The following is a 144,179-nucleotide window of genomic DNA, read 5'->3' on the forward strand; positions in this document are numbered from 1 at the left end:
GAATTCTGAGATAGATTCTATGTACTCCAACAATGTTTGGAACCTAGTTGATGCGCCCGAAGGTATTATACCCATCGGTTGCAAGTGGATCTTTAAGAAAAGATCGGAGTAGATGGAAAGGTAGAGACCTATAAAGCAAGGCTAGTGGCTAAGGGGTATCGTCAAAGGCAAGGTATTGACTATGACGAAACCTTCTCACCCATAGCAATGCTAAAATCCATCAGAATTCTATTGGCTATTGCAGCACACTATAATTATGAGATCTGGCAGATGGATGTGAAAACCACATTCCTCAATGGGAACCTCGAGGAGGAGGTGTATATGATGCAACCTGAGGGATTCGTGTTCAAGAACTACCCAGATAAGCTGTGTAGGTTGCTTAGATCCATTTATGGACTAAAGCAAGCTTCCTGAAGTTGGAACATAAGATTTGATGAGGCAATCAGATCTTATGACTTCGTTAAGAACGAAGATGAGCCTTGTGTGTACAGGAAGGTAAGTGGGAGCGCTATCACCTTTTTGGTGTTATATGTGGATGACATCCTGATCATTGGGAATGACGTAGGAATGCTATCCACAGTAAAGGCTTGGTTATCTAGACACTTCTCCATGAAGGACTTAGGGGAAGCATCCTATACCTTGGGGATTAGAATCTATAGAGATAGATCCAAGAGGATCCTTGGCTTATCCTAGTCCAGGTACATAGAAACTATTGTCAAATGGTTTGGCATGAAAAATTTCAAGAGAAGTCTTATACCGATGAGACATGGGATATCACTTTCTACGAGTATGCCCCCAAAGACTCTAGAAAAAAAGGCGAACATGGATATGACACCTTATGCCTTAGCAATAGGGTCTATCATGTATGTCATGCTATATACTAAGCCTGATATAACACATGCTCTGAGTGTCATGAGCAGGTATCAGGCAGATCCAGGCTTAGAACACTGGAAAGTAGTAAAGTGTATCCTTAAGTACTTGAGAAGAACTAAGGATCTTTTACTAGTATATGGAGGTAATAGCCTTAAGGTTGAAGGCTACACAGACTCAAGTTTTCAGTCTAATGTCGATGATAGCAAGTCGAATTCAAGGTATATGTACACCTTGAATGGAGGAGTAGTGTGCTGGAAGAGGTCCAAGCAAGATACTACTGCTGACTCGATCACAGAGGCGGAGTACATTGCTGCATCAGATGCAGCAAATAAGGGAGTCTGGGTGAAGAAGTTCATCACAGATTTGGGACTCGTGCCGAGCAACGAGGAGCCGATCTCTTTATATTGCGACAACTATGGGACGATTACTCAAATAAGGGAACCTAGGTCTCATCAGAAGTGTTCTGAGAAGGTTCCAGCTTATCAAAGAGATCGTAACCCGAGGAGATGTAGTAGTGGAAAGTGTTCCATCCGAAGATAACATTGTAGATCCACTGACAAAGTCGTTATCTCAGATTGTCTTTGAGCGTCACAAGGGTCTGATGGGGATCATTCATATAGGTGATTGGCTTTAGGTCAAGTGGGAGATTGCTAGTCATAGGTGCCTAGCAAGCCAATCACGTGAGTGATGGCACGTGTGACTTGATACAGAATCTTTTTGCTTATTATATTTTGGCATATATCACTTTATAACTATTGCATATATGCATATATATATATTGTGATGCCCTTGGATTTGTGCAATGGGAATCGGATCGTGATGAGATCACAATAATGAGATCGATTCACCTTTAAACATAAATCCTAAATAATCTCGATCATAGGTTACTCGAGAGGGACATCGTGATAACCGGATAGACTGGTGTGCTGTATACCCGTCCATATGATGGATTCAGCTGGTCTCATAACTGCTCGTGTAGGGACACTAGAGATACAGTACAAGTGCTCATTGGAGAATGAGTTTACTGATTGATCCGCTTACGGAATGCTGGATGGTTGATGATGCCTTATTGTCAGACAATGATTCCGTAGTCTTAGTGGTGTATCTGGTCCTTAGACTTGAGACACCAAGGATGTCTTGTATGAGTGCTCCACTCTTTGATACCAGACTTATAGGTTTGGCTGTCCCAAATCTAGTACAGCTAGTCATTGGGAGTGGTAGTCGACCTTACGAGGGCTATTGAGTGTTGATAGAGGATCATCCACTCTCGGTGTCATGAGAGGAATATCTCATGTGTTCTTGCCCAGACAAATCCCTAACCAGGATCATTCGGGTTGAGAGAAAAATAGTTCTCTGGGAGAATCCGATTAGAGCGAGACTCGAGTAGAAACCGTATGGGTCTGACAACACCATGCTCGATATACGGTCTTTGGGATATTAGATGGATGAGGGACTATAGGTACACGGTAACTGAGGACAGACAGGTCCAATGGATTGGATTCCCCTGTATCATCTGGGGACTACGGCGTAGTGGCCTAGTACGTCCGTAGTCGATGAGTCGAGTGAATTATTACAGAGATAATAATTCACTGAGTTAGAAGGAGTTCTAATAGGTATGACTCACGGTCAGCTCGATATTGGGCCTAGAGGGTCACACATATATGGTAGGCATTGCGATGAGTAGAGGTTCAGATATGAGATATCCGACGGAGCCCTTGTCTTATTGGATGTAGATCCAATACCCACTAGGGGAGGACCCATTAGGGTTTAACAGGGGACCTCTATAAATAGGAGGGATTCAGAGCCTCATAGGCTAGAGCCTTTGCTTGCCTCTCTTATTCTCCTTCCCCTCTCCACCTCAGAGTAGGCTTGGAGTTTTGAGGAGCGTCGTCGCAGCCCTGCTGTGTGGATCACCGCTAGAGCTGAGGACGCTTGACCTCCTTCACCCTCTCCTAAAGATTTGTAAGGAAACAGGGATATACGATCTCCCTAGGTAACACAATCTACTCTATACGCAGTTTTAAGTTTCACGGATTTTGCGCACCAATCTTCGCACGACGACGAACATCTCTTTGGGAATCGGGGATTTTGTTTTCTTGTTCTTCCGCTGCACATGTGATGTCGCCCCCAAGATTTTTCAACAATACAGCCCCTGGTAGGGTGCCAAGCGGTGGTACCTCCAGTCTGGGCGATGGTACCGTCCAGCACTGCCCTCCAGGCAGTGGTACCTCCAGACTTGGGTGGTGGTACCACCCAGGACAGTGTTAGTGTCGACTGACACTGGGCAGTGGTACCGCCCAGCGCAGGCGGTGGTACCGCCCGTGCCTGGGGAACCCGGGATGAAAAAGTTTTAGGCTCTAAGTTTGAATTAACTTGAAGCTTATAAATACCCCTCTCATCCTTGGGTAAAGCACACAATTACAGAGAGTTTAAAAAGAAAGAAACGATGCTAAAATCTCGTGTGATCTCCTCTCCCTCTTCTAAATGTTAGACTAGTTTGAGAGAGGAGTAAGTGAGTGCTTGTAAGGGTTGTCTCCTAAACCCGGTAAAAGGAGAAGATGAGTGTAAAAGGTGATTGACTTTCGCCTATTGAAGGAAGGCCTCTAGTAGACGTTGGTGACCTCGTCGGAGGAGGAAGCCAAAAGTGGATGTAGGTCAAGATTGACCGAACCACTCTAAATCTTAGTTTGCATTTACTTTCTACTATTTATCTTAATTGCAAACTGCCTCCATTGCTTTACATCAACTACACTTCCGTATGCTTTCAATTTAAGTTAAGTTTCCAAAAACGATTTTACATCGGAAATGGTTTTATGGTACGTAAGCTTTTAAACCGTCATTATTTTACCATTGCACTAATTCACCCACCCTCTTAGTGCCGACCCCTAATCCTAACAATTAGTATCAGAGCCTCGTGATTTCTCAGTTGGTTTAACACTCAAGAGAAATGGCTCTTTTCGGCTTTCAAGGGGGTCACTCTCTCATTCGTCTTCCCTTTTTCAATGGGATGGACTACACTTATTGGAAAACTCGAATGAGAGTTTTCTTGCTTTAATTGAATCTTGATTTATGGCACATAATTGAATTCGGTTTTCAAATGTCTTCTCTTCCAATGAACCATTGGAATGATTTGGAGAAGAAGACGTTTTCTCTAAATGCAAAGGCTATAAATGTTTTGTTTTGCACCTTAAATAGAAATGAGTTTAATTGTGTTTCTACTTGCAAAATGGCTTTCGATATTTAGCGCACTCTTGAAATAAAACATGAAGGGACTAGCAATGTTAAAATTTCAAAAATTAAATTTTTAATACATGATTTTGAGCTTTTTTGAATGAAGTCGAGCGAAATCATTGTTGATATGTACACCCGTTTTATGGATGTCATCAATAGTTTAAAACCTCTTGGTAAATATTTTTCGGATTTTGAACTTGTAAAGAAGATTTTATGATCGCTTTCTAAAACTTGGGACTCTAAAGTAACGGTCATACAAGAGGTTAAAAACCTAAACAACCTTCCACTCGAAAAACTAATTGGGTCTTTAATGTGTTAGAACCCTTGCAGATTCTAAACTTGGGGTTGATCTCTTTAGGAGATCGGCCTCCTTGGAACTCTATAGGGGTTCCTTCCTCCAAGTTGCTGCTCAAAGGCTGCAGAAAAGATTCATCTATTGCTTATGAAAAGAGAAGGAATACATGGCTATTTATAGGGCTTCTAAACCCTAACTCCTAATAGGACTCCTACTTAAGACTCTTACTTCTAACCAACTCCTAGTAGGACTCATAGTCAAGACTCCTATTCCCTTACAACTCCTAATTCTTCTCTAAGAAAACACCTCATACTTGAATGCCCCTCTCAATTAGGACTCTCCTAGCTAGAGTCCTAACAGTTTTACATGAATGTCCCTCTCAATTAGGACTCTCCAAGCTAGAGTCCTAACAGACCCGCCCTCTTCAAATCAGCCTTGTCCTCGAGGCTGATGATTCGTGAATTCTGGGAATTTGATCTTCAAGTCGTCATAGTTCTCCCAAGTGGCATCTTCTATTGGTAGATTCGGCCACTTTATTAGCACTTCATTAGTGGGTCATCGTCGTCGAGTCATGATCCGTCGATCAATAATGGCACTTGGCTGGGTCTGGAGTTCTCTTTGGGTAGTCATATTTGGTGGGTGGCTTTGGGCTGTCTCCAAGCACCTATTTAAAACTTTCGTCTGGCTGTTGGTTTGTGGGTGATATATCGTACTCCTTTTCAATTTAGTACCCTGCATATGGAATAACTTTGTCCAAAATCTGCTCTTGAAGATGCAAGTAGAATTTGTCACAAGCACAATGCGTCTCTTATAGCATAATTCTTTTGAGTCCTGATTGTAATGAGCCATGGGGCTTGGTGCTTCCTCCAATTTTTTTATAATCTTACTAGTATCTGAATCTTCCTACCATTCCATCTTAATATCCTCAAGGAAGTCGCTGGTCGGAAGTGAAACGGCCGAAACTTCAACTTGCTCGGGTAGTTGCGAAAGCGCATCTGCAAGAACATTCTCTTTCCTCTTTTTGTAAGTTATTTCAAAATCAAATCCAAGAAGTTTTGTTACCCATTTTTGCTGCTCAGGGGATGGTATCTTTCGCTCCAAAAAGTACTTGAGGCTTTTATGGTCGGTTTTATTTTGAAATCGTCGACCAATCAAGTAGGGTCTCCACCTCGTTGCTGCACGCACAATGGCGAGCATCTCCTTATAATATGTTGACTTATTTTGATGGGAGGGAGATAATGCCTTGCTAGTGTATGCAAGTGGTCGGCCATCTTGCATGAGAATGACTCCAATTCTGACTCCAGATGCGTCGGCCTCAATAATGAAGGGTCGGTTAAAATATGGTAGTGTTAGCACCGGCGTCGTCGTCATGGCTGCCTTAAGTTTGTCGAAGGCAACGGAGGCTCTATCCGACCATTGGAAGACATCTTTTTTCAGTAAGGAAGTAAGTGGTACACTGATGTCGCCATAGTTTTTCACGAACTTGCAGTAGTAGCCTGTTAAACCCAGAATGCCATGTAGCAATTTTACGTTCCTCGGGGTAGGCCAGTTTTGCATTGCTTCAATTTTGAAGGGGTCTTCTGCCACACCTTCCTCTGATATGATATGCCCAAGATATTCCACCTTCTTTTGAAGAAAGCAAAAATTCATAGTGATTGTTGTGTGTTCAAAAGGTGGTTTTCGGTATGTCTTCTTCGCATACTTGTATTTGATGATACCCGGATCGAAGGTCCAGCTTTGTGAAGATTTGTGCTCCCTTTCATCAAGCAATTCATCTACTACTAGAATAGGGTATTTATCCTTGATGGTTATGCCATTGAGAGCTCGGTAGTCAACACATAATCGCCATGTTCCGTCCTTCTTTCGTATGGGGAGCACCGGTGAAGAGTAGGGGCTGCAACATGGCCGAATAACTCTTGTTTCGAGCATCTCTTTTACAATCCATTCTATTTCATCCTTCTGGAGATGTGGATACTGATATGGCTGAGCATTTGCTGGAGGTTTGCCTGGAAGAATCGTTATATAATAATCATGCCGGCGGGTAAGAGGTAGGTTGCGCGGTTCGTCAAATATATCTAAAAATTCAGCATGCAAAGAAAGTAGATTTGGATCTTCAAATTCTGTTGACTCTCCCTTAGTTTGCTGCTCAAGTTGTACCAAAAAGCCACTGCATGCTTTATGCAAAACCTTCTTCATTTGTTGTGTGCAAATCATCGTTACGTCGCCCCCACGTTTCCCGTGCAGTATCACCTGTTTCTCCTTACTGTAAAATTTCATAATTAGTTTCATAAAATTCCAAGAAAAATCACCTAATGTTGTCAACCATTTAATTCTGAGCATGGCCTCATGATCATCAAGAGGAAGAAGGAAGAAATCTGCAATTATCTCTTGGTCCTGCAGCAATAGTTTCTCCTGCGGGCGCCCACGATCACACTTCAAAATATGTCTGTCGGTGACCTTAACATCAAACCTGCAGTGATTCTCGATAGGTAATGCCATTTGGATAGCAACCTTACTGTTTAGGATATTATTAGTGCTGCCCGTGTCGATGAAAACAGTGATCAGTTGTTGTTTGAGAAGGCCTCCAACTTTCATCATTTGCGGGTTTGAGTAGCTGGCTAGTGCATGTACCGTAACTTCGGTCGGTTGTGGCTCTTCTTCTGCATCTTCTTCTTTATGTTCAATGCTCTCTTCTGGATATTCAATGACCTTTTCTTCTACTGGTTCAATGATAAAAAGTCTCCCTTTACTACAGCGATGCTCATGGCTCCATGGCTCGTCGCAATGCCAACATAACCCCTTCGCAGATCGCTCTTGAAGCTCTTCTCTTGTCAACCTTTTTGGTGCAGGGACTCGGTCAACAGTAGGGGGGGCTAAGGGCTTCAATATTGTTGGTTGAGGAGTGACCCTAGTCCTTCAAGCTTCATGGTTCAATTTCTCCTCTTGATGTCGTGCGAAAGAGATGGCTGTCATAAGCGTGTACGGTTGCCGCGCTTTAACTTCTCCTCGGATCTCCGGCTTCAAGCCCTCAATGAAGGTCCTCAATAGCTGTTTTTGAGACCAATCACAAGTTTGATTAGATAACCTTTCAAACCTGGTTTGGTACTCCTGAATGGTGGAGGTTTGTCGGATCTTTGCTAGTTGTTCGTCAATATTCTCGTAATCGGTTGGTCTGAAGCGAATCAGCAGTCCTTCTTTGAATTGTCACCATGAAAGGACTCCATAAGTATGTTCAAACCAATCAAACCACTGTATAGCATCCCCTTCAAGATGTATAGCTGCAATTTTCACCATAGATCCATCCGCGGTTTTATGGTACCGAAAATATCGCTCCGCGCGCGAGATCCAACCAATCGGGTCTCCTTCTTCCCATCTAGGGAAATCCACTCTCATGCATGGATAGTTGGGGTTGGTCATAGAGCTTCCCCTCTCTTGGAAGTCATATATTTGGGCTTGGTGTGATTGGGCAAAGCTCTCTCCTTGATATGATTTCTTCGGGCTTAGTGGTCTGCCCAATCTGAGTTCAGTAAAGAGCATCCGAATCTTATTCTCCATTCGTGCCTCCAAGGCTTCAAATTTAGCATTGATTACCTCCTTAGATGCCATAGTATATGCCCCCAAATCTATGATGTTAAGATCTCTCTTTTGTTGTTGGGTTAAAGGCATGTATAGGTTGAGAGAAGTGATGGTTGAAAGGGTTGGTGGATTGGTGGATGTAGGCTGCGGTTTAGGCTTGTTTTGTGGCTGTTTTGGGTGCAGTTTGAGGGTGTGGTTTGGCAGAGTTTTAGGGTTGTGGATGAAAGTTTTGGATCTGTGGTAGATGGTAGCAAAGGTTTGATAGAAATCAGTGGAAGTTACAGCAAGTATGTGCTGTCTTGTAAGAGTAGAATTGTTGTCGAAGAAACAACGGTTTCTCTACGTAATTTCCACCAAAAACTTGAGAGAATTGAGGAGGGAATTGATAGAAAAATCACAGTTTATATGACAGCAAGGATATCTAATTTAATCAAGAAAATTTCAGCAGTATAACAGCAAGGAAATTGGTGCAAGTTGCGATTGCAGAATTCTCGTCCAAAAATTTCAGCGGGTTACGATGAAAATTTGCAGCAACATAAAATCATTTTTAGAGATTAATTTCTTAATATATCAATCTTAGATGGAAGCCAAGATGATCTATGAAATGTATAAGAAATTTCATTCAAAAAAGATTGCAAATAGATGGGTTAAGGCAACAATATGTGGCTGAAATTTTCTGCAGCACAGATTTTTAGGTATAGCAGATTGGACGTAAAAGATCAGTGGTTTATATTAAGAATTTTTTGATGAAACCAAAGGGAAATCTACTATTAGGAAGTGTCAAAGCTATCATAAAAATTTCGTAGAGATTTGGATAGAAACAACGTAGTATCAAGATCAAAAAATAGTGTTATGCGGCTGAAGTTTTACAGTGCAGATTTTTAAGTATAGCAGATTAGACGTAAGAGATCAATGGTTTATATTGAGAATTTTTCGAAAAAACCAAAGAGAAATCTGCTTTTAGGAAGTGTCAAAGATGTCATAAAAATTTCATAGAAATTTGGATAGAAAAAGCACAGTAGCAAGATCAAACAGATGCGGCTAGAATTCTGCAATGTATCTTTCGTCGTAGAGATGAAAACTTTGTGACGAAAGGTTTATGCAGCAATATAGGAATTTTTTTTTTTTTTGGATTTTCGAATAAGGATAACTAAATTGCAGCAGCAGTAAGGTAGGAAACCAGAACCTGTTGCAATTCACGAGGAGATCAAAGGATGATCTGCGGTGGTGGAGATGACGATGGAATTTGGCGACGATCTTTTAAGCAATTATGGGAATTGCTTTGGGCGGTTGTGGAGGGTTGATGGATGGCAGTGGAAGGGCAGCGAGATGCCAAGAACGCTACTCTGATACCAGGTGTTAGAACCCTTGCAGATTCTAAACTTGGGGTTGATCTCTTTAGGGGATCGGCCTCCTTGGAACTCTATAGGGGTTCCTCCCTCCAAGTTGCTGCTCAAAGGCTGCAGAAAAGATTCATCTATTGCTTATGAAAAGAGAAGAAATACATGGCTATTTATAGGGCTTCTAAACCCTAACTCCTAATAGGACTCCTACTTAAGACTCTTACTTCTAACCAACTCCTAGTAGGACTCATAGTCAAGACTCCTATTCCCTTACAACTCCTAATTCTTCTCTAAGAAAACACCTCCTACTTGAATGCCCCTCTCAATTAGGACTCTCCTAGCTAGAGTCCTAACAGAATGTCCCTCTCAATTAGGACTCTCCTAGCTAGAGTCCTAACAGAATATCCCTCTCAATTAGGACTCTCCTAGCTAGAGTCCTAACAGTTTTACATGAATGTCTCTCTCAATTAGGACTCTCCAAGCTAGAGTCCTAACATAATGACCTACGAAATGAAAAATATGGTAAAAAGGAAACTCGAGAACAACCTTCCAAAGAACAAGAAGGATTTGGGACATCGGCCATACAAGGATGACTCCCTTTGTAAGGAATATAATTTAGAAGTGTATTCAACTTTTAACATCGGTGAGTGTTTTACTTTTTAAGTTCTTGCATGAACTTTGGAACTTATCAAGCTTTTCTGCTTGTGGCATTCAAAACCTAAAAATCTTTGTTATTCCTTTCAACTTATCAAGCTTCTTAGTTTGTGACGTTTTAAAGGAATCAAAGTGTTGTTCTAATTACTTTATCAAATTTTCATTAATAAAGTAATTAGAATAGTTTTCCTAATTTCATTAATAAATTTTCATTAATGAAGGGGTCAATTTGCATTATATATATATATATATATATATATATCATAGCTCTTTAGCTATCGAGGTGTATGGTTGCTAAGTTGATGATTTCCATCAGATAATTTTTTTGTCACATGAATCATGATTTTTTTTTCCATTTGATACTCTAATTTTTTTATGATTCATGATGAATTGAGACATTATTCATGAATCAATCTCTCATGTGAATTTATCTATGTTGCCTTCATTGAATTTTTTGAAAAAATGATTTTGATGATGACTTTGGATTTATTTTCATATGACTCATTTTACTAATGAGATGATATATCAAACTAAATCATTTATCATATTTATGACTTATGATATATTCAACATGAAACATCCTTTTTGATGCATCTATGATTCTACTTGCTATATATTAAAGAGAAGTATTATTGAAATTATGATCTTAAATTCTTGGAATTAAAACTTAATTTTTTCCTTATGTAAATCAAGAGCCTTCACTTTTTATTCTCGAATGATTTATTATATTTTATTAAAGAGAATATTTATCAAAATGAATCATGTTTTTTGGTATTTACATGATTTTATCTTTCATGATATAAGTTTTTTTTGTATAATTTCTTGTATTCATAAGGTATATTTCATCACTAAATTTTCTTGATATCTTTCATGTGATGACTTGAATATTTATATACCTTTGAGTTATTCCCCTTTTTTTGCTTATGATAAAGGGGGAGATAAATTTGTTAGCTTGAATATTTTAAAGATAGAAAAACTAACTTGCAAGCTTGCACATCTCAGGGGAGATAGACTTGCTAGCTCGTGTATCATAAAAAGAGAACAAAAAAAAGTGCTAGCTTGAATGATATAAATTTTTTTATATAATTCCTTGTATTCATAAGGTATATCTCATCACTTAATTTTCTTGATATCTTTCATGTGATGACTTGATTATTTATACCTTTTGAGTTATTCCCCTCTTTTTGCTTATGATAAAGGGGAAGATAAATTTGTTAGCTTGCATATTTCAAAGATAGAAAAACTAACTTACAAGCTTGCACATCTCAAGGGAGATAGACTTGCTAGCTCATGTATTATAAAAAGAGAACAAAAAAAAGTGCTAGCTTGAATGATAAACTTAAATCTCCCAAATGCATAAACTATTCTTATACATTTTTCGGATCATGATCTTAATTTCTTGATTTTTATGACTTGGGTATTCTTTTTAAATCAAGATCGTTTCATATCATTCTTTCTATTTATAAAAAAAGAAATTTGTTAAAAATGATATATGGTCTTTTGACATTCATGACTTGATTTTTTATTTAAATATTGATATAAATTTATCCTTGTTATTTATCTTTGGCATGATGTGAAAATTGATGTAAAGGAAAAAGAATTACAACATTGTATTCTTCCCTTCTATTTGACAATGACAAAGGGGGAGCAAAACTTTCTAGCTTGCTCATCTCAAAAGAGAAGCAAGAAGTGCTATCTTGCAAATATCAAGGGAAGCAATATTTGCTAAGTTACACATTTCAAGAAGATGTAAAAATAGGCTATCTTGCACATCTCAAAAGATGTAAAATTTTTCTAACTTTTATATGTGTAAAATTTGCTAGCTTGCATGCTCTAAAATGACATAAAATTTACTAGCTTGCATGTTCTAATATGATGTAATACTTACTAAATTTGCTAGCTTACAAATTACAAGGAGAAAAACTTGTTAGAAAGCAAAATTACTAGCTTGCACTTCTCAAAAGAGAATAAAGAACTTCCTATCTTGAACATCACTAAAAATTGCTAGCTTGCAATCTCAAGAGAAGCAAAAGTGCTATCTTGCTTATCTCAAAAAGAAAAATTTGTAAACTTGTACAACTCAAAATTATTGCTAGCTTGTATATTATAAAACTTGCATATCTCTAAAACTTGATAATTGCACTTCTCCTTTTTGTTGATGATAAAGGGGTTCTCCTTTTTGTTGATGACAAAGGGGGAGAAAATATGATGATATGAGAATCATACAGGGTAGGATGTAATATACTTTGATATTTTGATTATGCATGATTTTATATTGCATGCAATGATATGATTAATTGGTTCTTTCAATATTCATGATGCATGCAATGATGAAATATTTATGATTAAATTTGTTTTGACTTGAATTCAATATGAATTCAAGAGTTCTATCAATATGGCATATTGATAAAGGGAGTTTAGTTTAAACTATGTTATCAATTGGTTATCATCATAAAAAATGGGGAGATTGTTGAATCTTGGATTTCGATGATGAAATCAATTGATGTGTTTATGATCTGATTTGCATTTTGAGTGACGTAGGAAGCTTCGATCAGAGAGATAATTAAAGTAGGAAGAATCATGTTGGGCCAGAGTGGAACATGTCAGAAGATTGGACGTCGAGCTAGAGGATCAGTCGACGTATCAGTAGAAGGCTTCGGGCCATGGGTTTGGGCATTGGGCCAAGAAGAGCGGAAATTGCACCAACGAAATCTGAATTGCGGAGGTCAACTGGCCGATTGGGCAATAGACCGCAAGAGAAGACGATGCGTAGAAGATTCGGACGAAGCGCTGATGAATCAATGACATACCGAACAACATATGATTTAGCTTTATAATAATTATCTAGATCGAAGTAGGTTTTAGGTGTAATTGGGTTAGAATTGGCCAACTCAATTAGGGACCAATTGGGCCCAAGTTTAGGCTATGTTGGGCCAAGTGAAAGGCCCAAACAATGACCCAACAAGTGGAACCATTGGTGGCACAATCTCCGAGATTGCATCAGGCGGTGGTACCGCCTAGACATAGTCTCTAAGACAATGTCAGACAATGGTACCGCCAGTCTGGGCAATGGTACTGCCCAAACATAGTCTCCCAAGCAGTACCATCGTCTAATGTACCAGACTAGGCGATGGTACCGCCTAGTGTCAATGCTGCAAGTGGTGGTATCGTCTAGCACAGATGATGGTACCGCTAGGACTCGAGAAACCTGGGATGAGACCTTTTTTTGTTCCAATTTTAAATTCATTTAGGGTCTATAAATACTCCAATTATTCCTGAATGGGATAGCAAGTATTGAGCATGAAATTTAGTTGAAAAGGGAAAAAAAATTTGAAAAAAAAATTAGAAAACTCTCTTAGGATTTAGGATCACTTCTTCCTAGTATTTAGAAGTTTGTCTAAAGGGAGAAGTGAGGTCTAAGAAAGAGAGGCTTATAAGGGTTATCTCCTAAACCCGTGAAAAGGAGAAAGAGTGTAAAAAGGTAGTTAATCTTCGCTCGTTGAAAGAAGGTCGGTAGTGGAAGCCGATGGTCCCGAGTGAAGAGGAATCGGGAGTGGATGTAGGTCACAACAATCGAACCATTATAAAAATCTGGTTTGCATTTCCTTCCTACTTTTTCCTTATATTGCAAACTGAATTCTTACTTTCACTATGCTTTCATATGTTTTCAAGTTAAACATCTTTTCGATATTTTTTTATCGTACAAGGATTTTCGACTGAACGTAATTGTAAAATACTTCATAATTCAAAGCTATTTCTTCATACCATTCGTGATTTTCTATTATCCATTATCATGATTTTCACCCAGAAATTTACAACTATTCTCTATTATGTAATCATGAGTCATGTTGTTTTCAAGCTCCAATAACTTATGATCTGCTAATATAATCAGTTGGTTCTTTTTTTTTTTTCTTTTGAACTTGTTTTCCTATAAATGTCTATTATGTGAACCTTACATTGGCAAATGTTTGTCGACTCATGCCGGTTAATAAGATGTGTTATTTTTTTATGACGGGAAAGCATGCATTAGCACGAGGACTTGAAGTAATGGGATGCATGCATTGGATCTTCAAGAGCCAATGTTATCTAGAAGATTTAATGGGGGTGGCGGACCTGCTTCATGTTCTTTGCTTGCTATACTACAGAGACAATGGTTTCAACTTTCTAAGTTTCAGCCACTTATATAGATGATTGCTTAAAATGCTGCATTATACGACGTTTTGACTGCCTGCAAGCATTTTTTATTAAAGAATATGTTAGAGCTAGTCCCAAAAATTTTACCAAAGGATAATTTTGGTAACCCAACAAAAATAATAAAGTGAAAATAATAAAAGCGATAAGAACACCATATTTACGTGGTTCGGTCAATGATTTTGACCTACATCCATGGACGAAAGAAGAGCAAATCACTACTATAAAAGGGATAATTACAAATGCCTTAGGAAGATGTTCCTAAGCCATAAAACACCCAAAAATATTAAACAAGAAAAAATCCAAACTATAAGCAATAAGAAAAAACTCAAACTATAAGCCCAAACTATTTAATTGAGTGTGGACTTAAACCCAAAGCAAACACTTAGGTTTTTCTTGTAGCGCTACTTGTGGTGCATCTGACTTCAAAGCCCAGACCCTTATTTACAGTTTTAATAGGAGATAACAAGCTTGATTTTCCCGATGTGGGACTATGAGACTTGCCAAACTAACAAATCTCCACATTAGCATGTCCCAACAAAACTTGCTCCACCTTCTTCACGAAAGCTCCAATGGGCAATCACCAACAATGAACACCAACCAAGTCCAAGCACTGCTTAAACTTGTAAATCGGAAGATGCTTCGTAAACATATCAGTTGGATTGTCCTTCGTATGAATTTTCTAAACAATGACCTTTCCCTCAGCAATAGTATCTCATTTGCATCTAACAATTTTCTTACCCGAATGCGGCTTCACAAGATCCCAAGTTCTATTCTGATGAAGAGATTCTATTTTTTCATTCATCGCAATCAACCACTTAGCGGAATTATCATAAGAAACTGCATCTGAATAGGTAATAGGTTCACCAACTTCACTTGTTTCTTCTACAACAGACAAAGCATATGCAAACAAATTTGCATATCTTTGTGGTGGTCGAATATTTCTCCGTAGTCTATCCTTAGCTATGGAATATTGCTCTTCCTCTAGATCATCTTTGTTAGTAGATTCCGGACCATCTACTAGCATTCTTTGAGAAGAAGAGTTAGATTGAAAAGAATTAGAACTATTAATCTCAAGCTCCACCTGCTTCTGCGCATTATCATTTGTACAATTAGTAAATTCTTCTTTAGAAGATACATAGACAATTTATCAAAAGTAACATCTCTACTGATTACAAATTTTGGTGATTTGATATCAGAACACCATAATCTGTATCCTTTCACCCCAGAAGCATACCCAAGGAAAATACATTTTTTAGCTTGAGGCTCTAATTTTCCTTCATTTATATGCATGTATGCTGGACACTTAAAATTTTTTAAATAAGAGTAATCAGCAGGAGTACCTGACCAAACTTCCTCCGGAGTTTTAAAGTTAAGTGCCACAGATGGAGCGCGGTTGACAACGTAACATGTCATATTAACCGCCTTTGCCCAAAAGTCCTTTGTCAACCCTGCATTTGAGATCATACACCTTGCTCTCTCCAAGAGTGTTCTGTTCATACGTTCGGTCACACCATTTTGTTGAGGCATCATCCTAACAGTGCGATGCCGAACGATTCCTTCATTTTTACAGAATTCATCAAAGTCACCTTCACAAAATTCCATGTCATTATCTGTTCGAAGCCACTTAATTTGTTTACCTATTTGCTTCTCAATCAAAGTCTTCCATTGTTTAAAGGTTAGAAAAATATCATTTTTATGCTTCAAAAAATAAACTCAAACTTTCTTGGAATAATCATCAATGAAAGTCAACATATACCTAGCACCACCCTTAGACTGAACATGAGTTGGACCCCAAAGGTCTGAATGAATATAGTCGAGAGTACCTTTCGTTTTGTGAACTGCCAGAGAATTGAAGCTAACTCTTTTCTGTTTTCCAAAAATATAATGTTTACAAAAATATAGTGGCCCAGTACTCTGTCCGCAAAGTAGACCCCTTTTGCTCAATATGCTCAAACCTTTTTCACTTATATGACCCAAACGCATATGCCATAATTTGGTGATGTCAGAATCAGACAATGATGATGATGAGACTACAACTGAGCCTGTGATAGTAGTTCCCTGCAAAATATATAAGCTACCAGACCTACAAGCTTTCATAACAACAATAGTACTTCTAGAAATTTTCATAACTCCACCTTCAGCTATGTATTTACACCCAAGGGCCTCTAGGGTGCCTAAAGATATGAGATTCTTTTTTAAATTAGGAACATGTCTAACATTAGTGAACGTCCTCACAATACCATCATGCATTTTAATTCGGATTGTTCCTCTACCAACAACATCACATGCTGTATTATTGCCCATCAAAACAATTCCACCATTACAATATTCATGTGTGGAAAACAAATCTCTATTATGACGCATGTGATAAGAACAACCTAAATCTAAAATCTATTCATTTTTAGACCTCGTCCTGTCATCAATAGCAGAGAAAATATTTCCAACATTCTCATCAGCTGCTACACTAGCTTCAGCGGATTCAGTAGCTTTCTCAATAATTTTTTCCTTTTGCTTTAATTTATTTTTTAATTTAAAGCAATCAGCCTTAATGTGCCCCATTTTATGACAATATCTGCATTCCAAATTTCTATGTCTGGATTTAGATCTAGATTTAGATCTACTACTGTCAAATTCTCTTTTATCCATTCTACCCCTAACAACCAAACCCTCAGCCTGATTCGCTCTGCTTTCCATAGTGATATCTCTATCTATCTGCTCCTTAGATTTTAGTGCAGATTTAATTTCCTGATACGAAATTATTTCTTTTCCATAAATCATAGTATCACGGAAATGCTTAAAAGATTAGGGAAGAGAACACAAAAGTAACAAGGCCTTATCCTCATCATCAATTTTTACATCTATATTCTCCAAATTTATAACCAAGGAATCAAATTTATCAAGATGTGAGAGTATAGATATACTTTCAATCATTCGAAACATATACAAACTCTACTTTAAGTAGAGACGATTTTTTACTGTCCTCTTCATATATAAGACTTTAAGCTTGTCCCACATGCTCTTAGCCATAGTGTCCGTAGCTACCTCCCGTAAAACCTTGTCAGAGAGATTTAGAATAATGTTGGATCAAGCCTTTTTATCCATACCCGTAAGATCTTCCTTTGACGTACCATCTAGAATGTTCTTAGCTCCCTGTAGTGCCAAATCAACTCCGTCTTGAACCAGAATGGTCTCCATCTTGAGTTGCCACATGCCGAAGTTGACATTTCTGTCGAATTTCTCGACAACAATCTTTGTTATTATCATCGTTGTCAAAAGATCCCGAAACCAGGCTCTGATACTAGTTTGTTAGAGCTAGCCCTAGGAAATTTACCAAATGATAATTTTGGCAACCCAACAAAGACAATAAAGCGAAAAGAATAAAAGCGACAAGAACACCAGATTTATGTGGTTCGGTCAATTGACTTTGACCTACATCCACGGACGAAAGAGGAGCAAATCACTACTATAAAACGGACAATTACAAATGCCTTAGGAAGATGTTTGTAAGCCATAAAACACCCGAAAATACTAAATAAGAAAAAACCCAAACTATAAGCCCAAACTATTTAACTGAGTGTGGACTTAAACCCAAAGCAAATACTTAAGTTTTTCTTGTAGTGCATCTGACTTCAAAGCTCAGACCCTTATTTATAATTCTAATATGAGATAAAAAAACCTGATTTTCATGATGTGGGACTATTAGACTTGCCAAACTAACAAAATAAATTATCTTTTGATTATAGGAAAATATTATTTTTATTTTCTAAGATATCAGTTTAGCTTTGATATGTTAAACGTAAGAATTAATCGATGTGAGTTCAGTTTGAAAAGCACCATAATAAGAGTGCCACACACACACACACATCTACATAAAGATTGGCATATCCGAAAAGAGTATCATATATGCATTAGAGCATCTGTCATTTCGTCCTTGTTGAGGATGGAAACTTACGTTTGTCTTGTATTTTCATTTCACTTCACTCTCGCTGTTAATCATGTGGTATGACTTAATGTGAACTCGATACTTGACATTCTATTATGTAGTTTCTTAAATTTCTAACTAGTCTGTTTTTGTGCGTATAATTTGGTAGAAGCTTCTAAGAAATAGATTATGTGTAAATATTAGACTTTGTTTCTTCTCGACAGCATCAGCAGAAGCATGTAATATAACTTGTCATGCTGTTGTTACAACACATGCTGTGTGAGGAGGAAGCTACAGAAAATGTTCAACATTAGGGTAACTTCGATTGTTCTTGTTTCTAGAATGCTCTCTTATTTGGTAGTTAATAATTTTACTTTTTTTAATCTATTTTTTGAACTTGGAAAACCAACATACGCTTTACTGATTTTATTTTATGGGTGGGTGCCAGTGGACACCTTAAACAAGTGACTTCACATTTGTTTTTCCGATGTTTCATGTTTTTGTGCTTGTCTGTAGCTTAGCTAGATCAGGTAAATGTGGTAGTATCTGCTGCAATGTAAATTGATATATAAGAAAGTAACAAAATTGATCAAATTTGTTTCGTATATTTGATAAAGAGATTTTCTCAACTGCATAGCAGATGAGACGAGAAAATCTCACTGCTTAGTTGAGAAAAATCTTTTTTTTCACCGTGTATAAATATACAATATCATATAACACTAATTGAAGTGTGCATTTCTTATTTTTTATAATTTTATTTTTCATTCTATTAATATTAAGTTATAAATGATAAAAAAAAAATATAGAAACTATAAAAGTTATAAATAGTATATTTTTACTAGCTACAAAAAAGAGCTTGTGGAACTAGATTTATAAAAAAATATCCTTCTTCTTATACTGAATTCAATTTCATGGTCAAGCTTTCAAGGGTTTTGTATCCTTATTTAAGGGACCTATTCTCATATATCTTCCTAATTTAGAAAAGCCTGTTTAAAAGTAAAAGATTTTAGATGTGGTGAACATGTCCAGTCCCAAAAGGTATTGGCATCTATGGGTACGCAAGTGGTTGACAGGGTTTATTTCTGTCATCTTTTCTTGAATAGTATTGGCATTTTTGTTTTTTGTTCCATTTTCCAGTCAGCTTTTTGTAATTTAGTGCTTTCTTTTTTTGTTTTAATCCTCAAAGAGTTCACTGTACAACTGTCACAAAAATTTGATTCATTCCAAACTATCTTTTTGGTTTTTGGAGTTTGCTGATTTATTGCTACTTTTCCTGTACAACTTCTCTGACTTCCTTCGACTTACTTGGGTCTTTCAGATCATTGATACTACCCGAGTCAATAAGAGTTACTCGCGCATGTTGTGTCCAACATCCACACGCTATTTATTGAGCATTTAACTTGACATCAGCTTGAGATTTCTGTGCAAAATGCTCAAAGAAGAACAGTGATGATGTTCCGAGTCTACAGTGTCAACAACAAAAGTGGAGATCCATCCAGAAATGCCATTATCTACGTCACTGGATGCAGATTTCATTTCTCACAAAATCATCAGATCCATTATTAAAAACGAAGGTAAGATAAGATTGCGTACATCCATTCTCCTCCTCGTACAAATCAACCTCGTCCTCCTTCCTTTTTTCTATATCTAGTGCTCGAGGAGAGATTCAACTCAATCCCCTTCCAACATCTGGTCTAACGAAGAACGAATCAAACTCAAGCCGCGTACTACTTCTTCGGGACGCACTTGGCCTGCACTGCAAGAGTGGCCATCGTCTCCGGACACCCAACGTCAGCACCGTATGCCTCCGGCGCCACCGGCAACACGCAGGACTCCTTCCCCAAGCAGGCCTACCATGGCAGAACAAGATGAGTCAGCTCGGCATCGCAGAAGCCGTGCAGGTATCAATGTCAGCAGAGAGCCTTACCTTCTCGGCTACAGCCTTGGCCTGCGGCGTATGGCAGCTCCCTGTGGTGAAGTTGCCGCACATGCCGCCGGGGTTCCCAAAGCTTGCGAAATCAATGGACTGGATCACCTTCTTCCCCGTGCACTTCAACCGAGCCTCCGGCTTCGCGTCGTCATCGACGCTTCGGATCTTGCTGTTCTCCCTCGACCATGACCTGACGTGTGCGGGGTGGAGATCGGAGACGACGGTGCAGATGTCGTCCCTCTTCACCGTCATGATCTGTATGTCCTCCGGCTTCCCGCCGTGCTCCTCGAAGACGACCATGAGGTTGTCCTTCGGCTTCAAGAAGGACCGCGGCACGTGATACCTGAAACCGTGGATGCAAAGTTCTCAGAACTGCACTCTTCCAAAGCGGCCGCAGTTTTAGGACGACACTGCCACATTACTCACACTGATTGAGAAGCCTTCCCGAGAGGATTGAGGTAGGAGATCCAGTAACGACCGATGCTTTCGCCGTTGATCCACACCAGTCCTTTCCCCATCGAGTTCATTTCCAAAGCAACTGGATCATGTCCGGATGGAGCATCGAAGTATCTCTGGAACGAAGCTTATTGCAATCAGCATCAGAACACATGGAACAAAGATGACTTCCTCCTCACCTTGTACCACATGACTGGGGTATCACTCTTAGCCTCCTCCCACTTGACAGCATTCACTCCCTTCTCAGAGAAGATGCCCAACGTCTCCCCGGTCAATCCAACCTGTGGGGATGAGAAATGTTCTTATGTCGTTACAGGACCTGTCCAGTTCTTCTCTGTGACAAAACAACAAGCACCTGGTGCCCCCACACGCTGTGCGACAAATCCAACGTTCCGGCGTTGAGACCTTGGATGACGACGGTATGAACGCCGGCAAGTCTGTGTTCCAAGTACGCTCCACTATCCTTCATGGCGGAAGGATCGAAGTTGAATCATTATAACACACGGGAGTACAATCTCTACGGCGATTCAAGTTCTTACCGGCAATCCAACAGTCAAGCCTAAGATTGCGATGTGGTTGGTTCCTGCATTTAGATCCATTGGCTTCTGGAAGACAAAACTTTTCTCGATCTTTGTTCCATGCCCAGATCCTGCAGCAAGTACCGGACACGAACACCACTGGGACGCATCATGCTGTGGCTTCGGATGAACCGACCAGTGGAATCGAACACTGTAAAGCTAAGATACCTATGTATTTGCCATTGACGAACGCATGCATTGCATGGCCGAGGTTTGAAACTTGAAGCACAGGTCGGATGTCCTGTCGCCGAGGTAGATCGTCAGCATCCAACTTGAAGCTTCATTTGCATGGAAAGGGGAAGCAACAATGAGTGCCAATTCAAGTAGAATTTAGCCAGCAATCAAGCCCGACGGCATTTCATCAAACACCTACCTTGTTGTGTACCACAGATAGTCCGTGGTGTCCTTGGTCAAGTTCATCAACTCCAGGGGCCCTTTGGATATAACCGAGGCATGGCGAAGCGTCGGGATGAGGTCGCTCGTCATCTGCCATTGGTTCTTCATGCTGGATTCCTTCGCTACATCGAACGTCCTCGCATTGTGCTGAGCGTTGACCTGTGGCAAACGAGCACGAGTTACAACACCTGCAACATCCTCTGTTCTCCAACGAAGAAGGGGTAGAAGTTATACTTAACTCTCTGGCTATTGAACACCACAGTCTTACAGTCCGGCAGAATGCTGATGGAGCGGCGGGGGAGATAGTACTCCTCGCCTCGGAAGCTCACCGTGCCGTCTTCTTTCCTGTTGGTGTTGGTCAAGAAGGCAACGCATACATGGCTCTCCGGTATCTCATACAATCTGGCCTGCAACTCCACAAACTCATCTCATCTTCGAAGGTGATCTCTTGAACTGGATGCTGACAGTGTTTGATCTTCTTCTTACCTCAAAACCCTTGTCAAAGGCTTGGACGGACGGCGTCCCCCAGAGCAGACCCTTCCTGCACAGCTTCAGTGCATGGTGCAGGTCCCTCAGATGCCCCCATTTGGGCTCCTTCTCCATCCCTGGATCAGCATGAAGAACGGATGTCAGTGCGATGACGAGAAACCCAGATCGAAGCTTCCGAGGAGTCTGCCTACCGTATTCATCCAGGGGAGCTTCGTCGTAGTATCTCGTCATCATAAAAGCCGCGCCGGTTCTTCCAAAGTTGGTTCCTCCGTGATACTGAACAGGAGAAGCGAAGGTTAGAAGATCGCGCTGCCTTCCGACATGTCCTCAGGGAAGCAGCAGTTCCATACCATGTAGTAGTTCGTGAGGGTGCCGTTCTTTGAGAAGAAGCGTGCTACGGAGTATGCAATATCCTCTGCTGACCTCTGAGATGGTGGATCACCGAAGACCCTGTACCTGAAACAACCAGAGAGCGTTTGGTAGTGCCAAGAAAGCCTCAAACTTCCGAAGGGACGATTTGCTACTCACTGAGCAGTCCAGTTCTCAGTCCACAGGGAAGGCTTGCTCGGATGGTTCGGCCCTGTAAAGGTATCGCCGCAGTTCCTCCCGTTGCATGCATTGATCTACGTGTGAAACAATGGCGATCGGATCAGCATATTATGACTGTTGTTGTCCGGTATCAATCTAATAAGTTTCATGCAGCTGAATCCAACGTAACAATACCACGGGACCGGGAGCGTCGTTCTGCTTGCACATCACCCACGGCACGCCGGCGCCGAGCCCCACGGCCATGTTGCCTGCCCACTGAATGTATTTTGAGCCGCCCTCGAATGCTCGCGCCACGTTGTTGTACTCGTTCTCGATCTGTCGCAAGAACAGCAAGGTTAGCACTTTGAGGCAAAGAGACACGAGCTTCTTCTTCTTCTTCTTCTTCTTCTTCTTCTTCTTCCTGATATGATATATGCAGCAGGGACTGCAGGGAACAAGATGGGTGAACCTGTAATAGGATGATGGGACCTCCTTGAGAGGCAAATAGCTTCTCGTCCTTCATCATCTGCACAATCGTCCTGGCAAACCTTTCCATATGATGCTGCATGAACCCACAAAACTACCACATTAAGTGTCTTGCTGGAGCAGAAGAGACCATGACCAGGGTTTCCAGTCTACCTTGAAGGGTTCGTTGTCTGTTCGGAAGGTGATGTTGGCGACCTCCCGAAGCCAGAACGGGAACCCTCTGCCATGATCAGAGAAGCACGTCAAAAAACCAGATGCGGAAAACCAGAGCTAGAGCTCCCTGTTACACACCCATGATTCCATTCCGCTTGGATGAAGGGACCGAGTCGGAGGGTCACATACATCCCATTCTTCTGCACCAGCTTTATGAACCCCACCAAGTCATATCTCCCTTGGAAATTGAACTGTGGTAAGCAGCATTCAACTCTCAGCGCTTCCCTTCGATGTTTGAAACCTTCTTTTTGCTACAGGAACGACACCTTACCTGCCCGTAGAGAGGCTCGTGGATGTTCCAGAAGACGTAGGTTTGGATCACGTTCAGTCCCCCATGCTGAGCCTTCTGGATGATGTCCGGCCACATCTGGTCACCAAAATATCAAGAGAAGAACGAACTCTCGTCAGCGCTTCAAAGTTAACCCATGCGAGTCGATGCAGACGGTTCGTCACCTCGGGTGTGCTTCGAGGGTAATGGACCGACCCCGAGAAGAGAAGCTCTCTCCTTCCGTTTATGATCAGTGACCGGCTATCATAAGTCACTCCTTGTACGCTGCCGCCGCCGTGGGCCGCGCCGGTGCTGGCGATGGCGGCGAGGAGGAAGAGACTGACGAGAGTCCGCGCCGTGGTCTCCGGCGACACCGCCATGGTTCTTCAGCTCTTCTTTCTGCTCCAGGAATGGGATCGATGGTGTAACCCGATCTCTGACCGACGCAGATGCAGATGCAGATGCGATGACAGACTGATAGCTGGATGGGCGTGCTCCTCGTGTTGCTGTTGAGTGTGAGAGGGATGAGATCAAGAGACACGGTTTCCCACTCCAGGGAGAGAGGGGGAGCGGATATTATAGAAGGTTTCGGTTGCCTGTGGCCATGGGGAGCCCCCGAGAAGGCAGGCAAAGGCTTACAGGAATAGCCATTTGCCATTGCATGGGCGTGTTTCGGTCCGAGGGAGAGGGGAGGAGGGTGCGGTGGTGCATTCCGCTGCCTCCTCTTTTCTCTCCCGCCCGCTCCTCTCTCTCTCTCTCTCTCCCCCCATCTTCTTGCAGAGGGAAGGCGACGGATTTGTCAACGCATTGGGATGAGCTGGACCTTTTGTTGACCAAGTCTCAAATCCTCTCGTCTCTTTTAAGTTAACTCAAGACAAACCATGATTAAATCATTGCATCTTACAAAAATTAAAAACAATTGTTTTTATATGAGTACATAAACAAGTCATAGTGCAAACAAGAAATGAAAACAAATAGATAAAAGCATTTGCATCTAGACACCCTTTGTTATATATAAATCTTTCTTAGTAATCCATCATCTAGAGAATATAAATATAAATATATATTAATATTATAAAAAAAATCCATGCTTAAGTTGTTATCTAATTGATAGATTAAACAAAAAAAGTAAAGATAAGAAGAAAAAACTATATCCAAGAGGTATCAATGGACTTACCAGAGTTTCTGAATGCATGATTTTAATTCGATAATAGTTTCTGAATGCATGATTTTAATTCTATCGAATTTAGAATCGGAATCGAATCGATCCAAAACAGTTATAGTTCTAGTTTCAAAATCAATAATTATGATTATGGATATGGTTTTGAACCAAAATTACTTATTTTAAATTTTTAAATATTTTTAAATTCACTCTAATTTATCATTTATTAAACTATTATAAAAGAGAAATTCGTCAACAAGGGTATTTAGGATTTTAAAATTATTTTTGATCGGTTCATAAATCAATTGAAACCATTGGTTCTAGTTTCGATTTCAAATTCTAATCCTTATAACCTAATTTTTGCTTGGATCAAAACCTTTGATTTGAATCGGAATCGCGGTAGTATCATTATTCTTTGATGATCTATTTATACTAAATTTGCTTTCTTTTTCTATTTAGATCCGAGAATAGAACTTGAAGAATTATAAGGTTAGATCAATGTTAAGATTTATTGATAAAATTATTTTAAAACATAAAATGAGGAAAAAAAGAAAAAGTACATAAGCTTCATCTTAAGACTTGTTCTCCACTCATAACCCCAAGAAATGAACTTGAAGAGACTAACTTCTTTCGGCCTAAACAGCAGCTGAAGAAAGAGAAAAAAATAAAAAAGAACAGATCGATAGATAAAGAAAGGTTGGTTTTAGCAGCCAACCTTTTTTTGAATAGAGAGAGAGCAAGAGAACCAATTTATTTTCCCTTTTTTTGCATGCTAATTAAAAGTTTTAAATGTTAAAGAAACAAATCAATATATAAGAAAAGAAAAAAAAAAAAAGAAGACAAACATATTCCATAGCATTTAGCTAATTACCTAACAAATAGTTGAGAAAAGTAGGAAAGATAAAGACTCTAAATCAGTTTCCATCCATGTAGAAAATAATAAAACAGACTTTGCATTTCACAATTCCAAATCAATAATTCTTTTCAACAATAAAGTGATTAGAAAATTTGCAACAGGAACATGTTTTAGTCTCTCACATGCCACGTGGCAAACGATCCTTGCTTGTTACATTTTTCGAAAAAATAAATATTAGAATTTAAAGACAAAGCAAAAAAGACAACAGATACGGTAGTCAATGCAGTAGATAGTAGATTTTATGAGCTCAGACGATGCACTCCGTTTTCACCCTCTCAGCGTAACGTGGTGACTCTACAGAGACCATCCAATCACAGTGGCGGTAGAGTTTGAGGGTACGAATAGTTATTTGTTTTCGGCATCTGAAACTTCGGGGACGTGTCCCGACGAGACATCGAGACACGTCGTCGTCACGATCAACGTTTTTTTGCTTGGACGGTGATCTCGACGCTCCCCCCGTTCTTATTATTCTCCCTCCCTCTTCCTTCCTCTCGAGTCCTAAACAAGTGGAAGACGAGCCGAGCACTCGATCCCATCTTCCAAACCCAAACAAACGCGTCGCATCATTCCACCCAACTGTCTCAATTAGCAGGAAGTAAAGAACACCTCAAGTTCAAGACAGGAATCCGCGCTTTCCAGGTAAGGTAATCTTCGCTCTCTCTTTCTATTAATTTCCCATCTTAATCTCATCTTAACCCTTGATTCCGTCAGGAAGACTGCTAGTAAGAAATCTATTGTGATTGTTATTATTGCTACGGATATCTTTTTGGTATTTGATGATGTGGTTGTTGTTGATGTGAAGGGGGTGGGGGATGGGGTTTGTGAGCACGGCGTTGGGGCTCTGTGGGTTCGGCGTGGGGCTGTCGGCGGGGATCGTCATCGGATACTTCCTCTTCATCTACTTCCAGCCCTCCGATGTCAAGGTACGGCGCCGCTTGGCTGATCTTGTGTCTGGTGGTGGCCTGTTTGAACTAGGTTTTTACCTGCTCTTGCTGTGAGACTTGGTCTTGTTGTTCGTGATGCTACATTTGACATGGCATGACTTGCATTGAGATCTTGTTTTGCTGAGTTTCGAGGATTTGAGAAGTTAGTGGGACTTGTTGATCCGTTGTTCTGACTGCAGTCAAGTGTTCTTTAGTTAATTTAATGGAAGGAATGTTCGACGATCAATTTGTGTTGAAGTTTTCTGAATGTAGGAAGCAAAAGTTGGATCTGACATTTCTATGTATCTTAGTTGATTATGGCATGCTCGTCAAACATCTGCATAAACAATACCAGCTATTTCTGTTGGGCGAGAGTATCTTGACATCAAAACTTTACGATGATGATTTGGGTTTATGATGTTTTTTTCTTGAAGGTTTAGAAATTGCTGTGATGTTAAATCAAGGTTGTTATTGACAGGACAGTGTAGAAAAACAAGGATCAACTTTAGGACCCCAATTAACTTTTGGACCAAGTCATATGGACGATAAGTGTGTTTGCCTTTTGCAAGATATAAATATATATAATATCTTTTGTTATCTCATTGTGGAATTTGCATGCATAAACAGTGAGGAACTTTAGAATTGGAAGCTGGATGTTGCAAATTAGTTAAAAGTTATTAACTAAACTTATTATGAAAAGGAGAGAAGAAAGGAGAAGTTATTATCCTCTATTGCTAGATATTTTTCTGTCAATGGTGGTTTCTACTGCCCAATGTCAATGCATTTATTTTCTCATTCTTCCCAACTGCTACTTCTTCATGTCAATAAAGACAAGATTGTAGTTGATTACCTCCAGGCAAGTATCTAGGTGTATAACATCTCAGTCTCTTGTATATATTGGGTTATGTCATGGATATTGGAGAACCTGGTCCACCGTCTGACTAAACAGTTCGACAGATCACCTAGATCTTGCATATAGTGTTTAATCTTCACACTGTCTCAGTTGTGAAGGGGGCTACCTGTCTCAGGTGACTGTCCAGTTAATCTAGGCAGCTGATGTTCAAAGATAATGGTTCTATGCTTCCTTGCTTATTAAAACATGAAGTTTTTGTAATTCACTTTGATGCCTTCTACATTTTTATTGGTTCTAAATACAATTTAGAAATCAAAATCTGATGACGTGTGGTTACTCTCTTACGAAATTTTGCTTGATCAGGATCCTAAAATCCGTCCACTTGTTGAACATGATTCGAAATCATTGGAACAGATGCTTCCTGAAATTCCCCTGTGGGTGAAGAATCCAGACTATGATCGAGTAACGTATCGTGCTTATTTTAACTGATACTGTGGACTCGAGTACTAGAAACTGTAGTTCTTATTTTTACCTCTTAATAAATAACTTCTATTTTGCTGTTTGAAGATTGATTGGTTAAATAAGTTTCTAGAAATGATGTGGCCTTATCTCAATAAGGTATGTCTTCATTCTGAGTCCTGATTGATGTCCGAGAATGAAGTACCAAACAGTGCCTTTTTTTGCTGCCATATTAATGTTTTTTGCTCTACAAGGCTATCTGCAGAACTGCAAAACAAATTGCAGATCCAATAATTGCTGACAATACCGTAAAGTATAAACTCGATTCAGTTGAATTTGAAACCTTCACTCTTGGTTCACTGCCACCTACTTTTCAAGGTAAGCACTTGTGTGAATCTTATATATGATTTTGGTACATCTATTTGCTGATGAATTTTGTGATGCACATTATTTATTGAGATTTCCAATATTTTTCTCTTTTATGCTCTCCAATAGTTTTTGCTTACTGCATGATTCAAGTTGTATTCCTGGTTTTGTGCATCTACTGATTTTCTGTAATGTTGTCCAATAATGTGCATCTACGTTTGAACCTGTGCCAGGAATGAAAGTGTACATTACAGAAGAGAAGGAGCTCATTATGGAACCATCACTGAAGTGGGCTGGGAACCCTAATGTCGTCGTTGTTGTGAAAGCCTATGGATTAAAATTGACTGCACAGGTCATTAATGTATACCTTTTTGTTGGTAGATCCATCATGCAGTTTATGTTTTGCAACAGAGGGTGATGTTGAAGTCACAAGCACAGTTAGCCAATTTGTTAACATTTTGGCAGTTTGAGATTTTCAGGTGGTGGATTTGCAAATCTTTGCCACTCCACGCATTACATTAAAGCCGTTGGTCCCTAGCTTTCCTTGTTTTGCAAAAATCTTGGTGTCTCTCATGGACAAGGTGTGTGAGAAAATAAAAACAAACTTTTCACTTGACGTACTTAATGAATCTCTCATTGGTAAGCTATTGGCAAGATGTGTAACCATTCAGAATGTTTTCTTTTGCAGCCACATGTTGACTTTGGTCTAAAACTTTTGGGGGCTGATCTTATGGCAATTCCTGGCCTTTATAGATTTGTTCAGGTTGTTTACACCTTACACTTTCTTTTTTTCTTGAGCATTCATGACATGATAACTTTTTGGCTTTAGAAATTGTCAATATGCATATTTGTTTGAGGCTGTTTGGAATAAACTTTAAAATAACCTATTAACTTTATAGAACAGTTTAAAAACTGAATGAAAATTTCATTGCATTTGAGATCAAGATAACATGAGTTAGAGGTTAGTCCCACATTGCTAAGGAATGAAAGAGTCGGGAGACATCTATTGGTTTTTGCCCACAACTTGAGCCTTTGGGTTGTCTACTCACATTTATGGTAACCCTGACCTGGTTCTACTAAAAGAATTCCAACAACAATGTCTTTGTAGGTAGTCATCCACCACCAAGGGCAGGAGGAAACAAGTGCTTCCAATGCCAACCACCCAAGCTATTGGGCATTAGCGGATCTTTCTTATTTTATCTGCAATTGCATATGATATGACACAAGGTAAGCAATACCGAATAATACCACCCGGTATGGGCGGTACGTACTAGTCCGGTATACTAGTACGCGGACCGCCGCCCATTACCAGGCGGAACGAATAATAATATTAATATATATATATATAAAATAGAAAAAGGCTCGGCGATGTCACCGAGGCGATGCAACGTTGCCGAGGCGATTATATATATATATATATATATATATATATATATATATATATATATATATATATATATATATATAATTTAAATAAATGAGGCGACGTCGCCCCGCATGGGGAAGGAAAAGGCGACGTCGCCGAGGCGATGCGACGTCGGCTTTTAAATAAATAATATATATATATATATATAATCTTATATAAATATATATATATATATATTATTTAAATAAACGAGGCGACGTCGCCCCGCGTGGGGAAGGAAAAGGCGACGTCGCCGAGGCGATGCGACGTCGGCTTTTAAATTATATATATATATATATATATATATATATATATATATATATATATATATATACCGAACGGTATACCACTCAGTATACCGAGCGGTATACCGTACCGTACCGTATCGAGGGATCGTCGAAACTTCGGTACAGTACGAAATTTCAGACCTTGATATGACATGCCATTGAAGATTTTGGATTCACATCCGCTGTATGCCTAGCCACAGATGTCCAAGAATACATGTGGTACATACGTATCTGAAAACACTTCTATTGTGGAGTTAGAAAAAGGGTCTTGGTATGATGATTGTTTTTCTTTGAATTTGTTATCTTTTTTTAGTATTTTTTTTAATATCATACGCTGCCAAAAGCGTCTAGGAATTTCTTGGTTCAGAATTCATTTGAACTCATAGTTTTTATGATCCGATCATCATCTCTTGTTTGACTACTTACTTACCAGAAACAGTGAAGCACTTTGTACGGTTTAAATTATCAATTCTTTTCCTCTGATGCTGTATGATGGACTATCTGCAGGAAACAATAAAAAATCAGGTTGCAAATATGTACCTGTGGCCTAAAACACTAGAAGTGCCAGTTCTGGATGTTTCAAAGTAATTTGATGCCTCTATGTAACATTTAAGAAGCATAATTTTTTTATTCCGAAAAAAGGGGATACCAACTCCAGCATCTGTATCAATGATCCTGTTTATTATTGCAGAGCCTCAAGGAAGCCTGTTGGAATTCTTCATTTGAAGGTTATCAGAGCATATAAGTTAAAAAAGAAAGACCTATTGGGGAAATCAGACCCATATGTCAAACTGAAGCTTGGAGACGATAAGCTTCCATCAAAAAAGACAAGAGTGAAGCATAGCAATCTTAATCCTGAGTGGAACGAGGAATTTAAGTTTGTTATCAGAGATCCAGAAAATCAATTTGTTGAACTTAATGTCTATGACTGGGAACAGGCATGTGATTTTCTGGGTACAATTATTTCCTTTCACATCAGTCATATGGTCTTTGTTGTTTGCTAGTTTTTCCTTCATTGAATGTCTATTATGCTTACTATGTAGGTGGGGAAACATGAAAAGATGGGCATGAACGTCATTCGACTGAATGAACTTGCCCCCGATGAGCCAAAAACTCTGACACTCGACTTGCTTAAGAATCTTGAGAGTAGAGATGTTCAGAGTGACAAATCACGTGGACAGATTGTTGTGGAAGCGTTGTACAAACCTTTCAAGGAAAAAGAGGTACCAAAAGATGTCGGTGAGAATGCAGATGAAGTAGAAAAAGCTCCTGATGGTACACCATCAGGCGGCGGTTTGCTTGTTGTTATTGTTCATGAAGCTAAAGATCTTGAGGGCAAGCACCATACAAACCCTTACGTGCGTGTCACCTTTCGAGGAGAGGAGAAGAAAACTAAAGTATCTTGTGAACTAAATATTGATTTCCGCTGCATTCTGTAAAGTTTCTTTTACATATGACCCACTAATGGATTCTTATTAATTTATGGATGCAGCACATAAAGAAAAACAGAGATCCAAGATGGGAGGAAGAGTTTCAGTTTGTATGTGAGGAGCCTCCTATCAATGATAAAATGCATGTGGAAGTACTCAGTAGGGCACCAAGTATTGGCATACACCCTAAGGTACTCCTTGACATGGCATTTTTGCAAGAAATCTGTTAGTATGTAAATAGGCCAACTAGGAGAGATTCTTAGTGATTAGTGGTGCCTGATTCAAGTTTGCTTAGTTAAGTGTGCTCATCTGCATTTTATAGACACTTGGATCATGTCTGACGATTGAATTACAGTTCTTAATTTGACTGCCGTTCCTTGAAAAATATACATGTATCTTTGAATTTGATTGGTTTGAGCTGTTGTATCAGGCATGCTCATATTATGCTTAAATCTTTTGTTCAAAGTCCATAAACAGGTTTCACTCTGAAAAGCTAAGGAAATGATCTAATATATTTCTGTGTGTTTCATCCGTTATGATTCATCCTGCTTGCTCAGAAGGCATCGACTATGCAGGTTGATAACTTAGTCTGATAAACAATTTGATAAACCTTTGTAATTTACTGGTTTGGTAACACCTGCTACTGCAAAGACACACACGCCATAAGTACAAGCATCACAAAAAAAGAAGGTTTGTTTTAGATGTAATTAATTGGGCATCATGTTGTAATTTGGATGTGATGTTGATTTCCTTATTTATTTATTTATTTATTGGTTTACAATGATTGAAATTAGTGATATCGTGTTGGTCGTTTTGTACAAATCAGTAGTTTCGAGGTCTATACATTAGCTGAGACATTCCTTTTTCTTTCAGGAAAGTTTGGGATATGTTACCATTAGCCTCACAGATGTGGTGAACAACAAGAGAACCAATGAGACATATCATCTCATCGACTCCAAAAATGGTCGAATTCAAATAGAACTGCAGTGGAGGACTTCTTAGAGCTATCTAATGAACAAATCCCAGCATGGGAAGAGATTGTACTTACTGAATCAGATGCAACAATGATAAAGGTGGAAACCTGTTTGATATTTCATAAAAGAATCTCTGTTCTTACAAAGTTCCTTTCTTTTCAATACATAATAATGTTTGAATTTTTGTGGTATAAGATTTAAAGATAGAAAATCATCTTTGGATTATATGGAAGAAGAAGAAGAAGAAGAAGAAAAATCATCTTTACAGGTAGAAAGTGTTTTTCAATTTTCCTTCTTCTTTCTTTGCCTCTTTCTGAAGTGAGGTTTCATAGATTTTACCGGTTAAATGTAAGTTCCGAGTCTCAACTGGAATTATGAGCAAGCTTACAAGTTCTAATAAATGTAAGTTACCGAGTCTCAACTGGAATTATGAGCAAGCTTACAAGTTCTAAGGCATGTATCACTGCTTAGATCCTCTTGCTTCGTTTCCCATGGATAGAGTAAACTTTTTGCACTTGTGAATATAAAAATTACCAGAGGGAGATTATTTTTCTTGTACTGAAGTGAGAACACTAATTGGTTAAAAAAGACATTCTGGCAACTGTAAGAGAGGATTTTTTTTTTTTTTGACTTGGTAACCATTTAGTAGGAGGGAGGTCCAAACACTCGTTCGCGTGGTTTATTATTTGTACCACGTGTGGCTTTGATTAAGACTTAGATTATCTTAATTACACGTGTTAATTATTTTTTGATGGGTGTCAACAGTGTTCCAATTTTTTATGTTTGTATCAGAGAGTGATGATGGATTTCACACAAAGTTCAAAGCAGAATGGTGTTGAGGAGCTGTCGTGCAGATTTGTGACTTTGGGAATCCTGTGGGTGGGTGTCTTTTTTTTTTTTTTTCTTTTTGTTGTCTGTTTTGACTGCCTACACATTTCGTTGGCGTGTGGTTTCCGCCGTCGAACTCGCCTTTCGTTTTCGAACTGGATGGGAAGGAAAGGGACCTTTTTTTTTTTTAGTGTGTCGATTAAGTTGTCGTCATGATCCTCGACGTGACCAGGGAATCTTTAGTTTTTCCTCGTCGAGATTCGTGCAGATTTATGATCATACAATAAATACTTATTATTATTATTATTATAATTATATATATATATATATATATATATATATATATATATATATATATATATATATATATATATATATATATATATATATATATATATATATATACTAGTGTTAGCTCCAACACCTAAAATCCTCTAAATAATGAATGGATCGGGATCACAAACCAACGTCCCAAATACATTTTCTAATCATCTTACCACCAAAGGATATCTATTTCAATTTCGGTAGCTCTCAGATGAAGAACAAGAGTTACAAATGCATCATCGGAATGACAGAACAAGTTCTTCTACGCAAAACTGAACTGTATTAGTCTAATTGAAATCAGCTTTATACTAGGTAGAGTGTAGCTCGTACAGATTCAGGCATACCAGGTAAAATTTTGCATGGAGCAGCCACAACTCATTTGCTGGTGCTTTGATCTGTACCATCGTCCAAAGCTTCGGTTACACCCACTTCAGCTGGACGAATGACTCGATCATATAACAAGTATCCCGACTGCAACCACATGCAAAATAAAACGAACCCAATTACACCAACTAAAAAGCAAAGACCCATCATCATCACCAGGATTTCAATGATGAGTTCGCCAAACTGATGCAGGCAAAACAATTCCCGACAATAATGGTGGCATTACTTGTTAAAAAGGTAAAATTGAAGGCACAGAATCCCAACAACATTTACATTCTTCATTACATGACGCACAGAGTGGTTAATAATGTTAAATCATCAAAATTAATATATATTTAGCTATATTTAGCTTCATCAAAATTAATATATGTCAGATATCTAGATGAAGAACAAATTATATAGTATGTCTTTGGTAAGTAGAGATATATAAATGTCTCACTCATGATCACTTCTATTCAAGCCCATCCCATCTAATTAATGAACGCTGAACATACAAGACAAATCTTTAGGCAAAATGACTGTATCATATCAGCTTCACTTATGCTACAAACTTTTTGCTCCATCCTAGTAAGGCAAACTTGGACAAGTGCTTTGCATAGAAACCTAAGAGTAATCGTATTGAACTACGCTTCTGCTTCTTGGCAATAAACTACAGCCTTCTGTCCATTTGTAGAAACTAATTACTAGAATGATATCCCGATGAAAATGAATCTATATACTGCTACTGCATACCTTGAGAACAACAGCCACAGTGCCTGGTGGTTTGGAAGAGTCCGGTATTTGGAAAGCTGCAAGATGCCTGTGTGGATCAAACTGCTCATCCAAAGGATCAAACTTCTCGACTCCAAATTTCCTGAACACCTAAAAGCCAAAACAGTTGTCTTTTCAGCAACAAACCATGCATGTATGCCAAGAAAATCACATTAAAAATAGTGAAGCAAGGAAAATTGAGTACTAGTTATACAAGTTACAGTCAGATATACATTTTAGTACAAAAGATGTGTGGCTATCACTTTGTCAATCCATAACCATTAGTAGTAAAAACATAATTTAGCCGAAGCTAGCACAAACAAATACAGAAAGGTGTTGAGTATACACAAGATCAAAAGGATGACACAAAGGACCTATTTTTGTGAATCGAACCCCCAGTCCAAAATCTCACCATCCAACCCAGAAGAAAATTTTGATCCTAATATCTGATTTTAATACAAGTAACAAATTTGTACATATAATTCTGGCAGTACAAATCCAGACAACAAATGATCCCTCTGTACTGTACTAACAAGTTGCAATCTTGCCCAACGGTCGTGTCCCAGAACTTCTCCAATTTACCTAACTCCCATGAGACTAGTGTACAAGGTTACAAGGCAGAACTTGGAGCAAGCCTTGCATGGAGACAGGCTACCTCTTCAATATGTTCACTAAATTGTGAAATGCAGGTTCCTAACAGTATTGGCCAAAAGATTGCTGCATTCATCGGAATGCCAAGATTCTGAAAATGAAAATTTTGTCCATGAGATCAATATCTACAGACATGTTGTAAGAGAATGTAGTCATCAAAGGGTATTACTGCTGAAAACTCCCACATCAAATCTAAATGACCAAAAAACAGTTAGAAAATTCTTTATTACATGTCAATAACCCTTAACTTTTAGACCCTCTAGCCATTCATGCAAGAAAGGATGGTATAACCATGGTTGCAGCCAATGAAAAAAAAAAGCATTTGGTTAACAGTGACAGTTACTTGCTCACAGTTTTGCATTTTAGTTCTTGTTCTTTTTAACTTGTAAATCAAGGTTTGTCTGAAATTTTTCCTTCTTTTTGAGACATGATTTAATTATCTAGACTTACTTCACAAAAGAAAGTCAACGCCCTGCTTTACTCCATATTTCCAATATGATCGCCAAAAGCAACTATTATATATTCTACACAAATTAGCCCACCACATCTAGTCCCAGTACATCTTCGTCTCTTATTTCAGTATAACTTGTTACCTTTGATGCACTAGGCAAACACTCTTTGCTTTGTGTACCATTGTGCTTTGTCAAAAATCAATTAGTCCAGAGTCAGCTTGCTTCCATCATGTCTTGCTCTCAACATAAAGCAATACCTTGTTCCATAGAAAAAGAAAGGAAAAGTAGGCATACATTTAGCCTACTCCTCTATAGACAGCTTAATATATGTGTGTGTGTGTGTGTGTGTGTGTATGTATATATATATGTGTATATATATATGTATATACATATATGTATATACATATATGTATATACATATGTATATACATATATGTATATACATATATGTATATACATATGTATATACATATATGTATATACATATGTATATATATATATATATATATATATATATGCTTATTTTTCTATCATATGAGCTGTAACCTTAATTTGATAAGTAAAAGCAAATATGGCAGAAGGGCCACCGTATAAGAGTAAGATTTTTTCAAAAATACATTAGAAAATCCTACTTCAAGCTCAATCTCCCCTCTTGACCAATCTAGTAATAGAGGATCTCAAGACTTGTGGTCATAAGAAAGAGGAACTTCACCAAAACAGAAAAGATGCCCAACTCATTTTCATTAAACTGGGACCTCATTGGCCAAAAGAGGAAAATACAATCTATTGTTTAACCACCGAATATGAAACTATGGAGTAAGACATAGATTTCTTAATACAATCAATTATGTTCATTCTGAGTCAACCAGTCAATTTGCTTTCACTCTCTTTCACTTAATAGGGAAGTCAGAAAGCCAAACATCCAATCTCACTAGCACAGAATTTTTCAGTTTAGCTAGTTGGGTCCTATTATCCTTCACATTCACTTATCAGACAGAATACCCACAGACAGAATGACTTGCACAACTTTTAAAAGGCATATGATCACCCCCAGAACCATCAACAAAACAAGCATCTTAGTTCCTAGACATGCCAAAAGCTCACACATCTGTCTTTCACTACCCCAGATACAAAGACATGCAATGCCTTAAAATGAGACTTTCCTGAGTCAACTACAAAAGAAAGCTCTATCAATTTTAGACAGGATATTACATTTTCATATCACATTAGCAAATGCAAGTTAAAATTTTGTGATCCAAAAGATTTACCAATAAATTACCACTATTGCAAAACGATTGGGACTTGTCTGTTTCTACAAACATTTCACAAAGCCAGAGAGTCAAATATGAAGCATAATTAACTGAGGTCAGTCATGCAATTTACCTCTACAAGTTGTTTATCAGTCATTTCAACACCCTCAAGCAAGGTTTTTATAAGTGGCACAGCTCCAACAGAGTCTTTGGATTCATCTATCTTTGAAAAGCTTTCTTTGACAACAGATGAAGCCCTTCCAAGATTGTCAGCAACATCTAGTAGGCTCTTGGCAAAACTCTGCACAAAATCATATCATATACATAAATTTTAAGATCCAAATTCACCAAAAAGGTCCTGTGCACTGCCAAAGGAAGAATCAGGGAAAAAAGAAGAGGGGAGGGGTGGGGAACCTGTATTGCAAATTTTTTTGAGTTTTCTGCCTCACGTTTTGTCCTGTCAATAACATTTTCAACTTCAGCACAACTGCGAAGAACTTTATCTTGCATTTTTTCAATCTCCTTGTGCTTCAATTTCAGCAACTCTTCCTTCTCTGCAACAAGCTTGACTAGATCATCAATTGATAAATCAGCCTCTGCATCCGAATCAGAAAATTCAGTTCTTCTTGGACTCTTCATTCTTTTACTAGATTGAGACTTGGAATCTAAACTAAAATCTGCTTCATGTGACTGTCCTGTTATAGTAGAACCACTGCCAGTTTTCTCAGCCTCATTACTATTTCTAACTTCCGATGAACTTCCTGGAACATCATCATTGTTCCCAGATTGATTTGCCTCCTTATCAGTATGATTAGGGGACACAGAAGATGAGAAGCTAAAACGATGAGACCTCGCAGTCAAAAAAGCTGAATGCCGTGGCAACAGATCCATTTGGCAAGGAGACCACTGGAAAGTGAAATGCATTATGAGTTGCTAACACAGGAATGACAATGTTTTCCATCAATAAACTTTGCGCATGAAACGCATTACATAAATAAAAACACTGATGCATGAACCATAAAAGTCTACAAAATACATCATCTTGTTTCTTGTCTAAAATATTGATCCATCCATGACATAGACGTCTTTATCATGACCATATCATATCCCAATCCAAGAAGAGAATCAGATACTCCGAGACACTGACGTTAAGATCCTGACAACATTGACATAGCAATAGTTATGGAAACAGATGGAGGTGGGGATGGTGGAAGTGATGAACAACAGTGATGGTGGCCGTTTAGGAAGGATGAAGATGGCAGTGGTGGCGGAAACGGCAGAAACAGCGGCATAATGATGGCGGCACCAGTGGTAACGAGGAGGTGCCAAACAAGAACAGTATCGACATGGGATCGAGCTGTAATGCTGATGCGACGGAGGTAATGCTGAACGGTGGCGGTGGCTCTAGATTTGTCGCTCGACAAAAAGGATCAGAAGAACATACAGAAGCCCAACTCTTAAAGCCCGCAGCCAAAGAAAGATCAAAGCATTCGACGGTTCACGATACGAGTGAATCAGAACAACCGTCTGACTGAAACCCTTCGATCCATCCCCAAAGGATTACAACAAAGCAAGACAAGAAACACTACGAACGCATCTACATAAAACCATATGTGTCTGAGTTCGAGAGCATGTAGAAATCTCCACCTTCACCGACGAGATCGTGGCGGGATCCGCAGGCGACTCCCTCAGGGAACGGAAGCCATCGCCGACCGGCTGCCACCGACAGGACACTGACATCAACCGGTGGGCGATTCCGCTCCTAGCGACACGAGATAAAACCCTAGAAGCCATCGTCACGAGACCACCACCGGGGATCGAGGAAACGAGTTTTCTGGAAGCGGGCGTTAAGCCAATCGATCGGAGAAGAAGATAGCTTTCGTTGAGGATACTTCCCGTGTTGACTATTATGCCCCTGACGCTGGTTTGGATTTTAGGAAGAATTGCCCGGCATTGTAGTGTAATTTATGGTAAGTTCAAAGGGTTCATCTGTCTAAATGAAATTTGGGGGTGGGTGGTTGGGGGTGGCCATTGGACTTTGGTCCGGATTTAGCCCAACCAATTAATTGGGCCGAGCCAGAGATCGCGACGGTCGAGCCGCAAAAAGACGCTCGAAGAATCCACATCTTCCCGCGCCAAGGCCGAATCCCTAAAGCAGTGAACCCTAATAAGAACGGCTCCGCCTCTTCGACTCTTCGGATCGCCCAACCCATCTCTTCCCCTGCCGCCCTCGTCCCGAAGGTTTGCCCCGCCGTGGATCGATCATGCTTTTCCATTCCAGTAGTTGTGGGAAATTCTACTTTATCCGAATCAATTATTTCTTCGTCATTTTACTACTTGTGTAATCCATCGAAATGATGTTTTACCGGAACTATCGGGGCAGTGCCTTGATCTTTCCCGTGCTATTTACATCCCCGCTTTTCTCTTTCTGCGAGCCTTGGGTGTTTGATGATTGTAGTGGTCCTCAGCGATCTTTTAGTTGGAGCGGATAAGGAGATGCTCACCACATACTTCGATCACGACACTTATTGAAATGAAGTAGCGACTGACTACTAGATCTTAAGTTTCATCTGCTCTGGAACAATCGAGAGCAGCATGTGTGTCATCTCATGATGCGTATAACCTAATTTTTAGTGCTTCTAAATGGTTTGTCTAAGGAGCTTCTCTTAGCATAGCCTCATCGAGGAACAATGATTTGAACAGGAACAACTACTACTCTTAATCGTCTCTTTTTCGCATGGCTGGTTGTCTGGGTAGTGTATACTGAACTTAGATAACAATAAATTTTCTTTTATACTATGATTTGGACATAATAAAGGATGCCATTGATTCATATTTCACTACCTACGTGTTGGATTTTGTTATTCCTAGCTTAATTGTTGTTGTTTCATCACCACCTTGTTCGAGTAGACAGCAGGTCTGCTTTCTATTATTGATTTGATGATGATGGTATGTGAAGAATGTGAATCAAACTCTAAATTCATGCAAGTATTTGTTATGTTGCAGAAGGATTAGGTTTTCAGCACATGATCATGGAATATTAACTGATTATTGAAACATTTACACATGGTTGTGCAGATAATGGATACATCGAGTCCTGCAGTTTTTGTTAATGCCGAGATTCTGAAAATGTATCTGGGAAGGAGAGTTCGGGCGGTGATTCAAGTGATGCGAAATGACGCTGGGGTTATTGTGGGACAATCAACTGATGGGAATCAAATAACCGTTAAGGGCGCTCAGGCCGTCCCTCCGTCTCATTATGTGGAGGTCATTGGAATTGCTGATGGAAGTCAGTCGATTAGAGCTGAAATTTGTACCGACTTTGGCCAATCATTTGGTAACTTTGACCTCAGTTTTGGACTTATATCGTAATGATTTACTTCCGTGGTCCCTTCTCTGTTTTTGCATTGCCAGATGTTGTTTATAATCCTATATATATATATTATATATATATATATATATTCATTAATCCTGAGAAGAGATTTTTTTCTTTCTTTAGTTATTTGCAGATCATGAAACCCTGGTTAAAGCTGCTGCCTAATTATCACCTATATTTGTAGTTTATACTTTACACATTGACCTTTGTTTTAGATAAGCAAACTTAACAATCTTCCATTGTCTAGTATTGGTCTTCGACATGTATGGATTTTCTTCACATTAACTTTCCACTTGATGTTAGACGATACAAATTCTTATTTGTTGTTGGTGCTCAGACCGATGATATTTGTTCAGCTGGTTTATTCTTTATCAGATTATCTTGAATGGATTTTCTTCTGCTAGATGTATGTCATTGGTAAATCGGTCGGTCTCCGAGCTAACGTATAAGGAGACCGACAAGGTTCCTTTTTCTTTCTTTTTTTCTCAACATTTTATTTGCATTACGTTATGTTTCTTTGTATTAATTAGATTGGTCTGAGCTTGAAAGTACAAAAATCTTCTTACTTCCCTCTACTTCATCAGTGAACTACTTATGTGCATGCTTTTATGAAGAGTGAGTTTATAGTGCATGTAATCTTGCTGTGGAAATAGAAACAAACAAATTCAACGTGGATTCATCCTCTACATTTGTCTTGTAATTTCCTTGTGCTGTTTTCACTTATCCTGTAAAAGTTTCTTTCCCACAGATATGTCAGCTTACAATGGGCTCTGCCAGCTTGCAAATGGCAAATTCAAGAATCTATTCCTTTAGTGCAGTGCTGGATGTTATTCAACTGTGCTGCAAACCCAAATTGATCGACTTGTTAGGAAGGATCAGATCCTTTTATGTTGATGCTTCTTTCTTGTAATGTAGGCTCTGTCATCAGAACCTATTGTGAAGAACTCCTATTGTCTTGTGAATTTGGAGAGTTGAGTATTCATACTTTTGCAGTAACATATTCTTCATCTTAGGGATCAAAGGTTTTGTCTGGTGAGAGTAGTTTGTGGTCAATGAAACGTTATGCTAATGCATTGCACTCAAAAATCTTTTGCAACTTCAAAGTGCCAACATCTGCACTGCAGAAGCCACTGTGATTTTAGTGGACATATGTGTGGATACAGAAAGACGAAAACCCTGTGCAGGCTACATATATCGTAATGGAGATAACCATTCAAGTGTGTTCACGAGAAATCGACAACTACTTCATCAACTAGGGAATTAAAGACCCTTCGTTCCATCTCAACTCCGGCTTCGAATGCTTCAATTTCAAAGCGAGTCCAGCAACCTAGATGAGTGTTCATGCTTTCATTCACTAGTTCATCGACAATCCCATCTCCAGTGCCATTCCATCCTGAAATCTCCTTGTACAGTTCCTCGGCCAACTCTTTCATGGCAACAACCACCCCTTGTGCCCATGAATGATATCCTGCCCGGAAGTAGCGGCTGCACTTGCTGTCCAAACATTCATTCACGGAATCAAACAGCATCTTCCTTCTCATCTTGAGCTTTTTCACCTCTCCTACATTGTGTGCAGTGGAGGTTCTAGTCTCTTCCAACTTGTCGAAAAGAATAGGATCAAGTATCTCGAATGAATGGTCGATCGCACAAGGTATCAAATCCTGGAATGTAAAGCCTGTGTTGGTTAGTATCTCCCTCACATACCCAAGTTCCTGGCTGCATGCATTAGAATGACAACTTATGCCAATTTCTGTGACCATTTGTCCATCTCCATTATGAACAAATGGTGACACCAAGTTGGATAATTTCGAACTGGAGCCCATCTTGCTTCCTGCAGAGTATCAGATTGCATAAATGTTAGGGCAGAAAAATCAAAACGTAAAGTGCTTGTAAAGCAATCTGATCCTACCATGAGCATTATCCCAGCTCTCAGTTGAGTAGCAGGAAAGAGGACTCTGATCTTGATGACAACACTTTTCATCCACACCGCTACTATTACAGTCCACCATTTTCACTTCCTAATAAAATGATAAAACAAGGGTCACTTGGTTAGCAAAAAGCTGATTCTGTATAAAAAAAGACTTGAGGTAGGTAGACATGTAGAAGATTATTATTCAGAAATCTTACATACTGAGACTTGCAAATCTACCCCCAGTAGATATCGTTGCATTATCAACATAAGAGTTTCATATTTTCTCTTGAAAGAAGCTGCATGCAATTTATGAACTCTGCCCCAGGAGTTATTCATTCCATATCTTTCTTGCTTAATGTGCTCTATACATATCTAGTCATTTATGATACAGTTGCAACATATGCAATCAGCTTGTAGTGGCCAATGATAATAATCCCATCGAGTACGTATGAACTTCTACAACCATTATGTTTATACATGATAGCATCATAATCAGAAACATGAAAAAAGGAATAGGTTTGAGTATGCTGTTTTTTCTTTTCTATTTTAATTTCAAAAGTAGTGTACAACAGGCACAGCTTTGCCACTAATTCAATCCTGCACAATTTCCTAATTCTCCGAAAGGACAACTGATAATGAGACAACACAAAATAGACTCCAAAAGTATGCTTAAAAATGATGCCACCCAAAAGGATCTAGCAGTGGAAGTATCTGATGTGAAGTTCATACAACTCACTGCAGATTGAGATACAGTCAGAGAAATCCTAAACTTTGACCATTTCATATAACTCATAACAGACAGCAAACATCTGAACAAGCTTTATAATGTTTTTTTTTAAATGATTCTAATAAAAACTGGTAGTTAAAACTTCAAATAAGAAAGCTAATCAATTATAAAGCCTCACTAGGTTTCTTACTCTGAATAAGTGGAAGCCAATTGTTGCCAAATTACAAGCTACTATGTTTTGTATGTATCTGTAGTGTGTATAAATTATTCTACATCGCACCCATGAACTTCAAGGCTGCGGTGGTTTTTGTCAAAACATTGCAATCGTACCATTCTGTCACAATAATTGTTAGCCCATCTTCATGCTCAAACGCAATGAGCATTTCTGATCAAATTATTGCCAAGAGACTAATAGTGCACTCTTTGTTGTCTTTAAGTGTTTGAACAACATTTATATAGTTTGTAGAGATCACGATGTACAGTACCATCTCTCAGCAAGCCCAGACAGTGAAAAGAGCAACAGGTGGAGAATGAAGACATTACAAAACATAAAGGTACCACTTAACGTATGCAGTTAAAGTGGGAAACCTATTTAATATTTATCATGATTTCATACTTCTGTTTGTAGATGACAAGCACACTGGCAAAATGTTTATTGACAAAAATATGATGACTCCAAATTAACTTGTTCCATGGAAACAAAGGATATAATTGTCAACTTTGAAATCTATTAGAAGCCTCTACTTCCTCCGTGTAAAATATTGATGCCACAGAATGAAAAGGCCATCTCCATCATCATCCCATCTTCATATAATTTTACCACATGCATACTGAAAAATAACGTTGTGTAGCTGTAACAACAACATAAGAACCTCTCAAGGTATCAAAAGCTGTAGACTACCTCTGTTGCATTAGAATAACAACATGCACAACTTTTAAATGACAAACCCTTCATCATGTCATAAACTGACGAATACTTATGACCTAATGTGACAAAGACAACAGCTATCCTTCATAGGAAATAACTTTTAGCTAACAAGTGATTGTCATTCTTTATATGAAGTTACTGTAGCTGATGAGAATGCCGAGGTGGACATCCAAGGTTCCTAAAAGAATGAAAAATGTTTTCACTGATGAACAATAGGTAATAAGCCCTAACAGAAGATAAAATGACAGGGAAGTGCTTTAAAAAGTATGGAGATGTTCGAAGGAGATCTGTAAATACCCCAGTTAGACATGATGAGCCAACTAGAATTAGTAATGATAGGAAAAGTATAGCGAGGCCTAAAAAAATTTCTAGAAAAAAAAAGAGATTTAATTGTTCTTAGTTATTATCCTATACTGGACTCCACTATGAGAAAAGGTTTTCGTACTCAACCCAAAAGGGCAGGACATTGCAGTTTGCTGTTGTTTTGTTATGATAGTTATTGTCCTTTCAGGCCATGCATTGATAATTTTGCTGAAGTTACTACAGGAACAAATTTGGAGATTGCATGAAATTGAAGCACTCCAACAAGAACATAGGTAAGAACAAACTACCTGCAGCTTATAGCTAATGCTTTCTGCCTGATCACTAGATAATGAGTCTGATTCAAAGCTACCAGATAGTTCATCATCATAGGACCTCAATAATAAATCCATTTTGTGTTCGGCAGGTGCAATACTTGGTTCAGTAAAAGCAGAAATTGAATCACCCAAAACAGATGCATACGCTGGAACACCACCTCTATTAACTAATTTACAATAAGGTGACTGAACCCTTGATGTTAATTCCCACATCTTTCTTTCTAAAATAATACCCAAACAATCAACATCTGCCTCATGCAGTTTGAGATGGGACGATGTCTCCCTGTCTGAACATTCAGCAGCATCACAAGGATTCTCGGAATGGCCATAATTTTTGTCCTGCATCTCCACCTCAAGACTGGAAGCCTGTGATGCAGGCATTGGCTTTCTTATAGGAGCTGTAAATGTAAAGGATACAACATCCACAGAGTTTTGTGTGTTGTCATAGTGCCATCTTAAATGTTCATCCATCACAACATTATGCTGAACCTGTTTTCCATGTCTATCTAGCGATATGTCATGATAGAACATGTTCCTTTGGGAGCAGGAGCTCTGCTTTACCAAACTTTTTTTTCGTGTAATGTTCTTGTAACCTGCTGGCAATCTATCCTTGTTAATGTCAGGAAGTTCTGTATCTTTCTTTGGGTAGCCAACTTTAGCATTGCCAGAATGTTCATTTGCAATCTTGTTCTTTTTAAAAGAGGCATCTCCAGGGACAGATTTCGTCCCATTTAGCATGCCTTTAGCAGCAAAAGGATGGGCTTCATTAGTATTTGGAAAGGCTTGACCAATTGTACTATCTTTTAACCCCTTCAAACTTCTTCTCAAGGCCCATTCTTGAAGAGATCCAGGAGCATCTGGCTCGGTAATTCCTTCAGATGATTCTGTAGACATCAATATCTTTCTAGGTAGTGCTATGATCCCATTCAAATTATGATCTTTAGAAGGATTCAAAGGTGCCTTGAAAGACTGAATGCCACCCATGCTACCACCATGAAGTTCTGACTCAAGAACATTTGCTGCTGCTTCAATTATGTAAGATGCACTATCAGAAGAGATGAAACTAGGATTTTTAACAGGAGAAAGCAATTTTTGGTGAGTGATTGCAACAGTTTTAGCTACTCTGCAAGGCATCAAATCTGTTTGGAATTCCTCGATCGGGCCGCCTGGCATATTTTGGGACTTCAACTCTGGTCTTCCAGAACAGATAACCCTTCTTGTAACCTCATGGTAGAAATCATCATTACCATACATTACAGTTCTACTATTGTCATCCCGAATCGAGCTCAAGTCGTGTAAGGGTGTAGAATAAGGCTCAGAAATGCCTGAAGCTGGTATATAATCCAAACCCATAAGCCTGGCTATAACCCCAGGAGTTCTTAATCCACTTCCCTCTTCATTAGTTACCGAAGAAGCACCAGCAGAGCGACTGCCTGCCTTAGTGCTTGCTACTCTCTCAAACTGATTCTGCTCAATCTGCAAAACCAAAAATGTGAGCATCAAAATATAGGAAATTGACACGAAAGTGAGGGTTAAGGAGGTACCAGATGAAACCGTGAGGTTGGCATATTATCATCATGCTTATTCCCTTGGATTGTTTTCTCTGTAACAGAGAGGGTTTACTAAGTCATAACAATTTAACTTCACCAGAAGAAAGGAATAGGATAGATCGATGAGGAGGAAGAAAGAAAAGGGCTTACCAGACGAAGCATTTCCATCAGGGAACAATTTCTTGCGTGACTTCCGGTTCCAACCAAACAGATGAAACAAACCTCCACCTCCACCTCCACCCTCAGAACCCATTTTGCATCATGAGATCAGCATGGTTCCAAAGCTAGAACAGCAACTCACTTCCTGTTCACATCAAGCTGCACCCCGTGGTCCACAGTCTAAATCAAGAGTAATCGTCATCTAACCCCAAAAGGGTGTTCGATAATGCACAAAACAGACACATATATCCGAAACAACAGAGTCAAATTATACGCATCATCCAAATGGTATAGAAGAAGACAGACGAATTGGACAGATGAAACTTCGATCGAACTACCACGGTAACCAATAGCTTGCAAAAGGGCATTGCCAGAAAGGAACACGCAAGAAAGCCACCCGGTCGCAGAGGAAGAATCTACATTCTGCTCTCGTCGAAAGAATCACCGGATTGTAGAGTAAAACCATCTCGGGAACCGAATGGGAGGGGAGAGAGAACACGGACCGTGAATCGCGAGTGAAGTAAGCGAGAGAGATGCGAGGCTCCGAAATCCCGTCGACCTTTCCCTTGGAGTTCGCCTAATCCTTAGGGCTTGGGGAGGAGCAGAGGAAGGAGAGAAGGGCGAGGAAGAAGCGAGCGGGACGTCATTAATGGGGACTGCAATGAAGACAGACGGGGGACTATAAATGAGTCGAGTGGACGTCATAAATGTAGCAGTAGCAGAAATGGATTACGCTACCTAAAAATAAGAAATTAAGCTTAACCTTGTGTAAATTTTAATAATAATATGGTAAAATTAATAATAATAATAATAATAATAATAATAATAAAGACCATAAACGGCTCTTTATAATTGCTATGGTGTGTGTTCTTTGAGTGCAATCCCCAACAATGTTAAACAATAATTGAAACTTGACAAGTTAAATGATTGGAATATTAACTTTGCGAGAGATAACTAAGACTCCTCTCTTTATAATTAATTAGATTGCGGCACAAACTAATTAATTATAAGTTTACTTCAAGCACGTGATACTTGTTTTTATACTAAACTACAACGATGAGATTGACCAAGTCCAATGCATTGCTTGGTATAATGATTGTTTCAGGTTGGAAGTCAATGGTTCGGACACTAGCTAAGACTAAATGCAGCAATGTAATACATATGGTCACATAATTAAGTGGGAAAAAAATCCAACCTATTCTTTAGTGGTGGAGACTGCTATGGATTTAATCTGATAAAGCTGGGCCATGTGGCTTCAACAACCTCAAACAGATGATCGAATAAAAGATGAGACTCATGTATTATAATATCAACAAAGGGAACTATGAGAACTATAATATCATTATCTAACAGGAGATTGATTATAGGGTGCAGGATTCAGACCTCGTCATTCAACCTCAAAATGGACTGCTTCAAATCACAGCTCCATTCATGACTCCAGGATTCAATATATAGAATCGTCAGCAACAAAGACTCGTAGATGCTTTATTTGTAGGATAACTTTCAGGAAAATAGAAGATCTATCTGGATGTTTCACTTTGTTGTGAATATTTCACTTCCCTGGCCCTCTGGCCCTGGCTCTGGCATAATAGCTGTTCTAAGGACAAATCCCTTGTAAAGGCACTTTGAAGGCCAAATCAATTCAATCTCCTGACCGGACCAAAGTAGATTTATTTACTCAGATTCATAACATTTTAAGCAGTTATCACAGGGACTCGGACCAGTCATGCAGCCATCCCTGCTAAAAGTCTCTCCAAAATGTTCCAAAAGTGTTTGCCTCCTGCATTCCTTCTAAAACATCCACAATTATTTCATATAGTTAGCTTCACAGACCAATATTATCAGCGCTGCTATACAATAAAGAAATTAATTATTGAGTGCACAATATGGAGTAAGACCGGAAACAAGCACCCACAAATCAGTCTGATTTCAAAATAAGACAATGTCTAAATAATTAGCATAGATATACAAATAAGAATCTTAACAAATTAAATGATCTAACCATCTAAATGCCAAACTCACAAGTACAAGGATGTATCTGATTTCACATTCTTATCAAGTAAGTAAGATGGACATAACAACTAAGCTTTCTCCTATCAAGGTGAGGTTAATCTAAACACAGGACATAAATCTAAGAAATGATTAAAGATTGGTATGAGTGTGCTTGTAGGATGCAACTCGATCTCAACATAAAATTTTCCTACTCTGTAAAGAACTGAAGGACAGAAGATGCCAAGTAATGACAGTGGAAACTACAGTTGGGAAACAAATGATAAGCTAAGGGTTGAACAGAAAGTTTCTAAATAAATGTTCTAAACAAATGATAAGCTAAGAAAATGAATTTCTCATTAAAAGTTCATCAGCTTTTAGCTTCTTGGCTTGTCAGCTATGTATAGTTCATCAGAGATTATGATAAAGTCTGCTAACATCAAATGGAAAACAAATATTTCCAACATGCAAACCAAATTCAGGACCAAATCAGGGGCAAATGTTTTATTCTCTTATGCAGCTTCCTGGAAAAATCATGACAAACTTGGGAGAATAAAAATACCTTCAGTTCACAATATTCTCGCATTTTCTTTGCTTGAGCCATTGCTGTCTTAAACCTTTCACTCTTAAAACCTTCTCCACTTCGCAACATGCACACAACTCGACTGAAGTCCTTTTTTTGGTAAAAAGCAATGCATGTTGCTCGAAGATTATCTCGTCCTGCCCTACCTGATTCCTGGTAGTAACTTTCAATTGATTTTGACATGGTATGGTGAATTACAAAACGCTGCCAAATCAACACATCAGTTCCACCAAGTACGATTATAAAATTGAAATCGGCATAACCAAATTCAGAACTTCACAACATGTGTTCAATGTACATACTTGTTAGTAGACTTACCACATCTGCTTTGTCTATGCCCATGCCAAATGCAATTGTTGCGCAGACAACTTTACCCTCTCCAGTATGCCATTTCCTCTGAACAGCAACTCTCTGACGAGCAGCTAAACCAGCATGGTAGTACACTGTTCTTATTTTACATTTTTCATTTAAATATTTGGAAACTTCAACACATTCATTTTTTGATAGACAATATACAATTCCAGACATATTGTTAAAACGATCTTTCACTAGCTGCCCAAGCTGCTTTAGTGAATCTTTGCTTTTAAATACTACTTCATACTTCAAGTTAGATCTATCAAAGCTTGTCTCGAGAACTAAAGCATCAGGTATTCTTAAAGTGTCCAAAATGTCCTGCAAACCCCATCATCATTGTTCAATCTATTATTTCTGAATATACATAATGAAGAATACCTAACTTCACAATTACCTTTCGGACCGGCCGAGTTGCAGTTGCAGTTAATGCCATAAGAGGAACCCTGGGGAAATTTTGTTTAAGACATCCTAATCCCCTATAATCTGGGCGAAAGTCATGTCCCCATTGGCTAGAAAACAGGAAAAATAGGAAACATAAGTATATACAGAAAACTATCTTCCTTTTACATATCAAAATCTGTTCCAGACATACACAATGATTCATTATATGAACATCACCTTACACAATGTGCTTCATCTACAACGAATCTTGCAAGTAGGTCCTGTCATACAGCATAAGCTATGTTATTTTTGGAACCATTTCAACCAAACGAAGTGAAAAAACAATATGACATGATAGCAGTTGGCCACACTACATTTATACAATAAATTGACTACCTTTTGGTATAAGCATCGCAGTATATCCATAAATGACAGGTTTCCAGCTATTCTTTCAGGAGTGACATATAAGAGTTTGCATGAAGGCTTGCCACTTCTGCAAAGAAAAAAGTAATAGGCAAGTGTGACGTTTGATCATTTTAAAACAACTTATTGACTAATCATTAGTACTGATAATGCATTAGACATAAGTTGATGCTTTCCAGTTTCAGCCCCCTTAACTAAAGGGGTATATCACCTGAACTTGACTAGCATATTTGTGGTTATTAAACAATTTTCAAGAGTCATTTTATCACTTAATTTGTGATGGTCAAAGCTTATTGCAGTTTCAAAAGCCATGTGTGCTAAAAGATGCTTGGTATATCACAAAGTTCACATAAGTATCATCCAGTTATTCTATGATGAGTGTGAGTCTTGGCATCATGGTGAGATTACTCCAATATAAGCCGGTGATCAGGGTTCAAGTCACAGAAAGAGTTACTATGTTAAGGCAAAAATTGGATCATAAGAAATTAATGAGAATGATATCATGTTTAAGCAGACGTAATACTTGATCATGCAGAACTCATTGTGAGTTCTCAGATTCTGTTGATCTTGTTAGTCAGCTCTATCCATTTCAGTTATAAATCCACTGCAGTGTTTATATGACATCTTTAACTTGAAAGGAGGTTGATACATAATATTTCAAACACTTAAAAGAGTAAAATAAATATCAGAACCAAGGAATCAAATATCTGTCAAACTGATACTTACCAACAAGATTCCCTGATTTGAACAAGAACCAGTAATAGCTCATCTATGTTAGTTCCAGTTGGTATTTAATTTTTTATAGTTCTTATGATGATATGGGGTGGTATGGGTCTGACCACTTACCAAAACTAGTAGTGAACCGACATTTAAATCTTTGATCAAAACTAAAGTTCTCATAGTTCAGAGCTGAAACAGAACCTGACCTAAGTTCTTGGATGACCGCCATTGCCTGCGAAGCAGTTTGCTGCGAATTCAGAAAGGTTGCAGGCACTCCATATTTGATGTTGAGTGTAGTGATTTGGTCTTGTATCAATGACAGTAAGGGGCATATAACGACTGTAACGCCTGGATGAAGAGTAGCTGGGAGCTGTAAATACATGCCAGACTCAGCAAAATTTTTCAGATATTTGAGCATAAAAAATGACACAAGACAGCTTAATGATATAGTGGCAAGAAGTGTCAATTGTGTTCTATGACAGACAGGTTTTCCCTGATCCTGAAGCTAGACCTCCATTAGTCCTTCAAAATTATTAGAAAACTCAGAAGACCTCAGTTTTTCATTATGAGATATCCAGCTGCTTCGCTATTATGTATCTATCATAAAAACATTTTATATTTTAAATCTATATATTTCCTGAACTTGCTTTTAGCAGATGAGCTGTTCTCCTTGTCCTAACTTTTCTTATCACTGAGGAAAAATGCCTTCAGAATCTAGTTGTCACAATTACCAAGTGGTTAAAAACCAATACTTTCCACGTAAGCTTGAGCACCCAATAGGATGTTCATCATGACTGCCAAACCTTTAAAACTATAAATTAGAAATGGAGAGTTCAACAAGATTATCTGATAAATTGTCCTAAAAATATATGTATGGTAGTTACCAACTGGATATGTATAATTCTTCAATCTCTAGTTTTTTTATCTGTTAAAGCACTAATTATGGCCACAAAAACAAAACTTCCAGTTACCCTGGTTAACTAAGGCAGTAATACAAGAACCTAAAAATTGCTTGCCTACATAACATTGGAAAGATAATAGAACCAGACTGCCTTATCCTAACTAAAATGTGCAAAGAGAATTGTGAGTACCATTAACACCATAATATATATATATATAAGGCAAAAATCCTTTCAAAGATAACAACGTTGTCTCCTTAATATGTGTTAAACCTTTCCACAAAAATCATTCAAAAGCATAGATCTGTAATTATTAAACATACAGAAAAGCAAAAAACATGTAAAATTGTCTGAAGCTCAAAAAAATCAGAAGAGGAAACAGGATACCTGGTAACATAGACTTTTACCACCACCAGTGGGCATAAGGACAAAGCAATCTTTGTTCTCCAATGCTGCCTTACAACCTTGATACTGCAGAGCCCGAAATGTTTTATTACCAAAAATCACGACATTTGCCAATAAAATATCATCCATAGACTGCAATTCTTCATAACTTAGACTTTCATGTCTGTGTTGTGTTGCATATGAGCATGTCCTTCCATTGGCATAGGATGAATCTTCTTCACATGTATTAGTGTCTTCAGAAACCTTCAAAGGTGAGACAGAATAAGTAAATGTATAAGTGAAAGTAAGACAACTCTAAGCAGATCCTGGCCATTGATATCTGAAATCAGGAACAATTGGCAACAACAAAAATAGAAGTACAACATACAACTGACATAAATTGGGATGGAGAAATCAGTGACTTGGTAACAGTGATTTAAAAAGCGTTAGGCGCCAAGGTCCAAAAACGCCCGAGGCGCTAGGCGCTCGCCCGAGCGAAGCGAGGCGCTAAAATATAAAAATATAAAATATAATTAATAAATATAATTATTTAAAATTTTAAATAAAAATATAAAAATATAAAAATATATAATATAATTAATAAATATAATCACATTAACAGTATAAACCTGCTGACGGAGAAACGAGGAAGCAGCGGCGAGCGGCGGCAGCAGCGGCGAGCGGCGGCAGCAGCGACGGCGAGCGGCGGCAGCAGTGGCGGCAGCAGCAGCGGCGAGCGGCGGCAGCGGCGAGCGGCGGCAGCGGCAGCAGCGGCGAGCTGTCACGGACAAACTTCTCAACAAGATGTTGGATGTAATGCTTATGTGTGTCCGTGTCTTTTGGCATGTTCATGCCCTGTACAGAATGTAAAGGGGCGGCCGAAGGCTTATAAGTCCCATTTTAGTTGGGTGGTGGCCTCTTTAGGCTTGTAAATAAAGGTTGTGTCATGTGGACACGTGCGAGAGCTTTTCGGTCTGTAATGGACCATTTTACCCTTTGTTGTGCCACTGTTCAGAGCTTGTAAAGTCTATTTGTAATTTGCATTGCTTATGAAGTGTTTTTCGGACATGTTTGCTTGTGGATCCCGATTGAGGTGTTCTCTCTTACCTGTTCTCTCTTTTGTTGGTCCTAAGGGACAATGGGAGTCTTCGGGGAGGCTGACCTTTGCGGACGGACACGCAAGGGTGCCGCACGACTTAGGCAAAACCAGCTAAGTCCGTGTCATATGGTATCAGAGCGGGACAAGCACTCATAGAAACACTTGACATGCAAACGTGGGGGACCTAGCGGGGCTGCGTTGAGGGCAGTCAGCACACGCGCGACCGTTTGAGGGAAAACGGGCATAGAGATGTAGGGAAAAGAGTCGCTCAGAGGAGCGGGCATCTGAGATTGGCATTCAGAGGAATGGCCAACCCTTCGCGCAAGAGGCACCACGAGAACAGGCAAGCTTGGAAGAATTTGGAGCGCACAAAGGTTGGGATGGCGAGTTTGAGCTACGGCTCAACGTTGACAACTATACTTGATGGTGCTCTAGGCAAGCGAGGCGCTTGGCAAGAATGAGACCATCCAAGGTGGAATGAGTTGCTCAACGACCAAAAGAGTTATGCAAAGCTCACAGAGGTGAGGGGAATTGCTAACTCGAAGAATTTGGTACTCATGCATGGGCTTGTATGCGGACGACGGAATGTTCGTGGCCATCCCAAGGCGGCCGAGACTCGGCGCCATGGAGCATTGAAACTTTCTCTTCGGCATGTGAAGGATACGTCTGTAGGAGGCTGAAGTGTGCAACGAGTTCAGCATGTTGCTAGGCCTTGAGGGGTGCAGTGGGGGCTGTATTGACGGGGAGTCGCAATCTAGCAAGTGCGTTTGCAGGAGGCAGAACAATGCACAGTTTGTTCAGCAGATCGGAGTAGTCCAAGGGGATGGTGGTCTCCGAAACGAAGAGAGATGTTGCTCCAATGGGACAGTTATCCAGGAGGGATAAGTCTCAGCTCTCCAGAGGGAGAATCATGTGAGACGGACTTCACATGTTGAGGAGGAGTACCTCAACAAACAACAACTCCACGAAGCTCGATGGATTGAGCAAGCGGCGAGGAGTCGTCGCATGATCTCGCTCGAGAGAATGCATTGGTGGATGCATTGCGAGATCAAGTGGGGGAGCGACCTGAAGCAACTTAAATGAAGGCACACTTGGAGTCGATGTGGAGATCGAACTCAAGGGAGGGCTGACCCGTGGAATGGTGGGCGCGAGGGCCACCATCGACTCAATGCAGAAACGAGGAGCGGAGCAACTTGGGTGTAACTTGGCGAAGTACCCAAGCCGCATGAAGGGAGCCAGCAGAGAAGTTGGAACATGGAGCAGAGGCACAGTGCTTTTCTTAGACAGAGGTCAAGGACATGAGCTCTTGCAGAGGCAAGAGCAGGATCATGTTGTTCCATGGGTCCTTCATTCTGACGGAGTGGACTCATCTTGCATGGTGCCAAAGACGAAGGGAGCTTCGGGGCACATGCACCTTATCTCGGAGAAGCATTTGATGGAGGAACTAAGGCGACTCAATTTGCGGAGGCGAAGTTGGGTTCAGAAGGCCTTAGCACGGGGCAAGAGGACGCAGAGGCGGGTACTCTTGAAGAATATGCCACAGTGTTGCCATTCGAGTTGCTATGAAGGAAGCGGTGCGCAGCGGAGATTGTGCTGGTAGGGGCAGAGGCCTAGGATCCAGACAATGGTGCACAAATTACAATAAAGTCGATGGACTTTGGGAGCTACTAGGCGACGGACTGTCCTAGAGCGGTGCTTCATCTAGGTGTGACCCAAGAGTGGGTGGATGAAGATCGATTGCCAAAGGAGCGAACAAAATCGAAGGTGGAAGAGACCCTGCGATGTATTGGCAGAGGCCACACATGGAGGGTTCACAATTCGAGTTTATTCCCCAAGGATCAGAATGCAATGGAGATGTCACCAGGAGGCGACATGGTGCAGCGGATCGTGGTGGAACAGTTCGTGGCAATGCGATACACACGACGGGGTCCCGTGAGGGATGAGATCATATGGAGGTATGATCGGGAGCTACTGGGAGCTCCGCTTTGGTGAACAACACGACGGCAAGAAGGGCTATGGATTCAAGGAGTGAAGGCCATGGTACCGCAGAGGCGGGTCTTCCGGGCGTGCACCGAATTTTGCATCGGATGAAAACCTTGGTCATCAGCATATGGGGGCTGGGTTCCACCAAGGAAAAAGTTCGTATGCAAGTACCAGGGAGTCCCATGGGAGGGACTTGATCATGCAGAGGTATGATCGAAGCAGCTGGAGAGTTGGACTGCTCCAGAGCTCATATTCGCTTAAGGGAGCCCGACAAGTCAGAGGACAAGGTCGAGTAAGCGAACGTTGCTACCAAGGAAGCTAAGGAGAACAGAATTGGTGCAAACCCTACAACGCGATGGCAGAGGCCATGCATGGGAGTTGCAGTCTGTCTTTCCATCGACCAAACAGACTGCTTGGAGAACACAGAGGTGTTGAAGCAGGGGGTCGAAAGGGGCGAGGAAGCGACGACGAGTCCAGAGGGACTTAGCTACCCAAAATCAAGCATCAGTTAGAATGGAGGTGGACTCAGAGGAGTGCCACGGAGACATCTCTACTGATCATGAAGAAAAGGGATTCAGAGGCGAGGCAACGGATAGTAGTGCCATGGGCATGGCAGCGCCATGGTACCGCAGAGGCGGGACTTCCGTGAAAGTCACTGATCCCTTGCTCTCACGGAGGGAGAGCGTTTGGTCGTGAAAGGGGTCGAGGAGGTGAAGCATGCAGAGGCAATCTCCAAGTACCGAGACAAGGCTGAAGGGCAGAGGCCAAGAAACTTCGTAAGACCGGTGTCAACAGTTTCTCATCAAGATAGCCGTAAGTGAAGGACTTCGGGTCATGCAAGAGTGCATGACCAAGGAACGAAGCAGGCAGTATGCGGTGCTGTACCTTTGCTACTCAGTGGAGTAGGCGGCAGGGTTGATGGAGAAGACGGTACAATCCCAGAGGCGACCTCATCTATCAGAGAATTACTCCAAGTTGGGGTGAAAACTTCCCGCATTCCAGAAATTCGATGGCATTGAGAAGGTGAATCACAGTAACTAACTCAATGCAAGGAGTGCAAACACTTCAAGTGCTTCAGAAGTGTGAGCAAAGAGCGGGCGAAGACCAGTAACCAGCTCGATGCATGAAGTACAACCTCGAGGAGGCGGGCGAAGTCAAGTAACCTTTGCCTTCTCAACTCTTAAGAGAATGGGCGAAACCGAGTACCCCAATTCTCTTATCTATCCAGCAGAGGAGCTCTGCACAAGTTCAAAGACCCTTCGAAGATAATGGAAGACAATAGTTGTCAAATCCTCACCAACGGTGATCAGTGCTACTGAGAGTAGATTGTCCGCTTCATTTCCCAACGAAATGTCAATCGAAAGCGGAAGTGATGCGAACCTACTTGGATGTGACAACTAACGGAAAGAAGAGTCAATGAGCAGATTTTGTGGAGGAAGGACCCAAAACTTCAGAAGTTTGCGAGGCGATGCTCGTTAAAGCTCCAACAAGCATCCACCCAGTTCAAGCAGCATGTGGAGATTTTGAGAGACTGGCGCAGTAAGGATGGTCTTTTCCTTCATTTGGTGGATCCGCAGGAATCAACGAGGATCAACACAACTCAGCCAACCCCACACTAGAGTCAGAGTTATTGGCGAGTTGAAGCAGCATGGCGGATCAAAGGTTCGACTACTCAAAAACAGCAGCGGAGAGCAGCTGGGAGCCAGGAGGCGCATTGCAGCTGGAGCAGAAGATTGAAGATTCAGCAAAGGCGAAGAGTTGCAGTGTTCACAAAGGCTTCGACGAGGACGTCGAAGGGATAAGTGGGGGAGAATGTCACGGACAAACTTCTCAACAAGATGTTGGATGTAATGCTTATGTGTGTCCGTGTCTTTTGGCATGTTCATGCCCTGTACAGAATGTAAAGGGGCGGCCGAAGGCTTATAAGTCCCATTTTAGTTGGGTGGTGGCCTCTTTAGGCTTGTAAATAAAGGTTGTGTCATGTGGACACGTGCGAGAGCTTTTCGATCTGTAATGGACCATTTTACCCTTTGTTGTGCCACTGTTCAGAACTTGTAAAGTCTGTTTGTAATTTGCATTGCTTATGAAGTGTTTTTCGGACATGTTTGCTTGTGGATCCCGATTGAGGTGTTCTCTCTTACCTGTTCTCTCTTTTGTTGGTCCTAAGGGACAATGGGAGTCTTCGGGGAGGCTGACCTTTGCGGACGGACACGCAAGGGTGCCGCACGACTTAGGCAAAACCAGCTAAGTCCGTGTCAGAGCGGCGGCAGCAGCAGCAGCAGCGGCGAGCGGCGGCAGCGGCAGCCGGAAAGGGAAAGGGAGCGGAAGGCGCGAGCAGCGGGAAGGCTCGCGGGAGGGCTCGCAGGAGGCGAGAGGGCTCGCGGGAGGCGCGAGTAGCGGGAGGGCTCGCGGGAAGCGTGAGCAGCGGGAGGGCTCGAGGGAGGCGCGAGCAGCGGGAAGGCTCGCGGGAGGGCTCGCAGGAGACGCGAGCAGCGAGAGGGCTCGCGGGAGGCGCGAGCAGCAGGAGGGCTCACAGGAGGCGCGAGCAGCGAGAGGGCTCGCGGGAGGCGCGAGCAGCGGCAGCGGGAGCAGCGACAGCGAGCGACGAGATCACAATCGGGATCGGCAGCGGCAGCAGGTTAGTGTTTGGTTAGGGTTGGGGTTATATCGGTTTAGTTGGTTCGATTGAACCAACTAACAACCGAACCAGGACCGAACCAGACCTAAAATTCTGGTTCGGTTTACCCAGGCGCTCGCCCGAAGCGCCCAGCGCCTGGGCTCGGGCGAGCGCCCAGGCGACGCCTGATTGAAGCGCGCCGCCTGGGACATTAGCGAGGCGCTCGGGCCTCGCCTCGTCTCGCCCGAGCGCCTAGGCGAGCGCCCGAGCGCCTTTTGCAATCACTGCTTGGTAATGTAGTATCAAAATATTTCTGTGAGAACTTACAATGAGAGTTATCCACTAAAAGGCGGCCTGATTAGGACATTTCAAATCATTAAGAGATCAAATAGCTGAGACATTTCAGAAACAGTTACCTAAGTTAGAATTGTGAACCAACTTCTGAAAGGTTAAAATGTACTAGTACAGACATCTACTGCCACTATCATGTGGCACTAACTTGTATGACAATTAACAACTGGGCACATCACCATTGTCTTTTTTAACAATATCATTCTATTTTTTACTCATCCAGATATATAATTCTAACCTAGTGAACAAGGATAGCAAGACAAGGGAACAAAAAGAAAGAAAAATCTTGCAAAAAATAAATTGTAGGAAACAGGCAGCTTACTGTTGATTTTGAAGGTTGCTGAATTGTATAATCTTCATTCTTGTCAAAGCAGAAAGATGGATCATGCTTGATATCATTTTGGCTGATTACTTCCAAATCTGAATCTTCACTGCTTAAAGAACAAAACCTCTCAATATTTTCATGGTCTGGGTCTCGGAGTGAGTTCCGTTTTCCTAAATCTCGAGTTTCGAAAACAATGGCATTCCCTGCTTCTTCATTATTTGGAATTGTATTTACAAATATGTCATTTAAAGCTCCACAAGCTTCAGATTCAATAGCTTGTAGATCATCCCAGTCTTCCTTGTCTTGGATGGAATCGGCCAGTGCAGCAAGAAAATCATCACCACAGTGTTCCACGGTGACAAAGTCTCTACCATCCTCCCCTGCACCACAAAAGAAGGAATAATGTATCTCCAGAAAATTTCCAAAGCCTGCACTTATGAAGATAACTTCAAACACCAAAAATATAAACAGTTGCCTCTTCCGAAATATCTGCATCTTTGTATTTACATTTAGTTGTAAATTTTCATTTGGTAGTTAGGTATGATTGTGTATATTTAATTTTGAAACTAAAGGTGACATCCATGACTGAAAAGTTTGATTTTTTTGAAGTCTTGACAATAAATATGTTAGGACACTTTTTCTGAGCTTTTGAATAATGTTTATTGACTCTGTTTAGTTCAGTTAGAGTCAAGTAGAGGCTTATTTAATATTTATTTATTATTAAGAGTCCCAAGTCCTGGACTCTAGGTGAAACTCTATAAATAGTGATGTAACCCTTTCTTTTGAGAATCAATCAATCAATGAAATGTTATTCCACTCTGTGGACAAACCCTAGGAGGCCGATCCCCTCGAAGCGATCAAGGAGGGCCGATCCCCTCGAAGCGATCAAGGAGGCCGATCCTCTCGAAGCGAAGAAGAAGAAGCCGCAGCCACCCCTGCTTTCCCTGCCGGACCCCTGCTTCCGGCTAGCCCACCCGCCGCTGCTGCTTCCCGGCCGACGAACCACCACCATCGCCACTGCTGCCTAGCCAACAGCCGTCGCTGTTGCCCAGCCAACCGCCGTTGTTTCTTGAGTCTATTTAGTTCAGTTATTTATTGAGTTCAGTTAGAGTCAGGTAGAGGTTTATTTAATATTTATTTATTATTAAGAGTCTAATTCTTGGACTCCAAGCGGAACTCTATAAATAGTGATGTAACCCTTTCTTTTGAGAATCAATCAATCAATGAAATGTTATTCCACTCTATGGACAAACCCTAGGAGGCCGATCCCCTCGAAGTGATCAAGGAGGACCGATCCCCTCGAAGTGATCAAGGAGGACCGATCCCCTCGAAGCGATCAAGGAGACCGATCCCCTCGAAGAGATAATTATCATTCCCTTTTCTCTCCTTTCTTCCACGATAAGACTTTAGGGTCTTATCAATTGGTATCAGAGTGACGATAAGACTTTAGAGTCTTATCAATTGGTATCAGAGCGACGATAAGACTTTAGGGTCTTATCAAAATATTAATAATGTAGCAGCTCTATGTAATCATCTAACCACGGGTTCCTCCACGCAATTTCACATGAACCAGAAACCTATCCAGCCTTGAAAGCAAACCAGCTAATTGTATCATAAATTAACTCTTTTGGAAAAATTTCACTAAGCAAAGAAGTAATCACCCACCAACGGAAGAACCCAAAGCCCACATCTCCTCTTCCCTAGGGACCGACCATATGGAGTCCTAATGTAACACATCCATCTACTCATCTAAACATGCATTCTCCCCGTCACTCAACGTGAACCAAAAGCCTCAGAAGCAAGCCAGCTAATTGTATCAAAATGAGCTCTTTCTGAAAAATTTCACTAAGCAAAGAAGTAACAACAAAAGGATGAGATTATAGAATTGCATCAGAAGTCAAAGACTAGCTTGCCAGTGAAAAACATAGTCTAGGAAAAAAAAAATTAAGAACTTAGTCTACAAACTTCAGTCTTCTAAATAGTCATTACTGAAGATATAAATTTCCACTGTATGACACAAAGACTTCCAAACCACTACCAAGGACCGCCTTAATGTCTATAGGATTCTTTCTAAAAGATTAACGAACACAATTTTCTTGCAACAAGGCCTCTCGGTACTTTATAAAAATATTTGTTAATAAATTTGTGTCAAACTTACAACGGCCGCTAATCATCTAAGAGCTTATGTTTATAGATGAGTCAGAGCTTACTAATTTTATAATAAAATATATTCACTTTGTTGACGGCAATCTACAACATCATGTCGCGAAGGCCTATATATTGTTTAAATGGTGATCATGCAGACAGCGGTCCGAGAGTAATAGTGTCAAAATCTTGGAACGGGCAACAAATAGAAAATCAATATCATTCAGCAAAAACCCTACTCGAGTATCACCGATCGCATTAATGCAAGACCAATTAAATAACTAAGAGAAAATTTGTTCTTAGATCAGATCTTATGGCCATTAAGAAAAATGAATTCTCCAATCAGAATAAAAGCGAACATAATATGTCAATTCAAAAAGCACAGAACTAATAAAGATAGAAATTTTAACAAAAGAATTATTAACCAAAATACGCCACCATAGCCCTAATTTGCCGTATCAAATATATATATTACATCTCGGATTCCCAGGCCTCGGTTAGGCCAATGTGACTAAGGATCGAGCCAAAGGGAACAAGAAAGAAACAAACAACGGATCAGATTGTGTGAGCAATTCTGCCTCTGAGGTCAAAAGATAGGATCCGAATCCTCTGAGGACAGAAAGAAAAGACATCGGATGGAAGGGGGAATTAAACACAAGGGTTCGACAGAAAATCTCACCGTAGAGATCGAGGAGGCGATCCAAGCACCGATTCGCGGCAGCTTCGTCGAACCCAAACTCCAACGCTAGGCTCAGAAGCCGCGCCCTCTGCACCTCCATGTCGCACCCTCCCCGCTTTCCCTCTCTGTCGCTGCCCCCGCTCGCCCGGACGACGGGGATAAATGCGTGCAAATTTGCACGTGACTGGGCGGGAAGGTTCAGATTTGGGCGCTGCCATCGAACAAGAAACCCTAACCGTACCTATGATTGATTGATTGATCGATCGATTGATTGAGCGCTAGGTAACGACTTTAAAAGTTTAAGAACCTTCGTATGAAGGAAAAATAAGTGGGAAGCATGAGAATAGTTAATCCAAACAAATATACTAAATTTTAAATAATTAGATTTTAAAGCCTTTAAAATATGAAGAAAAAAATATTAATAATAATAATAATTTAATGATTTTATTTGGATAGGTGTCGAGCCCCTGACTTTGACGTATCAGATTCGATCTTTCAATCGGTAACTAAGCATTCTCGATGACCTATACTTATAATAGTATGGAAAATAATCGCCCCTCACTCCTCTTATAGTATTTCTTTTTTCTCCTCTCTTTCTCTCTCTATAAGCATAAGAATTTTTTATTTTTTTAATTTAGTATAAAATTTATAAGTTTTTTTTTCTTATTATTTTAAAATTATTTCAAAATATATAGCCCTATATTATTTAGACAGTCGAATGGGACTCAAGAAGCCAAATAAATTTAATATACTTTTATGTCGCTACATATTAAGAAAATGGAGCAAGTTGCATCGTAAGTTACTATAAATATTATGAAATCCCATAATCAATCTATCATTGATTAATTAATCAATTAATGACTTTTGCATATTTGAAAATTTTTGATATTTTAAAATTATATAGATGATTAAAGGTTTGGCCATTTAAAGAGTATTTTTGTGTATCATACATACTATGTAAATAGAATTGTATAAATCATGGACATATTCCGATGTTTTGAGATAGTAAAGAACAATTTCTCTGATATTATACTCTCTAATATGTATAACTGTGAATGAGTAAATATTGTTGAAAAATTAGATAATTTGAGTATGCCATGTTTTATTTGTAATAGTAAAATGGATAATAACAATACATTGACTTTCTTCATTTAGAGCTAAATATCATATACTCACGCATTGTTTTTTAACATTCCACCTTCGACTTATATCCCAAACACACAGTACAAATTTAAGCCTCAAAAAGTATTTCGTAATATGTGATGTACTGTTTTTCTTTTTTGGCTAAAACCCAAAAAACAGTGCATGGCATAGCAGGGCATAGAAAATTTACTTGAAATTTAGAAGATACCTTTGAATTGGATCGGTATGAACATATTCTAGTATCTTTTTTTTTTTTTATGTTAGAAAAAAATTTCAATATTTTTTTTTTCTGAATTATTCAGTTATATTTTTAAATTTTCATAAAAATTCATATACTATTTTTTTGACGTTTGAGTTTCCAATTAAGTCACAAACACTTGTAAAAATATGAATCTTTAGAATTAATTTTTTTATATACGATACATTATTTTTTACTAAAAATAAAAAAAAACCCTACGGTCACATAGCAATCAAAATGTTCTGAAATTTTAAAGATACATTTGCGAATCCACATCGACTTATTTCGATATTTTTATTTAAAAAAATTGTTTGATATTTTCAGTTATTTAGTTCCAACTTAATGTATTGTTTTTTTTAATTAAAAAAATTCGTGCACTCGTAATATTTTTTGATATTGGAACTTCTAGTTACATAAAAAGAATAAACTTTACAAATATATTTCTTGTATCGCATAACCGAAATTATCAAAATAACATTTAAATTCTGACACTACTTTAAGTTTGATGCACTTGAACATATTCTAAAAATTTCTATTACAAAACATGCAAAATTATCAGGATAAAAAAGATGTAATATTTTAAAGATTTATCTATTATCGGGTACAATTTAATGCAAAATAATTCTCCCAAATATCTTACGATTTGCCTTGGCAGGGGCCGCGCGTACGCGTACCCCCTCTACCACAAATTATGACGTCCACTCTCCCACTTGGGGAGATGGTAAGCCAGCGCGCCTCCCAAGTGCAATGGAAGCCGCTGACCTAGGCCATGAGCCTTCTTGATCGCCCATCGACCCCGTCCAGGTAAGTATGGAAAACAGCCGCCCCTCGCTCTTCTCTTATAACGCTCCCTCCTGTGTTCCCTCTGTGCCGTGGCGATGTGGGACTAAAACCCTCCTCACTTGGATCACGTGCCCGCCTGCCCGCAGTACCTCATCAACTCCATCTTTGAGCAATACTTGTGCATGGAGTAATGATGATAAATGACCAACTCCTAATCGTGGAGTTCCTGTGATTTTATATTTGAATCAGAAGAACATCCATTTGTCAGACTGATGCGTATTGATTGAATCAGAAGCCACTTAGATCATTGAGCAATACCTTACATACACATTGACTGTTCCAGGTTGCTTGATTGATGTTCTTAGCTTGACCGAACTGCTATTTGATCATATGCAACCTGCACCGATCAACTTAGTTCAGACAAGTTAGCTAAAAGAACATATTACAAAAACCTCAGTCCAATATCCAGGACGAATAATGTCTTCAGAAACGAGACAGCAAGCAGCTATTTATATTCTATCATACACAAGAATGCTTGAAAACACCCTACTTCGGTCCCCTAATATGGGTGATAAAATAGATACTACAACCATTTATAAGACATTCCATGCTTGAATCTTGTATATATCGTGTATAAGAATCTCTTGTTCACTTTTGGTATCAACATGGCAGCAACCACCAACCAACTTGAGATTTTTGCACCATCCGCTGCTCATTCCAACATGAGTGTTAGGTATCTTCATAATGCATCTTCGTCGAATACGGTGGAGATCACAATCTGCCTCACAAACTCACTCCTTCGAGTACTCTCTACCTGATCTTTGTATATCGGAGATGGCACAACGCTGCAAACAAGGTTTAGAAACGTTAGTCAAGGGCAGATAACATGAGCTTAAAAGATCACTAAAAAATCTCCACGGAGGTGCCATGCATTAAGACTTAATATTCTCTTCAAACTCCAATATACCAACAAAAACCATGCAAAGCTTACTTTTGCCAAAGTCATTATGGTAGTTTAGAACATACATTTTAGATCATCATAAAAGATAGTAAATAATTGATAAACACCACCGTATGCCCAAGATGGGAACTAGGAAGCTTAATTTCAAATATCTCTAACATTCCCAACAGCATCAAACAGGGCTAAGCGATTTCTGATATCAAAATATGACTAACACAGAGAAATAAAATTACCTCATTGTTCAAAGCATATGAAGTTAGCATGCATGAACTTTTTGCCAAATGTACTTGTGGCCCATAAATCTCACATTGTTTTGGTCTTTTCAGCAATATTTTATAGATAGTAGAAGAAGAATCTTTTTTTTTTTTTATCACATTTCACTTAACATGTGGCCTGAGATGTGTCCAGGTTATTCGCTAATTCCATCGATCTTAAGAGGCTAATATAAGTTTTCCTATACAGTAACCTAGCAGATTGTGTTTCCTGCATAGAAGTCCATTAACAGCCTACGATTTATGTTGGTCACTGTTTTCTTCAGAAGTCGGAACTTTGAAGCATTAACAAGACTCTATCATCTCTCTGAATACTCACATAACAAATAACTGGCCTCAGCCGACTTTCTGCAGCGAGTATTAGCCTATTATAATGATAGTTAACCTATGCCCAAGCTAATGTCCAGGAAATCAACAAAGATCAAAGATCTGTCACTAAAACTCCTAGTTCCTTAAGCAAATGATTATATCATTAATTTGAGATATTGGTTATCATCCTCACTCTTCTGGATACCCAGTAATAAAGCTCAGATGTCCCAAATAAAGAAAGCATGGTGGCACCAAATTGAAATATGACAAATAGTAGCCAATTGATTGCAGATAAATGACAAATATAGTGGTAATAGAAGATAAATGACAAATCATTGTCATGATCAGATATTTATCCATGTAAACTTTTATTGATGCATAAAAAAAAAACCTTTCTGACATCAGAGTTCAAACCAGGATATATATCTGACTGTTTGACAACAAATGGCAATATAAACATTTTGATCTAAAGTAGCATCCTAGGAAAGTTCAAACAATGAATTATAATGGAGATGAAGAGCACGGGTTGGGGATAATGATACAAAATTGCTCTGGTTGGTCACTTTGCCACTGGGAAATCAAATTTGCAAGCTAGATTTGTTGGAATGAGATCAACCCAAGTGCAAACATAACTATAACGGAACTTGTTCAGCACACTTCAAAACTAAAAAAGAATCGCTGAAGAAACCAAATAACCCAGTCATCTTATCAAACCAAAGATCTAACTTGACCAATGGAAAATGGCCAACTAATGATGAGTTCAGTCTACAACTGTAATCATGGATGATTTTTTCTCCCTTAACATAAATCAAATTACCATAAATAACGTATTACCTTATTTAAATTATTAACTTCCTTGTTTGTGTAGTATTATAGTTAAGGAAATGGTTGATATTGATTTTCTTAACCAAGTGAACAAGTTAGGAATTTGTTCAAACAATTAAATTATTAACTGATTAATTTCCTAATGAATGATGAGATTTTTAAAAAGTAAATAGTTTAAATTTTATTTTTGTGTGTGAACCATAAGAAATAAATATTACAATTCTATCTTTATGTGTGAAAGCAAGATAAAAATAAAAATTAAATTATTGCTTATCTTTCGGGGAAAGCTCATTTTCTCCTTATATAAAGAGGGCTCTCCTTCTTTCATTCCTTACTAAGCCTCATGGTAGAAGGATTGAGGAGAGGATTCCCGATGAGAGAATCCCTGAGGAGAGATAGGATCCTCTATTCTTTCCTTATCAATTTTTATTTATATTTTTAAAATTTTTGATGTTAGAATTATTATTTGTATGATGCATAATAATATTTTAATTTTAAAATATTATGATTAATAAATAATGATCATTGAATTATGATGTTAGATTGAATAATTTAAATTCATTAAATTAGACATATTTATGTTTCAAGAAATTAAGCATGAATTTTATGATTTAATTAGTTTTAATTTTGGAATCATGAATCTAAATTAGTTAATTTATGAAAAAGAATATATTTGAGGTTAATTATTATTTTATAATATTTTAAAGTACTTATGAAAATATTAAAATTTAATTTAATAAGAGAGGTCAATACGGGGTCTGACCTGAGCTAAGTTGATTGACTAGAACAGCACATGTGAACAGGTATGGTCCAACCCATATGGTTATGTATAACCTAGCCCATGTGATCAAGTATAGCTTAGCTCACGTGGTCTGGTATGATGCAACTCATAAGGCCAAGCATGACCTAGCTCATGTGGCCAAACACGATTCAACTCATGTGACCAGGCATGACCCAACCTATATAGTCAAGCATGACCCAAGTCACCCTGCGAACTAAGTGTAGCTCAGTTCAGTGGTAAGGCTCAGCCCAACTCATGAGTAAGGCCAAGCCTAGCCCGTAAAGCTAGGCTTGCCCAATTATGCGACTGACAAGAGACACACCGTCGCCTATCTATCCAGCCTATTGTACCTCAACCCAACCTGCTACTTTGGACAGACATGTGCAGCGCACGTGACCCGTCCAAGGCTCAAGTGAGTCGGTTCGACTTGGGCTAGCACTATGTGACATAATCTAATTTCTTCTCATTTTATTGGTTTGAGCTTATTAGTTGACTGAATTAAACTTGTTTGATCAGTTCAAGCCTGTTCAGGGTGATTCTAGACGAACTTGACTGGTTCTATCAATCAAATTTAAATTATATTAATCTAGGGTGATTCCAGATAGGTTCTATAAGGATTTGAGATTAGTTCTATTATGTCCTAACTAAATTGAGTTTGGTTCAAGTCAATTGGGCTATTCCAATTAGGGTTCTGGTTGATTGAAGACTATTGAAAGATTGATGTCTCATATCTTTATGATTTGATGAATATAAAAGTTTTATCTAAAGGTGTCATTTGGAAATGATTATTGGTTTTCTCTTTTTTTTAGATTAAATTGATGATATTTATGTAATTGTCACCATGTTGTCACGGCCTTAGCTGGAATTGCCTAAGGCGTGAGGCACCCTTGCGGTCAAGACGCGAACTTAGCTTGCGTTGCCTAAGTCGGGCTTCGCCCTTGCGATATTGCTCCGCAAAGATCAGCCCACTTGCAACCTCTCGCAGGTCCCGAAGGACCTGTAAAAGAGAAAGTTGATTAGTTCGAAAGAACGAGTGACGGACAAGTCCCGACGTCTCGCGAAAAGAGGGGAAGCTTTACAAGCAATTCAGCGAGCACCTTGCGTGCACAAGAGAAAAGGGGGAGAGGGGGAAAACAAGGGCATTAGAAGGTTGAACGAACAACTGCAAGCCCACAAACAGTTGCTCACCGAGTCCCGGGCGCGATAACAAGTTCCCGTCAAGGCAACGTGCGAACTTGCGAATGAGTGTTCGACGCCCGGTACTATACCGAAGCCCCATCCAGCCATGTGCCACCCAGGGGGTTCCAAGGGGCTGAGATGGCTGACGTTTTGATGAGCGAAGGCAGATTCCAGAAATCAGCCCGCGGCACACGAAAACGGAGCTGTTTTGGGGCTGGTTTGCTCGGTTCGGTGAGCGGTCGCTTTGTAACGCTGCAGCTTGTTCGAACTTACATTTTTACAAGCAAAATGACCCAAAACCAAGACAAAACATGTTGTCAAGAAGCTGTATATGTAGGTGTGAGTGATGAACGGTTCGTTGAACGGAGTTGTTGCGAGTGCGCGACGACCGTTCGTGACAATGTAGTATATGTATGTGAATATGCTGAGTGGTCCACATTAGAAGTGCAACATATGAAAGAAACTATAGATCCATCATGGTGCGAAGCCACTAATGGACATAGTCTAGTAGGTCATACATCAAGCATGGTTCCTTATAATATTTTATCATACTACTTTTTCACTGCATGCATGAATGAATTGATGAATATAAATAAATGGTCATGGTTGACTATATATCTCTACTAGGGGCAAGTAGGGTAATTCCCTTCGGAGATTAGCGAGCCGTCAAACGTGACGATTAAAGAGTTCCTCCATCTGCTGTTGGAAGGAACATGTCCCCACTTGGGTGGGTGAGGGATACCACTGGATCTGCTGTTAGTGGTGCGATATAGGTTTTCTTCATCTGTTGTTGGAAGGAATCAATCTCGTAAAGTATACCTTTCCATTCGTTGTTGGGAGAGTGCATCATCAGGTGTGATGTACAACTTTGTTATTTGACTGTTATGTATGTCATCGAGATGTATTGCATGTGACTGATGCATGATTTTATTTACTACATGATGGTGTCAAGAATACTGTTGATTGATGAGTCAGCACGATTGGTCCACTACCAAAGGTGCAAGCTCCCCGGTGCCTCTTCCTGGTTAGCGTGGGAGACTTGGTGAGGTGAGACCACATAGGTTGTTCGGTCGGAAGCCATTCTGTTAGTGAGGACCCAGTTCAGGATGGTCGGGTAGGCGGACTGAGATCTTCCTGATTGCGAGGTTCCTCCCTGGGGACTGGGTCGTCCGAGTGTTTTTGGACGGCCAATGATTCTACATGACAGGCCGATGCTGAGGGTTACCCGACACGGCCCCTCCAATGCTTAAGTCAACAAAGGGGAGAAGAACAGTATGAGCTGTATAATTTAGTTAGTGTGTAGCGAGCCCTCCTTCAGCGTGAGTTGATGGGTTCCTTTTTATACCTGATCCCTGGGCCTTCTTACTAGCTGGCCTAGGATAAGATTAGGTGAACCGCCTGATTATTCTCTGATCTTGATAAGATAGGGTAGTTATTGCCGGTCATTGATGCTGGGCACATTGGGATGCATTGTGGCGCCATTTTGGGGTTAACAACTTGGAGTCCTACTTAGGTGTCGGCCTCGGTGGCAGATGAGCTGGCATGGGGAAAAATCATCCTCAGGGGCTGAGTCGTTCGGGTGTCTTCGGGCGGCCGACGATCCTGCATGATAGGTCGGCACCGGAGGTTACCCGGTGTGACCCCTTCGATGCTTAAGTCGGCGAAGGGGAGAAGAAAGCAATATGAGTTGTATGACTGAGTTAATATGTAGAGAGACCCCCTTCAGTATGAGCTGATGGGTTCCTTTTTATACATGATCCCTGAGCCTTCTTACTGGCTAGCCTGAGATAAAATTAGGTGAACTGTCTAATCATTCTCTGATCTTGATAAGGTAGGGCAGTTATTGCCAGTCATTGATACGGGGCAGGCATATCGGGACGCACTACGGTGTCATTTTGGGGCTGGCGACTTGGAGCCCTACTTAGGTGTCGGCCTCGATGACAGATGAACTAGCATGAGGTAAAATTGTCCCTATCACTACACAAGTGTTAGGAATGAGTCGACACTAAGGGGGGGGGTGAATTAGTGCAGCGGTAAAATACGTCTTCAAATCGGTTCCGAAAAATCTCTTCGTATGATAAAACCGATTTCGGAAATGCTTAACTTTGAAAGCAAAGTAAGAGTGTATTGAATGTAAAGCAAGTAAGGAGGTAAAGTGGTTTGCAGTAAAGATAAATAGCTCAAAGTAAAATGCAAACCAGATTTTAGAGTGGTTCGGTCGTCATGACCTACATCCACTTCGCCGATTCCTCTTTCGTCGAGACCACTGGCATCCACTATCGATCTTCCTTTAATAGGCGAAGATCAACCTCCTTCTTACACCCCTCTTCTCCTTTTACCGGGTTTATGAGACAACCCTTACAAGCACTCACTCCTCTCTCAAACTATTCTAACACTTAGACTAGAAGAGGAGGATTATCAAGAGATTACAACAGAGTTTTTCCCTCTTTAAATTCTCTGTGCTTGTGTATGTTAACCAGAGATGAGAGGGGTATTTATAGGCTTCAAGTTGATTTAAACTTGGAGCCTAAAAAGGTCTCATCCTAGGTTTCTTGGGTACTGGCAGTACCACTGCCGTTCCTGGGCGGTACCGCCGTCGTTCCTGGTACTAGGCGGTACCACCGTCGAACAGGGGCGGTACCACGGCTGGCAGCATTGCTGCCGACGGTACCACCGCCCAGGAATCCTGGGGTGCTGTTCCCCTGGCGGTGCCACCGTCGGCCAGGGTTTCAGCACCCTGGTTAGGCCTTGAATCCGGCCTAAACCAGTCTATAACTTCGAGCCCAGTTGGCCCATAACAGAGTTGATGGGATTACCTCCCTATCTCAACTCCAATTATGTGCTAAATACGATTCCTAAGACATAATCTAAGCAAGATAAATCCGATTTCTTCCGACGATCTTCCAGCGAACTTCCGACGATCTCCCGGCAATGTTCCGACGGACTCCTGGCAAGCTCCTGGACTTCATGACGATCTTCTTGGCGAGTTCCGACAAGCTTCTTTGGCAAGCTCCTGGACTTCTCGGTTGGTTCCGGCAGAACTTCCGACGAACGTTCGGACTTCCAACGAACTCTCGAACTCCCAACGAAATCGCGTTCTTGACTCCGGGACTTCATTTTGCTTTATGCCTTGCTATCGTAGTTAATCTTGCACACACAAAAATACACTTCGATTCAGACAATTATTACTAAGCATGAATCATGTTGTCCGGCATGTCATTGGTCCATCGACACTTCGTCCGATTCTTCGGCGCATCGTCCTCTCTTGCGGCATTACCCAATCGGCCAGTTGACCTCCGCAACTCCAATATCCTTGGCACAATATCCGCTCTTCTTGGCCCGATGCCCGAATCTATGGCCCGAAGCATTCTGTCGATACGTCGACCGATCCTCCTGCCCGACGTCCAATCTTCTGACATGTTTTCCTCCAACCCAACATGATTCTTCCTGCTTTAATTGTCTCTCCCTGATCGAAGCATCCTGCGTCACTCAAAACGCAGATTAAATCATAAACACTTATCAATTGGTTTTATCATCAAAATCCGAGATTTAACAATCTCTCCCTTTTTTATGATAACAACCAATTGATGACGAAGTTAACCTTAACTCCCGGAGTTCAAACAAACTCCCCCTATCAATATGCCATATTGATAGAACCTTGAATTCAAGCTAAATTCAAGTCATTGTAAATTTCATCATGAATATTTGCAACACACCATCATGCATAACATGATCATACTTCTCATTTGTCATCAACAAAAAGGAGAAATTCCAACTTTCAAGTGTTTGGAGTATAAATTCAAATCATTGCATGAAAAACATAATATCAAGTTTTATCATCATGCAATTTGTAAGCTAGAAAATTTAGCAAGTGTTACATTATGCAAGCTATCATGTTTTAGATAAGCAAGGTAATAAGATAGCAAGTTTACAACATACAAGCTAGCAAAAATTTCGAAAGCAAATGCAAGATAGCTTTCTTGTTGAAGCTAGCGATTCTTGCTTTCTATTGCAATGTGCAAGTTACATGTTTTGCTTCCTGAGATTGGCAAGATAGTGATGTTCAAGATAGCAAGCTCTTTATTCTCTTTTAAGAAGTACCATTTTTGCTTCCTTTGCAAAGTGCAAGCTAGCAAAATTTTACATTATTTTACAACATACAAGCTAGCAATTTGACAAGTGTTACTTCTCTTTAAAGTATGAAGGCTAACAAGTTTTTGAAAAATAATGCAAGATAACAAGCTAGCAAGATATAATGTTTTACATGTAGCAAGCTATCAAGTTTTTCATTATGCAAGCTAGTGAGTTTTTTGCAAACTTTTTACATCTTTTGATATATGCAAGATAGCGTGTTTTTGCATCTACTTAAAACGTGTAAGCTAGCATTTTTGCATTTCTAGCAATTCTATCTCCATATATCATCATGCAAGCTAGCAATATTTCTTGAGTTTTGCAAGTTTATAAATTTTGCTAGATGTGCAAGTTTAGCATGTTTTGCATCTTCTTGACTTGTACAAGCTAGCTAGCAATCTCCCCATTTGTCATTGTCAAAAAGAAGGGAAGAATACAATTTTGTATCTCTTTTTCCCTTTACAATAATTTTCAAATCATGACAAAGGATAAATAACAAAGATGAAAAACCAAGTCATGAATGTTCAAATAATTTTTCATCATGAATATTTCATCATTGCATGCATCATTATCATAAGTTAAAGTATTATAAGCATAATACCAAAACATCATTTATAATTACATCAATATTTCAATCATTATTTCAATATGTTTGTGCATCATTACAATTTCAATTTACGACATGCACAATTTTAAAACATTACATATCATCCTTACTCTAAGAATGATACTAACAATATATCAATCGAAAAAGATATTCTCTTTAGTAAATCGTAAAATAAATTTAGGAGAAAAATATTTCAATTCATGCATATAAAATCTTGACTTACGCATAAGAAATCTCAATTTATAAATTTTAAAAAATCAAGATAAAACATATTCAAATTCAAATCATCAAATCATCAAAATTACTTTCAAGAGATTCAAAATGACATAAACAACTTTATTAATCTCTTAGTGAAAAATCGATAAAATAGAGAAAAAAAAATTTTAAAAAAAAATATTTTTCTCTTTTTAGTTTTAATTCATGTGATTTGTTTCATATAAGCATGCTCAAGTTTCTCATATGAAAACAATACATCAATGTTTAAAATTGAAAAAGTAAATCTCATAATAGAAATCATCAAGATCAATAAACCATAAATTACCCAAAAATCATCATTACTTTAAATCATCATGTATAATTTAAATATAAAATCATCAAGCATGATACTTACATTATTTCATATAAGCATGCCTTTTTTCATTTATGCTAAATCAAAACATGCATCATTTTTAAAACCGAAAAAGCCACTTTTGATAGTCCATAAATCACTAAAATCATCATGCATAATTTCGAAATATAAATTTATTAAGCATGATCATTATGTATCACTACTTTGGGCATGACATCAAAACATGGTTTTAAGTTTTCAAGGTATGCACAATTTCATATTAAAGCCATCCAACAAAAATCGAAAAGCAATACAAAATCATCACAATACACATAATTGTTTATACCATACAAGAAATTAATCACTAGATTTAATTCTAACATTTTGTTCATTTATCATAAGACATGCAATTTTCATGATCATTTTCAAAATTACTAGAATGATAAGTATGATCCTATTTTTTTTTAGCATTTTCATTATATTATTAAACATACAATTTTCAAGAAAAATAATTAAACTAAATTAAAAATAACTCATTAAAAGCATCATGTAATTTCAAAATAAATTAAGGGAGTTTCGTTTACCTCGTCATCAAAAGCTGTTAAGGCGTAGTTTGTCACTTCGCTTTTGTTGATTTTTTCCTCATCTTCGGAGGAGCTCGATTCATCCAAAGTCATCTTCTTCTTCTTGCGTTCATAGCAAGTAGTTGTGTTCTTTGTGTTCTTTTTGTTCTTTAATTTTTGTTTTATGAACTTTTTAAATTTCATAGTGAGGAGTTCAAGTTTACCATCACTTGAGCTTATACTCGAGTGGTCTTCAATTGTTCTAAGTCCCAAATCCTTCTTGTTCTTTGGAAGGTTGTTCTTGAGTTCTTCACGTCCATTGCACGTCAATTCATAGGTCATCAAAGACCCTATTAGTTCTTCGAGAGGGAAATAGTTCAAGTTTTTTTATTCTTGAATAGCGGTTACTTTTGAATCCCAAGTTTGAGAAAGTGAGCGCAAAACTTTATTCACAAGTTCAAGATTCGAAAAACTTTTACCAAGAGCTTTTAAACCATTGACGATATCCGTAAAACGGGTGTACATGTCTCTAATGGTTTCGATTGGTTTCATATGAAACAGTTCAAAATCATGCATTAAAAAATTAACTTTAAGAATCCTTAACACTACTTGTGCCTTCATGTGTGGTTTCAAGAATGTGCCAAATTTCGAAAGCCGTTTCGCACAAAGAAATCTGATTGAATTCGTTTTTGTCTAATGTCACGGACAAACTTCTAAACAGGATGTTTGATGTAATGCTTATGTATGTCCGTGTCTTTTGGTATGTTCGTGCTTTGCACAACATATAGAGGGACGACCGAAGGCTTAATAGTCTCATTTTAGTTGGGTTGGTGGCCGCTTTAGGCTTGTAAATAAAGGTTGTGTCATGTGGACACTTGTGAGAGATTTTCGGTCTGTAGTGGACCATTTTTACCCTTTGTTGTGCAACTGTTCAGAGCTTTTAAAGTTTATTTGTAATTTGCATTGTCTATGAAGTGTTTTCGGAAATGTTTGTTGGTAGATCCCGAGTGAGGCATTTTCTCTAACCCATTTTCTCTTTTGTGGGTCCTAAGGGACCATGGGAGGCTTCGGGGAGACTGACCTTTGCGGACGGACACGCAAGGGTGTCGCACGACTTAGGCAAAACCAGCTAAGTCCATGACAGATGGTATCAGAGCGGGACAAACACTCGTAGAAACACTTGGCATGCAAATGTGGGGGACCTAGCGGGGCTGCGTTGAGGGCAGTCAGCACACGCGCGACCGTTTGGGGGAAAACGGGCATGGAGATGTAGGGAAAAGGTGTCGGTCGAAAGAGCGAGCATCTGAGATTGGCATTTAGAGGAATGACCAACTCTTCGCGCAAGAGGCACCACGAGAACAAGCAAGCTTGAAAGAATGTAGAGCACACAAAGGTTGGAGTGGCTGAGTTTGAGCTATGGCTCAATGTTGACAACCATACTTGATGGTGCTCAAGGCAAGTGAGGCGCTTGGTAAAGGATGAGACCATGCAAGGTGGAATGAGTTGCTTAACGACCGAAAGAGTTGTGCAAAGCTCACAGAGGTGAGGGGAATTGCTAACTCGAAGAATTCGGTACTCATGCATGGGCTTGTATGTGGACGATGGAATGTTCGCGGTCATCCCAAGGCGACCGAAACTCAGGGCCATGGAGCATTGAAATTTTCTCTTCGGCATGTGAAGGATATGTCCGTATGAGGATGAAGTGTGCAGCGAGTTCAGCATGTTGCTAGGCCTTGAGTGATGCAGCGGGGGCTGTATTGACGTGGAGTCACAATCTAGCAAGTGCGTTTGCAGGAGGCAGAACAATGCACAGTTTGTTCAGCAAATCGGGATAGTCCGAAGGGGATGATGGTCTCCGAAACTTTCAGAGAGAAAGAAACGAAGAGAAATGTTGCTCCAACGGGACAGTTATCCAGGAGGGATAGATCCCGATTTCTCCAGAGAGAGAATCATGTGCAACAAACCGCACATGTTGAGGAGGAGTACCTCAACAAACAACAACTCCACGAAGCTCAATGGACCGAGCGAGCGGCGAGGAGTCGTCGCATGATCTCGCTTGAGAGAATGCATTGGTGGATGCATTGCGAGATCAAGTAGGGGAGCGACCAAAAGCAACACAAATGAAGGCACACTTGGAGTCAATATGGAGATCAGACTCAAGGGAGGGCTAACTCGTGAAATGGTGGGTGCGAGGGCCACAATCAACTCAATGCAAAAATGAGGAGCGGAGCAACTTGGGTGTAACTTGGCGAAGTACCCAAGCCGCATGAAGGAAGCCAGCATAGAAGATGGAACATGGAGCGGAGGCACGGTGCTTTCCTTGGACAAAGGTCAAGGATATAAACTCTTGCAAAGGCAGGAGCAGGATTATGTTGTTCCATGAGTCCTTCATTCTGACGGAGCGGACTCATCTTGCATGGTGCCAAAGACGAAAGGAGCTTCTGGGCACATGCACCTTATCTCGGAGAAGCATTTGATGGAGGAACTAAGGCGACTCAACTTACAGAGGCGAAGTTGGGTTCAGAAGGCCTTGGCAATGGGCAAGAGGACGCGAAGGCGGGTACTCTTAAAGAATATGCCACAATGTTGCCATTTAAGTTGCCATGAAGGAAGCGGTACGCAGCGGAGATTGTGCTGGTAGGGGCAGAGGCCCAGGATCCAGACAATGGTGCACCACTTTCAACGAAGTCGATGGACTTCGGGAGCTACTAGGCGACGGACTGTCCTAGAGTGGTGCTTCATCTAGGTGTGACCCAAGAGCGGGTGGATGAAGGTCGATTGCCAAAGGAACGAACAAAATCGAAGATGGAAGAGACCCTGTGATATATTAGCAGAGGCCACACATGGAGGGATCACAATTCGAGTTCATCCCACAAGGATCAGAATGCAATAGAGATGTCACCAGGAGGCGACATGGTGCGGCAGATCATGGTGGAATAGTTCGTGGCAATGCGATACACACGACATAGTCCCATGAGAGACTAGATCATACAGAGGTATGATCGGGAGCTATTGGAAGCTCCACTTCGGTGAACAACACGACGGTAAGAAGGGCTATGGATTCAAGGAGTGAAGGCCATGGTACCGCAAAGACAGGTCTTTCGTGCGTGCATCGAATTTTGCATCGGATGAAAGCCTTGGTCATCAGCATATGGGAGCTGTGTTCCACCAAGGAAAAAGTTTGAATGCAAGTACTAGTGAGTCCCATGGGAGGGACTTGATCATGCAGAGGTATGATCGAAGCAGCTGGAGAGTTGGACTGCTCCAGAGCCCATATTTGCTTAAGGGAGCCCGACAAGTCATAGGACGAGGTTGAGTAAGCGAACGTTGCTACCAAGGAAGTTAAGAAGAACAGAATCGGTGCAAATCCTACAACGTGATGGCGGGAGGCCATGCATGGAAGTTGCAGTTTGTCTTTCTATCGACCAAAGAGAGCTGCTTGGAGAACACAAAGGTGTTGAAGCAGGGGGTCGAAAGGGGCGAGGAAGCGACGATGAGTCCAGAGGGACTTAGCTGCCCAAAATCAAGCATCAGTTAGAATGGAGGTAGACTCGGAGGAGTGCCATAGAGACATATCTACTGATCGTGAAGAAAAGGGATGCAGATGCGAGGCGACGGATAGTAGGGCCATGGGCATGGCAGCGCCATGGTACCGTAGAGGCGAGACTTCCGTGAAAGTCATTGATCCCTTGCTCTCATGGAGGGAGAGCGCTTGGTCGTGAAAGGGGCCGAGAAGGAGGAGCATGCATAGGCAAACTCCAAGTACCGAGACAAGGTTGAAGGGCAGAGGCCAAGGAACTTCGTAAGACCGGTGTCAACGAGGCTGTACCTTTGCTACTCAGTGGAGTAGGCGACAGGGTTGATGGAGAAGACGGTACAATCCCAGAGACGACCAAATCTATTAGAGAATTACTCCAAGTTGGGGTGAAAACTTCTTACATTCTAGAAGTTCAATGGCATTGAGAAGGTGAATCACAGTAACTAACTCAACGCAATGTCACGAACGGTCGTCGCACACCCGCAACAACTTCGTTCAACGAACCGTTCGTCGCTCACACCCGCATGTACAGCTGCTTGACAGCATGTTTTCCCATGGTTTTGGGTCATTTTGCTTGTAAATATGTAAGTTCGAATAAGCTGCAGCGTTGCAAAGCGATCGCTCACCGAACCGAGCAAAACAACCCCAAAACAGCCCAAAACGGCTCCGTTTTCGCGTGCCGCGGGAGGTGAGCGGAGTGCTGCCTCCGCTCACCAAAATGTCAGCCATCTCAGCACCCAGGAACCCCCCGGGTGGCACATGGCTGGATGGGGCTTCGGTTATATACCGGGCGTTGAACACTCTTTTGCAAGTTCGCACGTGACCTTTACGGGAACTTGGTTTTGCGCCCGGGACCAGGTGAGCGGCTGTTTGGGGGCTTGCAGCTGTTCGTTCATCCTTGAAAGCCTTGCTTTTCCCCCTCTCCCTCTTTTCTCTTGTGCACACAAGGTGTTCGACGAATTGCTTGTAAAGCTTTCCTTTTCGCGAGACTTCGGGACTTGTCCGTTGCTCGTTCTTTCGATCTAACTCTCTTTCTCTTTTACAGGTCCTTCGGGACCTGCGAGAGGTTACAAAGTGGGCTGATCCTTGCGGAGCAAGATCGCAAGGGCGAAGCGCGACTTAGGCAACGCAAGCTAAGTTCGCGTCTTTGCCGCAAGAGTGACTCGCGACTTAGGCAACGCAAGCTAAGTTCGCGTGTTTGGCCGCAAGGGTGCCGCACGCCTTAGGCAATTCCAGCTAAGGTCGTGACATTGTGGTATCAGAGCGGGCAAGCTCTTCGATCGAACAGCGAACGAACTTCGCAACTTCGCCATGGCAAAGCATCGTGGCGAATTAAGCAAGACGGGGCAAGCCGGACCCTTGTCCCAAGCAGCCGCAGGTGGGCTGCATGTGCACACTCGCTCTCATGCTGTTGGAGCCGCTCACGAGGATCGCGGCAGCGAACAGGATGAGCGAGAAGTTGGCAACTCTCCGCGAGCGGAGGAAGCGCAATCTGGTGCGCTAACTGGGAAAAAGAGTCATAAGGAGAGACTCACGACGGCGGAAACCCGCCTGGATGTTCTGGAAGCGAGCATGGAGGAACTCTACCATGGCCAACAAAGACTTGTTGGGGTAGAGAGCTCGCAAGAGGAAGCGGAGTCCAGGATCGACAAGGTCGAGGCCCTAGTCGACCGACTGTTTGATGACACCAAGGACTCCGTGCTGCACTTACAAGATGTTGTGGCGGAACTCACGGCAAAGGTGGCTATGCTCATGAGAACGCTAAATGCGGGAGGAGGCAACACCCGCGTTGCACCGCCACAAAACTTGAGGGCACCTGAGCCCCATGGATACGGAGGGGCCAGAGATGCCAAGGAGCTCGAGAACTTTCTGTTCGACATGGAGCAATACTTCCGAGCTACGAGGCCCGATTCTGAAGATACCAAAGTTTCTATAGCAACAATGTATCTGAATGGAGATGCGAAACTTTGGTGGCGAACTCGTTGGGAGGAGATCCAACAAGGTCGGTGTCGAGTCGACACATGGGAAGACTTGAAGCGGGAGTTGAGAACTCAGTTCCTACCGGAGAACACAGAGTTCGTCGCAAGAAGGAAGTTGAGACAACTCCGCCAAAGTACCACCATCCGAGACTATGTAAAGCAGTTTTCTGCATTGATGCTGGACATACAGGACATGTCCGAGAAGGACAAGTTGTTCAGCTTCCTTGATGGTTTGAAACCATGGGCTCAGCAGGAGCTGAATCGAAGGAATGTTACCGACGTGGTCGGGGCAATTGCAGCTGCAGAAAGGCTCACCGACTTCGTTTCCTCTGAAGACCCAGCGAGGAGGAAACAATCTTCAAGCAATCGCCCTCCAAAACACTCTCGAGGGAAGGAGCTCGGGGGCGAACAGAAGAAGAAGAGCTCCCACAAAGGGCCGAACCCGAAAGGCAAGGCCTCAAAACCGGGAGGATGCTTCTTGTGCGGAGGACCGCACATGGTAAGGGAGTACCCACAGAAACAGGCACTCAATGCTTTGACGGCTTCCATCCACCCTCCCCGATCGGACAAGGGCAAAGCTGTTGCTCGTAGTTCGAGCAGTTCAGAATCCAGCAGCGACGATGAGGAGTCGCAAGGACCCCGAATGGGAGCAATGCGTCTGTTGAACGCTATGCGGGGTCAAGTGGGGGAGAACATGAAGACGAAGGCACAAAAAGCAGGAAGCAGCGAGCTAATGTATGTGGACATTAAGCTAAATGGCCAAACGACCCGTGCAATGGTGGATACGGGCGCTACCCACAACTTCATAGCCGATCGCGAAGCACAGCGACTTGGGTTGACATTGGAGAAGAGCCCAAGCCGAATGAAGGCGGTGAACTCGGAGGCCAGGCGAATCTCCGGGTTGGCGAAGGGTGTTCCTATCAAAATCGGGACTTGGAGCGGAAACACCAACATGATGGCCGTGCCACTGGACGACTTCCAAGTGATCCTTGGAATGGAGTTTATGCATACGGCGAAGTTGGTGCCGATGCCGTTCTTGAACTCCCTATGTATGATGGGAGGCGATGACCCCTGCGTGGTTCCCGTCTCTCGGAGAGGAACCAAGGAGCCCCAACTGATTTCAGCATTACAATTGAAGAAAGGGGTGCGAAAGGGCGAATTGACATTCGTGGCTGCTATGAAGCTAGAGCCACTCAACGAAGAAGCTATTCAAGAACCTGTTGTGGTGGCGAACGTCCTGAAGGAGTTCAAAGACGTTATGCCACCCGAGTTGCCGAAGACTCTTCCACCACGCAGAGGCGTGGATCACAGTATCGAGCTGGAGCCAGGAGTGAAGCCTCCAGCGAGACCACCCTATCGCATGCCCCCGCCAGAGTTAGCAGAACTCAGAAAGCAGTTAGGTGAACTGCTAAGCGGTGGTCTCATCCGCAGCTCAAAAGCACCTTTCGGAGCTCCAGTTCTCTTTCAGAAGAAACAAGATGGGAGCCTCCGATTATGCGTCGACTACCGAGCCCTCAACAAAGTAACAGTGAAGAACAAGTATCCCATCCCGCTCATTGCGGACTTGTTCGATCAATTGGGCAAGGCGAAGTATTTCTCAAAACTCGACCTCCGGTCGGGGTATTGGCAGGTGCGCATTGCTGAAGGCGACGAAGCAAAGACTACTTGTGTGACCAGATATGGAGCGTTTGAGTTCTTGGTGATGCCTTTCGGCTTAACCAACGCTCCGGCCACATTCTGTACTCTCATGAACCAACTATTCAAGGAGTATTTGGATAAGTTCGTGGTCGTCTACTTGGACGATATCGTTGTCTACAGCCAAACGCTCGAGGAGCACGTCAAGCACCTTCGGACGATTTTCAAGGTTCTCAGGGAGAACACGTTGTTCGTAAAAAGGGAGAAATGCTACTTTGCTCAGACTGAGATCCTATTCTTGGGGCATCGAATCGGTGATGGCTCCATTCGGATGGATAAGTCGAAGGTGCAAGCAGTTGCGGAATGGCGAACCCCAAAGAAGGTGCCAGAGTTGAGATCCTTCCTTGGTTTCGTCAACTACTATCGACGCTTCATCGCGGGATATTCGAAGCGGGCAACCCCACTGACGGAGTTGCTAAAGAAGGAGCAGCCTTGGAAGTGGTCTGACAGATGTGAGATAGCATTCCAAGATCTGAAGGCTGCTGTTCTGGAAGAACCAGTGCTCAAATTGCCAAACTATGGAGAGCCCTTTGAAGTCCATACAGATGCTTCGGACTTTGCTATTGGTGGAGTACTCATGCAAGAAGGTCATCCGGTGGCCTACGAGAGCTGCAAACTCAACGAGACCGAGAGGCGGTACCCAGTGCATGAGAAGGAGATGACAGCGGTGATCCACTGCCTACGAGTTTGGCGACACTACCTCCTCGGGTCGCGATTTGTGCTGAGGACAGACAACATCACCCTGAGTTATTTCCAAACTCAGAAGAAGCTCTCCCCAAAGCAAGCACGGTGGCAGGACTTCCTGGCTGAATTTGATATGGCAATGGAATATAAGCCCGGGAAGGCGAATGTCGTGGCCGATGCGCTGAGTCGGAAGGTGGAGTGCGTGAATGCTGCACAACTGGAGGGCATAGGCCAAACAAGTCAGTTACACTCCAACTTCCTTTCCCGAATCAGAGATGGACTGTATAGTGATCCCCAGGCAGTTATCCTGATGCAGCTCATCAAAGAAGGCAAGGAACGACGATTTTGGGTCCAGGAGGGACTTGTTTACACAAAAGGGAATAGGGTTTATGTTCCCCGAGTGGACAATTTAAGGCGTGAACTCTTAAAAGAGTGTCACGATTCCCTTTGGGCTGGACATCCCGGCATTCACAGAACGTTGGCTCTCGTGGAGAGGGCCTTCTACTGGCCAAAGATGGGGATTGATGTGGAGGAGTATGTTCGAACATGCCTTACTTGCCAACAAGACAAGGTGGAGCAGCGGAAGCCGGTGGGACTTTTGGAGTCGTTGCCCGTACCAGAAAGGCCTTGGGAGAGCATTTCCTTAGACTTCATATCAAGCTTGCCACCTGTAGGGGGACTTGGATCGATACTTGTGGTGGTCGATCGGTTTTCAAAGTATGCAACTTTCATTGCTGCTCCCCTACACTGTTCAGCTGAAGAGGCGGCCAGACTGATGATGAAGGGTGTAGTGAAGTATTGGGGAGTCCCACACAATATCGTTAGTGATCGAGACGCTCGGTTCCTGGGACGTTTCTGGACCGAGCTATTCAAATTGTTGGGGTCAAAGTTATACTTCTCTACAAGCCTCCACCCCCAGACGGATGGTCAGACTGAAAGAATAAATTCGCTCTTAGAGCAGTATCTCCGGCACTACGTGAGTGCCAATCAACGAGATTGGGTGAAGCTGTTGGACATCGCCCAATTCTCCTACAACTTGCAGCGGAGCTCTGCATCCAACAAGAGCCCCTTCGAAATTATCACAGGACAACAACCGTCGACTCCGCACACTATGGCAATTGGGTATACTGGGAGTAGTCCATCAGCCTACCATTTCGCAAAGGAGTGGCATCGAAATGCCGATATTGCGCGGGCTTACTTGGAGAAGGCGGCAAAACGGATGAAGAAGTGGGCAGACTTGGGAAGGCGACCACAGGAGTTCAAAGTTGGAGATTTGGTGTTGGTAAAGCTCCAACCAGCATCACTCCAATTCTTCAGGAAAAGAGTCCACAAAGGATTGGTGCGTAAGTATGAAGGGCCCTTCCCAATTATCAGCAGGGTAGGCAATGTTTCTTACAAGTTGCAGCTGCCGGCGTGGTTCAAAATTCACAACGTTCTTCACGCCAGCAACCTGAAGGCCTACCATTCAGATCCGCAAGATGCTTCTCGAAGTGTTCCAACTCGGCTACCTCCCATCACAGCCTCCTACGAGAAGCGAGTGGAAACCATTCTGGCGGATCGCAAGATAAAGCTACCCAACGGAGCGGAGCAAACAGAGTACTTGGTGAAGTGGCGAAAGCTTCCCCGAACTGAAGCCAGTTGGGAGCCTGAAGACGCCCTGTGACATGAAGAAGACATCATCAACAACTACCAACAAGCGTCGACGAGGGCGTCGACAGTTTAAGTGGGGGAGAATGTCACGAACGGTCGTCGCGCACCCGCAACAACTTCGTTCAACGAACCGTTCGTCGCTCACACCCGCATGTACAGCTGCTTGACAGCATGTTTTCCCATGGTTTTGGGTCATTTTGCTTGTAAATATGTAAGTTCGAACAAGCTGCAGCGTTGCAAAGCGATCGCTCACCGAACCGAGCAAAACAACCCCAAAACAGCCCAAAACGGCTCCGTTTTCGCGTGCCGCGGGAGGTGAGCGGAGTGCTGCCTCCGCTCACCAAAATGTCAGCCATCTCAGCACCCAGGAACCCCCCGGGTGGCACATGGCTGGATGGGGCTTCGGTTATATACCGGGCGTTGAACACTCTTTCGCAAGTTCGCACGTGACCTTTACGGGAACTTGGTTTTGCGCCCGGGACCAGGTGAGCGGTTGTTTGGGGGCTTGCAGCTGTTCGTTCATCCTTGAAAGCCTTGCTTTTCCCCCTCTCCCTCTTTTCTCTTGTGAACACAAGGTGTTCGACGAATTGCTTGTAAAGCTTTCCTTTTCGCGAGACTTCGGGACTTGTCCGTTGCTCGTTCTTTCGATCTAACTCTCTTTCTCTTTTACAGGTCCTTCGGGACCTGCGAGAGGTTACAAAGTGGGCTGATCCTAGCGGAGCAAGATCGCAAGGGCGAAGCGCGACTTAGGCAACGCAAGCTAAGTTCGCGTCTTTGCCGCAAGAGTGACTCGCGACTTAGGCAACGCAAGCTAAGTTCGCGTGTTTGGCCGCAAGGGTGCCGCACGCCTTAGGCAATTCCAGCTAAGGTCGTGACAGCAAGGAGTGCAAACACTTCAAGTGCTTCAGAAGTGTGAGCAAAGAGCAGGCGAAGGTCAGTAACCAGCACGATGCATGAAGTACAACCTCGAGGAGGTGGGCGAAGTCAAGTAACCTTTGCCTTCTCAACTCTTAAGAGAATGGGCGAAACCGGGTACCCCAATTCTCTTATATATCCAGCAGAGGAGCTCTGCACAGGTTCAAAGACCCTTCGAAGATAATATAAGACAATAGTTGTCAAATCCTTACCAACGGTGATCAATGCTACTAAGAGTAGATTGTCCGCTTCATTTCCCAACGAAATGCCAATCGAAAGCGAAAGTGATGCGAATCTACTTGCAAGTGACAACTAAATGAAAGAAGAGTCAATGGGCAAATTTTGTGGAGGAAGGACCCAAAACTTCATAAGTTTGCGAGGCGATGCTCGTTAAAGCTCCAACAAGCATCCACTCAGTTCAAGCAGCATGAGGCATTTGAGAGACTGACGCATAGTAAGGATGATCTTTTCTTTCATCTGGAGGATCCGCAGGAACCAACATGGATCAACACAACTCAGCCAACCCCACACTAGAGTCAGAGTCGTTGGCGAGTTGAAGCAGCATGGCGGATCAAAAGTTCGACTACTCAAAAACAGCAGCAGAGAGCAGCTGGGAGCCAGGAGGCGTATTGCAGTTGGAGCAGAAGATTGAAGACTAAGCAAAGGCAAGGAGTTGCAGTGTCGGCAAAGGCTTCGACGAGGACGTCAAAGGAATAAGTGGGGGAGAATGTCACGGACAAACTTCTAAACAGGATGTTTGATGTAATGCTTATGTATCTCCGTGTCTTTTGGTATGTTCATACTTTGCACAACATGTAGAGGGATGACCGAAGGCTTAATAGTCCTATTTTAGTTGGGTTGGTGGCCGCTTTAGACTTGTAAATAAAGGTTGTGTCATGTGGACACTTATGAGAGATTTTCGGTCTGTAGTGGACAATTTTGATCCTTTGTTGTGCAACTGTTCAGAGCTTGTAAAGTCTGTTTGTAATTTGCATTGTTTATGAAGTGTTTTTGAAAATGTTTGCTTGTGGATCCTAAGTAAGGCATTTTCTCTAACCCGTTTTCTCTTTTATGGGTCCTAAGGGACCATGGGAGGCTTCGGGGAGGCTGACCTTTGCGGACGAACACGCAAGGGTGCCGCACGACTTAGGCAAAACCAGCTAAGTCCGTGACACTAAGGCACAAAATAGAGCATTCATAGCTCTAGCATTTAGTGAAAATGTGTTCTTCTCCAAATCATTCCAATCGTTCATCGGAAGAGAAGACCTTTGAAATTTGTTTTCGACCATATTCCATAAATTTAAATCAATTGAAAGCAAGATAACTCTCATTCGAGTTTTCCAATAAGTGTAGTCCGTCCCATTGAAAAAGGGAGGACGAATAAGAGAAAGTCCCTCTTAAAAGCCGAAATGGGCCATTTCTCTTGGGTGTTAAACCAAATGAGAAATAGAAGGCTCTGATACCAACTGTTAGGAACGAGTCGGCACTAAGAGGGGAGAGTGAATTAGTGCAGCAATAAATACGTCTTCAAATCGGTTCCGAAAAATCTCTTCGTACGATAAAACCGATTTCGGAAATGCTTAACTTTGAAAGCAAAGTAAGAGCGTATTGAATGTAAAGCAAGTAAGGAGGTAAAGTGATTTGCAGTAAAGATAAATTGCTCAAAGTAAAATGCAAACCAGATTTTAGAGTGGTTCGGTCGTCGTGACCTACATCCACTTCGCCGATTCCTCTTCCATCGAGACCACTGGCATCCACTATCGATCTTCCTTTAATAGGCGAAGATCAACCTCCTTCTTACACCCCTCTTCTCCTTTAACCGGGTTTAGGAGACAACCCTTATAAGCACTCACTCCTTTCTCAAACTATTCTAACACTTAGACTAGAAGAGGAGGATTCTCAAGAGATTACAACAGAGTTTTTCCCTCTTTAAATTCTCTGTGCTTGTGTATGTTAACCAGGGATGAGAGGGGTATTTATAGGCTTCAAGTTGATTCAAACTTGAGCCTAAAAATGTCTTATCCTAGGTTTCCTGGGTACTGGCGGTACCACCGCCGTTCCTGGGTGGTACTACCACCGCAGGATCTGGTACTGGGCGGTACCACTGTCGAACAGGGGTGATACCACCGCTGGCAGCATTGCTGCCGACGGTACCACCGCCCAGGAATCCTGGGGTGTTGTTCCCCAAGCGGTGCCACCGCCGGCCAAGGTTTCAACACCCTGGTTGGGCCTTGAATCCGGCCCAAACCAATCCAACTTCGGGCCCAATTGGCCCATAATAAAGTTGATAGGATTACCTCCCAATCCCAACTCCAATTATGTGCTAATTATGATTCCTAAGACATAATCTAAGTAACATAAGTCCGATTTCTTCCGCGCGAGCTTCCGGCGAACTTCCGACGATCTCTCAGCAATATTTCGGCGAACTCCCGGCAAGCTCTTGGACTTCACGACGATCTTCTTGGCAAGTTCTGACAAGCTTCTTTGGCAAGCTCCTGGACTTCTCGGTTGGTTCCGGCAGAACTTCCGACGAACTCTCGAACTCCCAACGAAATCACGTTCTTGACTCTGGGACTTCATTTTGCTTTATACCTTGCTATTGTAGTTAATCCTGCACATACAAAAATACACTTCGATCCAGACAATTATTACTAAGCATGAATCATGTTGTCCGACATGTCATTGGTCCATCGACGCTTTGTCTGATTCTTCGGCGCATTGTTCTCCCTTGCGGCCTATTGCCCAATCGGCCAGTTGACCTCCGCAACTCCGATATCCTTGGCGCAATATCCGCTCTTCTTGGCTCGATGCCCGAATCTATGGCCCGAAGCATTCTGTCGATACGTCGACCGATCCTCCGGCCCGACGTCCAATCTTCTGACATGTTTTTCTTCGGCCCAACATGATTCTTCCTGCTTTAATTGTCTCTCCCTGATCGAAACATCCTGCGTCACTCAAAACGCAAATTAAATCATAAACACTTATCAATTGGTTTTATAATCAAAATCCGAGATTCAACAATAAGAATTATAATTGTTTTTCCAATACATGAGTTTCATAATAAATTGATATATTATCATTTCATATTAAATTGTTGACATTTACATATATTTCACGAATATTAAAGATTATTTTTAATTTTTCGAATGTTCCTACTAACATGTGTGGTTACTGATATTTTTTTATCCTATATTTATTTTCAGAGTAACCTACTACTTTGTAATAGATTCGAGGCGTGGGTGGAGGAGACTTTCTCATCACTTATGGTCCTACTAAGAAGATGTGATTCTTTTTATCAATTAAAAAAATATTTAGTGCTATAAAGACAACGATTTAAATTTAAAGATAAAAAAAATCTTATGTAAATTATGAATAACGAAATGATGGTTTTTTTTTATAAATCTAGGATGTGACAACAACTATCGTAGACTAGATCATAACAATCAAATTATATCTGACCTTGTTTCCACTTTTCTAGTTATTCTATATACAATTGTGAAATATTGGATCTTCCTTTTTCTTGTATCGTAAGTGTATCTCCTTCGTATTTAGTAATTTATCACTCAGTGAATGAATAAAGAGTGCATTTGAGCTTATTATATCAATCAAGTTACACGTATAAAGAAAGTATTAAAATATGCCTTAATTCTTTATATTCATATCTTGAAGTATAATTCTTCCACATGGTTACATTCGGTGAGAATATGAAGAGCATGTATATAAGAGTTAATTAGTGTAAACAACTACTTTTAAGAACAAAAACTAATATGGTAACTCATGACATTGTCTCATAGAATCCCTGCGATAGAAGAATTTCATGCCTCTCCCTCTTTCACCACCTTTTGCCCACCCAATATTCCAACAAAAAATAGCTCTACTTGAGTCTAGCTGTAAAAGGAGTATAGCCATTCTCAATAAAGCAATGAAATTTATGAAAATTATGAACTAAATATAAAATAAGAGAGCACTTTAGTACTTTTCAGCATAAACTGCACCATATGTCAAGTAGCCAAAAGAAAAAGTGATTCTGCAGAAATCACAGTACCCAATAACTTTATCACACAATTTAATAAACTAAGCTAAGGCAAAATAAATTATTCTACACATATCATGGTACCCAATATTATACAATTTAGTAAATTAAGCTAAATAAAAAATGATAATATACAAACACCATACTACTTAACATTTCTTCAAGACTATAACAATATAGTCCATTTGCTTCTACAAACAACTGAATTTTGAAGCACAATAGGAAGTAAATCTAACAGATTACTTAATCATCTTACAGAATCATGTAAATGAAAATATCAAGTGTGAGGCAGCAAGTCAGAAAAAAAAAACCTATCTAAAAACCTCATACAATGTGACAAAATAAATGGGTTACGTCGAAAACCTCAAACAATAACTCATTTGATGACAATGAAATGTACGATACCTCTGAACCAATTTCTCATCTGAAGTTTTGTCAACCATACTTCCTTCATCCAAGGATTCAGGTCGTGCATCTTTTGATGGATCGATGTCAGGCAAATTAAAAATAAATGATGACAGTAGTGGATCAGGTGCCACGTTGGATGGAGCAAAAGAACCCCCAAGTGACTGAAGAGTGCCATCACGTAGATCCTTTTTCAACAATAAGAGTGTGGAGTAATGCCCCAAGGAACCTTTGCAAAACCTCCTCCTTTGCCGTACTTAAGTTTTTATCAAGGAATCCAACCAATTTAGTCAGATTTACAACATCGTCATTTGCAAACAAGTACACAGAGTAATGATTGCTTGACAGGAAACTTCTACTACTAAAATTAGCTTTAAATAGAATGAAGTATAGCATATAAGGAGACAAACAGTCAAATCCAGATAACTAATGAAAATAGAAGGATATTATTAATAAATTTGCATGCTCTGTCATTATGTGGCCAACCATGTCCATGCCAGCCCTAGCTGCACAAAGAGGACACACCTGAAAACAGGCGATTCAATACATAAGCAACAAACTGTCTCGTGCAGGACAAAATGCAACATACAGATGTAGTAATTTTGCTTCGCTCTGATTGCCATTGCTGGTTCTACAATAATAATAATCTTGCTCATGATAAGCAAGAATAGAAAGGAAAGAGGTACAAAATAAAGTAGTTACTGAGAAGTACTCAGTTGGAACATATTTGTCATAATAGTGTGGTCGTCAAGTGGAAAGTCAAAAGGCACCAGCAGATTTGTTGCATTTCAACTTGTAAGATAAACAAGTGGTACATCATTTCTAGATGCAAGTATTAAAGAGGATGGGCAAAAAAAATAAAGCAACAATTTTGCTGACTTGTAGGACAATCTGATGAAGGGCTGAACAAGGAAATCAGGGTTTCACAGTTTTTCTTTTCTGTTATAGTTTCAATTTTGCAAAGGTTAATATACAATGGTAAACATCCAATTAATTTCAGTTGCTGGAATTCACTGAATAAAAACATAAAAGAGTATATAGATAATGTTTAGATATCTAATACAGAGAACCCAACATGCGAAATACATTTCAGATTTTCGCACAACCTACCTCATCTGACTTGAAAAATCAATCAATGACGGGAAAATCATGACCAGTTAAAGGCATTAGCTGACATGTACTCAATTTTATGCTATTAAAAGACAACAGACCATACATTTAAAGCTCCTATGTCCAAATTAAATCGACTGTTGGAAGGATATTAAATTCAAGTTTTACAAACTTTTAGCAAATACTAATAGACCGTGAGATATACTCCAAAGCCACCTACAAAAATACAATCAATGCAAATAAAGGAAACCTACACTTGAAGTGAGATTCACGGAGGAAAAAATGATTCTTTAGTGGAAAAGATCAAACCTTTTCTACCCCTAACAGACGCAAAAAATTCAATAAGAGGACGCATTTTTCTTTTCTCTCCTACTTAAGGTAAATTCTTCGCGTAATATCAAACGATAACAGAATTTTAAGAACAAAGTCGGAGCCAGTTCTTAAAGCAAGAGATTGGAGAGAGATAGAGAGCAATTTTGGCACTACGAAAAACCCATCCAGAAACCAAACCGAGATCTAGAAATTCTCCTCGGGAAACTCCAATTGAAGCACAATTTTCAGCATCTACAAAGGACCCGAAGAACGCAGTGATACCCCGTTCCTAGCCTCGATCGGGTGTTCGTCATCGATGTGGCAACACAGTCCCACGATATCGAAGCCCTCGGAACAGAACGGGCAGGTGAACTCTGGCCGTGAGTCGTCCTCCCCGCCATCCATGTCCTCCGACCCAAGGTACACATCTACCGACCATAGAAATCACAATCACAACCTCAAGTAAACGTACATCCCAAGCCCAAAATAAAAGCAGGAAAAGGGACCAAATTCCCCACCGTATCGGGACTGCAGAGCGAGCTGTTGGTGCTTGGAGGCGTCGGACACGCGGCTCCGGGTGTCGTCCTCCATGAATCCCTTCCTCTTCTGCGAAGGAGAACCCCTCGATCCGAGCTCTTGCGAAGTGAGCCGACTCCGGGAAATCGCGGGAGAGAGGCACTAAAGAAGGAGCAACAGAGATCGCCAAATCCATCTATTATATAATGATGAAAAGGCCCTCTTCCTCCACGTGTCTTCCGTTTGTTCGTCGACATACATGAACGATATTGGCAGGGTACAGATGATCGCTGGACTGAAGTCAAGGGGCGGCTGTTATAGTTGAGGTATGGCCATTTACTCCACGTGTCTTTCTTTCGTTCGTGAAAGCACGTGAACGAAGATGACATCGGACAGGCGATCCCTAAGAGTACGGTTAATTCGTGCGAAAGTGTGGTGGACGTGGTGAGATTTGCGGGAGAAGGACACCGGTCGTTCTGAGCGAGCGAAAAGCCTTCGTACATATGCGCGCACTGGTAAACGCACCTGACGATGCTTTCTTGTGCGTCGCAACATGCCCTGTTCGCGATGACTAGGCTATGACTCATCAGTGCACTGTGACCACCTAAAAGGCATGTGCTGCAGAACTATTTAGGGTTTAAGAGGGGGCCCCGCCCTTAGGTACTGATGGTGCACCGAATTGTTGGTCCCGGATCTCTTTCTATGTATATAAATGAAAATTTGATATATACTCTTAAAAATAAATGAATTTTAATTTATTTTTTCTAAATTTAAATTTAAATTTAGTATGTATGTTTGATCTCCATCGATCAACTATCATATTTTAATTAACATTATAGATAATATTAATATATAATAATAAAATATAATTATTGATGGTGTCATAAGTACCATTGATCTATGAGTTGACACAATTTGTCCATCGTCGAATATATAAGCTCATCCAAATGTCTCTTCCTAGTTTCCTAGTTGACATGAGAGATTTGGTGAGGTGAAACCACATTGGCGGTCTGATCAAAAGCAACCTTATTAGTGCGGACCCGGTTCGGGGTGATCGGGTAGGTTGTTTGGGATCTTCTTAGCTACAAGGTTCTCTCTCAAGGTCGAGTCATCCGAGTGTCCCCGAGAGTTGGTTTGTCTTGTGGTTGCGTAGTTGCATCCTGATAACGGGGTCGTCTCCTAATCGTCGGTGATCTTACTGTTGGGAAATCACAGGTCGACATCTCATGCGCAGTGAAAAACAAAAACAAAACCATATTTTCCAAAGTTAAGTACTTGGTCATTGTGCGACGATTGGTGAGCGAGAAGATCGCAAAACTGAAAAATCGCATGTATCATGTTAGAAGTGTTGCTTAGGGAGATCATATATCCTCGAAATTTTCATATCCGATGGAGTGGATGAAGGAGAACTCGCATACTCATCTCTATGTCCAGATCCAATGAGCACCTACACTATACCTCTAGTGTCCCCACACGAGCGACTATGAGACCAACAACATATATTATATGGATAAGTATATAGCGTATTGGTCTATCAAATTATCTTGATGTCCTTCTCGAGTAACCTATGACCGAGATGATTTAGGATATGTATTTAAAGGTGAATCAGTCTTATTATCGTGATCTCATCACGATCCGATTCTCGTTATATAGATCCAAGACATTACAATATATATCCAAATAATATGTGATAAAATACCAATAATAATAAGCAAAGAGATCGTCGTAGCATGTCACAAGTGCCATCACTCATGTAATTGACTTGGAAGGCACCTATAGCGAATAATGTCCCATTTGACCTAAACCCAATCACCTACATATCTGATCCCCATCAGACCTTTGTGATGCTCAAATACAATTTAAGTCAATGGCTTGTCAGTAGATCTACAATGTTATCTTTGGATGAAACTCTTTCCAATGCTACATCTCCTCGGGTCACGATATCTTTGATTATGTAGAACCTCCTTAGAACGTGCTTATACTTCTGATGAGACCTAGGTTCTTTTGCTTGAGTGATCGCCCTGTTGTTGTCGCAATATATGAGAATTGATTCTATATTACTCATTATAACTCCTAGATCCGTGATGAACTTCTTCATCCAGACTCCCTCTTGTGCTGCTTCCGTTGCAACAATGTATTCTACCTCTGTGGTCGAGTTAGCAGTAGTATCTTGTTTGGAACTCTTCCAACTCACTACTGTCCATTCAGGGTGAACATATACCCTGAATTCAACTTGCTATCATCGACATTGGACTGGAAGCTCGAGTCCGTATAGCCCTCAACCTAAAAACTATTTTCTTCGTATACTAGTAAAAGATCCTTAGTCCTTCTCAAGTACTTAAGGATACACTTTACTGCTTTCTAGTGCTCAAAGCCTAGATCTGCTTGATACCTGCTCGTGACACTTAGAGCATGCACTATATCAAGCCTGATACATAGTATAACATATATGATAGACTCTATCACAGAGGCATAAGGTATCCTATCCATGTTTGTCTTTTTTTCAAGAGTTTTTGGGAACATACTATGAGAAAGTGAAATTTCATGTCTCATTAATATGAGATCTCTCTTGAAACTTTTCATGTCAAATCTTTTGACAATGGTGTCTATATACCTGGACTAGGATAAACTAAGCATCCTCTTAAATCTATCTCTATAGACTTGAATCCCAAAAATATAGGATGCTTCCCCTAAGTCCTTCATGGAGAAGTGTTTAGATAGCAAAGTCTTTACTATGGAGAGTATTTGTTGGGAAATCATTGGGGGCGACATCATATGCGCAGCGGAAGAACAAGAAAACAAAAATCTTCGATTCCCAAAAAGATGTTCGTCGTCGTGCGAAGATTGGTGCGCAAAAATCCGCAAAACACAAAACTGCGTATAGAGATTGTGTTACCTAGGGAGATCGTATATCCCTGTTTCCTTGCAGATCCTTAAGAGAGGGTGAAGGAGGTCAAGCGTCCTCCTCTCTAGCGGTGATCCACACAGCAGGGTTGCGACGACGCTCCTCAAAACTCCAGGCCTACTCTGAGGTGGAGAGGGAGAGGAGAATAGGAAAGGCAAGCAAAGACTCTAGCCTATGAGGCTGTGAATCCCTCCTATTTATAGAGATCCCGTGTCAAACCCTAATGGGTCCTTCCCTAGTGGGTATTGGATCTGCATCCAATAAGACAAGGGCTCCGTCGGATATCTCATATCCGAACCTCTACTCATCGCAATGCCTACCATATGTGTGTGACCCTCTAGGCCCAATATCGAGCTGGCCATGAGTCATACCTGTCAGAACTCCTTCTAACTCAGTGAATTATTATCTCTATAATAATTCACTCGATTCATCGACTACGGACGTACTAGGCCACTACGCCGTAGTCCCCAGACGATACAGGGGAATCCAATCCATTGGACCTGTCTGTCCTCAGTTACCATGTACCTATAGTCCCTCATCCATCTAATATCCCAGAGACCGTATATCGAGCATGGTGTTGTCAGACCCATACGGTTTCTATTCGAGTCTCGCTCTTATCGGATTCTCCCGGAGAACTCTTTCTCTCTCAACCCGAATGACCCTGGCTAGGGATTTGTCTGAGCAAGAACACATAGGATATTCCTCTCATGACGCCGAGAGTGGATGATCCTCTATTGACACTCAATAGCCCTCGTAAGGTCGACTACCACTCCCAATGACCAGTTGTACTAGATCTGGGGACAGCCAAACCTATAAGTCTGGTATCAAAGAGTGGAGCACTCATACAGGACATCCTTGGTGTCTCAAGTCTAAGGACCAGATACACCACTAGGACTATGGAATCGCTGTCTGACAATAAGGCATCATCAACCATCCAGCATTCCGTAAGCGGATCAATCAGTTAACTCATTCTCCAATGAGCACCTGTACTGTATCCCTAGTGTCCCTACACGAGCAGCTATGAGACCAGCTGCATCCATCATATGGACGGGTATATAGCACACCAGTCTATCCGGTTATCACGATGTCCCTCTCGAGTAACCTATGACCGGGATTATTTAGGATATGTGTTAAAGGTGAATTGATCTCATTATCGTGATCTCATCACGATCCGATTCCCATTGCACAAATCCAAGGACATCACAATATATGTATGCATTTATGCAATAGTTATAAAGTGATATATGTTAGGATCGGAGCAGCACTAAGAGGGGGGGGGTGAATTAGTGCAGCGGATTAAAACTTCGATTTTAACAAAATCTTTCGTACGATAAGAACGGAACTTGAAAAGTTTAACTTGAAAGCGTATTCTTAAAATTGCGCAGCAAGGGTAATAAGGAACTAAAGCAGTAAGAAGATTTACAGTAATGTAAATGACAATAATAAAATACAAACCAGAGATTACGCCGATTTTTAGAGTGGTTCGGTCAAATGACCTACTCCACTTGCGATGCCCCTCTTCGATGAGGCTCCCACCTTCCACTAGCAAATCTCTTGAAATGGAAGGGTAAACACCCCTCTTACAACCTTTTACAAGCAGCTCAACCTCTTACAAATTTTCAATAAGAAGGAGGAGGAGAACTCTCTAGCAAATTGAAAACAAGACTTGCTAAGACTTTCTAAGGCTTTTCTCTCAATCAAAATGCTTCTCAAAAGTTGTACCCTCAGCTGAGATTTGAGGGGTATTTATAGGCCTCAAGAGGATTCAAATTTGGGCTCCAAAATTTGAATTCTCTTAGGGTTCCCGGTGCTGGCGGTGCCACCGCCCAGCGCTCGGGTGCTGGACGGTGCAACCGCCCAACCAAGGAGGTGTCACCGCCCAGCCAGGCGGTGCCACCGCCTAGCACTCCGATTTCACTGGTTTGGCTTAATTTAAGCCCAAACCATATCTGACTTTGGGCCCAGTTGGCCCCTAACCAGGATATAGGATTATCTCTTAATCCTAATCCTAATTACAAGTGAACTACATAACAAAAACACATCCTAAGCAAGCTTTCAACCGCGAACGTCGAGTCTTGTTTCGGCGAGCTTTCCGACGAGCTTCTTCCGACGGACTCCCATCAAGCTCCCGATCTTGTGATGACTTTAACGAGTAGCCGAGCCTTCTCGGTGATCTCCGTGAACCTCCGACGATCTCTTCGGCGAACTTTCGAAAATTTCGATAGGTTCCCGATTTCTTCTCGGTTGGTTCCGGCAACATCTCCGACGATTCTTCGAACTCTTAAACGTCAATCGATCTTGACTCCGGTTCTCTTGCTTTGTGTTTTCTGGTTATCGTAGTTAATCCTGCACACTTAACTCAATAATATGGATTAGATCAATTAACCCATCAATTGATTTCATCATCAAAATCCGAGATTCAACAATCTCCCCCTTTTTGATGATGACAATCAATTGATGACGGAGTTAAACATAACTCCCCCTATCTATATGCCATATTATGAGAAGATGAAAACACTTGAATTCCATCCCATTGGATTCAAGCATAACCCGATAAGTTCTACTCGTAGAACTTATCGTTATTCTCATTAAGCAATAGTAAATGCGAAACTTCGATGAAAATCATAAGTCAAATGATATGGGACAATTTTTACTACAATAGGAGATAAAGATTTTCAACATGAATTTCATGATATCGATGTAAGGCATGCTTTCAATATGATCAATCAATCTTGTGATATTCTCAAGGATTTTGCAAGGCATATAAGACATTCATATCACACAAGCTTTTGCAATTCATATAAGTCATGCTATTAAAATGATATAAGTCATCACTTTTCTCCCCCTTTGTCATCAACAAAAAGAGAATGAGACTTGAAGCACATAATTTATCATACAAAGATTTTATCATTGATCATACATCACTCATCTATATTATCATTGATAATACAAAGATTTTATCATTCAAAATTAAGTATGCTAAAATATTTACGCAGAGTTCATCTTAAAGGAAAATTCAGCATTCATCCATATTATCAAATCTCTTCTTTTTATAAATAACAAAAATTGTAGATGTACAAAGAAGAGATTGGGATAAGAAAAAAAATTTTAAGTAGTAACTCCAATAAGTCAAGATCATAATTCGAATACAAATCCATTCAAATTCAATTCGTCAACTTGAAACTCATAATCAAGCCATCAAAATCAATTTCGAGATTCAAAATATCATAAAATCATTAATCTTGATCAGATGGAAGCGGTGTTTGACTCAAGATAGGATAAGATAATTTAACAAGTCACCGAGGAACGGAGAGAGAATGAAAAACTTTACGAAAAATCCATTCAAACAAGTTTATTCTAGGGACAATTTAACATACCTAATTCTCTTCTAATGAATTCAAATTGGTCTTCATTCAAAGCTTTTGTAAATATATCTGCTAATTGATGCTTTGTGTCAATGAATTCTAGAACAATATCATTGTTAAGGACATGATCGCGTATGAAATGATGCCTAACGTCGATGTGCTTAGTTCTAGAGTGCTGAATTGGATTTTTAGTAAGACATATGGCACTAGTATTATCACATTTTATGGGAATATTTTTAAAGTGAATTTCATAGTCTTCTAATGTATTTTTCATCCAAATGACTTGTGCACAACATGCACTTGCAGCAATGTATTCGGCTTCCGCCGTAGATAGTGCAACTGAATTTTGTTTCTTGGAAGTCCAAGAAACAAGTGCATGTCCTAAAAATTGGCATGTTCCGGATGTACTTTTTCTATCTATCCTGCATCCGCCAAAATCGGCATCTGCATAAGCTATTAGATCGAATTTTTCAGATTTTGGATACCATAATCCTAAATTTAGAGTTCCTTTAAGATACCTAAATATTCTTTTAACACTCTTTAGATGAAATAATTTAGGATTAGATTGAAACCTAGCGCAAAGTCCTACACTAAACATAATATCTGGTCTAGTCGCGGTGAGGTAGAGTAGACTACCTATCATTCCCCTATATGTTTTTTGATCGAAATTTTCACTATTTTCATCCATATCTAACTTAGTAACAGTACTCATAGGGGTGTTTATTGCTTTTGAATTATCTATGTTAAATCGTTTTAACAATTCTAATGTATATTTGGATTGGTTAAGAAATATACCATCACTAAGTTGTTTGATTTGTAATCCTAAAAAGAAAGTTAATTCACCCATTAAACTCATTTCAAATTCATGACTCATACATTTGGCAAATGATTCACATAGTGATTCATCCGAAGAGCCAAAAATAATATCGTCAATATAAATTTACACAATAAGAAAATTATTTTCGAAATGTTTAATAAACAATGTAGTATCAACCTTGCCTTTGGTAAAATTATTTAAAGTAAGAAAGGAACTAAGCCTTTCATACCAAGCTCTAGGAGCTTGTTTCAAGCCATAGAGAGCTTTAGTCAATTTGAATACATGATTAGGAAGAAGAGAATTTTCAAATCCGGGAGGTTGTTCAACATATACTTCTTCGGAAATAAAACCATTCAAGAAAGCACTTTTAACATCCATTTGAAATAGTTTAAAATTATTACTACTAGCATAGGCAAGGAGCATCCTTATGGCTTCTAATCGAGCCACGGGAGCGAAGGTTTCTTCGTAATCGATACCTTCTTCTTGGTTGAAACCTTTGGCCACTAATCTAGCCTTGTTTCTAACCACGATACCATTTTCGTCTTGCTTGTTTCTAAAGACCCACTTAGTACCTATGACTAAGTGGTCACTTGGTCTAGGAACAAGCTTCCATACCTCATTCCTCTCAAATTGGTTCAATTCTTCTTGCATTGCAATGACCCAAAAATCATCTTTTAAGGCTTCGTCAATGCATTTAGGTTCAATTTGAGAAAGGAAAGCGGCGTTAGCACAGAAATTTTTGAAAGAAGAACGAGTTTGAACCCCTTTTGATGTATCTCCTATAATTTTCTCTTTTGGATGAGCATCTACATACTTCCATTCTTTTGGTAAAGAAATTTCGGAAGAAGATGCATTCAAATGGCTATTTTGAGGAGAGGGTTCATTTAAATTCAAATTATCAAAACCAAGATCATCATCAAAATCATTTTTCTTTAAATCGGAAATTTCATTAAAAACTACATGAATAGACTCTTCTATTACTAAGGTTCTTTTATTAAAAATCCGAAAATCCTTAGAAACGGAAGAGTAGCCAAGAAAGATGCCTTCATCGGATTTAGCATCAAATTTACCTAAGGCATCCTTTTCATTTAAAATAAAGCATTTACAACCGAAAACTTTAAAATAAGAAATATTTGGTTTTTTGTTATTCCATAATTCATAGGGAGTTTTTGATAGAGATGGTCTTATTAGAACCCTATTCATGATGTAGCAAGCCGTATTTACGGCTTCGGCCCAAAAATATTTGGATAAACTATGTTCATTTAACATAGTTCTTGCCATTTCTTGTAGGTTTCTATTTTTTTTTTCAACTACACCATTTTGTTGAGGATTTCTTGGAGTTGAGAAGTTGTGATTGTATCCATTAACTTCGCAAAAATTTTGAAAGTCATGGTTTTGAAATTCACCACCGTGATCACTCCGAATTGATGAAATCATGAAGCCTTTTTCGTTTTGAGTGAGTTTACAAAACTTAGAGAAACACTTGAAGCAATCACTTTTGTGAGCTAAGAAATAGGTCCAAGTGTATCTAGAGTAGTCATCCACAATCACAAAAGCATATTTGCTTCCACCTAGACTTGTTGTATCAATTGGTCCAAATAAGTCCAAATGGATCAATTGTAATGGTCTAGTGGTGCTAATTTGATTTTTTGGTTTGAAGCTTGTTTTTATTTGTTTGCCTAGTTGACATGCATCGTATACCTTATCCTTAATAAACTTTATATTCGGAATCCCTCGTACTAATTCTTGAGATGAGATTTTAGATATTGTTTTCATGCTTGCGTGACCTAATCTCCTATGCCAAAGCCAAGCATCATTATTTACGGCGGAGAAACACATTTCATTACCTAGTTCATCAAGATTGATGGTATAGACATTATTTTGCTTTAAAGCAATCATAGTCATGTTATGATTTGGTTTTTCAATAATGCACATATTTGATTCAAATCTAACGATATAACCTTTATCGCATAGTTGACTAATACTCAAGAGATTATGTTTCAATCCATCAACTAGTAAAACATCATCAATGGAAAAACTAAATTTGTTACCAATAGTTCCCTTGCCAATGATTTTGCCTTTGTTGTTGTCTCCGAAGGTGACGTACCCTTCTTCTTTGCTAGTGAGCATAGAGAAATGAGATGGATCTCCAGTCATATGTTTTGAGCATCCACTATCGAGATACCATCTCTTGCTCCTAGCTTGTGGGTTTGTCTACAAAAGAGGATGATTTTTAGGTACCCATTTGATTTTGGGTGCCTCAAAAATTGACCCACTAACCTTGTTATTTATTTTTGAATCCTTTATAGTTCCTTTAGGAACCCATATTAATTTTTGTGAACTAATTTTCCTAAATGGACATTTGTAGGCAATATGTCCGGATTTGCAACAGAAGTTGCATTTCATATAAGAGGAAACATGTAATGTAGGTCCTTTTATGAAAGTGGTAGGATTTTGATGTAATCCTTTTACAAATCCAATTCCATTTCTATTTGCAATGTGACCCTTGTGTGCAAGGATCATATCTAATCCTTTGCTACCAACCTTAAACTTGTTTAAGGTTTTACTTAAGAAGCAAATTTTCATTTTTTATTGCTTCTAAATGCTCACACTTAGGGCATGGAGGAGTTTGAAGACTATCAAACTTATCTTGTAGCAAAGCATGCTCTTTCTTTAAGATACTTAACTTCTTACTAACAGTTTTACATTCATCAAATAATTCATGAAAAGCGATAGAGAGTTCTTCAAGAGATAAATCTTCATTAAATAAATCACATACCTCTTCTCCTAAAGCCATTAGCGCGTAATGAGCAACTTGCTCGGTGTTGGACTCCTCTTCTTCGGACGCGCTTGAATCATCCCATGTTGCCTTGAGCGCTTTCTTCTTTGATGTCCTCTTTTTGGCTTGAGGACAATCATTCTTGTAGTGTCCCGGTTTTTTGCATTCATAGCAAATCACTTAGTCCTTCTTTTGTTCAAATTTATTTTTTACATTATTTTTAAGTTTGTTCTTTCTTAAATATTTTTTAAATTTTTGAGTCAAAAGTGCAATGTCATTGTCACTGTCCTCATCACTTGATGTTCCTTTCAAGTGGTCTTCTTGTGATTTGAGTGCCATATCCTTCCTGTTCTTTGGAAGGGGGGTCTTGAGCTCGTCATGAGCTTGACATGTCATTTCGTAGGTCATTAGAGACCCAATGAGTTCTTCAAGAGGGAATGCTTTAAGGTCTTTGGCCTCTTGAATGGCCGTAACTTTTGGATCCCAACTTTTAGGGAGGGATCTTAAGATTTTAGTTACTAGTTCAAAGTTAGTAAAATCTTTACCAAGAGCTTTGAGTCCATTGATGACATCCGTAAACCGGGTGTACATGTCTCCGATGGACTCACTTGGTTTCATTCGGAAAAGTTCGTAAGAGTGCACAAGGATGTTGATTTTGGACTCTTTCACTCGGCTAGTGCCTTCATGAGTGACCTCAAGAGTTCTCCAAATATCAAAAGCCGAATCACACATTGAAACACGATTAAATTCGTTTTTGTCTAATGCACAAAACAAGGCATTCATAGCCTTTGCATTTAAAGCAAAAACCTTCTTCTCTGATTCATTCCATTCGCTCATCGGAAGAGAAGATTTTTGAAATCCATTCTCGACAATAGAACAAAGCTCAAAGTCCATAGAAATGAGGAAGATTCTCATGCGAGTCTTCCAATATGTGTAATCCGACCCATTAAACAAAGGTGGTCGTGCAATAGAATGGCCCTCTTGCATGCCGGAGTAAGCCATCTCTCTTGGGTATTAAACCAAATATGAGAGATAACCTTGCTCTGATACCACTTGTTAGGATCGGAGCGGCACTAAGAGGGGGGGGGGTGAATTAGTGTAGCGGATTCAAACTTCGATTTTAACAAAATCTTTCGTACGATAAGAACCGAACTTGAAAAGTTTAACTTGAAAGCGTATTCTTAAAATTGCGCAGCAAGGGTAATAAGGAACTAAAGCAGTAAGAAGATTTGCAGTAATGTAAATGATAATAATAAAATGCAAACCAGAGATTACGCCGATTTTTAGAGTGGTTCGGTCAAATGACCTACTCCACTTGCGATGCCCCTCTTCGATGAGGCTCCCACCTTCCACTAGCAAATCTCTTGAAATGGAAGGGTAAACACCCCTCTTACAACCTTTTACAAGCAGCTCAACCTCTTACAAATTTTCAATAAGAAGGAGGAGGAGAACTCTCTAGCAAATTGAAAACAAGATTTGCTAAGACTTTCTAAGACTTTTCTCTCAATCAAAATGCTTCTCAAAAGTTGTAACCTCAGCTGAGATTTGAGGGGTATTTATAGGCCTCAAGATGATTCAAATTTGGGCTCCAAAATTTGAATTCTCTTAGGGTTTCCGGTGCTGGCGGTGCCACCGCCCAGCCAGGCGGTGCCACCGCCCAGCCTGGCGGTGCCACCGCCCAGCGCTCGGGTGCTGGACGGTGCAACCGCCCAGCCAAGGAGGTGTCACTTCCCAGCCAGGCGGTGCCACCGCCTGGCACTCCGATTTCACTGGTTTGGCTTAATTTAAGCCCAAACCATATCTGACTTTGGGCCCAGTTGGCCCCTAACCAGGATATAGGATTATCTCTTAATCCTAATCCTAATTACAAGTGAACTACATAACAAAAACACATCCTAAGCAAGCTTTCAACCGCGAACGTCGAGTCTTGTTTCGGCGAGCTTTCCGACGAGCTTCTTCCGACGGACTCCCATCAAGCTCCCGATCTTGTGATGACTTTAACGAGTAGCCGAGCCTTCTCGGTGATCTCCGTGAACCTCCGACGATCTCTTCGGCGAACTTCCAAAAATTCCGATAGGTTCCCGATTTCTTCTCGGTTGGTTCCGGCAGCATCTCTGACGATTCTTCGGACTCTTAAACGTCAATCGATCTTGACTCCGGTTCTCTTGCTTTGTGTTTTCTGGTTATCGTAGTTAATCCTGCACACTTAACTCAATAATATGGATTAGATCAATTAACCCATCAATTGATTTCATCATCAAAATATGAGATTCAACAATATTTAGGATATGTGTTAAAGGTGAATCGATCTCATTATCGTGATCTCAGCACGATCCGATTCCCATTGCACAAATCCAAGGACATTACAATATATGTATGCATTTATGCAATAGTTATAAAGTGATATACGCCAAAATATAATAAGCAAAAAGATTCTGTATCAAGTCACACGTGCCATCACTCACGTGATTGGCTTGCTGGGCACCTATGACTAGCAATCTCCCACTTGACCTAAAGCCAATCACCTATGTGTCTGATCCCCATCAGACTCCTGTGACGCTCATAGACAATCTGAGACAACGGCTTTGTCAGTGGATCTGCAATGTTATCTTCGGATGGAACTCTTTCCACTACTACATCTCCTCGGGTTACGATCTCTCTTATAAGCTGGAACCTCCTCAGAACACTTCTGATGAGACCTGGGTTCCCCAAAATATAATAAGCAAAAAGATTCTGTATCAAGTCACACGTGCCATCACTCACGTGATTGGCTTGCTGGGCACCTATGACTAGCAATCTCCCACTTGACCTAAAGCCAATCACCTATGTGTCTGATCCCCATCAGACTCCTGTGATGCTCATAGACAATCTGAGACAACGGCTTTGTCAGTGGATCTGCAATGTTATCTTCGGATGGAACTCTTTCCACTACTACATCTCCTCGGGTTACGATCTCTCTTATAAGCTGGAACCTCCTCAGAACACTTCTGATGAGACCCGGGTTCCCTTATTTGAGTAATCACCCCATAGTTGTCGCAATATAAGGAAGTCGACTTGTCGCTATCTGTATCGACTCCCAAATCTATGATGAACTTCTTCACCCAGACTCCCTCCTTTGCTGCATCCGATGCAGCAATGTACTCCGCCTCTGTGGTCAAGTCAGCAGTGGTATCTTGCTTGGAACTCTTCCAGCACACTGCTCCTCCATTCAAGGTGTACATATACCCTAAATTCGACTTGCTATCATCGACATCAGACTGAAAACTTGAGTCAGTGAAGCCTTCAACCTTAAGGCTATTACCTCCATATACTAGTAAAAGATCCTTAGTGCTTCTCAAGTACTTAAGGATACACTTTACTGCTTTCTAGTGCTCCAAGCCTGGATCCGCCTGATACCTGCTCGTGACACTCAGAGCATGCGCTATATCAGGCCTAGTACATAGCATGGCATACATGATAGACCCTATTGTTGAGGGATAAGGTATCATATTCATGTTTGCCCTTTCTTCTGGAGTTTTCCATGTCAAACCTTTTGACAATGGTTTCTATGTACCTGGACTGAGACAAGCCAAGCATCCTCTTGGATCTATCTCTATAGATTCTAATCCCCAAGATATAGGATGCTTCCCCTAAGTCCTTTTTAGAGAAGTGTCTAGATAACTAAGTCTTTACTGTGGATAGCATTCCTACGTCATTCCCAATGATGAGGATGTCATCCACATATAACACCAAAAAGGTGATAGCGCTCCCACTTACCTTCCTATACACACAAGGCTCATCTTCGTTCTTAACGAAGTCATAAGATCTGATTGACTCATTAAATCTTATGTTCCAACTTCGAGAAGCTTGCTTTAGTCCATAAATGGATTTAAGCAACCTACACACTTTATCTGGGCAGTTCTTGGACACGAATCCCTCAGGTTGCATCATATACACCTCCTCCTCGAGGTTCCCATTGAGGAATGCGGTTTTCACATCCATCTGCCAGATCTCATAATCATAGTGTGCTGCAATAACCAATAGAATTTTGATGGATTTTAGCATTGCTACGGGTGAGAAGGTTTCGTCGTAGTCAACACCTTGCCTTTGACGATACCCTTTAGCTACTAGCCTTGCTTTATAAGTCTCTACCTTTCCATCTACTCCGATCTTTTTCTTAAAGATCCATTTGCAACCGATGGGTACAATACCTTCGGGCGCATCAACTAGGTTCCAAACCTTATTGGAGTACATAGAATCCATCTCAGAATTCATGGCATCTTGCCACTTCCCGGAGTCTATACTCATAATAGCCTCCTCGTAGGTCTGAGGATCAATATCCTCAGCATCCTCTCCTCTAATATGTCCCACATATCTCTCAGGAGGATGAGATATTCTATCAGACCTGCGTAAAGTTGAAACTTGTGTATTAGGTACCTGAATAGACTCGGGCTGTAGAGTGGTGCTTGAGCTTGGTTCTCTAACTTCACTCAACTCTATCATTCTCCCACTGTCTCTGCCAAGAATGTGTTCCTTCTCAAGGAACACTACTCTCTTAGCTACAAAGACCTTTTGGTCCTTGAGATGATAGAAATAATACCCACAAGTTTCCTTGGGGTATCCCACAAATTTGGATCGCTCTGTCCTTGATTCTAACTTATCGGGGTTGTGTCTTTTAACGTGGGCTGGGCAGCCCCAAATCTTAACAACCTTAAGATCAGGCTTCCCTTTCCATATCTCATATGGTGTAGACACTACCGACTTAGTTGGAACTCTGTTCAGAATGTAAGCTGCGGTTTCTAGGGCATATCCCCAGAATGAGATGGGTAGGTCAGCGAAACTCATCATGGACCGTACCATATCTAATAAAGTATGATTTCTCCTTTCAGAGACACCATTGAGCTGAGGTGTGTAAGGAGGTGTCCATTGGGATAATATCCCATGGTCCTTGAGGAACTGAGTAAACTATGTACTTAAGTACTCACCTCCTCGATCTAATCGAAGAGTTTTGATACTCTTTCCAGTCTGGTTCTCCACCTCATTCTTGTTGAATCTCGTATTTTGATGATGAAACTACTTGATATATGTTTATGATTTAATATGCGTTTTGAGTGACGCAGGATGCTTTGATCAGGATGAGACAATTAAAGCAGGAACATCATGTTGTACTGAAGGAACATGTCAGAAGATTGGACGTCGGGCCGGTGGATCGGTCGACGTATCGACAGAAGGCTTCGGGCCGTGGACTCGGGCATCGGGCCAAGAAGAGCGGTTATTGTGCCAAGGATATCGGAGTTGCGGAGTCAATTGGCCGATTGGGCAATAGGCCGCAGGAGAGGACGATGCGCCGAAGAATCAGACGAAGCGTCGAGGGACCAATGACATGCCGGACAACTTGGTTAATTGCTTAGGATTAATTGTCTCGATCGAAGTTTTGTTTTAAGTGTGCAGGATTAACTACGATGAAAGTTAGACAAGCAGCAGGAGTTGCGCCGGAGTCAAGTTCATGATCACGTTGGGAGTTCGAGAGTTCGACGGAAGTTCGGACGGTCGTCGGAGGTTCTGCGAGAACAGATCCGAGAAGTCCAGAAGCTTGCCAAGCGAAGCTCGTCGGAACTTGCCAAGTGGATCGTCGCAAAGTCCAGGAGTTTGCCGGAAGTCCGCAGGAGCATCACCGAGGGTTCATCGGATGATCGACGGAAGATCGTCGGAAACTCGCCGGAAGAAGCGATTGACGCACCGAAGCAAAGCTGCAGAAATTGTCTTAGATCTAATCGTAGTTAGCACGTTGATTAAGTTGGAAAATGGGAGGTGATCCCATTAGCTTAATCTTGGGGCAATTGGGCCCCTGAAAGACTGAAATTGGGCCGAATGAAGCTAACCATTCGGACCCTGATTGCACCAGGAGGTGCAACCGCCTAGGCCAGGAGGTGGCACCGCCTGGGCTAAGCCTCCCAGCGAGACTGGGCGGTGCAACCTCCCCAGCCGGGAGGTGGCACCGCCTGAGCTCAGTCTTCGAGCAAGACTGGGCGGTGCAACCTCCCTGACAGAGAGGTGGCACCGCCTGAGCTCGGTCTTCGAGCTCTACCAGGCGGTGCAACCTCTCCAGTCAAGAGGTGCAACCGCCTGATCCCGGAATTCCGGGATTTGATCGTTTTGAGCTCCAAATTTGAACTGGGTTGGGGCCTATAAATACCCCACCCATTCAGCACTAAAAGCACAGAACACACACTCTAAATCTTGCTATCTTTCTGTGTTTCTTAGAGCTCAAAACTGCTAGTTCTCCTCTTTCTATTCTTCAAGTTTGAGTTGTAAAGAGAGGAGAGAAAACTTCTGTAAGGGTTGTCTCCTAAGCCCGTCAAAAGGAGTGAATCTGTAAGAGGGTAGTTGGCCTTCGCCTATTGAAGGAAGGCTTCTAGTTGACGTCGGTGACCTCGTCGGTGGAGGAAGCCAAAAGTGGAGTAGGTCAAGACTGACCGAACCACTCTAAATCTCTGGTTTGCTTTCATTTTGAGCACTTTATCAGTACTGCAAACCTCCTACATAGCTACTGCTCTCTGCGCTTTTACGAACAAGTTTCTAAGTTCTGTTCTTTTCAAATCTGCATCCAAACGTAAATCGGTGTTTTCGTACGATCTCTACATTACGGTTTACACTTACGTTTTGATTCTATTTATAACTGTAAACTGTCTTCTGCGCTTTTACGAACGAGTTTCTTTGCAGTTTACGTTTACGTCTTGATTCTGTTTATAACTGCAAACTGATTTCTGCGAACAAGTTTCTTTGCAGTTTATGTTTACGTCTTGATTCTGCTTAGACGTAAAACTGTGTTTTAGACGTAAACTACTTTTAAACGTAAAACTACGTTTAGACGTAAAACTGCGTTTAGACGTAAACTGCGTTTAGACGTAAAACTACGTTTAGACGTAAAACTGCGTTTAGATGCAAACTGCGTTTAGACGTAAAACTACGTTTAGACGTAAAACTATGTTTAGACGTAAAATTGCGTTTAGACGCAAACTGCACTACGCTCAGACGCAATCTGATCTTAGACGTAAACTGCGCTCAGACGCAAATTGCGCTTAAAATCAATCTGCGCTTAGATGCAAACTGCGCTTAGACACAATCTGAGTTTAGACGTAAACTGCGCTTAGACGCAAACTGCGCTTAAACGCAATCTGAGCTTAGACGCAAACTGCGCTTAGATGCAAACTGCGCTTAGACGCAATCTGCATTTAGACGCAAACTGCAAACTGCATAAATTGCGCTTAGACGCAAACTGTGTTTAGACATAAACTGCACTTAATCATAAGTAATCTTAGAATTGGCTTTTGCATTAAAATAGTTTTTATCGAACGAATGCAGCTTTCGTTTTTAATCACTGAAAGATTTCCGCTGCACTAATTCACCCCCCCCCCCCTCTTAGTGCTCTCGATCTTAAAAATTGGTATCAGAGCGGGGTATTTCTCATTTCGGATTTACACCCGAGAGAAATGGCTCTTCAAGAGGGCTTTTCGATCTTTCGTCCACCGTTCTTTAACGGATTGGACTACACTTATTGGAAAACTCGAATGAGAGTTTCTTGATTTCTCTAAATCTGGATTTATGGAATATCGTTGAAAACGGTTTTCAACTTCCCTCTAAACCGATGAACGAATGGTCGGATTTAGAGAAGAAGTATTTTTCTTTAAACGCAAAGGCTATGAATGCCTTATTTTGCGTTTTGGACAAAAATGAGTTCAATCGGGTTTCGTTGTGCGAAACGGCTTTCGATATTTGGCGTGCTCTTGAAATCACGCACGAGGGAACTAGTAGAGTCAAAGACTCGAAAGTTAATATTTTACTGCATGATTTCGAGCTTTTTCATATGAAACCAAGCGAAACCGTTGTTGACATGTACACCCGTTTTACGGATGTCGTCAATGGTTTAAAATCACTTGGTAAAAGCTTTTCGGATTTTGAACTCGTTAACAAAGTTTTGCGCTCACTTTCTAAAACTTGGGATTCAAAAGTAACTGCTATTCAAGAATCAAAAAACTTGAACCAATTTCCACTTGAAGAACTAATTGGTTCATTGATCACATATGAAATGACATGCAATGCACGTGAAGAACTTGAGAACCACCTTCCAAAGAACAGGAAGGATTTGGGACATAGAACATTTGAAGACCACTCGAGCATAAGCTCAAGTGATGGTGAACTTAAACTACAAATGAAACAAAAATTAAAAAGTAAAAAGAACGGAACTACTTGCTTTGAACGCAAAAAGAAGAACAAAAACTGGGATGAATCGAGCTCCTCCGAAGACGAGGAGAAAATCAACAAAGGCGAGGTGGCAAACTACGCCTTTACGCCTTTCGACGCTAAGGTAATCAAAATGCCTTTAATTTACTTCGAAATTACATGATGTTCTTCATGATGCATTTTTCTTTTTCTTTAAATTTTCTTGAAAATTATATTTTTAATAATTTAATAATGTAAATGCAAAAATATGAAATGATATGGTTGCTATTACTGATAATGATATGGTTGCTATTACTGATAATGATATGGTTGCTATTACTGATGTTGATATGGTTGCTATCACTGATGCTATGATTAGGCCGTACTTGCATCACTAAGAAATATATGATTGCTATCATTGCTATATGCCCTGTATCAAGATATCAAACAAAATCTTGCTTCACACTTTTACGCATTGATATCTTACCATATGATGAAATGTTACAATTGATGAACACTTGAAATGTAATCCTCTATCTTATTGATCTTTCAATAAATCTATGCTTGTCATACATGAATTTATTGAATGTAATTTTGAGGATGATTTCAGATTTGTCAAATGCTTGATTCGTATTTACGACATAAGATACACTTTAAATATGAAACATGCTTCAATCATGTTAAATGCTTCAATCATTTTCTATCTCTAGAGTTCTCGATTTTGATGAAATACAAGTAATAAATTCATTTATGATATCTTGTAAATCACTTGAATTATGAATGAGTTTTTTATGATGTGTTAAAAGAATCACTTAAAAAGAAAATGCTTTTCCCATCTTATCGAAATTAATGATTTCATGATATTGTGTGAATCTCGAAATTGATTTTGATGAAATAGTAATAACGTTATTCATGTTATGAATCTCAAAAATGATAATATGCTTCATGTGATAATATGAATACACGAAACACTTATGATATGATTTTTATACAATTCCGTGTATTCATAAAATATTTTTCTCCTCATCCAATAACTTTTCTTGATATTCCTTATGAGATGAAATGAAATAATGCATGAAATACAAATGATGAGTTATTGATCATGCATGGTAGGATATAATTTGACAAAATTGATACCATCATGATATGAAACATTTATGATTTGCAATTATGCATGCAATACTTGTGCTTTCTAATTATGATGTGATGTATTGCATATGATGTAAATCATGATGAGTGCTAAGTTACACATTTTGAGAAGAAATTGCTATATTGAAACATTAATGTAATTATGAATGATGATATGATATTATGCATGTAATACTTCAACTTATGATAATGCAATGATAAAATATTCATGATGAAAAATTGTCTTGACATTCATAACTTGATTATTCATCCTTTGTCATGATTTTGAAATCATTGTAAAAGGAAAAAGAACTACAAAACTGTATTCTTCCTTTCTTTTTGACAATGACAAAGGGGGAGATAGCTAGCTTGCACAAGTCAAGAAGATGCAAAAACTTGATTGCTAGCTTGCCTATCTTAAGTAGCAAAGATTGCTAACTTGCTTATTTCAAGAAGCAAAAGTTGTCTTCTTGAACATCACCATCTTGAATATCTCAAGAAGTAAGACTTGCAACCTGCACATTACAATAGGAAGCAATAATCATGAGCCTACACAAGAAAGTTATCTTGCATTTGCTTTCGAAGTTTTTGCTAACTTGTATATCGTAAAAAAAATTGCTAGCTTGTAGTCTAAAGAGAAGCGAAAAGTTGCTATCTCAAAAGAAGCAAATGTGCTATCTTGCCTATCTCAAGGGGCAAAAATGTTAACTTGCACATCTAGCAAAACTTGACAAATTTGCATATCTCAAGAAGCAAGAGTTGCTTTCTTGAACATCTCTAAATTGCTAGCTTGCATGTTCTAAAAGTGTTATCTTGTATACTGTAGAACTTGCATATCTGAAACTTGATAGCCTGAATATTCTAAGCATGATGTAACATTTGCTAAATTTTTTGGCTTCAAAACTACATGATGATAAAACATGATAATATGTTTTTCATGCAATAAGTTAAACCAATATCACAAACACTTGATTGTGATACTTCTCCTTTTTGTTGATGACAAAGGGGGAGAAGTATGTTGATGACATGACATGTTATGCATAAGTTTATGCATATGTTCATGTTGACGTGTTGCAAGTATTCATGATGAATATTGCAATGACTTGAATTTAGTTTGAATTCAAGGTTCTATCAATATGGCATATTGATAGGGGGAGTTTGTTTAAACTCCGGGAGTTAAGTTTAACTCCGTCATCAAGTGGTTGTCATCATCAAAAAGGGGGAGATTGTTGAATCTCGTATTTTGATGATGAAACTACTTGATATATGTTTATGATTTAATATGCGTTTTGAGTGACGCAGGATGCTTTGATCAGGATGAGACAATTAAAGCAGGAACATCATGTTGTACCGGAGGAACATGTCAGAAGATTGGACGTCGGGCCGGTGGATCGGTCGACGTATCGACAGAAGGCTTCGGGCCGTGGACTCGGGCATCAGGCCAAGAAGAGCGGTTATTGTGCCAAGGATATCAGAGTTGCGGAGTCAACTAGCCGATTGGGCAATAGGCCGCAGGAGAGGACGATGCACCGAAGAATCAGACGAAGCGTTGAGGGACCAATGACATGCCGGACAACTTGGTTAATTGCTTAGGATTAATTGTCTCGATCGAAGTTTTGTTTTAAGTGTGCAGGATTAACTACGATGAAAGTTAGACAAGCAGCAGGAGTTGCGCCGGAGTCAAGTTCATGATCACGTTGGGAGTTCGAGAGTTCGACGGAAGTTCGGACGATCGTCGGAGGTTCTGCGAGAACAGATCCGAGAAGTCCAGAAGCTTGCCAAGCAAAGCTCGTCGGAACTTGCCAAGTGGATCGTCGCAAAGTCCAGGAGTTTGCCGGAAGTCCGCAGAAGCATCACCGAGGGTTCATCGGATGATCGACGGAAGTTCGCCCGAAACTCGCCGGAAGAAGCGATTGACGCACCGAAGCAAAGCTGCAGAAATTGTCTTAGATCTAATCGTAGTTAGCACGTTGATTAAGTTGGAAAATGGGAGGTGATCCCATTAGCTTAACCTTGGGGCAATTGGGCCCCTGAAAGACTGAAATTGGGCCGAATGAAGCTAACCATTCGGACCCTGATTGCACCAGGAGGTGCAACCGCCTAGGCCAGGAGGTGGCACCGCCTGGGCTAAGCCTCCCAGTGAGACTGGGCGGTGCAACCTCCCCAGCCGGGAGGTGGCACCGCCTGAGCTCAGTCTTCGAGCAAGACTGGGCAGTGCAACCTCCCTGACAGAGAGGTGGCACCGCCTGAGCTCAGTCTTCGAGCAAGACTGGGCGGTGCAACCTCCCTGACAGAGAGGTGGCACCGCTTGAGCTCGGTCTTCGAGCTCTGCCAGGCGGTGCAACCTCTCCAGTCAAGAGGTGCAACCGCCTGATCCCGGAATTCCGGGATTTGATCGTTTTGAGCTCCAAATTTGAACTGGGTTAGGGCCTATAAATACCCCACCCATTCAGCACTGAAAGCACAGAACACACACTCTAAATCTTGCTATCTTTCTGTGTTTCTTAGAGCTCAAAACTGCTAGTTCTCCTCTTTCTATTCTTCAAGTTTGAGTTGTAAAGAGAGGAGAGAAAACTTCTGTAAGGGTTGTCTCCTAAGCCCGTCAAAAGGAGTGAATCTGTAAGAGGGTAGTTGGCCTTCGCCTATTGAAGGAAGGCTTCTAGTTGACGTCGGTGACCTCGTCGGTGGAGGAAGCCAAAAGTGGAGTAGGTCAAGACTGACTGAACCACTCTAAATCTCTGGTTTGCTTTCATTTTGAGCACTTTATCATTACTGCAAACCTCCTACATAGCTACTGCTCTCTGCGCTTTTACGAACAAGTTTCTAAGTTCTGTTCTTTTCAAATCTGCATCCAAACGTAAATTGGTGTTTTTGTACGATCTCTACATTACGGTTTACACTTACGTTTTGATTCTATTTATAACTGTAAACTGTCTTCTGCGCTTTTACGAACGAGTTTCTTTGCAGTTTACGTTTACGTCTTGATTCTGTTTATAACTGCAAACTGATTTCTGCGAACAAGTTTCTTTGCAGTTTACGTTTACGTCTTGATTCTGCTTAGACGTAAAACTGTGTTTTAGACGTAAACTACTTTTAAACGTAAAACTACGTTTAGACGTAAAACTGCGTTTAGACGTAAACTGCGTTTAGACGTAAAACTACGTTTAGACGTAAAACTGCGTTTAGACGCAAACTGCGTTTAGACGTAAAACTACGTTTAGACGTAAAACTATGTTTAGACGTAAAACTGCATTTAGACGCAAACTGCACTGCGCTCAGACGCAATCTGATCTTAGACGTAAACTGCGCTCAGACGTAAACTGCGCTTAAACGCAATCTGCGCTTAGACGCAAACTGCGCTTAGACGCAATCTGAGTTTAGACGTAAACTGCGCTTAGACGCAAACTGCGCTTAAACGCAATCTGAGCTTAGACGCAAACTGCGCTTAGATGCAAACTGCGCTTAGACGCAATCTGCATTTAGACGCAAACTGCAAACTGCATAAATTGCGCTTAGACGCAAACTGTGTTTAGACATAAACTGCACTTAATCATAAGTAATCTTAGAATTGGCTTTTGCATTAAAATAGTTTTTATCGAACGAACGCAGCTTTCGTTTTTAATCGCTGAAAAATTTCCGCTGCACTAATTCACCCCCCCCTCTTAGTGCTCTCGATCCTAACAATTCTTATACTCTCCGAATTTCTCAAAGGCCTCGGACTTGTACTTCATTAAGTACACATATCCATACCTTGAGAAATCATCAGTAAATGTAATGAAGTAGGAGTAACCTCCAATGGCATGAGTTGACATTGGTCCACATACATCACTATGTATGAGTTCCAACAACTCAGTGGCTTTCTCTCTAGTTCCACTAAATGGAGAGTTGGTCAATTTTTTTACGAATACAAGGCTCACAAGTTGCATAAGACATATAGTCGAATGGATCTAGATATCCATCATTTAGCAACTTTTGAATCCTTCTTTCATGGATGTGACTTAGCCTATAATGCCACAGGTATGCACTGTTCAACTCATCTCGTTTCCTTTTGGACACATTTACATTCATGATATGTGGAGTGGTGTCTAACATAAATAAACCATTATGCAATGTTCCTTTCGTGATGATCTTATCATCTAATAATATCGAACAACCATTGTTCTCAAAAACAAATTTATATCCACTAACTGTTAAACATGAAATGGAGATAATGTTTTTGATAATAGAAGGAACAAAATAACATGCATCTAATGCAATAAAAGCTCCACTAGGCAGATGTAGGGCGACCTCGCCAACAGCTAATACAGTAACTTTTGCTCCATTACCCATCTTGAGGTCCATCTCGCCTCTCTCTAGTCTCCTAGGCCTTGCCAGAACCTGCAACGAATTGCATATATGATAAGCACTACCGGTATCCAATACCCATGTGTTATCATAAGAGTCTGACAAATGGAGACTGATCATGAATGTACCTGAAGCTTCATCAAGCTTTTGTTTCGCCCTTTCTGCAAGGTACTCTTTGCAGTTTCTCTTCCAATGCCCATCTTTACCACAGTGGAAGCACTGGCCTTTGTCCTTTGCTGGGTCTTTCTTAGCAACCTTTGCTTTACCTTGTTTGCCCTTGCCCTTTCCCTTCTTAAGGGGCCTTTCTGCTTTCCTTTTCTTTCTGGTCTCACCAGTGTAGAGAACTGGCTTCTCTTTCTTAATAGTACTCTCTGCCTCCCTCAACATATTGAGGAGCTCTGGGAGAGTCACCTCAAGCTTGTTCATATTAAAATTCATTATGAACTATGAAAAGGAATCTGGTAGGGACTGAAGCACAATGTCCACACACAAGTTATCCTCTAGGACCATTCCTAGACCTGTGAGTTTCTTTATCCACTCAATCATCTTTAGGACATGGTTCTGAACCGTTGTCCCCTCAGTCATCCTAGCGCGGAAAAGGCTCTTGGATATCTCATATCATTGAGTCCTTCCCTGTTCCTCAAACAATTTGCGGACATGTAGGAGAATGGATCTGGCATCCATCTTTTCATGTTGTCTCTGTAACTCTGGAGTCATAGAGCCCAACATATAGCACTGAGCAAAAATGGAGTCATCAATGTACTTCACGTAGCGAGCGATCTCATCCTCGCTTGCCCCTTCTTCGGGCGTAGGCATCACTGTATCAAGGACGTACACGATTTTCTCCGCTGTGAGAACAATTCTCAAGTTACGGAGCCAATCCGTATAATTTGGACCAGTGAGGCGGTTGACATCAAGTATGCCACGTAAGGGATTTGAAAGCGACATTTTCTGAAAATAAAGATGTAGCAGAAATGAATAACATGCAGATTTTGCAAGAAATAAACTATCAAGATATGGACTTCTATCTTAATATGCTCCCACTATTTTACTATCGAGTCACGCGACACCCTCAGCACGTAAAACGGAAGTCTCTGGCAGACTTCTAGTGGGGATCAGGATCCAATCAGCGTCTTAGTGTAACCTCGAGGGACTCGACCAATCACACTAAGCCTAAAAGGTAGGCAACTCTTGACGATCACAACTCCTTGTGATTCCCGTCCTGTTCAGCCTCCGAATCACCATGGCCTCGAGGGACTCGACCAACCATGATGCTCGGTTAAGTCAACACCTTCGTTACAAGATGAGTCTGATTTGATGATATACCCTCGAGGGACTCGACCAAGCATATCATGCCCTCAGGTCACCGGTGACATCTCTATGTCGTAAGCAAGATAGCGAATCGCGATATAGGTGAGTCTCGAGGGACTCGACCAACTCAACCTACACCGGGAGTCGGTTCCTACTCATAACGATGGAAGGCCACGTGGGTCAATCTAATTGCCTCACGTTTACCGGCTTAATATTATCGAGAGATGTTTCTAAGATTTGGTCTCCTAATATGACATGTCACATATATACATATTTAATATATATCTACATCGCATGCAAATATATATACATATCTAGTATGTGTATAAGCAATCACACCAGATGATCATGGACCACAACCTAATATGATTAGGCCCGAGCCAGTTGGCCTAATCACTCACATCAAGATCTATGTGTGCAACAGTGCATCTCCATGCCCTGCGATCGTCTATCTCGTCCTCGTCGGTTTCGTCGACATCTTGATGCATCTCCATGCATCACGATCGTCCGTCTCGTGGGTCCTGCTATCGCATCCACGCTCCCGCTGCGCCTCCTCATGTGATTACAACTTAATCATAGGCACGCAGGCCCGACAATAAACGAGAAATATAATGGAGGTTCGCAGACCTCAATAATAATAATCACAAGTACACACATCACACGGTCCATAATCATCCGTCCACACATCATACATCACATGTATAAATAATCATCATCATGTAGGACTACTAGATAATAATAAAAATAATAATCATCTAAACCTTTTAATTAATTAATATTTTTCTGAAATCAGGGACATGTAGGGAATTTCTCAATTCCTAAGGGTATTTTCGTAATTTGGACAAAAGACAGAAACTGGAATTTCTCAAATTCGGAGGGGCAAAACTGTCTTTTTCCCAGAAAACCCTAATACCCTTTCCCCCTTTCGCTGCTGCCGCCGCCGCCACCCTGCCGGCGGCGGCCTGTGCGGCGGGGCGAGGGCACTGCCCTCGCCTGCAGGCGGCACGCCCGCTGGCGGCGATGCCGCTGCGGGTGGGCTCCCCCTCCGGGGTCGCTGCCTCCGCAGGCGGTGCTGTCCCGCCGGGCGGCCGCCCGTGTGGGGGGGGGGGGGGGTTTCGCCCGCGGGAGCAGCGGCGGCAGGCGCCGCTGCCCTGCGGCGCCTCTGCCCGTGGGCTGCCAGCCCCGCCAGCAGCAAGCCTGCTGCAAGCAGACCGCCGGCCGGCTGCTGCAGGCACAGCGCTTGCGCATGCGCCGGCGCTGTGCTGCCTGGCTGCGGCTGCGGCTGCCGCTGCAGGTGGCTGCAGGCATGCAGATCGAGGGCAGCAACTGTTGCTGCCCTTCCTCGCTTTTGCGTCAACGATTTTGACGTCAAAATTCTTCCTAAACACAATACACGCAGTTCAAAACCAATCATTCGCACGAACAACCTGGCTCTGATACCACTGTTGGGAAATCATTGGGGGCGACATCATATGCGCAGTGGAAGAACAAGAAAACAAAAATCTTCGATTCCCAAAAAGATGTTCGTCGTCGTGCGAAGATTGGTGCGCAAAAATCCGCAAAACACAAAACTGCGTATAGAGATTGTGTTACATAGGGAGATCGTATATCCCTGTTTCCTTGCAGATCCTTAGGAGAGGGTGAAGGAGGTCAATCCTCTTCTCTAGCGGTGATCCACACAGCAGGGTTGCGACGACGCTCCTCAAAACTCCAGGCCTACTCTGAGGTGGAGAGGGAGAGGAGAATAGGAAAGGCAAGCAAAGACTCTAGCCTATGAGACTGTGAATCCCTCCTATTTATAGAGATCCCGTGTCAAACCCTAATGGGTCCTTCCCTAGTGGGTATTGGATCTGCATCCAATAAGACAAGGGCTCCGTCGGATATCTCATATCCGAACCTCTACTCATCGCAATGCCTACCATATGTGTGTGACCCTCTAGGCCCAATATCGAGCTGGCCGTGAGTCATACCTGTCAGAACTCCTTCTAACTCAGTGAATTATTATCTCTATAATAATTCACTCGACTCATCGACTACGGACGTACTAGGCCACTACGCCGTAGTCCCCAGACGATACAGGGGAATCCAATCCATTGGACCTGTTTGTCCTCAGTTACCATGTACCTATAGTCCCTCATCCATCTAATATCCCAGAGACCGTATATCAAGCATGGTGTTGTCAGACCCATACAGTTTCTACTCGAGTCTCGCTCTTATCGGATTCTCCCGGAGAACTCTTTCTCTCTCAACCCGAATGACCCTGGCCAGGGATTTGTCTGAGCAAGAACACATAGGATATTCCTCTCATGACGCCGAGAGTGGATGATCCTCTATTGACACTCAATAGCCCTCGTAAGGTCGACTACCACTCTCAATGACCAGTTGTACTAGATCTGGGGACAGCCAAACCTATAAGTCTGGTATCAAAGAGTGGAGCACTCATACAGGACATCCTTGGTGTCTCAAGTCTAAGGACCAGATACACCACTAGGACTATGTAATCGCTGTCTGACAATAAGGCATCATCAACCATCCAGCATTCCGTAAGCGGATCAATCAGTGAACTCATTCTCCAATGAGCACCTGTACTGTATCCCTAGTGTCCCTACACGAGCAGCTATGAGACCAGCTGCATCCATCATATGGACGGGTATACAGCACACCAGTCTATCCGGTTATCACGATGTCCCTCTCGAGTAACCTATGACCGGGATTATTTAGGATATGTGTTAAAGGTGAATCGATCTCATTATCGTGATCTCATCACGATCCGATTCCCATTGCACAAATCCAAGGATATCACAATATATGTATGCATTTATGCAATAGTTATAAAGTGATATACGCCAAAATATAATAAGCAAAAAGATTCTGTATCAAGTCACACGTGCCATCACTCACGTGATTGGCTTGCTGGGCACATATGACTAGCAGTATTCCTATGTCATTCTCAATAATTAGGATATCATCCAAATATAATATCAAGAAGGTGATAGTATTCCCAATTACCTTCCTGTATACATAAGGCTCATCTTCATTCTTAACGAAGCCATAAGATTTGATCACCTCATCAAATCTTATGTGTCAACTTCAAAAAGCCTACTTTAATCCATAAATGAACTTAAGCAACCTGCACATCTTATCTGGACTTTATTTGGACACGAATCCCTCTGGGTGTATCATATATTTCTCCTCCTCAAAGTTGCCATTGAGGAACATGGTCTTTACGTCCATCTGCCAGATCTTATAGTCATAATGTGCTGCTATAGCCAACAAAATTCGGATGGATTTCAGCATAGCTACAGCCGCGAAGGTTTCATCATAGTCAACATATTACTTTTGATGATATCCCTTAGCCACTAGCCTTGCCTTATATCACATTTTCATTTACTCCGATCTTCTTCTTAAAGATCCATTTACAGCCGATGGATAAGATACCCTTAGGTGCATCAATAAGGTTCCAATCCTTGTGGGAGTATATGGATTCTGTCTTAGAATTCATGGCTTCTTGCTACTTTCCGGGGTATGTGCTCATAATAGCCTCCTCATAGATTTGAGGATTAACATCCTGAGCATTCTCTCCATTGATATGTCCTACATATCTCTCAAGGGGGTGTGACACTCTACTAGACCTGTGCAAAGTTGAAACTTATGTGTCAAGTGCCTAAATAGACTCAGTCTCTAAAATGGTGCCTGAGCCATGTTCTCTAACCTCGCTTAACTCTATCGTGCTCCTATTATCTCTCCAAGAATATGTTCCTTCTCAAGGAACACTGTTCTCTTGGCAACAAAGATCTTTTGTTGAATCTTGTATTTTGATAATGAAACCAATTGATAAGTGTTTATGATTTGATCTGCATTTTAAGTGACGCAGGATGCTTCGATCAGGGAGAGACATTTAAAGCATGAAAAATCATATTGGGTCGGAGAAACATGTCAGAAGATTAGATGTCGCGTCGAAGGATTGGTCGACGTATCGATAGAAGGCTTCGAGCCACGATTTCAGGCATCGGGCAGGGAAGAGCGGATATTGTGCCAAGGATATCGGAGTTACGGAGGTCAACTGGCCGATTCAGCAATAGGCCGCAAGAAAGGACGATGCGCCGAAGAATCGATCGAAGCATTGATGGACTAATGACATGCTGGATAACATGATTCATGCTTAGTAATAATTGTTTAGATCGAAGTGTGTTTTGCATGTGCAGGATTAACTATGATAGCAAAGCATAAAGCAAAATGAAGTCTTAGAGTTAAAAACACGATTTTGTTGGGAGTTCGAGAGTTCGTCGGAAGTCCGGACGTTCGTTGGAAATGTTAGGACCGGAGCGGCACTAAGAGGGGGGGGGGGGGGGGTGAATTAGTGCAGCGGATTAAAACTTCGGTTTTAGAAAATCTTTCGTATGATAAAAATAATGTTTCGTTTGAAACCGTTTCAATTGCGTTGAAAGCGTACGTAATAAGATGAGGGCAGTGAACTTAGCAAAGTAAAGGTTTGCAGAAAGATAAATGCATAAACATAAACGCAAACCGGAGATTACGCCGATTTTAAAGTGGTTCGGTCAAATGACCTACATCCACTTGCGAGGCCCCTCTTCGATGAGGCTCCCACCTTCCACTAGCAAATCTCTTGAAAGGGAAGGGTAAATACCCCTCTTACAACTCTTTACAAGCGGTTCACTCTCTTACAAATTTTCAGCAAGAAAGAAGGAGGTGAACACTAGCAAAATGAAAACAAGATTAGCTAGGACTTTTCTAAGACCTTTCTCTCAAACACTTGCTGCTCAAAAAGTTGTCTTCTCAGCTGAGACTTAAGGGGTATTTATAGGCCTCAAGAGGATTCAAATTTGAGCTCCAAAAATTTGAATTCTCTTATGTTCCCGATGCTGGCGGTGCCACCGCCCAGCCCAGGAGACCACCCAGCTCTCGGGTGCTGGGCGGTGCCACCGCCCAGCCTAGGCGGTGCCACCGCCCAGCCTAGGCGGTGCCACCGCCTAGGCCAATTCGGCTCACTGGTTGGGCTCCAAACTTGGCCCAAACCAGTCCGAACTCGGGCCCAATTGGCCCCTTACTTGGGTTATAGGATTAACACCTAATCCTAACCCTAATTAACGTGCTAACTATGAATTTAACGACATTTTCTAAGCTATTACAAAGTCCGTAAGTCAAGACTTCTTCCGGCGAGCTTCCGGCGAACTTCCAACGGTCTTCCGATAAACTCTCGAAAACCATTCTGCGGACTCCCGGCAAGCTCCTAGACTTCACGATTTGATCTTGGCGAGTTCCAACGAGCTTCTTCGGTAAGCTCCGCAAACTTCCAACGAACCTTCCGGCGAGCTTCCAAAAAACCCTTCGGCAAGCTCTCTACTCATTCTCGGCTAGTGCCGGCAGCATTCCCGACGAACCTTCGGACTTCCGTCGAACTCTCGAACTCCCAACGAATCCTTCGCACTTGACTCCAGCACTTTGTTTCGCTTTATGTCTTCATCGTTATCGTAGTTAATCCTGCACACACAAACCAAAACTCAACTCCGATCTAGATAATTATTACAACACGAATTGACATTCTGTTGCCCGGCACGTCATTGGTTGGCGCTTCGTCCGATTCTTCGGTGCATCATCCTCTCTTGCGGCTTGTTGCCCAATCGGCGGTTGACCTCCGCAACCCCGATATCCTTGGCGCAATTTTGCTCTCCTTGGCCCGATGCCCGACATCCGAAGCATTCAGCCATCCAATATCCTAACGTGATCTCTTCCGGCGCAACGTCAATTCCTCCTGCGTCAACTGTCTAAACCTGATCGAGTAGACCTGCATCGCTCAAAATGCAGTTTAAATCATAAACACATATCAAGTGGTTTCATCATCAAAATACGAGATTCAACAATCTCCCCCTTTTTGATGATGACAACCACTTGATGACGGAGTTAACCTTAACTCCCGGAGTTTAAACAAACTCCCCCTATCAATATTCCATATTGATAGAACCTTGAATTCAAACTGAATTCAAGTCATTGCAATATTCATCATGAATACTTGCAACACATCATCATGAACATATGCATAAACTTATGCATATCATGTCATCAACATACTTCTCCCCCTTTGTCATCAACAAAAAGGAGAAGTACAACTATTCTTTGTGTTTGTAATATAAGTTCAACTCATTGCATGAAAAATATAATATTAAGTTTTATCATCATGCAGTTTTGAAGCTAGAAAATTTAGCAAGTAATGCATCATGCTTAGGACATTCAAGCTATCATGTTTTAGATATGCAAGTTTTACAACATACAAGATAGCACTTTTGGTAATGTTCAAGATAGTAAGTTCTACATCATGCAAGCTAGCAATATTGAGATGTTCAAGAAAGCAACTCTTGCTTCTTGAAATATGCAAATTTGTCAAGTTTTGCTAGATGTGCAAGTTAGCATTTTTACCTCTTAAGATAGGAAAGATAGCACATTTGCTTCTTTTGAGATAGCAACTTTTTGCTTCTCTTTAGACTACAAGCTAGCAATTTTTACGATATGTAAGTTTCACAATATACAAGCTAGCAAAAATTTCGAAAGCAAATGCAAGATAGCTTTCTTGTGTAAGCTCATAATTCTTGCTTCCTCTTGCAATGTGCAAGTTGCAAGTTTTGCTTCTTGAGATAGGCAAGATAGCACTTTGCAATTTTTGTTTCTTAAGATAGGCAAGCTTGTGATGTTCAAAATAACAAGCTCTTTCTTCTAGAAGTGTCATTTTTGCTTTCTTTGCAAAGTGTAAGCTAGCAAAATGTTTGAAAAAGTGATCAAGTTTTGCAACATACAAGCTAGCAAAAATGCCAAACTAGCAAGAGATAATGTTTTACATGAGACAAGCAAACAATTTGGCAAATGTTACATTTGCATCTTCTCTTTTGAGAAGTACAATTTTTGCTTTCATCTTGAATTGTGCAAGCTAGTTAGTTTGCCTCTTTTCATGATGTCCATGCTAGAAATTCTTGCTCCCCCTTTGTCATTGTCAAAAAGAAGGGAAGACCCTTATATCAATTTTCATATTATGACAAAGGTAAGTATCATTCTTATTTGTGCATCATTATATATTCAAATTAAAACATACACAATTTCAATAACCTTATTTTTCATACACGATACCGAAAAATAAATCAATCATCATTAATAAGCATATCATACATGATACTCAAACATTAAAATTTTTAAGCATTTATCAACATGTTGATCATGATACCAAACATTCATCATTTAAAGCATTCATGATACACATCATATGCAATAAATACATCATGTACATCATTATCATAAGTATTGCATACATCATTTTAACTTTATGAATATTTCATCATTGCATGCATCATACCAAAACATTTCAAGCCATGCAAGCCATAAATACAAAGAAATCATGTCATGAAGGATAAAATCATTTGAATACCAAAAGACATGATTCATATAGTAAATATCTTCTTTAAATAAAATATCAAGAAAAATCATAGGAGTACAAAGAAGAAATCTTGTTTTAAAAGAAAAATCAAGTAATAACTCCAAGAACTCACAAGGAAAAATCATGATTCATTTAGAAAATCTCCTCTCAAGAGAATATCAAGTAAAATCGTAGAAGATCGATTAATGAGAAATTTTGATTTATAATAAAATCTCATGTATCGAATGTCGAGAAATCAAAATGATGATTTATATAAAAAAATATCACAAGTTATATTCAAGAGAAAAATCATCATTTATTTTCAACTTATTCAATTTGTCACATCAATATTTCTTAGATATGCATGATACCAAAACATGGTTTTAAATCTTTAACATATAACATGCATAAATTGAAAGGAGAAGGGAAGAATACAAACATACAAAGATTTCAACCATCTCATAAACAAATGTAAGACCAAGTCATGAATCCAAAATTCCATGAATCAAAATGATCATCAAAGGTAATCTCATGTTATTCCAAAAAATCAATATCATGATTTTGATAAAACTCATTTCAAATTTAAATCATCAAAATCATCAACATTTCTTTCAAGAGATTCAAAATGGCATAGATAGTTTTATTGGTTTCTTAGGTAGAAATCAATAAGATAGAGGATTACATTTCATTTTTATAAATTTCTATTCATGTGATTTGCTTTTTATGAGCATGCCTTAGTCTTTATATGCCAAATCAATATAAGCATTAAAGTTCAAGATGTAAAAGCAAAATCTTATAAGACAACTCATTTATAAAATATTCATCATGTTTATTTTCATGAGATTCATAAGATTGTTAAATAAATTCATTAATCTCAATAGAATAGAAAATTCATTTCCATTTCATACAATTGATTTCATGTGAGAGTGTTCAAGTCTTTTTGTGAAAACATTGTATCATCATTTAAAGTCAAAACATAAGTTTCGTCATAAAGCCGTCAAGACCAAACGCATCAAAAATAAAACATCATGATATCACATCTATCATCAAAAGACTATCAAGAAATTCATACATAGATGTACATGCACTATGTCATCTTAATATGTCATGAGAATGTCATCTTAATTCGTCGTAAAAATGATTAAACCAAAAACATGTTAATCCAAAATGAGAGTATCAAATCAACATTTACTTCAAAAACTCATGCATGACATAAAATCATCAAAATACACATGCATGGATTAATCCTAAGCATTATCACATATCATATAACTATAATCCATAATGTTGCATACATCATTCAACATTTCAAAACATAACATGCATGAAACCTTAGCAATATACTTTTCATTGATCAAATTTTTAATTTTTCAAAGATGCTAAAAAAGAAAAACATGATATAATTTTTGAAAAATAATTTTTTTTATTTCCTATTCCTACTATCTAAATTAAGAACTCATGAAAAACTTCAAGTAATTTCAAAATAATTCAAGAGAGTTGAGTTACTTACCTTGTAGTCGAAGCCCGTCAAAGCCCAATTCGTCGTTTCACCTTTGGAAGTTCTTGATTCATCCTTAGGTGCCTTCCTTTTCTTTGGCCTCTTCCTCCATTCAAGTTCATTGTTTATTTTAGATTTTTATTTAATGAACTTATTAAGAGTTAGTGTTCGAAGTTCAAGTTCATCATTGTCCTCATCACTTGAGTCATCGCTCAAGTGGTATTCATTTGTCCGAGGTTCCAAATCCTTCCTGTTCTTTGGAAGGTGGTTCAAGTGTTCATTGTGTTCATCATGTGCATTGCGCACCATTTCTATTGTCATTAATGAGCCGATAAGTTCTTCAAGTGAAAAAATATTTAAATCTTTTGTTTCTTGTATTGCCATTACTTTTGATTCCCAAGCTTTAGAAAGTGATCGTAAAACTTTACTAACAAGTTCAAAATTCGAGAAACATTTGCCAAGAGCTTGTAAACCATTGACGACATCCGTGAAACGGGTGTATATGTCAACAATGGTTTCGCTCGGCTTCATTTGAAAAAGCTCGAAATCATGCATTAAAATGTTGATTTTCGAATCTTTAACTCTAGAAGTGCCTTCGTGTGTGATTTTAAGAGTGTGCCATATGTCGAAAGCCGTTTCGCATAAAGAAACCCGATTGAACTCATTTTTATCCAAAGCGTAAAATAAGGCATTCATAGCCTTTGCGTTTAAAGAAAACATCTTCTTCTCCAAATCATTCCATTGGTTCATTGGAAGAGAAGACATTTCAAATCCATTTTCGACTATGTGCCATAAATTCAAATCCAAAGAAAGTAAGAAAACTCTCATTCGAGTTTTCCAATAAGTGTAGTCCGTCCCATTGAAAAAGGGAGGACAAATGAGAGAGTGACCCTCTTGAAAGCCGTAAAGAGCCATTTCTATTTGGGTGTTAAACCAAGGTAGAAAAAATGTGGCTCTGATACCAATTGTTAGGACCGGAGCGGCACTAAGAGGGGGGGGTGAATTAGTGCAGCGGATTAAAACTTCGGTTTTAGAAAATCTTTCGTACGATAAAAATAATGTTTCGTTTGAAACCGTTTCAATTGCGTTGAAAGCGTACGTAATAAGATGAGGGCAGTGAACTTAGCAAAGTAAAGGTTTGCAGAAAGATAAATGCATAAACATAAACGCAAACCGGAGATTACGCCGATTTTAAAGTGGTTCGGTCAAATGACCTACATCCACTTGCGAGGCCCCTCTTCGATGAGGCTCCCACCTTCCACTAGCAAATCTCTTGAAAGGGAAGGGTAAATACCCCTCTTACAACTCTTTACAAGCGGTTCACTCTCTTACAAATTTTCAACAAGAAAGAAGGAGGCGAACACTAGCAAAATGAAAACAAGATTAGCTAGGACTTTTCTAAGACTTTTCTCTCAAACACTTGCTGCTCAAAAAGTTGTCTTCTCAGCTGAGACTTGAGGGGTATTTATAGGCCTCAAGAGGATTCAAATTTGGGCTCCAAAAATTTGAATTCTCTTATGTTCCCGATGCTGGCGGTGCCACCACACAGCGCTCGGGTGCTGGGCGGTGCAACCGCCCAGCCTAGGAGACCACCCAGCTCTCGGGTGCTGGGCGGTGCCACCACCCAGCCTAGGCGGTGCCACCGCCTAGGCCAATTCAGCTCACTGGTTGGGCTCCAAACTTGGCCTAAACCAGTCCGAACTCGGGCCCAATTGGCCCCTACTTGGGTTATAGGATTAACACCTAATCCTAACCCTAATTAACGTGCTAACTATGAATTTAAAGACATTTTCTAAGCTATTACAAAGTCCGTAAGTCAAGACTTCTTCCGGCGAGCTTCCGACGAACTTCCAACGGTCTTCCGATAAACTCTCGAAAACCATTCTGCGGACTCCCGGCAAGCTCCTAGACTTCACGATTTGATCTTGGCGAGTTCCAACGAGCTTCTTCGGTAAGCTCCGCGAACTTCCAACGAACCTTCCGGCGAGCTTCCGAAAAATCCTTCGGCAAGCTCTCTACTCATTCTCGGCTAGTTCCGGCAGCATTCCCGACGAACCTTCGGACTTCCGTCGAACTCTCGAACTCCCAACGAATCCTTCGCGCTTGACTCTAGCACTTTGTTTCGCTTTATGTCTTCATCGTTATCGTAGTTAATCCTGCACACACAAACCAAAACTCAACTCCGATCTAGATAATTATTACAACACGAATTGACATTCTGTTGCCCGGCACATCATTGGTTGGCGCTTCGTCCGATTCTTCGGTGCATCATCCTCTCTTGCGGCTTGTTGCCCAATCGATGGTTGACCTCCGCAACCCCGATATCCTTGGCGCAATTTCGCTCTCCTTGGCCCGATGCCCGACATCCGAAGCATTCAGCCATCCAATATCCTGACGTGATCTCTTCCGGCGCAACGTCAATTCCTCCTGCGTCAACTGTCTAAACCTGATCGAGTAGACCTGCATCGCTCAAAATGCAGTTTAAATCATAAACACATATCAAGTGGTTTCATCATCAAAATACGAGATTCAACAGGAAATTCTGCCGAAATTGACCGAGAAGTCTAGGAGCTTGCCAAAGAAGCTCATCGGAACTCGCTAAGAAGATCGTCGTGAAGTCCAAGAGTTTGCAGGGAGTCCGTTGGAACAATGCCGAGAGATCGTTGGAAGTTCGCCGGAAGAAACTAGACTTACAGACTTATTTAGGTTAGTAAATGTCTTAGAATTCGTAGTTAGCACATAATTAGTATTGGAATGGGCCAACCCAATTAGGAGCCAGTTGGGCCCATATATGAACTGTGTTGGGCTCAATAAAAAGGTCCAAATAGTGACTCAAGAGGTGACACCATCGTGGCACAGTCTCCGAGACTATGTCAAGCAGTGGTACCACCCAGACACAGTCTCCGAGAGGCTATAGGCGGTGGTACCGCCCAGTGTCAGACTGACACTAGCGGTGGTACCGCCCAGCACAGGCTGTGGTACTTGTTGAATCTCAGATTTTTATGATGAAATCAATTGGTAAATTATTTGATCTAATCCATATGTTGAGATAAGTGTGTAGGATCAACTACGATAGCAGTAAGGCGTAAAGCAGATGATGGGCCGGAGTCGACGACTTAGACGATATACTGGGAGCTCGCCGAGAGTTCATCATGAGATCACCAGAAGCACGTTGGAAGACTCGCCGAAAGCTCGTTGGAAGATCGTCGGAAGCATGCCGGAAGACTAGTTGAGATTTGGTCGGGAGTTCGCCGGAAGATCACTGAGTGAAGAATCGACGTACCGGACCATGCTTGCCGTAATCGTAGTTAGAACAATAATTAGAGTTGATTTAGGAGGTAATCCCATCAACTCTATTAGGGGCCAATTAGGCTGGTTTGGGCCGGAGTTAAGGCCCAACCAAAATGCTGAATTCCTGACCGGCAGTAGCACCACTTAGAAAACAGCACCCTAAGTGGTCTGGGCGGTGGTACTGCCCATATTGGGCGGTAGTACCGCTGGCAGTTATTGCTGCCAGCGGTGGTATCGCCGGTAGTTATTGCTGTCAACGGTGGTACCGTCGGCAGTTATTACTGCTAGCGATGGTACCACCAGAGCTCGGTCTCCGAGCTCTGTCAAGCAGTGGTACCGCCTAGACTGAGCAGTAGTACCGCCCAGTGTCAGGTGTCAAGTGATGGTACGGCCAGGACCTCAGAGTTCTGGGATTAGACACTTTTTGGCTCTATTTTTGAAGCTATTAGGGCCTATAAAAATCCCACCCTTTTCTGCATGAAAGGGCACGAAAGCATTGAGATAATCTTGAGTTGTTGGGGTGTAAAAGTATTGTAAACAAGTGCTAGAGTTCTCCTCCTCCCTTTTCAAATTTTGAGATCATTCTAGAGAAGTGTGAGACTTGTAAGGGTTCTCTCATAAACCCGTGAAAAGGAGAAAGCACTGTAAGAGGTGGTTGGTCTTCGCCTATTGAAGGAAAACCTTTAATGGATGCCGGTGACCTCGACGAAGGAGGAATCTGAAAGTTGATGTAAGTCACAAAGACCGAACCACTCTAAATTCTGGTTTGCTTTTCAATTTGTGTAAGTTTCATTACTACAAGCTACATTACCTTCTTGCTGCCTTCTCTACACTCACATATGCTTTCAAGTTAAACTCCTTACAAAACGATTTTCGTCAGAATCGGTTCTAATCGAAACATAGACATTTGAAATCGAGAAAGTTTTCCACTGCACTAATTCACCCCCACTCTTAGTGTCACTCTTGATCATAACAATTGGTATCGGAGCCAGGTTCACTCTTGTTTGGTTTAAAACCCAAGAGAGATGACATTTATCGGCAACCAAGATGGTCATTCAATTACACGTCCGCCCATGTTCAATGGGACGGATTACATATATTGGAAGACTAGAATGAGGATCTTCCTAATTTTAATGGATTTTGAGCTTTGGAACGTTATCAAAAATGGTTTTCAAAAGTCTTCTCTTCCAATGAACGATTGGAATGAGTTTGAGAAGAAGACTTTTACTTTAAATACTAAGGCTATGAATGCCTTGTTTTGTGTATTAGATAAAAACGAGTTTAATCGAGTGTCGATTTGTGAAACGACTTTTGATATTTGGTACACACTCTAAGTGACTCATGAAGGCACTGGTAGAGTGAAGGAGTCAAAAATTAATCTTTTAGTGTACACTTATGAGTTATTTCGGATGAAACCAAGTGAGACCATTGGAGACATGTACACCCGATTTACGGATGTCGTCAATGGTCTAAAAGGATTTGGTAAAGGTTTCTCGGATTTTGAACTCGTTAATAAAGTTTTAAGATCCCTTCCAAAGAGTTGGGACCCTAAAGTCACTGTCATTCAAGAGGCCAAAGATTTAAATAATTTTCCTCTCGAAGAACTAATTAGGTCACTAATGACCTATGAGATAACTTGTAAAGCTCATGAAGAGTTTGAGGATACTCTTCCAAAGAACAGGAAGGATATGGCACTGAGAACCCAAGAAGACCACTTGAAAGAAAACTCAAGAGATAAGGACCTTGATGAAGACTTGACACTTTTAACAAGGAAATTTAAAAAATTCATAAGAAGGAATAAATTTAAAAATGATACTAAAAATAAATTTGAACCCAAGAAAGATCAAGTAATATACCACGAATGCAAGAAGTCGGGACACTACAAGAGCGAATGTCCCTAAGCTAAGAAGAGGACACCAAAGAAGAAGGCTTTCAAAGCAACATGGGACGATTCAAGTGCATCCGAAGAAGAGGAGCCAATCAACACCGAGCAAGTTGCTCACTATGTACTAATGGCCATTGGAGATGAGGTAACAAGTTTAATTGATGCAAATTTATTATTTGATGAACTATTAAATGCTTTTCATGATTTATTTGATGAATGTAAATCAATTAGTAAAAAATATAAATTATTAAAAAAAGAGCATGATTCTCTTATTAGTGATTACAATAGATTAAAAGTTGAGGATAATGATAGTTTAGCTCCATGTACGAAATGCCATGAAGTAAAAACACTTAGAAATGAAAACTTACTACTCAAAGAAACTTTAGAAAAATTTAAGGTTGGTAGCAAGTCCTTGAACATGATCCTTGCCAATAAGGATCATGTTCATAAAAGAAGTGGAATCGGATTTGTGAGCAGCTCTCACCAAAATCCAATCACCTTTGTTAAAGGCCCTATCTAACATATTTCACCCCAAAACAAATACAACTTTTGTTACAAACTTGGACATGTAGCTTATCATTGTCTATTTAAGAAGTGTAGCCCATACAAATTGATTTGGGTTCCTAAAAGAACCATAAAGAATTCCATGCAAAATGATAAGTTAAGCTGATCGATTTTTGAGGAACCCGAGGTTAAATAGGTACCTAAAAATCATCCTCTTTTGTAGAAATATATACCATCACAAGCTAGGAGCAAGAGATGGTATCTTGATAGTGGATGCTCAAGGCATATGACCGGAGATCCATCTCAATTTTCTAAGCTCACTAGCCTAGACGAAGGATATGTCACCTTCGGAGACAACAACAAAGGTAAAATCATTGGCAAAGGAACAATAGGTAACACATCCAACTTTTTTTATTAAAGATGTGTTGTTAGTTGATGGCTTAAAGCATAACCTTTTGAGCATTAGTCAATTGTGTGATAAAGGATATATCGTTAAATTTAAATCTAATGCTTGTATTATAAAAAAACCACACAAAAACACATATATGATTGCTCTAAAATAAAATAATGTATACACCATCGACATTAATGATTTTTATAATGAAATATATTTTTCAGTTTTAAATGACGATGCTTGGCTTTGGCATAGGAGATTAGGCCATGCTAGCATGAAACTAATCTCTCAAATTTCATCTAAGGAACTTGTAAGAGGAATTCCTCATATCAAGTTCGTCAAAGATAATGTGTGTGATGCATGTCAATTAGGAAAAAAATAAAAGGTAGCTTCAAACCTAAGAACCAAATAAGCATCTCTAGACCTTTGCAATTGATCCATATGGACTTGTTCGGACCAATTTTTACACCAAGCCTAGGAGGTAGCAAATACGCATTTGTCATCGTGGATGATTATAGTAGATACACATTGACTTATTTTTTGACACACAAAAGTGAATGCTTTAGGTATTTCTCCAAGTTTTGTAAACTTATTTAAAATGAAAAGGGTTTTATGATTTTGTCAATTTGAAGTCATCACGGTGGTAAATTTCAAAACCGTGATTTCCAAAAATTTTGTGAATCTAATGGAGACAACCACAACTTCTCTACTCCAAAAAATCCTCAACAAAATGTAGTAGAAAGAAAGAATAGAAACTTACAAGAAATGACTAGAACCATATTAAACAAACATAGACTACCCAAATATTTTTGGGTCGAAGCTGTAAATACGGTATGCTATGTTATGAATAGAGTTCTAATAAGACCATTACTTTCCAAAACTCCTTATGAGTTATAGAACAACAAAAAGCCTAACGTTTTATACTTTAAAGTTTTTGGGTTTAAATGTTTTATTTTGAATGAAAAAGATACCTTAGGAAAGTTTGATGCAAAATCCAATGAGAAAATATTTCTTAGTTATTCTTCTATTTCAAAGGCTTTAGGAATCTTCAATAAACGAACTTTAGTTATAGAAGAATATATTCATGTTGTTTTTAATGAAATTTCTGAAGTTAAGAAAAATGATTTTGATGATGATCTTAAATTTGATACTTTGAATTTAAATGAATCCCTTTCACCATCTAGCAACTTGGATGCATCTTCTTCCGAACCTTCTTTGCTGAAGGAATAGAAGTATGTAGATGCTCATCCTAAGGAGCTAATTATAGGAGACACATCGAAAGGGGTTCAAACTCGTTCTTCTTTTAAGAATTTTTGTGCCAACACTGCTTTTCTATCCCAAATTGAACTTAAATGCATTGATGAAGCCATGAAAGATGATTCATGGGTCATCGCAATGTAAGAAGAATTGAATTAATTTGAGAGAAATGAAGTATGGAAGCTTATTCCTAAACCAAATGGCCATTTTGTTATTGGTACTAAATGGGTCTTTAGAAATAAGCAAGATGAATTTGGTATCGTGGTTCGAAACAAGGCTATATTAGTGGCTAAAGGTTTCAACCAAGATGAAGGTATCGATTATGAAGAAACATTCGCTCCTGTGGCACGATTAGAAGCCATAAGGATGCTCCTTGCCTATGCTAGTAGTAATAATTTTAAGTTGTTTCAAATGGATGTTAAAAGTGCTTTTCTTAATGGCTTTATCTCCGAAGAAGTTTATGTTGAACAACCTCCCGGATTTGAGAATGATAACTTTCTTAATCATGTGTTTGAATTGACTAAAGCTCTCTCTATGGATTGAAACAAGCCCCAAGGGCTTGATATGAGAGACTTAGCTCATTTCTAATTTATAATAATTTCTCTAAAGGCAAGGTCGATACTACATTGTTTATTACAAATTTTAAAAATGATTTTCTTATTGTTCAAATTTATGTTGATGACATTATTTTTGGTTCTACAAATGAATTCTTATGTGAATCATTTGCCAAAAGCATAAGTCTAAAATTTAAAATGAGCCTAATGGGGGAACTAACTATCTTTTTAGGCTTACAAATTAAACAACTTAGTAATGGTATTTTTCTCAATCAAACAAAATATGCTTTAGACTTGCTAAAAAGATTTAACATGAATAGTTCAAAAGCTATCAACACTCCTATGAGTACCTCCACTAAGTTAGACATTGACGAAAGTGGAGAAAACTTTGATCAAAAAACTTATATGGGTGTATGATAGGTAGTTTGCTTTACCTTACCATAACTAGACCAGACATCATGTTTAGCGTAGGACTTTGTGCTAGATTTCAATCTAACCCTAAGCAATCTCATTTAAAAGCTGTTAAAAGGATATTTAGATACCTAAAAGGAACTCCTAAACTAGGATTATAGTATCTTAAATCTAAGAACCTTGAATTGCTTAGTTATGCTGATGTGGATTTTGCTAGATATAGTTTAGATAGAAAAAGCACATCCGGAACGTGTTAATTTTTAGGACACACACTCGTTTCTTGGTCTTCTAAGAAACAAAACTCGGTTGCATTATCTACAACTGAAGCTAAGTACATAGATGCAGGTACATGCTGTGCTCAAGTTATATAGATGAAAAACACTTTAAAGGATTATGGAATTGACCTAAAAAACATACCTATAAAGTGTGATAACACTAGTGCAATATACTTAACTAAAAATCCTATTCAACACTCTAGAACTAAACACATTGACATTAGGCATCACTTTATACGAGATCTTGTTAATAATCATGATGTAATATTAGAGTTTATTAATATGAAACATCAATTAACCGATATATTTACAAAACCCTTAAATGAAGAACAATTTGATTTCATTTGAAGGGAATTAGGGAGGTTAAACTTTTCGAATTCATGAATTTGTTAAAATTTCATTTTCAGACTTTCTTGAACACTCACCTGAATCATGATCTTATAGTATGCGCAATGAGCAATATGCATTATTCCATATGAGTTGTTACGATGCTTGTGTACAAATTTTATATGGTGAATCATGAAATTACAATATGCATTTTCGAGTTCTATACAATGTTTGGGTATGATATGCATTTTATACGATGAATCATGAACGTACAATCTTCAATATGAATCTTCTCCTCTTATGATGCGAATTTTACATAATGAAGTAAATAAGATTGTGTGCTTCGCAACAATAAAAATATTACAAAATTTAAATCACCTGTGATAGCACCACACATCAATGTGAGCAGTGCTCACTACCTGTAGGCGGTGGCACCGCCTAGCTGGTGGTAGCACCACCAGCTATCACGAGTGGTAGGCGATAGCACCGCCTAGCTAGCGGTGCCATTGCCCACAACTTCTACCATATAAAAAGGCACTTAGGGCCGGCGGTAGAACCAACCCCAAGCCCTCTTACATTCCTCTAAACACCTCTCCACCCCTCATTCTCCTTGATCCTCCTCTAGAAACTCAAGGAAACCCTCCTCTTCTTCAAATTCAAGGATCAATCTCAACCTTTCAAGAAGATTACTGCAAGGGTAATTCTCAAACCTCTTCTCTTAATTTATTAATAGATCTTGCCTCTTATGTGTAGTTCTTGGTATCATTTATGTGTTTAGTCTCATGGCTTCTAGAAGATCCTCTAGGGACAAAGGGAAGAGGAGATTAGATGAAAATTATGACTCTAAACTTTTCGATTCTAATCAACATGCCCTAAAATTTTCATCAATAGAGTCTAGACATGTTCATAAGGGTAATTATATTGATTTAGATGAATTAATTGATTTGGAACCTATTCAATGGTTTGCTAATCTAGACATTCTCCCAATCCTTCAAATGAGTGAACTTATCTACCCTAGATTTGTTAGGCTTTTTATAATAATTTACATATAGATGAAGATGAAAGGGTATTTACCTATCTATTAGGACATCATATACCCATTACGGATAGAACCATTTGCAACATCATAGGAATTCCGGTAAAAGAAAGAGGGTGTTATTTTAGAGGATAATGGGATGATGAAACAGTTAAGACTACTTACGTTGATGCTTTAGGAACAATTTTTGGCAATCCTAACTTAACGATTCTTCCAAAAAGCTGCGAACATTTACTACCTTTAAGCACTAAAATACTTCATCATATCTTGATAAGTATAATTCTCTCTTAGCAATATCATCATGATGAAGTAAGTCAAATGGAACTAGGTACCATGTCTTAGATTATGAAGGGACATAATAATTGTTTTGGTTACCTAATCCAACAAAACATGATTGAACTATCAAAAAAGGATATGATGCTTCCATATGATGGCTTAATCACAAGACTACTCTATGCCTATGATATTGTCATTCCACCCAATAAAGAAGTTATAAAACTAGACATATTTAGTACAATAAATATAAATCTACTTCGACGAATGAGATGTATATTTAGAAATGGTATATGGACTAGACTGCCTAGAAGGACTGATCCCCTCCAACCAGAACCAGAACCTGAAACACCAATTTTTAGGGGTAATCTATCTCCTCCAACTGGTCCCTTTGAGGAATCAACTCTAGTAGAGCAAGCACTGCCCTCATCTATCGACGACATAGAGACTCAGATGGATCGATTTGAACAACGTCAAGATCGACTTGAACAACACCAATATCAAATTTTGACTGAGCTGTAGCAGATTCATTAACAACTCAATACCCTATTTAGATATTTTGACTGGCCACCACCTGAATAATTAATTGTCACTTTTTGCTGATGATAAAGGGGGAGAAATGGATGAAATCCCCTTCTTTTATTCTGCTTACCTTGATGTTGTAATCCTATGTTGTTTACCTTGATGTTTTAAACTTAAAATGCTACTTACCTTGATGATTATAATTCCGTGCCTTGATTTCCATGTTATATCTTCAAATGATAGTATGATATCATGCTTACCTTGATGCTTTCTGTCGATATCATGCTTACCTTGATGTTGAAAATTTCTGTCAATATCATGCTGCTAGAAATTTCTGTCAATATCATGCTTACTTTGATGTTGAAAATTTCTATGATTTTGACTAGAAAATGGATGTAATGTCTTGACATCATTTCTATCGATGAATATGTGGTATTATCAATTTGATGCTTGAATTTAAAGGCGTTGAATTTAAAAGTATCTTTTCTCAATTATGGCATATAGATAGGGGGAGTTAAGATTAACTCCATCACTGATTAGTTGTCATCCTAAAAGAGGGGGAGATCGTTGAATCTCGGATTTTAATGATGAAATCAATTGGTAAATTATTTGATCTAATCCATGTGTTAAGATAAGTGTGCAGGATCAACTACGATAGCAGTAAGGCATAAAGCAGATGATGGGCCGGAGTCGACGACTCGGACGATATACCGGAAGCTCACCAAGAGTTCATCATGAGATCACTGGAAGCACGTTGGAAGACTCACCGAAAGCTCATTGGGAGATCACCAGAAGCATGCTGGAAGACTAGCCAAGTGTTGGTCGGGAGTTCGCCGGAAGATCGTCGAGTGAAGAATCGACGTACCGGACCATGCTTGCCTTAATCGTAGTTAGAACAATAATTAGAGTTGATTTGGGAGGTAATCCCATCAACTCTGTTAGGGGCCAACTAGGCTCGAGTTGGGCTGGTTTGGGCTAGAGTCAAGGCCCAACCATGATGCTGAATTCCTGATCGATGGTGGTACCGCTTGGAAAGCAGCACCCCAGGTGGTCTGGGCAGTGGTACCACCGGCAGTTATTGCTGCCAGCGGTGGTACTGCCCCTTTAGGTGGTGGTACCGTCAGAGCTCAGTCTTTGAGCTCTATCAGGCGGTGGTACCATCCAGATTGAGCGGTAGTACTGCCTAATGTCAGGTGTTAGGTGGTGGTATCGCTAGGACCCCGAAAATCCAGGATTAGATACTTTTTGGCTCCATTTTTGAAGCCATTAGGGCCTATAAAAACCCCATCCTTTTTTGCATGAAAGGGCAAGAAAGCATTTAGATAATCTTGAGTTGTTTGGGTGTAAAAGTGTTATAAATAAGTGCTAGAGTTCTCTTCCTCCCTTTCCAAGTTTTGAGATCATTCTAGAGAGGTGTGAGACTTGTAAGGGTTCTCTCCTAAACCCGTGAAAAGGAGAAAGCGCTGTAATAGGTGGTTGGTCTTCGCTTATTAAAGGGAGGCCTTTAGTGGACGCGAGTGACCTCGATGGAGGAGGAATATGAAAGTGGATGTAGGTCACAAAGACCGAACCACTCTAAATTCTGGTTTGCTTTTCAATTTGTGTAAGTTTCATTACTACAAGCTACATTACCTTCTTCCTGCCTTCTCTACACTCACATATGCTTTCAAGTTAAACTCCTTACGAAATGATTTTCATCGGAATCAGTTCTAATCAAAACATAGACTTTTGAAATCGAGAAAGTTTTTCACTGCACTAATTCACCCTCCCTCTTAATGCCGCTCTTGATCCTAACAGTATCATCCGTACCCAGGAAACCCAGGATGAGATATTTTTAGGCTCCAAGTTTGAATCAACTTGAGGCCTATAAATACCCCTCTCATCCCTGGTTAACATACACACAAGTATTAAGAGTGAAAAAGAAAAGAAACGCTATTGTAATCTTGTGTGGACTCCTCTCAATAGATCTAAGTGTTAGTTTAGTTTGAGAGAGGAGTAAGTGGGGGTGTAAGGGTTATCTCCTAAACCCGGTAAAAGGAGAATCAAGTTGTAAAAGGTGGTTAGTCTTCGCCTATTGAAGGAAGACTGATAGTGGATGCCGGTGGTCTCGACGGAAGTGGAATCGGTAGAGTGGATGTAGGCCACGACGACCGAACCACTATAAAATTTGGTTTGCATTTTGTTTTGAGCAATTTACTTTAACTGCAAACCACTTTAATTGTTTACTGCTTTCAATATATTTATAAACGTGTTTCAAGTTAAGATCTTTACGAAACGATTTTCATTGGAATCGGTTTTAATCGAAACGAAATGATTCCCCCTCTTAGTGCCGACTTATTCCTAACAGTTGGTATTAGAGCCTCGTAATTTCTCATTTGGTTTAACACCCAAGAGAAATGATTTTTTTCGGCTTTCAAGAGGGTCACTCTCTCATTCGTCCTCCCTTGTTCAATGGGACGGACTATATATATTGGAAAACTGAATGAGAGTTTTTTTTGCTTTCGTTGAATCTCGATTTATGGAATATTATCGAAAATGGATTTCAAAGGTCTTCTCTTCCAATGAACCATTGGAATGATTTAGAAAAGAAGATTTTTTCTTTAAATGCGAAAGGTATGAATGCTTTGTTTTACGCCTTAGACAAAAATAAATTTAATCATGTTTCTATTTACGAAACTATGCACGATATTTGGTATACTCTTGAAATCACACATGAAGGTATGAGCAAAGTTAAAGATTCGAAAATCAACTTTTTGATGTACGATTTTAAACTATTTTGAATGAAGCCGAACGAAACCATTGTTGACATGTACACCCATTTTACGGATGTCCTCAATGGTTTAAAAGCTCTTGGTAAATTTTTTTCAAATTTTAAACTTGTTAGTAAAGTTTTACGATCACTTTCTAAAATTAGAATTCGAAAGTAACGACTATTCAAGAATAAAAAAATCTGAATATTTTTTGATCGAAAAACTTATCGGGTCTTTAATGACCTATGAAATGACCAATGTGACACAAAATGAACTTGAGGACAACCTTCCAAAGAACAGGAAGCATTTCAGACTTAGAACAATTGAAGACCACTTAAGCATAAGCTTAAGTAATGGTAAACTTGAACTCCTCACTATAAAATTTAAAAAGCTCATGAAACAAAAATTAAAGAATAAAAAGAATGGAACAACTTGCTATGAATGCAAGAAGAAGTTGCCAAAAGATGAATCGAGCTCCTCCAAAGATGAGAAGAAAATCAACAAAAGCGAGGTGACAAACTACGTCTTAATGGCTTTCGACGATGAGGTAATCAAAATGCCCTTAGTTTACTTTGAAATTACATAATGCTTTTCATGAGTTATTGTTAATTTAGTTTAGAAAAAATATTTTTCTTAAAACTTACATGTTTAATAATATAATAAAAATACAAAAAATTAGGATCATGCTAATCTTTCTAGTAATTTTGAAAATGATCATAAAAATTATATATTTTATGATAAATAAATAAAAATGTTTGTATCATACTTGATGATTTTTATGCATGAGGACTTGAAGTAATGATTTGAAATCATATGTTTTGGAATTATGCGTTACACTTTTTGATCTTGATGATTTTTTATCTTTCCATTGATGCGTGGTTTTGACATAAGAACAAATATTTGGGCATGCTAATATAAAGTCAATCACATAAATTGAAACTAAAGAAGTTTAGATATCTTTAAGAATTATTCAACATTATGTTCAACGAAACCATACTTGAAGTCTTAATGAAAATATAATGATGATTTAAAAGCATGCTTAACAAGTTTATATTTCGAACTTATGCATGATAATTTTTGTGATCTTTTGAAAGTTCTTTTTTGGTGTTAATGAATGATGCATGGATTTGAAAGAAAAGAACATGCATATATGAAATCAATCAATAAATTGAAACAAAAGGAAGAAAGCATTTTTCTTGAATCAATAAGAGACCAATAAAATTATTTATGCCATTTTGAATCTCTTGAAAGAAATGTTGAGATTTTGATGATTTTGACGATTTGAATTTGAATGAGTTTTATCAAAATCATGATCTTGGTTTCTTAGAATTACTTGAGATTTTTTGAATCAAGATCTCTTCTTTGTACACCTATAATTTTTTTATTCTTGGTATTTTATTTAAAGAAGAGATTTACTATATGAATCATGTTTTTTGGTATTCAAGTGGTCTTATCTTTAATGACATGATTTCTTTGTATTTATGATATGAATGCCTTGAAATGATTGAAATATTTTACACTATTATGTTCTTCCCTTATTCTTTCTTGTTTACAATGATAAAATAGGGAAAAGTTATGATCATGCATGGTAGGATGTAATTTGATAAATTGATACCATCATGATGTGAAATATTTATAATTTGGAATAATGCATGCAATACTTATGCTTTTTATCATGATGATGTATGTGATGTATTGCATATGATGTGAATCATGATTGAAATTGCTTTGATTTGAATTCAAGGTTTATCTCATGACATTTTGAAATAAGAATGATTACTTATCTTTGTCATGCTTTGAAAATTATTGTAAAAGGAAAAAGAGATACAAAATTATATTCTTCCCTTCTTTTTGACAATGACAAAGGGGGAGATAGCTAGCTTGCTACCTAGCTTGCACATGTCAAGAAGATGTAAAAACTTGCTTGCTTGCTTGCATATCTAAAAGAAGTAAAAATGGAAAAAGAGGCAAAACTTTTTAGTTTGCTCATCTTAAAAGCAAAAGTGCTATCTTGCCAATCTCAATAGACAAAACTTGCAACTTGCACATTGCAAAAGGAAGCAAGAATCACTAGCTTGCACACTTCAACAAGAATGCTATCTTGCATTTGTTTTTGAAAACTTGCTAGCTTGCACACTCTTAAATGATATAAAATCTGCTAGCTTGCATATTCTAATATGATGTAACACTTGCTAAATTTGTTAGCTTACAAATTACATGATGATAAAAATGGTGATTATGTTTACTATGCAATGATTTGAACTTGTATGTCCAAACACTTGAAAGTGACACTTCTCCTTTTTCTTGATGACAAAGGGGGAGATGTATGATCATGTTATGCATGATGGCATGTTGCAAATATTCATGATGAAATTTGCAATAACTTGAATTCAGCTTGAATTCAAGGTTCTATCAATATGGCATATTGATAGGGGGAATTAAGGTTAACTCCATCATCAATTGGTTGTCATCATCAAAAAGGGGGAGATTATTAAATCTCATATTTTGATGATGAAACCAATTGATAAGTGTTTATGATTTGATCTATGTTTCGAGTGATGCAGGATGCTTTGATCAGGGAGAGACATTTAAAGCAGGAAAAATCATATGGGCCAGAGAAATACGTCAGAAGATTGGACGTCGCGTCGAAGGATCGGTCAACGTATCGATAGAAAGCTTCGGATAATGGTTTCGGGCATCGAGCCAAGAAGAGTGGATATTGTGCAAAGGATATCGAAGTTGCGGAGATCAACTAGCCGATTTTGCAATATGCCGCAAGAAAGGACGATGCGCCAAAGAATTAGATGAAGCGTCGATGGACCAATGACATGTAGGACAACATGATTCATACTTAGTAATAATTGTCTAGATCGAAGTGTGTTTTGCTAGTCATAAGTATTCAGCAAGCCAATCATGTGAGTGATGGTACGTGTGACTTGACACAGAATCTTTTTGCTTATTATATTTTGACATTTATCACTTTATATTGACTATTGCATATATGCATGTATATATTATGATGTCACTTTATATTGACTATTACATATATGCACATATGTACGTGTGATGAGATCATGAAAATGAGATCGATTTGCCTTTAAACACAGATCTTAAATAATCCCGGTCATAGGTTACTCGAGAGGAACATCGAGATAACCGGATATACTGGTGTGCTATATACCCATCCATATGATGGATGCAGCTGATCTTATAGTTGCTCGTGTGGGGACACTAGGGATACAATACAAGTGCTTATTGGAGAATGAGTTCACTGATTGATCCGCTTACGGAATGCTGGATGGTTGATGATACCTTATTGTTAGACAACGATTCCGTAGTCCCAATGGTGTATCTGGTCCTTAGACTTGAGACACCAAGGATGTCCTATATGAGTGCTCCATTATTTGATATCGGACTTATAGGCTTGGATGTCCCAGATCTTGTACAACCGGTCATTGAGAGTGTAGTCAATCTTACGAGGGCTATTGAGTATCGATAGAGGATTATCCACTCTCGGTGTCATGAGAGGAATATCCCATGTGTTCTTGCTTAGACAAATCCTTGGCCAGGGTCATTCGGATTGAGAGAGAAAAAGTTTTCCGGGAGAATCTAATTAGAGTGAGACTCGAGTAGAAACCGTATAGGTCTGACAGCACCATACCCAATATACGGTCTTTGGGATATTAGACGGATGAGGAATTATAGGTACACGGTAACTGAGGATAGATAGGTCTAATGGATTGGATTTCCCTGTATCATCTGAGGACTGTGGCGTAGTAGCCTAGTACGTCCGCAGTTGATAAGTCGAGTGAATTATTATGGAGATAATAATTCACTAAGCCAGAAGGAGTTCTGACAGGTATGACTCACGACCAGCTCAATATTGGGCCTAGAGGGTCACACATATATGGTAGGTACTGTGATGAGTAGAGGTTCAGATATGTGATATCCGTCGGAGCCCCTATCTTATTGGATATCCAATAAGCCCATGAATTGTTGGATCCCATGGACGAGATCCAATAAAAACCTATGAGAGACTATTGGATAGAGATCCATTAATCTAAGAGGCTTGGGTAGTTGGATGAAGATCCAATACCCAATAAGGGAGGATCCATTAGGGTTAAGTTGATAGGGGTCCTCTATAAATATGAGGGATTTAGTGTTTAATAGGCTAGAGCATTTGCTTGCGTCTCTTATTCTCCTCCCCCTCTCCACCTCAGAGCAGACCTGGAGTTTTGAGGAGCATTGTCGTAGTCCTGCTGTGTAGATCACCGCTAGAGAGGAGGCGCTTGACCTCCTTCACCCTCTGTTAGAACCCTTGCAGATTCTAAACTTGGGGTTGATCTCTTTAGGGGATCGGCCTCCTTGGAACTCTATAAGGGTTCCTCCATCCAAGTTGCTGCTCAAAGGCTGCAGAAAAGATTCATCTATTGCTTATCAAAAGAGGAGGAATACATGGCTATTTATAGGGTTTCTAAACCCTAACTCATAATAGGACTCCTACTTCTAACCAACTCCTAATAGGACTTCTAATCAAGACTCCTATTCCTTTACAACTCCTAATTCATCTCTAAGAAACAACCTCCTAACCCTATCCGACCTCTTCACCTCTTTAATAGGGGTCGGATTAGGTAGGTTTTACATGAATGTCCCTCTTGTTAGGATCGAGAGCACTAAGAGGGGGGGGGGTGAATTAGTGCAGCGGAAATCTTACAGCGATTAAAACCAAAAGCTGCGTTCGTTCAATAAAAACTATTATGATGCAAAAGCTAATTCTCAATTTGTATCTAAGTGCAGTTTGCGTCTAAGCGCAGATTGCGTCTAAGTGCAGTTTGCGTCTAAACACAGTTTGCGTCTAAACACAGTTTGCGTCTAAGCGCAGTTTACGTCTAAACGCAGTTTGCGTCTAAACGCAGTTTGCGTCTAAATGCAGATGACAGTTTGCAGTTCTAAATGAAATCAAGACGTAAACGTAAACTGCACAGAACCTTGTTCGTAAAAGCGCAGAAGACAGTTTGCAGTTGTAAATGAAATCAAGACGTAAACGTAAACTGCACAGAACCTTGTCCGTAAAAAAAGGCGCAGAAGACAGTTTGCAGTTGTAAGTGAAATCAAGACGTAAACGTAAACTGCACAGAACTCATTCGTAAAAGCGCAGAGAGACAGTTTGCAGTTTGTAGATGGAATCAAGACGTAAACGTAAACTGCGCAGAATTCATTCGTAAAAGCGCAAAGAGAAGTTTGCAGTTTGTAAATGGAATTAAGACGTGAACGTAAACTGCACAGAACTCGTTCGTAAAAGCGCAGAGAGCAGTAGCTATGTAGGAGGTTTGCAGTAATGATAAAGTGCTCAAAATAAACGCAAACCAGAGATTTAGAGTGGTTCGGTCAGTCTTGACCTACTCCACTTTTGGCTTCCTCCACCGATGAGGTTACCGACGTCAACTAGAGGCCTTCCTTCAATAGGCGAAGGCCAACTACCCTCTTACAGATTCACTCCTTTTGACGGGCTTAGGAGACAACCCTTACAGATGTTTTCTCTCCTCTCTTTACAACTCAAACTTGAAGAACAGAAGGAGGAGGCAAACTAGCAGTTTTGAGCTCTAAGAACCACTGAAAAGATCAAGATTTCGGGTTGAGTTCTTGCTGTCTCAGTGCTGAATGGGTGGGGTATTTATAGGCCCCAATCCAGTTCAAATTTGGAGCTCAAAACGATCAAATCCCGGAATTCCGAGATCAGGCGGTTGCACCTCTTGACTGGAGAGGTTGCACCGCCTGGCAGAGCTCGAAGACCGAGCTCAGGCGGTGCCACCTCTCTGTCAGGGAGGTTGCACCGCCCAGTCTTGCTCGAAGACTGAGCCCCAGGCGGTGCCACCTCCTGGCTAGGGCGGTTGCACCTCCCAGTCTCACTGGGAGACATAGCCTGGGCGGTGCTACCTCCTGGCTGGGGCGGTGCCACCTCTTTCACTATTTCAGCTCACTTGGTTTGGCTCCAAACTTGGCCCAAACTAGTCCGAACTTGGGCCAAATTGGCCCCTACTTGGGTTATAGGATTAACACCTAATCCTAACCCTAATTAATGTGCTAACTATGATTTTAAAGACATTTTCTAAGCTATTACAAAGTCCGCAAGTCAAGACTTCTTCTGGCGAGCTTCCGGCAAACTTCCGGCGGTCTTCCGATGAACTCTCGGAAACTATTCTGCGGACTCCCGGCAAGCTCCTAGACTTCACGATTTGTTCTTAGCGAGTTCCAACAAGCTTCTTCGGCAAGCTCCGATCTTTCTCGGCGAGCTCCGCGAACTCCCAATGAACCTTCCGGCGAGCTTCCGAAAAACCCTTCGACAAGCTCCCAACTCATTCTCGGCTAGTTCCGGTAGCATTCCCGATGAACCTTCGGACTTCCGTCGAACTCTCGAACTCGTAACAAATCCTTCGTGCTTGACTCCGACACTTTGTTTCGCTTTATGTCTTCATCGTTATCATAGTTAATCCTGCACAATTAAAACAAAACTTCGATCGAGACAATTAATCCTAAGCAATTAACCAAGTTGTCCGGCATGTCATTGGTCCCTCGACGCTTCGTCTGATTCTTCGGCACATCGTCCTCTCCTGCGGCCTATTGCCCAATCGGCCAGTTGACTCCGCAACTCCGATATCCTTGGCACAATAACCGCTCTTCTTGGCC

General features: G+C 40.4%; 7 protein-coding genes and 1 non-coding gene across 14 annotated transcripts; 2 read left to right on the plus strand and 6 right to left on the minus strand.

Annotated features, from left to right (window-relative positions):
* Window positions 1-19,668: 19,668 nt before the first annotated feature.
* Window positions 19,669-23,955, minus strand: LOC135609047 (beta-galactosidase 11-like). Of its 2 annotated transcripts, XM_065102134.1 has the most exons (19): window positions 23,618-23,955; window positions 23,436-23,531; window positions 23,243-23,355; window positions 23,105-23,171; window positions 22,935-23,027; window positions 22,661-22,801; window positions 22,466-22,560; window positions 22,288-22,393; window positions 22,129-22,213; window positions 21,935-22,053; window positions 21,688-21,855; window positions 21,426-21,607; window positions 21,221-21,330; window positions 21,014-21,123; window positions 20,830-20,937; window positions 20,654-20,755; window positions 20,445-20,590; window positions 20,016-20,361; window positions 19,669-19,938 (listed from the first exon to the last, which is right to left on the minus strand). In XM_065102134.1, exons 1-19 carry the CDS (start codon window positions 23,810-23,812, stop codon window positions 19,816-19,818), a joined length of 2,505 nt encoding a protein of 834 aa, XP_064958206.1. In that variant the 5' UTR covers window positions 23,813-23,955; the 3' UTR covers window positions 19,669-19,815. The 2 variants fall into 2 exon arrangements, with proteins under 2 accessions (XP_064958206.1, XP_064958205.1); XM_065102133.1 differs by having other exon boundaries at window positions 21,935-22,213.
* Window positions 23,956-25,996: 2,041 nt separating this feature from the next.
* Window positions 25,997-32,391, plus strand: LOC103973828 (synaptotagmin-2). 2 transcript variants are annotated; one of them, XM_009388490.3, is made up of 13 exons: window positions 25,997-26,149; window positions 26,313-26,433; window positions 27,650-27,748; window positions 27,854-27,904; window positions 28,000-28,123; window positions 28,345-28,463; window positions 28,591-28,692; window positions 28,800-28,874; window positions 30,311-30,387; window positions 30,495-30,741; window positions 30,847-31,200; window positions 31,296-31,424; window positions 32,107-32,391. In XM_009388490.3, exons 2-13 carry the CDS (start codon window positions 26,323-26,325, stop codon window positions 32,233-32,235), a joined length of 1,617 nt encoding a protein of 538 aa, XP_009386765.1. In that variant the 5' UTR covers window positions 25,997-26,149; window positions 26,313-26,322; the 3' UTR covers window positions 32,236-32,391. The 2 variants fall into 2 exon arrangements, with proteins under 2 accessions (XP_009386765.1, XP_009386764.1); XM_009388489.3 differs by having other exon boundaries at window positions 26,003-26,154.
* Window positions 32,392-33,528: 1,137 nt separating this feature from the next.
* Window positions 33,529-38,710, minus strand: LOC135610109 (grpE protein homolog 2, mitochondrial-like). The gene is made up of 5 exons (XM_065104161.1): window positions 38,494-38,710; window positions 37,261-37,752; window positions 36,980-37,147; window positions 34,476-34,604; window positions 33,529-33,830 (listed from the first exon to the last, which is right to left on the minus strand). Exons 1-5 carry the CDS (start codon window positions 38,638-38,640, stop codon window positions 33,735-33,737), a joined length of 1,032 nt encoding a protein of 343 aa, XP_064960233.1. The 5' UTR covers window positions 38,641-38,710; the 3' UTR covers window positions 33,529-33,734.
* A 205-nt stretch (window positions 38,711-38,915) lies between these two features.
* LOC135610110 (replication protein A 14 kDa subunit-like) lies at window positions 38,916-41,234 on the plus strand. Of its 2 annotated transcripts, none has more exons than XM_065104163.1 (3): window positions 38,916-39,132; window positions 39,925-40,183; window positions 40,971-41,234. In XM_065104163.1, exons 2-3 carry the CDS (start codon window positions 39,928-39,930, stop codon window positions 41,033-41,035), a joined length of 321 nt encoding a protein of 106 aa, XP_064960235.1. In that variant the 5' UTR covers window positions 38,916-39,132; window positions 39,925-39,927; the 3' UTR covers window positions 41,036-41,234. The 2 variants fall into 2 exon arrangements, with proteins under 2 accessions (XP_064960235.1, XP_064960234.1); XM_065104162.1 differs by having other exon boundaries at window positions 38,929-39,087.
* Window positions 41,235-41,341: 107 nt separating this feature from the next.
* On the minus strand, window positions 41,342-47,659 carry LOC135581689 (uncharacterized). Of its 3 annotated transcripts, none has more exons than XM_065104160.1 (8): window positions 47,520-47,592; window positions 47,332-47,389; window positions 46,640-46,792; window positions 46,128-46,295; window positions 45,972-46,030; window positions 44,401-45,903; window positions 42,132-42,240; window positions 41,342-42,053 (listed from the first exon to the last, which is right to left on the minus strand). In XM_065104160.1, the coding sequence occupies exons 4-8, from the start codon at window positions 46,228-46,230 to the stop codon at window positions 41,446-41,448; spliced, it is 2,382 nt and encodes a 793-aa protein (XP_064960232.1). In that variant the 5' UTR covers window positions 46,231-46,295; window positions 46,640-46,792; window positions 47,332-47,389; window positions 47,520-47,592; the 3' UTR covers window positions 41,342-41,445. The 3 variants fall into 3 exon arrangements, with proteins under 3 accessions (XP_064960232.1, XP_064960231.1, XP_064960230.1); XM_065104159.1 differs by having other exon boundaries at window positions 46,128-46,316; XM_065104158.1 differs by lacking the exon at window positions 47,332-47,389 and having other exon boundaries at window positions 46,128-46,792; window positions 47,520-47,659.
* LOC103973822 (ATP-dependent DNA helicase Q-like 1) lies at window positions 47,587-61,403 on the minus strand. Its single transcript, XM_009388483.3, has 10 exons — window positions 61,069-61,403; window positions 58,242-58,624; window positions 51,873-52,133; window positions 50,793-50,956; window positions 49,840-49,936; window positions 49,681-49,724; window positions 49,457-49,571; window positions 49,027-49,380; window positions 48,688-48,912; window positions 47,587-47,927 (listed from the first exon to the last, which is right to left on the minus strand). Exons 1-10 carry the CDS (start codon window positions 61,166-61,168, stop codon window positions 47,811-47,813), a joined length of 1,860 nt encoding a protein of 619 aa, XP_009386758.1. The 5' UTR covers window positions 61,169-61,403; the 3' UTR covers window positions 47,587-47,810.
* Window positions 61,404-62,974: 1,571 nt separating this feature from the next.
* LOC103973821 (protein DEHYDRATION-INDUCED 19 homolog 4) lies at window positions 62,975-90,428 on the minus strand. Of its 2 annotated transcripts, XM_065104164.1 has the most exons (6): window positions 90,247-90,428; window positions 90,011-90,156; window positions 88,754-88,831; window positions 88,307-88,563; window positions 63,551-64,077; window positions 62,975-63,458 (listed from the first exon to the last, which is right to left on the minus strand). In XM_065104164.1, the coding sequence occupies exons 1-5, from the start codon at window positions 90,317-90,319 to the stop codon at window positions 63,972-63,974; spliced, it is 660 nt and encodes a 219-aa protein (XP_064960236.1). In that variant the 5' UTR covers window positions 90,320-90,428; the 3' UTR covers window positions 62,975-63,458; window positions 63,551-63,971. The 2 variants fall into 2 exon arrangements, with proteins under 2 accessions (XP_064960236.1, XP_064960237.1); XM_065104165.1 differs by lacking the exons at window positions 62,975-63,458; window positions 63,551-64,077 and adding an exon at window positions 87,738-87,756.
* Window positions 63,102-63,261, minus strand: LOC135611450 (U1 spliceosomal RNA). Its single transcript, XR_010486583.1, has one exon. It is a non-coding gene; the product is annotated as a U1 spliceosomal RNA (small nuclear RNA).
* Window positions 90,429-144,179: the final 53,751 nt, after the last annotated feature.

Source organism: Musa acuminata, chromosome BXJ2-4 (genome assembly GCF_036884655.1).
Source record: "Musa acuminata AAA Group cultivar baxijiao chromosome BXJ2-4, Cavendish_Baxijiao_AAA, whole genome shotgun sequence".
NCBI classification, from domain to species: Eukaryota; Viridiplantae; Streptophyta; class Magnoliopsida; order Zingiberales; family Musaceae; genus Musa; species Musa acuminata.

Coding starts and splice junctions, on each gene's coding strand:
- LOC103973821 (XM_065104164.1), bottom strand. CDS start 90,319: ATGGAGGACGACACCCGGAGCCGCGTGTCCGACGCCTCCAAGCACCAA. Junction 90,157..90,246: donor CGCTCTGCAGTCCCGATACG/GTGGGGAATTTG, acceptor TATGGTCGGTAG/ATGTGTACCTTGGGTCGGAG. Junction 88,564..88,753: donor AGCATGCAAATTTATTAATA/ATATCCTTCTAT, acceptor ATAAAAACTTAA/GTACGGCAAAGGAGGAGGTT.
- LOC103973828 (XM_009388490.3), top strand. CDS start 26,323: ATGGGGTTTGTGAGCACGGCGTTGGGGCTCTGTGGGTTCGGCGTGGGG. Junction 28,693..28,799: donor TGGTGTCTCTCATGGACAAG/GTGTGTGAGAAA, acceptor TTTCTTTTGCAG/CCACATGTTGACTTTGGTCT. Junction 30,742..30,846: donor ATGTCTATGACTGGGAACAG/GCATGTGATTTT, acceptor CTTACTATGTAG/GTGGGGAAACATGAAAAGAT.
- LOC135610109 (XM_065104161.1), bottom strand. CDS start 38,640: ATGGCTTCTAGGGTTTTATCTCGTGTCGCTAGGAGCGGAATCGCCCAC. Junction 37,753..38,493: donor CCACGATCTCGTCGGTGAAG/GTGGAGATTTCT, acceptor TTCACTTTCCAG/TGGTCTCCTTGCCAAATGGA. Junction 34,605..36,979: donor CTGATAAACAACTTGTAGAG/GTAAATTGCATG, acceptor TTTGGCTTTTAG/GTGTTCAGGAAATTTGGAGT.
- LOC135610110 (XM_065104163.1), top strand. CDS start 39,928: ATGGATACATCGAGTCCTGCAGTTTTTGTTAATGCCGAGATTCTGAAA. Junction 40,184..40,970: donor CGACTTTGGCCAATCATTTG/GTAACTTTGACC, acceptor TCTTTCCCACAG/ATATGTCAGCTTACAATGGG.
- LOC135581689 (XM_065104158.1), bottom strand. CDS start 46,230: ATGGGTTCTGAGGGTGGAGGTGGAGGTGGAGGTTTGTTTCATCTGTTT. Junction 46,031..46,127: donor TGATGGAAATGCTTCGTCTG/GTAAGCCCTTTT, acceptor TCTCTGTTACAG/AGAAAACAATCCAAGGGAAT. Junction 42,054..42,131: donor GAGCTGGGATAATGCTCATG/GTAGGATCAGAT, acceptor GATACTCTGCAG/GAAGCAAGATGGGCTCCAGT.
- LOC135609047 (XM_065102133.1), bottom strand. CDS start 23,812: ATGGCGGTGTCGCCGGAGACCACGGCGCGGACTCTCGTCAGTCTCTTC. Junction 23,356..23,435: donor ACGAGCCTCTCTACGGGCAG/GTAAGGTGTCGT, acceptor TGCTTACCACAG/TTCAATTTCCAAGGGAGATA. Junction 20,938..21,013: donor GCTTGACTGTTGGATTGCCG/GTAAGAACTTGA, acceptor TCCGCCATGAAG/GATAGTGGAGCGTACTTGGA.
- LOC103973822 (XM_009388483.3), bottom strand. CDS start 61,168: ATGGAGGTGCAGAGGGCGCGGCTTCTGAGCCTAGCGTTGGAGTTTGGG. Junction 52,134..58,241: donor AGCAACCTTCAAAATCAACA/GTAAGCTGCCTG, acceptor TCACCTTTGAAG/GTTTCTGAAGACACTAATAC. Junction 49,381..49,456: donor CAACTCGGCCGGTCCGAAAG/GTAATTGTGAAG, acceptor TGGGGTTTGCAG/GACATTTTGGACACTTTAAG.